The 116,119-nt window shown below is 33.5% G+C and overlaps 4 protein-coding genes and 1 long non-coding RNA gene across 11 annotated transcripts; 2 read left to right on the top strand and 3 right to left on the bottom strand.

The window, feature by feature from the left end:
• Window positions 1-12,358: 12,358 nt before the first annotated feature.
• LOC143085086 (fucose-1-phosphate guanylyltransferase-like) lies at window positions 12,359-30,443 on the bottom strand. Of its 3 annotated transcripts, none has more exons than XM_076261267.1 (3): window positions 30,397-30,443; window positions 15,276-15,449; window positions 12,359-14,042 (listed from the first exon to the last, which is right to left on the bottom strand). In XM_076261267.1, exons 1-3 carry the CDS (start codon window positions 30,410-30,412, stop codon window positions 12,469-12,471), a joined length of 1,764 nt encoding a protein of 587 aa, XP_076117382.1. In that variant the 5' UTR covers window positions 30,413-30,443; the 3' UTR covers window positions 12,359-12,468. The 3 variants fall into 3 exon arrangements, with proteins under 3 accessions (XP_076117382.1, XP_076117381.1, XP_076117383.1); XM_076261266.1 differs by lacking the exon at window positions 30,397-30,443 and adding an exon at window positions 17,393-17,556; XM_076261268.1 differs by lacking the exon at window positions 30,397-30,443 and adding an exon at window positions 17,515-17,536.
• A 922-nt stretch (window positions 30,444-31,365) lies between these two features.
• Window positions 31,366-70,321, top strand: LOC143085084 (delta-like protein 1). 3 transcript variants are annotated; one of them, XM_076261262.1, is made up of 10 exons: window positions 31,366-31,640; window positions 48,140-48,251; window positions 60,414-60,701; window positions 64,250-64,310; window positions 64,844-65,098; window positions 66,651-66,711; window positions 67,786-67,916; window positions 68,462-68,625; window positions 69,117-69,324; window positions 69,690-70,321. In XM_076261262.1, exons 2-10 carry the CDS (start codon window positions 48,201-48,203, stop codon window positions 70,286-70,288), a joined length of 1,818 nt encoding a protein of 605 aa, XP_076117377.1. In that variant the 5' UTR covers window positions 31,366-31,640; window positions 48,140-48,200; the 3' UTR covers window positions 70,289-70,321. The 3 variants fall into 3 exon arrangements, with proteins under 3 accessions (XP_076117377.1, XP_076117379.1, XP_076117380.1); XM_076261264.1 differs by lacking the exon at window positions 31,366-31,640 and adding an exon at window positions 32,027-32,228; XM_076261265.1 differs by lacking the exon at window positions 31,366-31,640 and adding an exon at window positions 39,801-39,822.
• A 610-nt stretch (window positions 70,322-70,931) lies between these two features.
• Window positions 70,932-87,758, bottom strand: LOC143085083 (uncharacterized). Of its 3 annotated transcripts, none has more exons than XM_076261259.1 (13): window positions 87,655-87,758; window positions 86,356-86,719; window positions 84,457-84,638; window positions 83,501-83,608; window positions 82,196-82,289; window positions 79,996-80,045; window positions 79,322-79,403; window positions 78,819-78,904; window positions 77,922-78,116; window positions 73,456-73,551; window positions 72,650-72,910; window positions 71,856-71,941; window positions 70,932-71,212 (listed from the first exon to the last, which is right to left on the bottom strand). In XM_076261259.1, the coding sequence occupies exons 2-13, from the start codon at window positions 86,711-86,713 to the stop codon at window positions 70,933-70,935; spliced, it is 1,878 nt and encodes a 625-aa protein (XP_076117374.1). In that variant the 5' UTR covers window positions 86,714-86,719; window positions 87,655-87,758; the 3' UTR covers window position 70,932. The 3 variants fall into 3 exon arrangements, with proteins under 3 accessions (XP_076117374.1, XP_076117375.1, XP_076117376.1); XM_076261260.1 differs by lacking the exon at window positions 87,655-87,758 and adding an exon at window positions 87,050-87,069; XM_076261261.1 differs by lacking the exons at window positions 86,356-86,719; window positions 87,655-87,758 and adding an exon at window positions 85,720-85,843.
• A 12,407-nt stretch (window positions 87,759-100,165) lies between these two features.
• On the top strand, window positions 100,166-101,981 carry LOC143085082 (uncharacterized). Its single transcript, XR_012981239.1, has 2 exons — window positions 100,166-100,352; window positions 100,973-101,981. It is a non-coding gene; the product is annotated as an uncharacterized LOC143085082 (long non-coding RNA).
• Window positions 101,982-102,126: 145 nt separating this feature from the next.
• LOC143085081 (collagen alpha-1(XII) chain-like) lies at window positions 102,127-107,119 on the bottom strand. The gene is made up of 4 exons (XM_076261258.1): window positions 107,043-107,119; window positions 106,251-106,802; window positions 103,943-104,158; window positions 102,127-103,311 (listed from the first exon to the last, which is right to left on the bottom strand). Exons 1-4 carry the CDS (start codon window positions 107,110-107,112, stop codon window positions 103,247-103,249), a joined length of 903 nt encoding a protein of 300 aa, XP_076117373.1. The 5' UTR covers window positions 107,113-107,119; the 3' UTR covers window positions 102,127-103,246.
• Window positions 107,120-116,119: the final 9,000 nt, after the last annotated feature.

Raw genomic sequence — 116,119 nt, 5'->3', positions numbered from 1 at the left:
CAAATATATACATTTACATTAAGAATTTGACACTGTCCCTTATATTAATTTGTATGCTTGTAGGTTTTTGTTTCGTTGTATTGCTCTCATTGACGTAATATATCCTGTAACAGTCATCATCTTCTACGTAAGACCAATTTATCAATATGCCTTTTTGCGAAAAATTGTCGCTCTTTATAGAAATATGAACGTTAAATTATGTTCCAACACTACTGTGCTTTTTAATCATCTGCTTTGAAACTAAAGCTGATATGAATATTTCATAAATCTGTTATAACGTTTGTTATGTGACCCTTTTACTGTAATATTTTAAGTTTTATTCAATCCAAAGAATTAGTCCGATTTGTTTTTCTTTTTCAGTAACACATTATTAACAAAAACATCTACCATGCAGAGAAATAAACTTAAATTCTAATAGATCACAATATTATATTGTGAGGGGATTTCAGTTCTTTGTGAATGTACATACATTTTACAAATATATTAATTTAACTCTTTATTGATTTAAAGAGGATTGCCAACAGCCAGAGTGTGGCTCTCCTCAACATAGATATATATATACAGATTCAGAATTAATAAAGTTTTTTTTTACAAATAAGCACTTATTCTGAGAAATGTTATAAACCTAAACAATGTAGAAAACCTTGAAATCGACCTACTGTAGCTTGACCTTATCCGGGGTTCATAACAAGTTATCCTTGTTGATAAATTATACAGAATGAACACACCTGCTCTAGAATAAAGTATTGCCATTTTTTTTTTACCGCTAAACATAAGTTCATAATCATTTCCCCCGTTGGACTATAGGAAATTATACAGAATATTGATGGTAAGAAATACAGTTTTCAATGTATCTACATTAATTTGCAACATTTGATTTGTCTCATACTTTGATATCAAAAAGAAACTATAGAAGACATGCAAGTACTTGGTCACGTCAACTCCGTGTAGTATTTCTATTTGTATCCATCTGACGAGTTTAGCATTTTTCAACTGAAATTTATAGTTCGTTCTTATGTTGTAGTGTTACACCCCTGTCCCATGTAATGGTGAGGCCAGTTGGGAGCTCGTTAACATGTTTACCCCCCACCCCAAACGAATGTCTAATGTTAAATGAAATAATAAGAGTGTATGAGTTCCATGTAAATATTTGGTATTTTGTATGCGTTTTATTTATATAAAGGATTAACTATTATTGGGTGTGGGTGGGGAGGAGGCATGGTAACCTTAAAGCTTGTGCGTGGGTCGAGGAACTATTAAATTTTAAATAAAATAATTCTGGTATTTTTATTTACGACGAAAATGAGTAAAAGCATGCACAAGTTTATTTCACCTTGAGATGTAAATATAACTTTACTTACCATACGGTATGGATTGTTGCTCATTGTTGAAGTATGTATTGTGACCTGTAATGTTTTACATTTAAGTCTTGTGTTTGTCTCATCAGCATTCAAACTCATTTTTACAATATAGGAATTCTCTTACCTCTCTCTGTTAACCCTGTCTTATTGCTTAGAGTTTCGGACTACGAACAACAAACGTGTGGTGTTGGGTGAAATATACTAGTAGATTAATATTCATCTAACACATATATTGGGTAATATTTTTTGACATTGAATTTTAGATTGACACTTTATATATCGGTTAGCTATTCGAAAATATCATAAAAAATCTAAAAATATAGCACAAACATAATAAAAACAGTCTTATGTCATGGAAATGTAGTGTCAACCGCAAATTCAAATGTCGTTCTTTTAAGAAGGTCAAGGCATCATCCGTATTGCCAAAGTACATTGATTTATTGCCTTTTGATACAGGTTTTTGTATCGAAAATTAATTCATGCAAGCAAGATAAACGGATGACAGAGCCCCGAAGAAGGTAACGAATTTTTATATATAATACATTTCAAAGACAGTTAGAAATAAACTGATAAACATAGCTTATGTAAGCTGAACAATACCTGCAGTGTACAAAAAAGGCTCTGAATTCACAGGATCAAATAGGATTGCAGATAATGAGTATAGTTGTATTACACTCACTATCACCCGTAACAGAAACTATGAAAGACAGCACTTATGTGTCCTTACATAAATTGTACTTAAAAAAAAGAGCATTATGCATGGTCTCTATATTTGTTTGCGTTCGATTTTGTTCAAAAAAGATCCTTTACTAAATTTGGTCCTGGTATCTATGATGAGATTATTTACTATTTCAGTTTATTTTCGTGTATCTAATGCCACCACATCCGTAATTTGTAATAGTTTACACAGGGTGGGGGCAAGGGGTACAAAGCTTTGCTTTTGTCCCGCATTTTTTTGATAATTTTATTATTTAACATACAATTAAGAAGTTGTGCTTTGCTTTTGTGCCAATTGTCATTTCATTTGCGCCAAAATAATCTTTCATTTGCGCCACAAACCATACTTCATTTGCGCCAAAATAAAACATTTTATTTGCGCCAATGATATAGGTAAGTATAGGTAAATAGTATAAACAATTGTTTTCTTCAAAAGAAACTTTTAATACAAATGAATAATAACTTTCACAGTTTTTGATTGTATTATAAAACATCAGCCATCGTAACCATAATGAAATTACTAAGCACTAATACATTGTTAATAAGAGACTTTTCTTAATAATGTTGAAACACAGTTCTGTAATAAATCAACGAGATCATAAAAACATAAAGAAAGGACACTGGAGTAAAACCAAAAGTTTGTTCTGACACAAGACTTGTAAGCAACGGCTCGGGTAACTCATTTACACTGGATAACCTATATGTGTAGTCATAAAAATACAGACGTATTTCCTCGATATAAAAATAAGTAGATGTGGTATGATCATTGCCTATGAAACGGACTATCCCTAAAATCAAATGAAATAGGAGGAAGCCACCACAAACAGCCGTATGGCCTTCCAAAACCCATTCCTTATAGTCGGCGTGTCCCCAACATGAAAAATATGAAACAATCCAATTCTGGGGAAATAACGAAAAATTACTCAGAATTTACACTGTCAATCTCAAACATGTGAACACTATATAAATTTAAACCTAAGCGACTCGGGGGGAACACTTAAAAAATCATCTTCTCACGATGAAGCAATGCATATTTTAATCTTTTCCGTTATATATGTTACCTGTAAAATGGCGCAAATGTACCTTTTATTTATTGGCGTAAATGAAATATAAGCATGTGGCGCAAATGAAAAATTAAATTTTGTCAAAATTGGCGCAAATGCAATGCGCCCATGTTTGCCTCAGTAACATAAGTGGCACCAATTGTATTACACCATGCAGCTGCGCATTACGACTAGTTTATTCTGTTCCAGTGGCGGATCCAGCCATTTTAAAAAGGGGGGTTCCCAACCCAGAGTAAAGGGAGGGGGGTTCCAACTATATGCTCCCATTCAAATGCATTGGTCGACCAAAAAAAAGGGGGGTTCCAACCCCCGGAACCCCCCCCCCCCTTGATCCGCCACTGTGTTCAGTGATTCTCTATCATAGTGTAACATCATAACATAGAAAAGACGCTATTTTTATCTTCATCAGAGACAAACTATCCATAAAGACCAAAGGAATTCGATTTCAACAATTAATAATTACTACATTTGTACTTGTAAGACTTAATTTCTTGTGTTTAACAGTTTCAAACGTGACAAGTTTTAAATTTTACTCAGAAGAAAGCACCAATCTAGAATAGTACTTTATATAACTCAAAGTTTGTATCACTTTATCAAAACGTGTTCGTGCATATACAAGATCATACAGCATACAAAAAACTTAAAATCACTATGAACTTATCAAATCGGAGAGCGTCATATACTTGAGGGATAATTTGTTAGTAATGCTTTTAAATATGTTGTAATGATGGTAAGAGTTTTTGAATCGGTTCAATGATAGAAAGATGGTGCTAGACAAGAATACAAAAATGGCAACTAGTTTTTTCACTTGACATATAGTTTAAAAGACCCTAGTTTACTTCTGCAGGCCATCTTTTGAGCTCTAAAGTTATGCTATTCTATATCGATTTGTTGTATACATATTTTTATAGTTCGTTCTTATGTTGTACTGTTATACCACTGTCCCAGGTTGAGAGAGGGTTGGGATCCCGCTAACATGTTTAACCCCGCCACATTATTTATGTATGTGCCTGTCCCAAGTCAGGAGTCTGTAATTCAGTGGTTGTCGTTTGTTTATGTTTTTCGTCCATTTTTTATTTTTTTTTTATATAAATAAGGCCGTTAGTTTTTTTCGTTTGAATTGTTTTACATTGTCATATCGGGGCCTTTTATAGCTGACTATGCGATATAGGCTTTGCTCATTGTTGAAGGCCGTACAGTGACCTATAGTTGTTAATGTCTGTGTCTTTTTGGTCTCTTTTGGACAGTTGTCTCATTGGCAATCATACCACATCTTCTTTTTTTTTTTTTAAATATATACGGTAGATTCCACATATCATTTTATTTATTGCTATTTCAATAGCAGACAATTTGACCGTGTTTACGTATATCATTATAAATTAATATATTCATTGAACAAGTTTCGTCAGAAGGAACATAAATTTTATTTTAGAGTCCTATATATAGCATACTGATTTAAAGAGTCAGTATGATTGATACAGTTCCTCACTAAGGGAAGAGTTGAGTTATAGAGGATTCTTAAGTATAATCTTACAATCTTTTATATACTAAGCACGTATCCTTTGAGACTAAATTACCTCATGCTATTGCAATGCTCCTATTAGATATTTTGTTTAATTTTATGTTTATAGGGTGACATTTTCCTCAGCTTTTTAATTCAGACATTTGTTCGCGTAAATGATGCTTGGAACTTAATGGCCCATATGCAGGCACATGTCTGTTTTTAAAGTTTGTATAGCAATACATGGTCTGGCATATTTTTTAAGTGTCCCTGTATTCTTTACATGTTTTCATAAAGTTTGCATACTGATATTTTGTATACTTTTTACAGCTGTCAACAGAGTTATGGTAAGTTCTATCATTATGTTGTTCAGATAAGCTTTAGTTCTTTTCATTTGTAATATTGATAATAAATACTTTATTTAAAGAGGGTAAAATCAGTTAGTACAATACTTATCTCCCCTGATGCCTTCTGAATAATTCAAAATATACAATAATATAATATATATATACATTTACATACATACTTTTTATGCAAAACAAAAGGCAAACAACATACAGAATATGTTCATGAACATATTTTGTTAATGTCAGATGTACAAGATAAAAATAACGACTTTTATATCTTATAATAGGTAAATTTAATCTGATAATAACATTTTTAGTTTAGAAACAAGAAATTATAAAAACTTTTACCATAATCAAAAAAGCAAAAAAAATAGTATGGTCTGTTTGTTAGTATAAAAAAGGGGGATGATATATGGTTAGCGTAATATCAACAAAACAACTACACTCAACAATATACAATACAACACAATACAATATACAATGCAATACAATACAATACAATACGATACAATACAATACATAATACAATACAATACAATACAATACAATACACTACAATACAATACATAATACAATACAATACAATACAATACATAATACAATACAATACAATACAATACAATACAATACAATACAATACAATACAATACAATACAATACAATACAATACAATACAATACAATTCAATTCAATGTGTTCTCTAAAACCAATACGATAGAAGGTACAGAGAATGACATGCAAAAATGACACAAAAATACTACATAGTAACGAAGATGAGAGTTTACATTGGTGTAGTATTAGATACAAAATAAAACAGAAAAAAAAACAATATGATAATGTGGTTTAGCCAGGAGGACAGATTTTCTCGTTTATTATTATAAGACAGAACAGTTTTTATTTTTGAAGCGTCTCCAAAATCTGCCTAGGTAGAAACTTCCAAGGTAGATTTGAACACTATACATCAACCTAGAAGATTGACTTTTTTATTTTTATCCATTCCTTTCTCGTACGACTTGCTTCCTTTGTCAAGCAATTTTTGTTGCAATTACGCCTTGCGTATCTCATTACACAAATATTGGACTACTGTATTTAATGTGTTTTCTAATAATAAAAAGCAGTGTTGATAAAATTAAAGATTTCTGTTTTAGCAAAAGTTCCTAGCAACAAACACGACATCATATTTCTTGTTCTCGAAATGGCAAACCGACGATCTGTTCAGTAAGTACCGTAGACTTATAGAGCCAATAGCTTAGCTTTCTGTCAATTATGAGGTTATCCTATACAATTACCTATCTTGCCTAGTATGCAACTAGTGTATATACTAATGATATATATCGATCGCAGCAACATTTTATAGAAAACAAATCTGGATATTAAGTGTATATAGGATATTGTATGGAAACTTTGGAATAATACTTTGATGAAAGATTAAAGATATACGGGATTGCTTTAACTTAAAAACAAAAGAAAAAGAAAAACAAGAATGTGTCCATATAGTACACGGATGACCCTTCCGCACTATCAGGTTCTATTTTCGTTGGACCGTGAAATTGGGGTAAAAAATCTAATTTGGCATTTATATCAGAAAGATCATACCATAGGAAACATGTGCACTAAGTTTTAAGTTGATTGGACTTCAACTTCATCAAAAACTACATCGACCAAAAACTTTAACCTGAAGCGGGACAGAAAAACGAACGAACGAACGGACGCACAGACCAGAAAACATAATGCCCATAAATTTGGAATTAAAAAAAAAGGGAACAGCATCATAATACGAATATTGTTTACAGATCAACACAGTAATATTGAAACCGTTGGCTTAAGAAAAATTTGCTTCTATAAAAAAATTACCCAACAAAGAAAAGTTAGATTGAGCATGTGGACTCCAACCAAAAAAAAAAAAAAAAAAAAAAAAAACCTGTGGGCGAATTAACATTGTTGCGGAATTGTCAGAAGTTCCTTGTTATCATAAATGTACTGAATAAATGATTAATTATGGAATTAATAGAGTGGAATTTCGTGCATTTTCATTGCATAAGAATAACTTCTTTTCAAAAATCAAAGTTGTAACAACACAATGTTTTACGTTTTACAATGTGCTGTATCTATACAAGCCAGATAATCTGTAACAGTATTTTTTTATTATTATTATTTTCAGGTTTAGTTTTAGAGATGATTGCAACTGTATTGTTGAGTGTTTTATTTGAAAGTATAAATGTAATTGAATTTAAATTGCCTTCAAATAGGTAGGTTTATACCTAAATCTTTCTCATATATAGAAATTTTCAAGAAGATGTGGTATCAGTGCAATGAGTCAACTCTCCATCCAAGACACAATCAGGAGTAAAAGTAAACCATTATAGGTCTTCAGCACGGAGCATTGGCTCACATCGAACAGCAAGCTAAAAAGGTCCTAAAATGACTATTGTAAAACCATTCAAACAAGAAAACCAAAATGACAAACAAATAGAAAACTAACCAGAACAATCCAATCGTTATATTCCGACTATTAATTAGGAACTGAATTATTCAGGCGGGTTACTGGAAATCTAAAGATTGCATTTAAAAAGGCTTCACATATGACACCGTTGTGATACTCTGTGAAAGCCTGCAATGAAAATTTACTACTTTTTTAAAGATAAATAATGAGAAAGGTCATTGTCAATATATAAAAAAAAAACATTGACATACACATCAAATCTTCTTAATTCAAACTCAAGAAGAAAACAGAATATCGCCCTAAAAGCGAAACAAAACTCAGAAAACTAGATAATATACACAATATAACACTTATAAGTGCTCCGGAATGGTAAGCATGTTCTGTTCCACTGACACTTAACTGTCAGGTCTTTGAAGATACTTTAATAATCCAGTGATCAGACGCAAGAATAATTGTTTGTGTTTTTTCTTTGTTTCTTTAAATTTATCGTTTCTCTAAATCAAGTGTGATAACATTGTTCAAAACATGTTGCATTAGAAAAAAGTCTGGTTTTGAATATATCAAAATAAGGATATCTGACATGATTGTGAATGGGACAGGCATCCACACGATAACAAATGACAATGACAAAAACAACTATAGGTCAGCATACAGCCTTAAATTATATATGAGAAAACCCCAGAACGAATAGACATGTATCTGTTGTTTTGTCACATTGTGTATAGATATAGGAGGATGTGGTGTGAGTGCCAATGAGACAACTCTCCATCCAAATAACTAGTTATAAAAATAAACCATTATAGGTCAATGGACAGCCTTCAACACGGAGCCTTGGCTCACACCGAACAAAAAGCTATAAAGGGCCCAAAAATTACTAGTTTAAAACCATTCAAACGTGAAAACCAACGGTTTAATCTATATGAAAAACGAGAAACACGTATAAATTACATAAACAAACGACCACTACTGTACATCAGAGTCCTTACTTAGGACAGGTGCAAACATTTGCAGCGGGATTAACGGTTTAATGGTACCAAACCCTCTCCCTTTTTCTGAAACAATAGCATAACATCACAACATAGAAAACCACACTGCCGATAAAATATCAATTGGAAGGCTTAACTTAATCAAAAAAGGTAGATTTACACACTATGAACGAATAAATTTGATCTGCGATACCTGAATGCAAATGCACAGTTAATAAAATATTAGGGACAAACATTCAAGGCCAAAAAGCAAACAAACAAGTCCAAACAAAGCCATGACAAGACACCACCGTGAAATATTTAACCCTTCGAAAATAATCACTTTTGAAAAAAAAAAAACGGTTTTAATAATATTTACAGGTATATGAAAAATAACTTTGTCGTTTAGGTAACGACAACCACTGAATAACGCGCTCTTGGCATAGAACAAGCACGTGAAGAGCCAATTTTAACAAGTAAATCTTAGTTTGTTTCTCTGTTTTCAAGATAAAAATGGATATTGCCATGGAACTACTCCTCCATAAACAGCTTAAGAAAAGCATGACCATGTGCAACTCTAATATATATGTATCGGAAGGATGTATGCCTATTAATTTTCAATATAATATAAAATTGAGAAAGGAAATGGAGAATGTGTCAAAGCGACAACAACCCGACCATAGAGCAGACCACCAATGGGTCTTCAGTGTAGCGAGAAACTCCTGTACCCGTAGGCGTCCTTCAGCTGACCCCTTAAAAATATTTCTCTAATTCTTCGTCAATTTATCCCTTTCTGCACCCATTGTATAAAAAAAATTTAATCAACGTGTGGTTCGTTTGATCTCAGTACTTCATTGGTTAAAATCCGATTATGACGTCGAATTTTCTTGTTTTCCTCTGAAATTCCTATTGTGACGGCATGAAAAAAGGCGACCCGCATGATGCCTGATGACGTCACATAGAAAGAACACATCTTTTTGCAGATCATTCGAAAAGAAGGAATAAGTTTGCCTGCATAATGTTAGAAAATCATTAGAGAAACGGATGCATCTCGTGTAATACGATATTTATCCACTTTCGACAGTTAAATTTTAAATATTTAAAACGCTCAGGCAAGCCTCGCGTTTTAAATTTTAAAATTTAACTGTCTCGAGTGAATATATATCGTATTACACTAGATGCAGTGGTAGAATCTATATGTAAACTAGTACAGTGATAATGGACGTCATACTAAACTCCGAATTATACACAAGAAACTAAAATTAAAAATCATACAAGACTAACAAAGGCCAGAGGCTCCTGACTTGGGACAGGCGCAAAATTGTGGCGGGGTAAACACGTTTATGATATCTCAACCCTTCCCTATACCTCTAACCAATGTAGAAAAGTAAACGCATAACAATATGCACATTACAATTCAGTTCAAGAGAAGTCCGAGTCCTTATAGCAAATACATATTTAATTTGTACTTTTTAGGTCGGATAACGAAGAAAGAGTAAAGAAAGTATCATATTCGCTTATTTGTAAGAGATCGACCATTCACGTGATTCGTGTTGCACTAGGATATACATTAATGCTATGTGTGATGACAATGAATTTCTGGATTATTATTTCTGTACTTGTTGGGTGTGCAATTGGATATTTTTTGTCCCGTCCTTGGGCGCACACTACAAAAACCAACATATCAACATCGAAGACGCAAAGTTTACTTGTATCAGACTTGTCTTATCCTCTTTTGGTATTAAAGACTGAGATTTAAATTATGCAAACGCAAAAGATAAACACACACATATATATATATAAAGAAGATATGGTATGATGCCAATGAGACAACTCTCCACAAGAGACCAAATGACACAGACATTAACAACCATAGGTCACCGTACAAATGCCTGTCCAAATAATAAATTAATAAGCATGTATAGCCAATCTGCCTATAAAACCTTTTGTATTTTAAATTTTTAATGCAACATCCTGTTTTTTCTTCATATAAATAGCATCATACGGTCATCACCAAAAGACAAGTACAAAGACCACAAAACAATCTCTAACTATACATCTTTTGTAAAAGTAACACTTGGGACAAATGTAATGAACTAATTCATCTTTTTTTTTAAAGTTCAAGTACTATTTTGGTAACTTCTGTGAACTATAAAAGATACTGCATAAGCAGCTCGTTTATAAATTTATATAACCCGATGATTTAAGTCTTATTAACTGTATAGAAAGATTTATACCTGATGATTTAAGAAAGAAATGCTTATTACAGTCATTTTAAAAATATTTTAAAGATATGTGACGGAAATGACGGCCAATACAAAGTTTGCTCAGATTCTTTTTCAGACTTTTTTTTATACAAGTCAAGGTCATATCCGTCTTTGGACTAGCATTTTACATCATGTTTATCTATAGGTATTAATCATGCAAAGTTATAGTCACAGAAGTTACAATATATATAACTTGCTACATCGGCCTGAACATACACGAACTATCTGTCACTGGACGTTAGCAACCAACAATCAATCAATATAACTAGCTACATCAATTTGTATTGATTTGGTTATAACATTTGCTTATAACGACATCCAAAACAATATTGCTTCATACTTGTTTTTATTAACTTAATTCATGCTCATCTGCATTAATAGTAAGTCGTTCAAATGCTGAGAAGAGCTGATGTTTATGACTACTTGTATTGTACACACTGAATAAAAATAAATCTTCCTAGAATACATTCTTTATCATTCTTAGGCCTACATTTGGAATGTGACAGAAAGTGATGGCAATACTGTTCAACTTACATATATTTTTATATTTGCAATAATATGCAAAAGCACTAAAAGTTCATACAAGTAGCGAATAATTAGTATAAACTAACTATTTAATACCTGTATGTTTGCATTACACACAGTCAGTTTTTCTTTGACTGTAAATGAGGTCTTTACACTAAATCCATTGGATGTTGGATGTGTACTGATTGATACTTCAAGTTTGAGACAGTGGTTGTCGTTTGTTGTTGTATATGCTATTTGTGTTTTGTTCATTGTTTTATAATACAATAAATCAGGCCGTTTGTTTTCTCATTTGATGAATCCCACAATTTGTCAATTCGGAGCCCGTTATGGCTGACTATGCTGTATGGGTTTCACTCATTGTTGGAGGCTGTATGGTGAACTTTGTCAGTTAATTTCTTGATTATTTGATCTCTGAGGGAAAGTTGTCTTAAAAAGCAGAAACTTAAAAACATTTAAAATTAATTTAGTCTTGTTACCATGGCCTAGGGGGTAGGGCTCAAGAATGATGTCAAACTGATATGTACTGATAGTAATGCATCTTCATACAAAATATCAATTACCTATCACAAACAGTTCCTATCACACAAACTTAAGCAGAAAACGCAACAATTGTTGAAACTATCACTGAAAAAGCAATCTCTATATCTTGAATTTCATGGAAGGTGATACGTTTTACCTACATGTATCAAGTTGAAGTTATAAGTGTTTGCACAATTAAATGGGCCAAAGAAGACCAGAAGGGCTACATACATGTCATGGTGACATACTATAAATTCAAAAACTTTTGTTATGTTTTTAGTATTACAAAAATTTTGACAGAATAGGTATTGCAAAAAAAATTGCTATTTATATCATTACTTTGGTTGCATTATTCGTTGAACTTGCAATGATAGACCTGGCATTATTTGTCCCTTCTCAAATAATTTCTGAATTAACAGTACTTTTTATGATTTCTTAAGCTTTCTATAACAAAATATGAAATACATGTAGATAAATTGTACTCTTTGGAACAACTAAAATGTTCAAAAATATTTATATCAGCAAAATTCCATTGGAACTTCATGACTACAATATGCATCCTAAAGCCTATTGGAAACTACACCAGTAGCAGAGAAATTGATTAAAACTGTTTCTTGTTAAAATGAGATTAAATAATAGACAACTCTAAGTAGCACCACATTTAATTAAAAAGTACCTCTGAATATATAATTATAAATAATTTAATAATACATGTAATAAATAGATGTTGCCACAGCAGTTCAATAATTAAAAACCCTATTGATTGTCACATATATTTCTATTCAATTTGCTTCTCAAACTTAACATAGTTTCGAAATCTTTGATTTTCAATATTTCAGCAATGGAAACTAAAGGATAATCATTGAGATTCAAGTCAGACTTATTCTCAGTTCTTATTTTCGTTATAGTTTTCAATGATAATAGAAAAGATTTGGACATTGTTTTCTCAAGAGGATATATTGGGGCTGTCCAAAGACTTAATTTTTGTGAATTATCTTCATCGCCCCTGCCTTTGTTTGCTAACTTTTGTATGTCCAGTTTACATATAGATGATACATCACCAAGTGTCCTCTGTAGAAAGATCAGATCCTTAGGAGGTGCTTGCTTTTTGAGATTATCATTGACATGGAAGAAGATTGTGACATACATTGTGGAACCATTGTGAAATACTGGTACAGTGTGTAAAAATATGTCATGTGGAACATCACACTGCTCCAAGCTCTCACTAACCTCAGAAGTCAATAAGGCACAGTTACTAATTATAGAATTTTGACCAATGTTAACAGGTATATCGGCATGGAAATATTCAACAACCGTACCAGGTGATACAGTTGAATCTGAGGTTAAACAAGAATGCATTACACAACCTTGGTTGACATCCGAAAATTTCATCTTCTTTGAGCAATCTTTACTCTCTCTATTTTCTACCCAATTATTGAAAACATCCATTTCTAAGCCTACTTCTTCTTGGAACTGTTTGTCGAAACAAAAATGTTGAGAAAATTCTTTAGTAGTTCCAATGTGTATAAACCTAGAGGAGTTCATCAATAGAAGTGAGATGTTAGTCCTTTTGAGTAAGTTGAAGATTTTTTCTCTGGTTGGTATCAGACTTGTTGTTGGATTGCTGACATTAGGGATATGGGACGTGTAATCAATGGTAGCATTTGGTCCAAGAGCCTGAAGGAAATCACCATAGGCATCAATTTCGCAAGTAATTGGAGAATTTTCTTTGTAAAAACCAATTAGTTTCTTAGTGACATCCATTCCAAAGAAAAATGAACTGTCTGTGTAAGCAACATGCCCTTTAACTTTTATGTCACCTGGGAATTTTAAGGTTTTATCTTTTATAACAGCATCTTTTTTGTACATAACAGTCTCAGATGGCTTCTGTAACACTTCTATGCATTTCTGGTTCAAGATATGTTTGGATGTGTCAATATTTTCAGGGTTCTCTAAAACATACACTCCATGCTGGGTACCAATCTGAATAGATGAGGGGTGAGCTAAAGCTGTAAAACCAGTTTCTTCAAACTTCCATGGCAATGTTTCATCACCAAGGTTATAAACCAAAAAATCATCTGCACATGACAGAAACACTCCAGCAGGCATCCTAGGTAGAAATGGCCAATACATAGCTAGTTTGAAGTCTAACATCTGGTATAAAGGGTTCCCAGTGGGTATTGCAGAAAATATTTTGCCAAGTATGCTAGCGCTAGGCATCCTTTTACTCTGTCCTCCAGCATGTAATAGTAACACCCTATAGTCATACAAACCATCACCATATTCCGTGTGTAGAAAGTCCAAAGCAGTCAAAGTAGAACCTCCATTTCCTAAAATTAAACAGGAAATTAAAAAATAACACAACAATTGTAGTAAGATTCCATTCACCATTACGGGATGGGTGCCATATCATTGCATATCTGGAGCAGGAACTGATTACATATCTTGAGCACTGAAGATCACCTTTGATTTTTGGTGCCAGGGGTTCCTGTTGCTTAGTCTTAAGTTTTCTATGTTTTTTTTAACTTACTGTTTTTTTGCTTGTCCAATGTCTTAATTTGTTTTTTGTCATGTCATTGTTTGTTTTTGACATATATGAGTTGAATATCCCATTGGTATATTTAGTCTCTCTTTTACAGAACTAACTGAGGGGTTTACAGTTATAAAATATATAACAAAAGCAATTCAATGTCACAGTAACAATTAATTAGAAGTCTGTGGTGGCATGTTATGCATGTAGTAAATGTTATAATGGTAGATATGTATTACATGAACATGATGAACATATAATAACCATGACAGTTTTATTGACTGTTACAAGTCAGGATTCTGATTCCTTATTCAATAAGGCTAAATATGTAAACAAAAACTTCTGCACAGTTTACTTTATATTTATATTCAAAAACAAAAGACAAATTTCCTCAAATAAAATTGAGAATGGAAATCGGTAATATATCGAATAGCAGACGACAGCCAAAGGCAGGTCACAAAGATATTTGTAGAAATTTTTTGTCAAGCTTTTCTTGTCATTGATGCATGAGATTGATTTAATATTTAATTTACAGTTTGATAATGTTGAGTTGTGGCATGTTAGCAATTTTAACATCTGCAAGCAAGTCATTATTGGTCACTATCTTTTAGTCGATATTTTGAAATTTACTATACTCGTACAAAGAAATTTCTTGAATTTAATGAAAGGGAATATTTAGAAGATCTTCCTCAATCAATTACCATGTAGTGACACAGGTCGGGACATGGTATTGACCTTGTTATAATGAATAATGATTTAATTGATTGTTGGTCGCTTAACATCTAGTGGCAAATACTTCATGCATGTTCAGGACGAGAAAAAGTCAACAATAAATACAACAGGTAGGTCTTGTAATAGAAGCCATCCGGAATGATGGTCAGAGAATTTGGACTGCCACTCAAAAATGAGGGTATATAGGATATGGACAGAAATTTTGCCTTGCAACAGGCCACCCACGGACCCCTCAAAGAGTTGTTGCAAAGGTTCTTGGCGTGCGAAGAGAGTGGCACTATTAATGATCTGAATTAATTACCAAGTTTAGTCCCTGGTGGATCTGATATGATATGAATAGGTAGATTTAATGGCACTTCCTTTCTGTCTAGTTTGTCTTTCAGCTGAGCATCAAATATTTCTTTCTGATCTTCATCTGCTGTTGTTATGACAACCACATCCCAAAATTTTGCATGGCCACTGTCTTTATCTTTTCCTGTCGAACATAATACTTGTAAATCTTTTCATATGTTTAATCATATCAAGCATTTTTGTCAAGGATTTGCATAATCATACACATATACTACATTTTGTACTACCATGACTACTGTTTTAAATTCAAAAGTTAATACATACCCTGCTTACCAAAAGACCAAAAGTTTTATCTAAAAAATTTATAACTTGATTTATGAGGACATGCATACGAGAAAGCAATGGCAAAAAATGTATTATATATTGTCAAGATTGTACATATATTAGACAAATTTTATAAAGTATACATAATAACCATTTGAGTTTTAATCTGATGTTAATATATGCCCTGCATGTGCAAGATATAATTTCTGTTTACAGTCAAATATATATGCATAAAAAATGTACACCTGTATACAAATGGAATTTCAAACTTCCTTTTTTCTTCTGTCATGTCTGTTTTTAAACTAAACATTTTGGTTTTACACTGTAAATATTTAGATTGGCTATTAAAGATTACCTTACAATAATGAATCAAACTGCTTGTAAGCACTGAAGAGTAAAAATTGCTTAAATTTATCAGTTGGAAGTATGATTAAATATTGCATAGTCTATAATACATAGTTTGTAGTTGATTCAGCTAAAATTCTGGACAAAGAGAGATAATTCTAATTTTTAAAGACTTGAACAATGGCATCATTCATATCTCTAGAACAGATATTAGATTCCTGCAATGCAAGGGCAGGTATGGAACTGATTATTTACAGATATAAAAAGAAAATGTATTTATGTGTAACAGTTACATTGCTGATTGCATTATTGTCACATGTACAAATTTATACAAATGTTCTGGATCCGCCACTGATATATATGAATCTTTCATGTTTAGGGGTCTATATTAGTCTATAAGAATGATTCTGTGAATGGTATCTTGTTTTGTGTCAGATTGGATATTCTATAAGCAAATTTGTTTACATATATACATGATATAGGTACAAGATCTATGTCCATGATTTTGAAAATTGGATTTTCTCAAGAGTTTAGTGTTTGCCACATTTCAGTGACTGCCAAAGCTGGCGTAATGTTGCAGGCATTTATGTTTTTGATTTTCCCTCTTCAATAGTAAATTAGCATAGCACATAAGTTCCCAGGAAGGTTTACACTCCCTAGCTTCAACAAGGCATTTCATTTTCTGAATTATACAAGGATAATCCAAATAATTGTGACGTCTTGAGAGGCTTTTTTTTTATTTTTTTGCCTTAATTACAGCAAAGACTTTAGTCAAGAACATTATGACATCTTGAAATGCTGGTTTATTTTTGGATTTGTTTGTAGTACAGAGATTTGATTTTATTCCAAATTCCAATATCATCAAGTAATTACCAGAAACCATCAGAGATAGAAACACTCCCCATTGTGGGGTTGTATACACCTTATCGCTATTTGTTCGCCATTACTGGATATCACACAGGTTCCCTTGAAATTTTGACATCATAAAACAAAATATCTGACGCCACAATATGCAAAAATGATTGTTGTATGACGTCAAAAGTTCAAGCAGTAGGGTCAGCCTGGAATAGCGATTAGGTGTATAAAATTCAAATATAATAAGGAAAGGGGAGAACTCCACATGCACAACGAATACAAAGGGACAATACTTTGGGATAGTGAACTTGAGAGCTCAAAACTTGTCCTACCTGATGCAGAAAAAAAAACAAACAAAGGACAAAAGTTTAGAGTTTAAGGTTCATCATAACGAAAGGATGCCAGGCAGTAAAACTTTTCCAACTGGACATGCAAGTCTTTACTCAACAGTAGTTTTTGTCATGTAAATACAGCCATATGTGTCCGTTTGTTATGATGAACCTGCCTTGAAGTTTATTGAGAGCAATTAACGCTCAAGTATCATAATTTTAATTTTCAACCTGTGCTTTCATTCATATAAACAGACAACATTATATAAGTTACCTCTAATGGACGAGTAGTTACTGAGAACATTTTTCATAAAAGTAGTGATACCAGGATCCCCCATTAAGATAATATCAGGATGCTCTTGTACATCAGTTTCAAATGGATAAATGATAACGTACAAATGAAAATTTGACAGGTGTTGCTGATTTCTAAATAGAGTTATCTCCCATGGATCCGGTCTGGATACGATTTATATCCGGGTTTTCTCCCTCGAATGTCACGATGATTCAAGTTCAACTACTTTTTAAAATATAATCCATTGTAACTCTTTAAGAAAGAAAAAAATCATTATAATATTTTAATAGGTTGTAAAAATTTTGAAAAGTTAAGCACAAGTGCCAAATTTAATTAGCTTTTTTAAAATTAAAAACCTAGACGCAGTGGCGGATCCAGAAAAAAAATTGGGGGTGGTCCCAAATAAATATTGAATGGTATGATTATTTTTGACATTATGGAAGATCATGAATTTGGACAACACCATGCAATGCACATATTCCTAGGTAAAGGAATTTAAAGACATGTAAAACTGATTTTTATTTAAGACGCTTATATATATAGACAATATATGGCAATCTAAAATAGCAAAACATACATGTACATGCAACTGTCATCTGAATGAGGCAAGCTGTAAAAAAAGTTTAGCTAAAATGTTCTGAATCGGTAAAAATAGTTCTACGTAAAATTGTTCAAAATTTACTAATTTAACAAAGAGTCGTTTATCAGGTCATTCAACATCATGCGTCGCGGGTGTTTCCTTGCAAAGTTATCTATAATTTGTTTTATGTTTAGTTCCAAACTGTAGTGCACATGCATCAACGCAAGTCCGTTTAAACGCGATTGTCCCATAATTGTTCTCATGTAGGTTTTTAAAAGTGATAACTCACTGTTGGATCGCTCACATTAGCAACTCGTCACCCCCATGGTAGCTATGATTTTTAAGATAACAGAAATATTTGGAAAGTCTGTTTTGTAACATACTTTCAGAGCACCGGCTACAGTTTCTGGTTTTGAAAGCATTGACTCGCAAGTCTTTTGCCACAAACGCAGTTCGGACGGCATTGCAGATGGACTCGGCAAATCAGTATGGTAAAAGTCTACAAAATGTTTAATTTCATCAAAAGTTGCGCTTTGTACAAATGCCGGTACCAACTTCAGTGCTTGAATTGCTGTTGATTTTGGGGGAAAGGGGTGGGGCTCACAGAGATAGATAAATAAATTTAATTCATTCATAATGGTTGTTTTTTTCAAAATGTACATAAATGAAATTTAAAACCGAGACTCCGTTAGTTGGACAATGCTATTATATATGGAAATTTCACTTAAAAATACAAAAATAATTTGTATTTACCTTTCAAAATAAGAAGTCAACTTCTTCATATTGACGAGCTGTTTTGACAATTTAATTAGATGTATACAGGTGAAACGCATTGATCCGTATATATTCTATCATTGTGACACCTCTAGGTATCCAGGTAATCCATAACCAATTAGTGCGATGAAAGGATTAATCTTAAGTATTAATTTGTTAATTAGCTAGTTATTGAAAAAATAGACACTTAAACAAATTTTGAGGTTCGTCATGGGGGTGGTCCGGTGCGCCGTGGGACCACCCCCTGGATCCGCCACTGTAGACGGTACTAACAAATATTGCTGTTTATATGATAAATGTTTGGAACTAAAAAAAGAAATTAAAAATATAGTATCGATAATGTTTTATTTAAAACGTTAACAATATTTGCCTTTTTATGTGTATGGCTCTGATCTGGCTGTGGATTTACATCTAAGAATTGAAATATTTAAATTAGTATTTATGATTTATGTCAACATTATTGTAACAATTATAAAAATCATTGTAATACATTACTTTGCTCTTCATGGGTCCTCTAATTGGAATAAAAATATCTTATCTTATCTTTTCTTATCTATAGGCTTAATAATAATAATAAATGTCATGAATGCCACAAGTCTAGTTTTAACTTTATACTGTGTCTCAGACTGTAGTGTGGACTACGGTAGAACACTGGCGATTCAATATGAAAAGAAGGAGATGAGATATAATATTGCCAATGAGACAACTATCAACAAAGGTCCAAATAAAGTAGACGTAAGAAATTATAGGCAATTGTGTGGCCTTCAACAAGGAGAAAATCCATATACTGCATAGTCAACACTAAAAGGCTTAGACACATAAAAATAAAATAATGAAACAATTAAAGTGAGAAAACCTACGGCATAAATTTCTAAGAAAACAGTTGAAACAATCATGCCTCAGAGCTTGGATTTAAATATCAATCAGTACACATTCAATATCTTATGGAAATAGTGTAAATACGTCAAAAAAGCATGACCTTGTGCAATTCCAAAATGAAGGACAATAGAGGTATCCACAGACTGCAGTACTGTTAAAGTGCATATGTGTATAACAAAAACATTTACATTATTTTTGTAGTATGATTTTATTTACTTTAAACAAAATCATTATTTCCATCAATGAAACAATATTCAAAGAACTTACTGCAGTGTTGAATTGGTAACCTTTTAGAATTTATCAATATATATGATAATTCTATTATGTAACGCCTAAGTCAGATTTAGGTTTTTTTTTATAGTTTGGAGTGGATGACCATTAGTTATGAAACCATTGTTGACTTGCTTCTTTTCTTGTGTGATTCTGGTGATGACAATCTGTCTGGAAACATTCCGGAATGGGATAAACCAGTCTTTTCATATTTGAAATTGAATTATAAGTCTTGGTATAATGGAGGACCCATAATTGTTTTTAATATTTCGAAAGACACCGCTGTCATTGACAGATATAGTTTTAGAGATCTTCAGAGTGATGAGCAAGCAAGATACTTTCAGTTTGGCCAAAGACAGTGCCTAGTTGCGCTCCCGGATGTTATCTCAATTTTCTTTGATGTTCTGCATGTAGCAAGATTGTCTGTGTATATAGTTTTCTAAAATATCAATCACCTACCGAATCCAAAGTATTATTGTTTATGTCATACTTGTTTTATTTATACACAGGAATTTTTTGTACTATAGAAAGTCCCTGCTATACAGTACTTTGTAAAGCTGGACCACATATTCACGATTTTTACAGCCGTCCTTGTTAGGAGCATTCCCGTTAAAAAATGTTAAAAGTCTGATCAAGATCTTGTAAATCGTGGCTGGAAATTCAAACTTTTATTAAAATTTGTAAAAACATTTATTTAATCACGACAATAACAATCAGATATTGTTCAGGAAGCGTCCAAATTCAGCCGTGTCAATCCGAACTTTCCCCGATTACCCCGCTCTCAATCCGATTCTAATCCGATTTGCATCTCTCCCTGGTTAAAAACGACCGAATGTATACCGACAGTGTCCCTATTCTGCCAAATACAACCGACAGGCATAAGACAGTGACCAGACAGTGAACCGACGCTGACCGAAGATATCCGTTAGAAAACTGTCGCCATATTTGAGATGATCAGGTACTGTCGGGATGTAGTCCTATAACATATGACTTCGCATTCTTATTCAATTTGTAACGTTTTTATACTGATATTTTCATTTTTTTTTTTGAGTCCTATAACATATGACTTCGCATTCTTATTCAATTTGTACCGTTTTTATACTGATATTTTCATATTTTTTTTTAATGCGAAGTCATATCGAGATACGTTAAATTCCTTTAGCACTTTCCGACATGATTTCAGGTCGGAACAAAATTGCTTCAATCTTCTTTCTAGGTCAAATATTTAACGGGCCAAATATCATTTTAAATAACTTGAGCACGAAAACTATTAAAAAAATTACTTACTTGTGCTAAAGAAATAGTTAATCCATCACTTTAAGAACATTTTATTCTCGAGTCGGAGCTCAATAACACCAGTTTAAATATGGCGCCCAGATTTGATTAATTTTCGAAATATAAAATCCAAATGAAAAAAAAAACGAACTTATGGCATCGTTTTACGACGATTGGTTTCAACGTTTTTTAAACGTAGTTTATAGCTTCAAAATCCAGAATTATATAGAATACAGTTTGTTTCAAAAAGACAAAAAGGAAATTCTTATTAGCGTTTTATGAAACGATAATCTATCCTTGAAAGAAGGGAGTTAATTTGTCACACCACATGATCAATCATGCATTGTGAAAAGTTTTTTTTTTTAAATTTCAATCGCAAAAACTCCCACATTTTCCCTAAGACAACCATTATGTTTTATTAAAATTAAAACCCCCTACCCCCCCCCCCCCCCTTTCCAGAATTTTGTTTCAGAACCTTGATAAAGGGAAACGTTGAGAAATAAAAATAAAAATGTGTTTCTTGCGTCTTTATAATTATTATGTATACCTTAGTAATTTCAACTAATATTTTGTCAGTCTCTTGAATAGTTCCCAAATATATGATATAAAATTTGTTATATGGGCATTTCTGAACGTTGTTTTTCATTTAGTAGATATAAAAAAGGGTGTGAATGCCAATGAGACAACTCTGTCTTGGCTGACACTGATCATCAAGATATAAATGGCGCAAACATTACTAGTGTAAAACCACTCAAACGGGAAAACCGACGCGATCTAATCTATATAAAAACGAGAAACACTTATGAACCACATCAACAAACTACAACTACTGAACATCAGATTCCTGACTTAGGACAGGTGCAAACAATTGCAACGAGTTAAAACATTTTAATTGTATCAAACATTCACCCTTATATACCCACCAGAACTAGAAATTAAAGAGACCACAGACACGGCTTCCTCTGCCTCATTTTTAGACTTATACCTCGAATTTGACATACACAGTCATCTCAGTACCAGAATCTATGACAAACGAGACGATTTTAATTTTGAAATTATCAATTTCCCCCACCTTAGTAGTAATATACCAACTTCACCTGCATATGGAATATACATTTCCCAACTTATTAGGTATTCAAGAGCTTGCAGCTCCTATTCAGACTTTGTAAAACGTCACCAGTGTCTGAGCAGAAAATTGATGAACCAGGGATATGTCAAAGAACGTCTCGTCCTTTTTCTAAAAAAGTTCATCGGAAGATACCCAGAACTTGTTGATAAATATTCCGTATCAACTTCACAAATAATACAAGATGGTCTTGAAGTATAGATTTTGCGTACTGACGTTTGTTATCATCTTAATTACGTATTATAGTATTCTTTTATATGTCTTTTTTAGATATTCATTTGAAGTGACTCTGTGGTTATGTAAAACCACATACTTTGAACGGCAAAATTATTTCATTTATTGATATTACTTTTACTTAAGGATCTTGACATACTATGAATGACAAAACTATTTTATTCAATAAGACTACTTTTTCTGTTTAGTCTGGTTTTTATGATATACATTTGACGTGAAACTGTACTTATGTATCCCGTCATACTTTGAACCACACCATTGTTTTATTTATTATTATTACTTTTACTGTTAAATCTGGTTTTTGTTATATCTACTTTACGTGAGTCTGCATTTATGTATGCCGTCATACGACAAAATTATTTTTATGTCTACCTGTACGAATTTCAAACGCGCAATTTTACACCAGTAATGAAAACCTTCTATCATTTATGGGTAGACTTTACATAGATAAATTCAGCCGTATTTGACGTGAAACTGTACTTATGTATCCCTTCATACTTTGAACCACACCATTATTTTATTTATTATTTTTACTGTAAGTCTGTTTTTTGTTATATCTACTTTACGTGAGTCTGCATTTATGTATGCCGTCATACGACAAAATTATTTTTATGTCTACCTGTGCGAATTTCAAACGCGCAATTTTACACCAGTAATGAAAACCTTCTTTCATTTATGGGTAGACTTTACATAGATAAATTCAGCCGTATAGGAAAAGCAAAATGAGAATGTTGAATTTGATGTATGCCTTTTTGTGCTACTTTGTTACATTTGTTGTTTATGTAGTGATATTAAGATGATAACACAATATTGACTGTTGTACCCCTATTTTTGACATTTTTACTCTTTGAGTATGTTTGTTTTGTTCATGCATCGTTGACAATGTAATGGAATTTGATGCGACTGTCATACAAGTGAGAGGTTTAGCTAGCTATAAAACCAGGTTCAATCCACCATTTTCTACATTAGAAAATGCCTGTACCAAGTCAGGAATATGACAGTTGTTATCCATTCGTTTGATGTGCTTGGACTTTTGATTTTGCCTTTTGATTTTTGATTTTCCTTTTTGAATTTTCCTCGGAGTTCAGTATTTTTGTGTTTTTACTTTTTATCTGAAACAATAGTGTAACATTGTATTTATAATACTCCGTTTTAGATAGTCAAACCTGACCCTTTCAAATACAAGGAGAAAAAAACATAACCCCATTTCAGACAAATGAGCTGAAAATGCAACCCTGTCTGTCGGAACATACCCGTCTCGGTCTCGGTATCATATATATATATATATATATATATATATATATATATATATATATATATATATATATATATATATATATATATATATATATATATATATATATATATATATATATATATATATATATACATGTATACATATATATATATATATACATGTATACTTGGACACCTTTTTTATACAATAAAAAGGTAAGTAAATCCATACATGAAATGGTTGTTTTGTGTGACACTTCCCCAATGGCCATTTTACTTGTACCTGGTGGATACTCACTATATATATATATATATATATATATATATATATATATATATATATATATATATATATATATATATATATATATATATATATATATATATATATATATATATATATATATATATATATATATATATATATATATATATATATATATATATATATATATATATACATGTATATATATATATATATATATATATATAAAGTGCCTAGAAAATCAACCTAACGATGTTAGAGTAGATTTGATTCGTAACTTCCTCCCCGGCGCCGGGGCTGGAACCTGTACTTTTTTTCTAACTTCTACGACAACACCGCCTAGCATTGCGCAGAGACCTTATCCCCTCCTCTAACTCTAGCTTAAAATAAGCTTTCGTTTCGGGAGGTGTTACCTGCTTGTAGGAATTAAACAAGGATCTCTGATACAATACACGAAGTATTTATTTTTAGTGTACAGAAATGATCATCTACTCATCTCTTCAGTATAATTGCAGGATGCTAATCTATTTTTAGAAGCATACAATCACTGTAAATAAATATATGTATATGTCTGCCTGTGTGTAGTGACAACTGCAAATTATACCTTGTCCATCGGATTTCTTATGATTAAGAAATACCAGGCCTTAGAATATGTATAAAGTGCCTAGAAAATCAACCTAACGATGTTAGAGTAGATTTGATTCGTAACTTCCTCCCCGGCGCCGGGGCTGGAACCTGTACTTTTTTTCTAACTTCTACGACAACACCGCCTAGCATTGCGCAGAGACCTTATCCCCTCCTCTAACTCTAGCTTAAAATAAGCTTTCGTTTCGGGAGGTGTTACCTGCTTGTAGGAATTAAACAAGGATCTCTGATACAATACACGAAGTATTTATTTTTAGTGTACAGAAATGATCATCTACTCATCTCTTCAGTATAATTGCAGGATGCTAATCTATTTTTAGAAGCATACAATCACTGTAAATAAATATATGTATATGTCTGCCTGTGTGTAGTGACAACTGCAAATTATACCTTGTCCATCGGATTTCTTATGATTAAGAAATACCAGGCCTTAGAATATGTATAAAGTGCCTAGAAAATCAACCTAACGATGTTAGAGTAGATTTGATTCGTAACTTCCTCCCCGGCGCCGGGGCTGGAACCTGTACTTTTTTTCTAACTTCTACGACAACACACACATGTATATATATATATATATATATATATATATATATATATATATATATATATATATATATATATATATATAGTGAGTATCCACCAGGTACAAGTAAAATGGCCATTGGGGAAGTGTCACACAAAACAACCATTTCATGTATGGATTTACTTACCTTTTTATTGTATAAAAAAGGTGTCCAAGTCCCCATCGGATAGGGAATTAGTATAAAAAGAAATCAGAGTATGTGTTTAATTATTAAATAAAGAAAATAACGATAGGGGTTGTTTTTGTGGAAAGGAGGGGGGGGGCGTACACCCATTACGCCCTTGCGTGGACCCGCCCCTGATAATTTCAATAACTTCCTGAAGCTAGATGTCCTCGTCTGCAAACGTTAATTGAATAGCATGTCCTTGGAATTCATTCCAGTGTCTGGTAGAAAAGATTGGACACAATAAAAAAAAATAACCTCTAATATTTTGGCCTTTTTAGATACTTTTAATTTACGCCATCTTTAGTTTCAGACTAATTGATCGAATAATATCGGTGAGCTCACCTTTTTAGTGAACTCGCAAGTTCCAAATTAAAAGAGTTGGTATTGCGTTGATTCATAAAAAAGAATGGCCAACGTAGATACAAGTATCTTGTCTTAGAGAGGGATAAATCCTACTTTGTAAAGGACCACTCCGATTCAAACAAAAAATTCTCTGATACTGACATTATCAAGATGCTTGATTTCTTGATTAATAACATATTTGTTACGTTCGGAGGACGTGTTTTTCAACAGATCGGTATTATAATGTGAACAAATTGTGCCCCTCTTCTTGCCGACTTGTTTCTTAACTATTATGAGGCTGACCTCATACAGGAACTTCTTAGAAAGAAAGATAAGAAGTTAGCAATATCCTTTAATATAAAAAAGAAGATGTGGTATGATTGCCAATGAGACAACTATCCACAAAAGACCAAAATGACACAAACATTGACAACTATAGGCCACCGTACGGCCTTCAACAATGAGCAAAGCCCATACCGCATAGTTTAACTCTACTTTCAGCTATATAAATGATGTTCTTTCACTAAATAGTTCAAAATTTGGTGAGTATGTTTAATGCATCTATTCCACCGAACTGGAGATAAAGGATACAACAGATACAGTTAAGTAGGCCTCATATCTTGATTTACATAGATCTAGAAATTGACAATGAGGGTCGGTTGAAAACAAAACTTTACGACAAAAGAGATTATTTCTGCGTTCCTGATTTCTAAGTAGCAACATTCCAGACTGTTACACAATTGTTATTGATATCGAACTACAATCTCATTCCCTTTAATGATGTGACCTACCGAATTTGACTATTTACAGGATTTATTATCACATAAGCAACACGACGTCGTCACGGATGCCTCATGTGGAACAGGATATGCTTACCCTTCCGAAGCACCTGAGATCACCACTAGGTTTTGGTGGGGTTTGTGTTGCTCATTCTTTAGTTTTTTATAATATGTCATGTGTACTATTGTTTGTGTGTTTGTGTTTTTCATTTTAGCCATGGCGTTGTCAGTTTATTTCCGATTTATGAGTTTGACTGTCCCTTTAGTATATTTCGTCCCTCCTTTCCAAGCCAAACCATTACCTCCGGCTTTTCCGACTCACAACTTGCAATATGACCTACAAGTTTGCACAATGTCATGTTTTTCTCTGGCTGTTTATGACGTCTTTACACTAAATCCATAGGATGTTGGATGTGTACGGATTGATTGTTTGTCTTAGATGCATGATTATTTTATTAGTTGTTAGTGGCTTTGAACTAGCTGTCAGATAACTGCGAGTACTCTCAGATCTGTTCATTGTGTCTTTTTGTGTCGGGATGTATAAGTACCCGGCCACGTCCACTTGTATTTTTTGTCTATCTGATGAGTTAAGCCTTTTTCAACTGATTTTTATAGTTCGTTCTTATGTTGTACTGTTATACCACTGTCCCAGGTTAGGGAGAGGGTTGGGATCCCGCTAACATGTTTAACCATGCCACATTATTTATGTATGTGCCTGTCCCAAGTCAGGAGCCTGTAATTCAGTGGTTGTCGTTTGTTTATGTGTTACATATTTGTATTTCTTTAATGTTTTTGTACATAAATGAGGCAGTTAGTTTTCTCGTCTGAATTGTTTTACAGTGTCTTATCGGGGCCTTTTATAGCTGACTATGCGGTATGAGCTTTGCTCATTGTTAAAGGCCGTACGGTTACCTATAATTTTTAATGTTTGTGTTATTTTGGTCTTTTGTGGATAGTTGTCTCATTGGCAATAATACCACATCTTCTTTTGTATATCTTCTACAAATTTGGTGCTCCTACTGATAGCCATCAAACCTGTCTAATTGCTTACGCACTGTGTGTTGAGGCATTTTGTGTAAAAAGAATGTCACATGTAATTTCCCGCGGATGACCATGTTGATGTCATAGACACGTTTTCTTGCGAATAGATTGATTTGCTAAATTAGTAAACATGGTAAAGTCTGAAATATTTCTTGCATATCATACACGAAGTAGCATGTATTTAATTACACATGTTTGATGTCTACAATTATTCAAATAAAGATAACAAAAAATAGATGTTTGTTAAAGTCTGGTTGCAAGTATTTCAGACAATTAAAACTAAAAGCCAAAAAAAAAAAAATTAAAATTAAATATAATTGTTTTGCTCTGTCTTGGAGTAAAGGCATAACCCATATAATACATTCATAGAAATGTTCCATAAAAGTACACATCAAAACTCAAAAGATAGAATTTTAAAAGAATTTCAAACTGAAAGAAAGAAGGACCCGATGTGTGATTGCTATAGTTATTTTTGGTATGGGTCTAAACATACGGGACGTAGACTTGTTAGTACATATTGGATGCCCTAAATTTGTACTCTTTTAGTGGAAAGAGGCAGTCCGTTGTGCGAGAGATGGCCGACAAGAGCTAAGTCTCATTCACTACATGTCTTTAAAAAATACCGCTAGAGATAATCGTACAGAACAAAGATAGCATGTGTGTCCGTACGCAAGTACTGTCACTTATTTCAGACAAGAAAACAGTTGCAAGTCTGTCGTAAAGTAATATACTGTAGTGGATGCGACTTGGAACATTGTGATTGTTCTTCCTGTATATCTTGTTCTGTGCGTATTGAAAAGTGTCCATGCCAAAAGAGATGTTTTTGCAATGTACATACTTTCCTTAACCAAGAACGTGTAGATGACTAAGTTAAAAGTTTCTTGTGGCATTTACAAATAGGTGAATGAAGATTTCTTTGCTCACCCATGAAGTTGTACATAGAGACTTAATTGTCTGGTTAAAACTGAATTGTATAAAAAATGTCAATACTGTCAATCCGACTAATGGGTGAATGAAGATTGCTTCGCTCGTCCAAGGAGTTGTTCGGTTCAAACTAGACTGTACATTAAATAATGATACTATCATCGGTGTTTCACTTCAATTTTTATTTAAAAACCAAGCATGAACCATAATTATAAAATTATTCAATTGTGCCCATGAAATGTTATCAAACTGTAAACTAAATATAAAATCATTCCTGACTTAGAAGAAAATGACTGAGATAGTTCAGCTGTACAGGAAGACCGTTAATTGAATATTAATCAAGTATACCAATCATTTACAGGTTATTTTTTATATTCTATCTAGTTTTTATTTTAGATACAAAGAAAATCTTCGTGTAAATTTATCATATAACAAAATAACTTCTGTTATGTCTATACGGTATCTTATAGTGAGGGTTTATCATCATGTGCTCCTGTTCAAAGGAGGTTTACACACAGAAGAATAAAATTTCGTTTCGTTTCACGAAGGAATCCGTTTTTGTATTAGCCGTTTTGAAAGTTTGAACCTGATGTTGATGAATGTTGAAAAATGTTGAATTGTTATATTAAGACACATTTTCGTTGGAATTAAAGCAATATTATATGATATTTCGCTTCTAAGTGTGATTGGACACACTTAAAAACAAGGTACACATGTTGATTTGAGAATTTTTTTTTGCTACGCGAATTTTGCCTATCGCGATATGACCTCGGGTGGCACATTGATAGTAAAAAAAAATATCAGAACAGTAAATACAAATAGTAAATAATGCCCCCGAGGTCATATGTTATAGGACTATGTCGGGATGGAATCCTATCATAGTCTGCTGTACCTCATTGCAAACGGTTTTGTCTGGACTCAGTCGCATCATGTTCTGTAATTGTCGGGACTCAGACGGGGGTATTATTGCCGAATTTCGTATTTATAACGGGACACTTGCGGAACGGTTTCGTCAAAGACGGGTTGCATTCGGGATACAATCTGGACTCAATCGGCAAAAAAACAGCAATGGCAAATCTCTTCAGATCTTACCCGTTCCACAGGACACCGTCCAAAAACACAGAATCTGTCACGATATAATCACGATTGTAATCAGACTAGACAAAATCGGATGAGTTTTGCCAATGAGACAACTCTCCATCCAAGTCATAATTTGTAAACATTAAAGGTTAAAAAACGGTCTTTGTCAAGGAGTCTTGGCTCACACCAAACAGCAAGCTATAAAGGGCCCCAAAATGACAACTGTAAATCCGTTCAAACGGGAAACCCAACGGTCTAATCTATATGAATACGAGAAACATTTATGAACCACATCAACAAACGACAACCACTGAACATTATGCAGGTAACTGTTCCTGACTAAGAACAGGTGCAAACAAATGCATATATCTCCTTTTGTGTACCTCGTTTTCAAATCTGTCTTGAAAGCTAGCGACTCGGTATTCACATTAATAAAACAAAGCGTGCATGTATAATTTTAACATGAATATGTGTACTAAGTTTCAGGTTCATGTGACCACAAACTCATTATAAACTGCCTTACACTGCAACTTTAACTGGACGGACTAACGGGCGAACGGACGCACATACCGGAAAACACAGCAGTGATCACCACCACCATAGGCGGAAAGGCCTTTGCAAAGTCTACGAACAATGGACACCAAGTGATAGCTCACCTTTGACTTTGGCCACATGACTAAATAATTGTTTTACCAACCACACGTGCATGCATAACACAAACGGCTTATTCATTTAAACCATGCAAATTAAAACAGATTATCAGGATAACAAGAATAATTTGACAAACCTTGAAATTTATTCATAAAACATCTGCATGTCTTTCCTTAATCTATGATCTTTTAAATTGTTAGGAGAGATACATGTAAATACCCAAAAAAACAGTTTAATATAAAGATAAAGATTTACTAAAACTTGTAAAAATCAGAAAGTGCACAACTAGTCATAATTATCAAAGACCTTTAGTTAAGGATGTGTGGCAATGCGAATTTGGAAAGAGCTCTGTCTCCGAATTGCTTTTTTAAAAGTTAAGATATTTATGCAAACAAAATTATTCCTAACAAATATGCTTTCAGTATACGATATTTAGTATACGGTGCGAAGTTGGTCTTGGTTTATCGAAAAGAGTGAAAAATGACTTAAATTATTTTGATATTAAAGAATACACAAGGAATAACAACGTTGGATCAAATGATATAGTATATTCAAAAATGATGAAAAATTATGTCAACGTATAAACAGTAGTCTCGTGATCTCGACCAGTAGAAAAATAATATGTACAGAGAACAACAAAATGTTGATATATGATGCAACCTTATATGTATTGTCAATATTTACGCATATTTAGTTTTAATTTCAGAACACGATTTAATTACTGAATTCATGCTTTAAACTATGGTTAGATTTTTTTGTCTCGTGTTATCATGGTTATAAACAATTTACACGTGTACATTGTAATAATTTGTTTTCTGACGACAATATAAAATGTCAGAATTATATACATGCACACTATTTCTAAACAGTAATCTTGAATCTTCAAATCTCTGTAATTAACTGATATCTCACCCATCTTCTATATCTTGGTTCATATTCTTTTAAATAAATAAAAACAAAGTATTTAAAAATATCAACTATCTTTGATTCATCTTTGTTTTTGGTCGTGTCATACTTTACAGAGAGATTTTCTCAGAGACAAGGGACAAAAAAGATAAAAGAGTAAATAAGCTTTAAATATCATTTTAAATTAAATGATGGTTGTTGATAAGCGTCCTCTAATTGTGTGGCATACAGCCGAACGGTTGTCCACCATTTACACGGATAGTAACATCAAGTCTTACTTCAAAAATCGTCTTTCCGTCGATTATGGAAATGAAAATGGGATTTTGATTATTGACATCATATACTGATCATGAAGTGGGTGCACGTGTGTTGACTTGAGAGGTTTATTCGGTTTGACAAATAAATCCAAATTTACATTGGTTTGAGTCTTGTGAAAGGGATCAATTAGCCAGGAATCGTTTATTATGTCATCGGGTAAGAATTTTCAAAAACTAGTGTAAAATAAGAAAAAATCAAGGGAAAACCAATTTCTTGACATTTCAAAAGTCTTAATAGTTTATATTTTTAGGCCTATATAAACAAGACATCACCTGATCAATTAAGACTGCATGTTCATATGTAAACAATGCATATTCTAATTAATTTCTAACTTTAGACTAAACCCAAAAAGAAAGACGTCTTTATAAACAATTTATACAAGTACATGTGTTCTTAATTAATCGTTCTGTTTGAATCATCGATTAGATTTGCGATTAAGACACATTTATCTAATTTGACACATTTCAAAATTTTTGCCAGTAGTTTGGTTTTACAATTTTATGTTTAAATGCTTCCTTTCAGAATATTAGTTAGAATTCTAATAATGGCATTTAATCATGATTTAATGTCATAGAGAATTTAAATTTTGACATTTTCGTGAGATATTTAGTTTTTGTGGTCGCGTGTACGTTGGCCATATAGATTACGCTTCATTCAGTGACCAGTATCGAACTCCGTTTTAAAAAATACATGGCGTTTCTACGATCCACTATAGGGAAACATATTAGAGTAATAAATAATTCGGTGAGTTTTTACTTTAAGAATTTTCAAATTTTCAAATTTTTTGAACTGCTCATTTTTCAGGTGTTATTTTTGCAATTGTAAAAGGTTTGCATAGACTCTTTTTTGAGAACACTAAAGATTGCAAAAAATGTATTCCTTTTTTATGCGTTATTTTACACATAATTTAGAAATTATTTTTGAGTGAATTAAGAGAATTGGAAGCCTTATTATTATGATAACCAAATGTACACAGATGTTTTCAAATGTCAAGAGTTTCAATACTCACATGCAGTCTTTGCCTTTCGTGACAAGAATAAATCACTTTGTGTTGACATTATAAACAAACTAATGGTTGCTGCGTTGCTTAACGTCCAGTGGGAAATATTTCATCAGTGTTCAGGACAATAAGAAATATAGAATAAATCCAATAGGATGGTTGGGCAAACTGAGTTGACCGTCTATAAAAAAGTAGTCACAAAGTTCTTTGATATTCGAAGAGCACGTCACGCTGCCCTCATCGGAATAAGCATATCATCCCCATTTCGACCGAATGAAGCTTCTGTATGAGAAAACTCAAACTAAAACTAAACGCAACCTAATATGAAATACTTTGTTTTTGTATGCTTAGTATGAGAGTGGCGTAGCTATGCTATTTTCAAGTGTACTCCAAAACCACGGCGAGGGTTTTAAGTACCCCAATCGGGTCCAGGTTAAAGCGTCCACTGGCGAAGCCCTTAGAAGCTAACGAGTTATAAAGAATGAGATACCATTTCTGTTATTAAAATCTCATCAATAGCAATATACTTTAGAGTCCAATTTGCTTATCTCTTATGTTTAATTTATTCAATGTGTTGAATTGGAAACATGGCCATTGGTTTAAGAGAAACTGATGTCGGCCAAACCAGTTACTTTAACTATGTATAATATGAGCCGCACTCGATCAAAACCCCTTGTTTGTGCAAATTTAATAGAGTTGCAGGTTTATTATGAAAATTCGTTAAGGGTTCAGTGGAACCCTGGTTTTCGCCTGGAATTGTTTCCCGCGAAAAGAGAATCAATTTTTCATTCCATCACTTTTTTTCAAAAATCCAACATGTTCTTAAGATATTGTTTCTTGATCTGGAATATTATTTCTTTTCAAATGTTATGACAATCTCTGAAGGTTTTCAAATATGTAAAATATAATAATCCCAGACCGTCTGTCAATTGCGAAAAGATAAGTCCGTCTGTCAACTGAGAAATGAATAAAAAATACTTTCAAAATTTTACTTCAGACATCATAGAAAAAGCTTCTGCCAAAGATTCATTAAATTGAAGGTTTGACAAAGTAATTGATGTGTAACAAACTTGAAATCCAGACTGAATCTACTTGTTAACTTCAAATAGAAATCCTTTTATGAGTAAAATACGGGAAAATTAAAAATATTATTTCATCATTATGCTCTGGATACTCTAAGTCTTATGATCACAAAAAGCTTCTGCCCAATCTTCGTAAAATTTCATGAAGGTTTGACAAAGTTAATGATATTTAAGAAAATCTTTAACCACATACTAAACCTTAAATGGTGACGATGCCAACGAAATCTATGATCGCTATGTCTCGCTTTTGCGACATGAATGTCGCAGGCTCGATAAAAATGCAAACTACTTATCGAATCTCAGCAAATAATGAAATGCTTCAAACAAAAGGAAAGTAATAAGTAGAATTCACAGTAGATTCAGACTTTGACAGAAAATGAACAAATATACAGCACGGTACCATCTGATTGAAAAGTAAATGTCGTCACTTTTATTCGCAATTAAATGGTGAAAGATTTACAAGGCTGGTGTTGATTAACCAGTTCTTTTCAATTTATATAGATTTAATTTTTTTTAACAAAATTCAAGTGTACGCCCGGGCGTTTTGACGTAAACATAGCTACGCGCCTGGAGTATCCTAAGCATCCAAAAAAAGAAGTATTTCATATTAGTAAGGTTGATATTGCGATGATTTTGAATGAACACTGATGATATGATCTTTCTAATTTTAATGCCAAATTAGAGTGTTGACTGGCCCTAATACCACGGTCTACTGAACATAGAAAATGAGAGTGTAGGGCATTCGTGTACTATGGACACATTCTTGTTTGTTTATTATTTTATTATCTGAAGTATTTTATTTAAGTTAGCACGATAGCACATGCATTTCCTGACCTTTAGGGATAATGAAAGCCGTTCTAGAATTTTCACCACTTTCTAACACTGCCCATAATTCTACCTGCACGATCGACAGTTATAGATGAAGTACTTTTATTACCATATTCAGAATTAAGAAACATGTTAAATTATGCATGGTACCTTTTTTGCTATCTTCATAAACCTAAGACTGCTAGTGCTTTAATGGCTTTTATCGTGCATTGAATACAAAATCTAAAAAAAAAAATCATTTCATATTTTTCTAGACTACACCTAATTCTTCCCTTGGAATGTATATTCAGTTGATCTATGCTGTATCTTATGTGCAAAAACACTGTTCAGATACATTGACTTAATATATATATAAACAACACAATTTTGGTATCGATGGATGTGTCTTCTTTGTACACAAATATTCCCAAAAATGAAGGAATAGTCGCTTGTGAACAGGTATGGAACAATCGTAAGGATAAACATCCCCCAACAGACTGTCTGGTTCAGTTGCTGAGACAAGTGCTTGAAAACAACAATTTTGTATTCAACGACCAGCACTACTTGCAGGTTGACGGTACCAGTATGGGAACCAAAATGGCACCTTCTTTTGCCAACATTTTCATGGGGAGTCTCGAAGAACGCATCCTTTCGAATGTACCATACAAACCCTTGTCTTGGCTCCGTTATATTGATGACATCGACATCAAATGGAACGAAACTGCAGAACGCCTGCAAAAATTTCTCGATTTCTGTAACAACTTTCATCAATCGATCAAGTTCACATCTGAAGTTTCAAATGAGAAAATTGCGTTTCTCGACACCACCATAACTTTAGAAAACGGAGTCATGACAACAGACCTTCACACCAAAAAAACTGATAAACACCAATTTCTCTCTCCGAAGAGTTGTCACCCGAAACACTGCTCCCGGAGCATTCCGTACAGCCAAGCCATCAGGTTAAAACGGATTTGTTCATCGGAATCAAAGTTAAACCATCGTTTAGGGCAACTCAGACAGCAACTCAAATCAAGAGGTTATAAGAACAAAAGTATTTCAGAAGCTTTCGGAAAAGCAAACGAAAAAGAACGAACAAACCTACTTGAATACAAAGAAAAGACGGCCCAGACAAATAAAATCCCGTTTGTTGTTAGCTTTCATCCTCATCTGACAAATATTTCATCAATTGTCCACAAACACTGGCGTCTTATTGAAAATGATCCTTCCTTAAGCGAGATTTTTCCATCACCTCCCGTTATGGCTTACCGCAGACCAAAAAACCTCAAAGATATTCTAGTATCATCCAAAGTATCTAAACGGGAGATATCAACAATCGGAGGTTATAAACAATGCGGAAGGGGCAATTGTAAGTGCTGCAAAGTCGCCAATATAGAAACCCAGTTCATCAGCACAGTCACAAAGAAAAATTACAACATATTTATAACATCAAATTGCAAAACGCAAAATTGCATTTATGTTTTAACGTGTGGAACTTGCAAATTACAATATGTTGGTGAAACAGAAACCCCATTTAACATCCGACTAAATAACCATCGGTCATTTTATACAAAAGAAAGGAACTGCCCAATTACAAGACACCTTTTAAGAGCAGGACATGATTTTGAAAACATCACATTTCAAATCATTGAGAAAAATCAAAATTGGGATACACAAGGAAGACAAAAAAGAGAGAGATTTTGGATGCACCAGTTACGAACTCTTGAACCTGATGGACTCAATGAGAGAGACGAAAAAAGATTTCAAAGCAAATCAAAACCATAGTTATCTTGAAATCATACAAATTAATTTATAAAAATTCATACAATTAATCGAACATCTATAAATGTGTTAAACTTTTATTCCAACTTCATGTAGTTGTAGCTACAAACATATTTTATGACCGAATTAATATGTTACACCCATCCCTCAAATCTTGTATAGATTAAGCTACAAAAATATTTTTCTGTCATGCATCCGATTTCACCTTGAGAGATGCACACGCCTGATGAAGCTAATTTGTTTAGCGAAATATTGCGTATTTCTATTTAACATCTAATAGAACTTTTTAATGTATCAATTAGTGTGTTTTAGTTATATTCTTAGACATTTATATAATTTTAATTCAGTAACTGTATCAGTTTATTTTCACAAACTGATCCACGCTCAATTAGATTGAATGTTGATTGTTGCTATTTTTATATATATATATATATATATATATATATATATATATATATATATATATATATATATATATATATATATATATATATATATATATATATATATATATAAGAAGATGTGATAGGAGTGCCAATGAGACAAATCTCCATCCAAGTCCCAATTTATAAAAGTAAACCATTAAAGGTCATAGTACCGCCTTCAACACAGAGCTTTGGCTCACACTGAACTGAAAGGGTTCCAAAAATGACAAGTGTTAAACCATTCAAACAAGTAAATACTACCGTGCCACCTTTAGGTTATCTCACTTGTCTCATTTCACATAACTTAATAAAAACATACCATATAATTCACATTAAATAATGTTCACAGTGTTATATTTATTTATCATCATCCACAATTGACCATAAACCACAGCTACACATCTCACGTTACAGTAGTTATATCTATATAAATTCTTAGGGACATGTAAATGAACGTCCAAGGAAGTACTTCGGAGAAATTAAAAAAAATTAAGAATTTAAAATTGATCTATTAGTCGGAAGAGCATTGGTTAAGGAACACATTAAGCTAGACAAAATTGATAGGTCATGGAGATCCTTTTCGTGTGATTTGATTTTTAAAATATGGCGGAAAAGGTTAACTCGGACTTTTATCTTATATTTGCAATGGTATTAATTGGGTCTCGACTCGAAAGAAAAGAAATCAAGAATCTGCTTAAATTTTGGTAAATAACCCTTTTTGAGCTTTTAAGTCTTAAATGAAAAGATAAATGGGTGTTATGGTGCAAAATATTTTACCTTGTTTCGTAGGGAAACAACCAAGGAGCTCAACATCTTACAAATCCCAAAACCTCACCAAAGTACATCCTTAAGTCGTTAGGTTCATTTTTTTCATTGTACTGGTACTATGGTTCATACTCTTTTAGATCTATGCCCTTTTTTTTTTTTACAATCGATATACATTTTTTGACGTGTCAAGAAAAACCATCCTTTAACATTGAATTTAGATGGCACTGGCCTTACGCGTACATTAAGTTAAAAGCATGTTGTTTATTTTCCCAAAACAACTTCATATTGTCTAAAATATTTATTACATACCCTGCCAACACTCAAATGTCAATTAACAGATGCAATCTTAAAACTTCAATATTTAAAACAATGTAATGCTAAAAAAAAAGAGAGAGAAAAAAAAAAAAAACCACTGGCGCCAGAAATAACAGCTTCTTAGTTAATGCAACAAATATAGAAGGAAAAAATAACGGGGAAATTTAAACGATTATGATAATTAACTATCCTTTGTATATTAATAACGCAAGTCATTCACCACTTTATATTTTTACACGGGTAAAGTTTCGTTGATGGGCTTTCAAAACGTAAATTTACATGTATGTTCTATGTAAAATAGACGAAATAGTAGTTTATCGAGGATCAAACCTCATAAACATGTCCAGAATTCAAAGCAAATTAAATACTATGTAAACTTCAATATATTTTTGTTATGCAAAGTCAATGGGATTGGAAAATGAGATAAACAAGTATTGAAGTAGTAATTAGAACATTTTTCAATTATGACTTGGAATGAGAGTTATTTCATTGGCACTCATACCACATCTCTTTATATCTATCAGATGTAAGTCTAATAACTTATAACATCTGATTTACATAGAAGTAATATTTTTTATATTTTTTCTAGTTATTAAATAACCGATTAGTTTTGATGAAACAGGAAAAAGTGTCATTGATCTCAAATTTTTAGACTTTTAGAAAATCTTTGGTAGTAAAATGATCTAGAATGAAATCTTAATTGCGTCTTTTCACTGCTTTTGTATGGCAATGTTGCAATATGAATATATCAATCGCTGTACTATCTTGTCTTGTTTTAATTAACTTTTTGATGAAAAATGATAATACTTCTAGGTAAAACAAAAGAAGCTTGACTGTAGATTACACCATTGCTCTGTTAGTTTTATAGGGTAAAACGAATATGTTATATTGTTTGTGTTTTGTCGTATAACAGATTAGGCCGTTATTAGTAGAACGTAGAGAAAAGACAAACAGGTGGTAAACTATGATATTCACCACTATCTCTGTAAATATTCAACTTGTACATATTATAATGTCACTGGCGGATCCAGAAATTTTCATAAGTGGGGTCCACTGACTGCCTAAGAGGGGGCCCGTTCCAGTCACGCTTCAGTGATTCCCTATATAAGCAATCAAATTTTTTCCCAAAAAAAGGGGCGGTGACTACACCTGTCCAGGTTGACCTACTTCTGACTTAATTATATACTATTGGACTTAAAAAGCCATTGCAATGACATAGTTCTCAGCCTTGCAGATACCGAGAGAAATATATTGGAAAACGTCAATGAGTCAAAAACAAAACGAAAAACGAAACTGATATCCGAAGTAACAAACGTGTTTTAATGATAGAAGTCAGCGTTGGTGGTTTGTTTAATGTTTTTTGAAGCCTACAATAAAACCAAACGAACTATTCATAGGAAGACAAAGCCGTTCATGGAAAAATTGCATTGTGTGACAGATAACTGATAATCATTCTGAATTCTTGAAGCCTAAAAACACTAAACGAATATTCTAAATCGAAACTCGTTGAATATAATTATGTCAATATCAAAGTCAAGTAAATGTTGTATTTCTCTTTAAGTCTTTCCAAAAACCCAACCACCTGAAGATGAAATATAGTTACTGTAGTGATACCTTAAATCCACTTAAAATTTGATTCTATCGTCGCTTACTCGTCGAAGGTATAAGCAAAAAGCGGATAAGAATTTAAAAGACAACGGTCTCTATGTGTTCAATTTTTTACTAATTATAATCTTTAAATTAGAGTTTTGAAATCCTAGAACCTTTTACCAATGTCTATAATGACTTGTATTTCACATGGAAAACAAACACACTGAGAGATAAGTATATCTGCGTTTGTTTATTCGATTTCATAATTCACCAAAGAAAACAAATTTTGATTGATTTATCATACATTTCTTAAGATATGATAGAAAATGACTTATCCAGTACTTTATGTTATTACTTCTGTTAAATTTGTCAGAATCCGTTGATGTTACATAAATCAATGTCAAATAGTTTATATAGACATGTCTTAACCAACTTTTAGAAACAGATTTACTCTCAAATGTTTTAGACACTTTTCAATCAACTTTATATACTATTGGACTTCTCATCCTTGCAGATACCGAGAGAAATATCTTGGAAAACGTTCCTGACTGGACTAATAATAAGGATATGTGGTATGATTGATACAACTATTCACCAAAGTTCAAATGTAGTGATTTTAAGCAGTTATGGGCAAATGTATTGTATGGCCTTCAACAATGAGAAAAATCCATACCGTATAGTCGGCTATAAAGAGCTCCGACATGGAAAATGTGAAACAATAAGTCCTCCTAAAACCAGTATGCAGTTCTCTAACTCTGACTCTCTAAACTATAGTACGACAAAAAATCAGATATTGTTCCAAGAAGCGTTCAAATTCAGCCGTCCCGATCATCCAGTTCTTAAACCTATTCTAATTCGATTTGTATCTTTCACATGGTAAAAAACGATCGAACATGTCCCGACAACATCCCGATTCTACCATATGCAATCCGACAGTGAACACACATCCTATCACAGTCTGCTGCACCGCATTGCAACGGCTTTGTCTGGACTCCGTTTTATCGTGTTTTGTAATGACGTGGGTATTAGTGCCGTATTTTGTAAAATAACGGAACTGTTCCGGAACAAAGACCGCATTCGGTAACAAGTGGATGCACTCTGGACCGGCAAAAATAATAATAAAAATAATGTTTAGAAATGCATAGGGTCAAGAAATATAAATGAAAAGCATGAAGATTTTTATCTGATGATGTCACAATTATGTCATAAATGTACTGTTTTCACAAAAACGATGAAAAATACAGAATTTATGCAGTTTTCTGTCTTTATTTCTGTTGTGGAAACATCCTGCGCAGCCGAGAAACAACAACATAATTTAACAGTAGATTTATAACAACTATTGGCATAATCTCATCAAATATAAAGTTGTTTCTTGGGTGCACACATACTTTTTCCATCTAAAATATTCCTAAAATTTGATGAAAAAAAGGAAAATTACGAAATTTAACAAAATATGCAAATTAGGTCATGATTTGTTGCCATGGTAACTTGTTCAATGTAAAATTTGTTTTGTTTTTCAAAGTACCTTATACATTAGTTAAGTTTTCAGTAATTTAAGAATATGTTTGATAACTTTTAAATTTGCAGTAATTTTTGGGTCAAATAAGGGCCTTATTGCCCCAACTCCTTTCTCCAGGTCCTGCCCGTTTCTCAGGACTTTGTTACAATTTTGATCCGATACAGCAAATAAGTCACAATTTTAATCCGACTAGACAAAAGAAGTTTTCCCGATTGTTACAGGACAAACCTAACTGTTGGGGCGATTCGTCGATCTCTCGGAATATGTCAAGAAAGTATACGAATGCGTTTAGACAATGAAAGGTCATTCCAGATCATTGAGGATAGTAATCCGACTTGTCGTGTCTGTCTAATCTCAAACGGGAACAATAATCGACACTGTGTGAACGACCCATTATCTCTGAAAAAAAAACCACCTAAACATATATACATCTAATGAAGAACCGTGCAGTATATATATATATATATATATATTTTTTTTTTTAAGAAAAAGCGCATAATATTATCCTCAACCTTTAGAATCGTCAACCTTTTGTCAGTCGTCAATTTTTTTTAACTACACGTATCATTAAAAATCCGGATAAAAATTAAACGTTTTCTGAATGCGTTAGATAGCTTTTTTGAATAAAACATTTATAGAAAGTGTAAGTTTTTTTCTGCTTTAAACATGTCATGACTAGCGACAGCAATCATGTTCTGCAATGTATACGTGCAAAATATTACAACCTCAGTATACAAGCGCATTTGTCTTATAAAACATGTAATATTCTATGATTTCCTTGGGCATTATATCTTACATCATTGACGAGTTTTGATTTGTGATTTTGTCAGCACCCTGGATCATCTAGATCTAGCTTAGTATATTCACACGTTTTTATGCTCGTTTTTATCATACAGAAAATGACGTTGACAGTTGACAGAATGGTGAATGCAACGATAAAGCTGTTTACATCATTGTATTATATTTTAGTTTTCATTTCAATTTACAAATTATAAATGATTTTTTGTTTTTTATGTTAATTTTCTTTTTATAAAAAGTGATGTATGTAATACAATAGAACATTTGAAGATCGGGCAGCAATAACACTTCCAAAATAGGAGCAGAAATATATAGCTCTGGAAGGGTTAATTAAGAAATACCTGACCTACTAGCAGAAGTAGACTTAGTTTTTTAAGTCGGCTAGTCCATTGTGGAATCCGTGTGATTTCCTGAGGACCCTTGCAGAAATATCCCGTAGAAATAACAATTCTAACAAAATAAGTTTATGAGGTGGAAAATGCAATAAAAGATTGAAAAAAATAAATATTTTCATTTAAGAGTCAGGATATACTTTAAACCATATAGTATAAACATATCTTACCATAATTATTTTGTATTATATAGACTCTGTAATGCAAGTCTTGCATGATGAAAGCAGAACTTTAATAATAGACTGTGACCTGTGACATCCGAGTAGACCCCACAATCTAGATCGTTACTCGTGACATCTGAGTAACCCTACCTATAGACTGTGACCTGTGACATCCGAGTAGACCCCACAATCTAGATCGTTACTCGTGACATCTGAGTAACCCTACCTATAGACTGTGACCTGTGACATCCGATTAGACCCAACAATCTAGATCGTTACTCGTGACATCTGAGTAACCCAATCTATAGACTGTGACCTGTGACACCCGAGTAGACCCCACAATCTAGATCGTTACTCGTGACATCTGAGTAACCCTACCTATAGACTGTGACCTGTGACATCCGATTAGACCCCACAATCTAGATCGTTACTCGTGACATCTGAGTAACCCTACCTATAGACTGTCGCCTGTGACATCCGAGTAGACCCCACAATCTAGATCGTTACTCGTAAAATCTGAGTAACCCTACCTATAGACTGTGACCTGTGACACCCGATTAGACCCCACAATCTAGATCGTTACTCGTGACATCTGAGTAACCCTTGCTATAGACTGTGACCTGTGACATCCGAGTAGACCCCACAGTCTAGATCGTTACTCATGACATCTGATTACCCCTTCCTATAGACTGTGACCTGTGACATCTGAGTAGACCCCACAATCTAGATCGTTATTCGTGACATCTGAGTAACCCTACCTATAGACTGTGACCTGTGACTTCCGATTAGACCCCACAATCTAGATCGTTACTCGTGACATCTGAGTAACCCTACCTATAGACTGTGACCTGTGACATCCGAGTAAATCCCACAATCTAGATCGTTACTCGTGACATCTGAGTAACCCTACCTATAGACTGTGACCTGTGACATCCGATTAGACCCCACAATCTAGATCGTTACTCGTGACATCTGAATAACCCTACCTATAGACTGTGATCTGTGACATCCGAGTAGACCCTACAATCTAGATCGTTACTCGTGACATCTGAGCAACCCTACCTATAGACTGTGACCTGTTACATCCGAGTAGACCCCACAATCTAGATCGTTATTCGTGACATCTGAGTAACTCTACCTATAGTCTGTGACCTGTGACATCCGAGTAGATCCCACAATCTAGATCGCTATTCGTGACATCTGAGTAACCCTACCTATAGACTGTCGCCTGTGACATCCGAGTAGACCCCACAATCTAGATCGTTACTCGTGAAATCTGAGTAACCCTACCTATAGACTGTGACCTGTGACATCCGAGTAGACCTCACAATCTAGATCGTTACTCGTGACATCTGAGTAACCCTACCTATAGACTGTGACCTGTGACATCCGAGTAGACCCTACAATCTAGATCGTTACTCTTGACATCTGAGTAACCCTACCTATAGACTGTGATCTGATACAGCTAAGTAGACACTTAATTCTAGACCTTGATATATAACATCTGAGTCGACCCTATGATATTTACTGTGACCTGGTATATCTGATTGCACCTTTAATTCTAGACAATTGTAACTTTTGACATCTGAAAAGACCCTTAATTCCAGACTTATCTGAAAAATCTGAGTAGACCTTTATAAAATTGTAGACCGTGATCTATAACATCTGATTGAGGAGGCTTTTATAATTAAAATACTGTGACCTGTATTATCTGAGTAGAATCTAAGTGATAACTATTTGCACCACTGGGTCGATGCCACTGCTGGTGGACGTTTCGTCCCCGAGGGTATCACCAGCCCAGTAGTCAACACTTCGGTGTTGACATGAATATCAATAATGTGGTCATTTTTATTAATTTCCTGTTTACTAAACTTTGAATTTTTCGAAAAAACTAAGGATTTTCTTATCCCAGGCATAGTTTACCTTAGCCGTATTTGGCATAACTTTTTGGAATTTTGGATCATCAATGCTCTTCAACTTTGTACTTGTTTGGCTTTATAAATACTTTGATATGAGCGTCACTGATGAGTCTTGTGTAGACGAAACGCGCGTCTGGCGTACTAAATTATAAGCCTGGTACCTTTGATAACTAATTCAGAGTAGACCCTTAACCTGTAATATCTGAGTAGACCCTACATGACTGTCACTTGTGACATATGAGTAGACCATAAAGACTAACTAGACTGTAACCATAACAATCTGCAAAGTGCAAACTGTTGTTTTATGACAGATAAAGTTATATACAAAATATAAAATACATGTACATAAAATGTCTAAGTATTATGTAAGAACTATTTATCATTTTCCAGACTAACATATTCAACCCCTACGGTTTTAGATTGTTTGTTAAGATTTAAAATTGAAATTAATAAGGTATATGCCAGTGGAAGCAAATATGAGTGTTAATAGTTATCAAAGGTACCAGGATTATAATTTAGTACGCCAGATGCGCGTTTCGTCTACATAAGACTTATCAGTGACGCTCAAATCAAAATATTTATAAAGCCAAACAAGTACAAAGTTGAAGAGCATAGAGGATCCAAAATTCCAAAAAGTTGTGCCAAATACGACTAAGGTAATCTATGCCCTGGATAAGAAAATCCTTAGTTTTTCGAAAATTCAAAGTTTTGTATACAGGAAATTTATAAAAATGACCAACTTATTGATATTCATGTCAACACAGAAGTGTTGACTACTGGGCTGGTGATACCCTCGGGGACGAAACGGCCACCAGCAGTGGCATCGATCCAGTGGTGTAAAATAGTTATCAAAGGTACCAGGATTATAATTTAGTACGCCAGACGCGCGTTTCGTCTACATAAGACTCATCATGCAGTGACGCTCAAATCAAAATATTTATAAAGCCAAACAAGTACAAAGTTGAAGAGCATTAAGGATCCAAAATTCCCCAAAGTTGTGCCAAATACGGCTAAGGTAATCTATGCCTGGGATAAAAAAATCCTTATTTTTCGAAAATTCAAAGTTTTGTATACAGGAAATTTATAAAAAAGAGAAGAAAAAAAAACCCAAATAAACAAAGAGAAACTTATTCTTTAAGAAATGAATATTTGACATAGAAAAGAAATTACAATAGATCTGGACTGTCTCATCATATGATATCATATGACACAAACATAGACCTTTTTTTCAAAAATTATTATTTTACAGTTTATAAGAAGAATGTCAAACGTAGAACATATACATTTCTTTGGTCATTATTTCAATCGTCGATTACATTCAGAGTTTTACAAACCTTTTTAATGCACTTATAAATTAACTTTAACATTTTTTACCTGTTTTTATTTTATTGCCCTCCCGACTGTTATTGTACCACGTTTCACTTTATACGAAAGAATAACCACTCAGTAAATCATGTCTTTATTATAGTTTAATCGTCAAAACCTGCATATTGTATCACGCTTGTCTCTGTGGAAGTGTTTATTATAATTTAAACGACAAAAACACAACTTCTGCTGATTATGTAATGATAAAATAAAATGTATGTAAAACTTCAATGAGACAGCAACCGGAAAAACAAAAACAAAAAACAAAAAACAAAAAAGATTGTAGACAAAAAGTAAAGACATTGTAATGTCTTCAACATCAGCGAGTATCTAAAACAAATCTCGCAATCGTTCTGCTTAACTAAATCTGATGTGACTTATAATGCATGATAAACAGGAACTGTCTTCACAGAATAGAAACCAAGTGATTGCATATTGTTCAGTTTCAACAAAATTACAAGTGTTAAACCTACCATAGAATGCTAGCGGTTAAACTTTTAGAATTGAGAAAAGACAAACGAATCAAACACAAGTTTAGCAACGAAGTAATGTCTTCTGCAAGATAACTACATAATGTGTCTAATACCGATGGTCGAATATATATATATATATATATATATATATATATATATATAGGACACTGAGCAGAGGTCGTTACGCCGAAATGCGATAAATGACGATGAAGTTGATGAACCAGGGGTATGTCAAAGAACGTATCGCCCTTTTTCTAAAACAGTTCATTGGAAGGTACCAAGACCTTGTTGATAAATATTCCGTATCAACTTCACAAATAATACATGATGGTCTTGATGCATAGAATCTGCATACTGACTTTATTTATAATAAACTCCGTGTTATATTGTTCTTTTATTTGTCTTTGTTCAATTATTAATATTACTTTTACTGTTTGGTCTGTTTTATGTGATATCCAATTGATAAACTTCGTTACTTATACATCCCAGCAATATGTTTGTATTATCTTTCATTTTGTTGGTGTGTTTTGTATATGCAACTTTTTGTGTTTCCTTGTCACTTATAACGTGACTCTGTACTTTTAAAGATTCCGTCATTATATTATTGTTCTATTATAAATTTGATAATACTTTGAACGACAAACGACAAAATTATTTCATTCGCGTAGTAGTATTAACCATATATGGATTCTTAAAAATTCGAAAGAACTGCTGGATAGTTTTTAATTTCGGTCTGTTTCTGTAATTGATTCTAACATAGCTTTTGATTTTATAACCCTGCATACCACCATTCTCCATGTGAAATTATAATTGTTTTAAATAGACATTGAACGACAAAATTTCTTTTTTGTGACGTTTGCATTTTCAGATGCCCAACACGCGAAACAAGGAATTTGTTTTTTTTTTTTAATTTGATAGATACTTTTTGTGTTTTTTTTGTATATGTTTGTTTGTCTTGAGATTGTAACACAGTGATGACTGCTGTAACCATATTTTGAATATTTTACCGATTATGTCTGTTTTGTTCACACATCGTTGTAAACTGAATAACGGAATTTGATTCGACTGACATAAAAGTAAGAGGTTTAGCGCTGTAAAACCAAGTTCAATCCACCATTTTCTACATTTTAAAATGCCTGTACCAAATCAGGAATATGACAGTTGTTGTCCATTCATTTGATGTGTTTTATCCTTTGATTTTGCCATGTGATGAGGGACTTTTCATTTTTAGATTTGAGTTAAGTATTTTTGTGATTCTACCTTTTACTGTATATATTTTACAAATGCCCTTTAATAATTGTTTTGTATTTCATTATAGTGTATGCAGAAATTTCTGATTTATAACCTGCAAAAATTGTTGAAAATGCTTTATTGATATTAAGCGAATGTCATTGGAGCGAATACTCAGATATCAGAATAATGATTCCTTTTTATTTGTAATAGCTCATCAACAATTATTATATCAAATAAAATCTGTAAAACAAATTGTAATATTCATTTGCAAATTTTCTAGATAACATAAACATTATTTTGTATGATTTTCATATTATTGCCAATTATTGAAATTTGTTAAGTAATCTGTTATATATAATTTAAAACACTGTGCAACATTTTAGAAAATGTGAAATAACCAATTGTTTTTTTACTGAAAATAAAAATCTGTAGCAACAAATAAAGCAATTATGATCAATTATGTTTTATCTGCTATGAAAAACAGGAAATCGCTGATTTAAGCAATCGGATTATATATGATATCGACATTAATGATTCTGTAAACGAATTCGAAAACTTTTTTGTTACGATTTCATACTTGAAAAATATCTTAACCCGTAACAATACATTTCAAAATTCGAAATAATGAAATGGAATACCACGTTTTGTTGTGTTATGTCCGAAATTGACTAACGATGTAGGAAGCGGTGGAGTCATATTTATTAATAAACTAAAAGTATGATTTCCAAACAGTAATGGATTACAGATTAAACATGTGCCGTACCCTAAACAAACCAGTGCAAAGAAGTCAAATACATGAGAAACAAATTCAAACGTAGGAGAAACATATTGAAACTAATGGTAAACTATAGTTTGCTTCATTTTTAAGAGAATATGAGTTAAAAGACAATGCTGACATTTAGCAGTAGTTGATTAAACGTTCCCCAAGATGATTATATCAGAGAATTAAGCGATAATTAGTAGTTAGTATCCGTAGATAAGAGATGAGTGTTGACTTGTATTTACATCAGTTTGATCTTATCATTTCAGATCCTCACGATTTATTAATTTGAAAATAATATATCAATTATGACTATAGAGTGAACAGATTATGGATGGCGTGATAACTAGAGGACTTATATATATTTCATTAATTATACAGGTAAGCAAAGTTTTTGCTATAATGCTTTCTTGCAGTGTAATTATAACGGCTGCAGTTAGTCGCCGTCACAGTAATATTAAAATTATTAATAAATATACAGGTCATCGATATCGCTGACGTGGGTGACCCGTTTGTTTGTGATTGTAATGCAATTTCAGATATAAGAAATGAAACTTTTTGTTGTTGAAATTGGAATTATATCTTTAATTCTAGAACAACGCCAATGAAACAAATAAAAAAACGTCACAGTAAAATTATACAATTATATATTATTATATATACAGAATATTAATCCTGTATGTGATTTTATTACAATTTTAAACATAAGAAATCATGTAAATTAGTAATCCTGAAACGACGCAATAAAAATCAACATAAAAAACCCCCCAAACCGACTTGGTTCTGAGTCCTCGTTCGTGAAGTAAAATATTTGAATTAAATCCAAAATATTGTTAGTCAAATTCCAACCACTTGTACGTAGAACGCTAATATATATAAGGATTTCCTAAACATGGAGCGTTTCTTAACTTGTCATCGTTCTCAATTCTATGTTTTTTTTAATCTTGATATATAAAGCGTCAAAGTTATAAACTACTATATATACCAAAATGACAAATAAAATAAATAAATCTACACCTTCAAATGCAAATAAACGGTCTCAAGTGTGGAATGCTATGCTAATTATGGGTTAAATGATGCAAGATAGTTCTGATTGAAATGCCTTAGCATGTTTTTTCTTGTGGTATTAGGATAGTTTTTTCTTGTGGTAAGATAGTTTTCTTTCGCGCTCATTCATTGTATTGCATTCGATCCTCCTTAGTTAGTCACGGGCGGTAATTTCGAAACACAAATGATTGGTACACATTTTTACTCAAACGTCCAAATCTAAATATTTACATTTCATTTAGCTGCATGATATGCTTAAAAGAAAACATGTATATTGTATTGTCTTATGAAAGAAATTTTATTAACAAATATTAAAAGAATAAATGAAAAGGATTTTTAAGGGAGGTAATGGGTGATTCTTTAAATTTACAAGACATTGTACTGTGAATTTACAACGTAAGAAAATTGTCGATTTAACCTGGTTAAAGCTATCTAAACCTCTCATTTTTGTATGGCAGTCGCATCAAATTCTGTTATATTGACAACGATGTGTGAACAACATACATACATGATAGGTAAATATGTCAAAAACAGGGGTACAGCAGTCAGCTTTGTGCTATAATCTAAACCACTACAAAAACAAACAAATATGTAACAAAGAAGCACAAAATGACATATAGACGAAGCATATAAGGAAAAATTAAAGACTAGAATACACAAATTTATCATAGTACAATAACACAATAACGGGATGTATAAGTTCAAAACAACGTCATTTATGTTTCAAAGAAACAATTGGGCATATAGATAAAGCACAGCTTATTATAAGCTTTTATAGATCTCGTGAAAATCATGATCTTTAAAGAAAACTTGGCGATCCAAAGGGGTAGGCGTATGCCCTCTTCGCCCCCTGGATATCCGCCACTGATCTCGGCGACAAGGAGCTTTTATTGTACTTTTTAAATAGTGTGATATAGACTAGCTGTTAAGTATTTCTTTGTATGAAGTCTTATTTTAACTATCTTCAACACTACACTTCTGCCAGATTTTTCGATATAACATGTATCTGTCAAAGTTAGTTAACCGTCAACCTTTTAAATTGATTCATCACTACCAGTGTATTTAACATGTCTAAATACCAATCTTCAGGCATATTGTACAATTTCGATACTACGAAGATCTTTTTTTGAATTCACGTTTCAAAAAATGTTTTTTGTGTTTAGTACGGAACAACGGAATTTTGCACGTTTATTCGACGTAAATAAGCACCACGGTGGCCCAGGAAAATGAATTGCTTTTGTTTAGATCGATATTAAGGTTTTTATTCGATTCCATACAATTCTTAGACGAAGTTATAAGAACACAAATTGAGGCACTTGCTATTAAGATATTTGATTGATTACTGTTCCTTAACGTCAAGTAACAAACACCTCATACATGTTTGTGACATTAAGAAAGAATACAATAGAAAATATCGGCAAGATCCCTAGGGATCTACTATTTCAAAGGATTGGCAATTTGGGCTGTCACTAGAAAATGAGAGGAACTGCAAATTTTGCTTTGCAACATATAATATACGGATCCGTCAGAGAATTTTTTACAATGGTTCTTTAACTTGCACAGAGCGTGGCACGCTGTTTACGCGAAAGTAAAATCACAAAAATACTGAACTTAGAGGAAAATCTAATCGGAAAGTCCATACTCACATGGCAAAATCAAATAACAAAACACATAAAAAACGAATGGCCAAGAACTGTCACATTCCTGAAATGGAACAGGCATTTTCAAATGTGGAAAATGGGGCGAGGCGTTCGAATTTTGTGTTTCTATTTCGACCGGGCGTGACTGCGTATTTGTATGCCTCACACATTCAAACAAATGCCTCACTTCAGCAAAGGTTTTACTTCCAGAACGTTAGCAGAATATCACACTTAAATATATGACCTGCAAGGAATATTTTAAATTATGAAAACGTTTTAGAAGGCTTTGCATGCAAGCGTAAAATCCATAATTCCCAGATCGCACTTGTTTTTCGATGATATGAGGAAGAAACACACGTTTTAAAGTCGTTAACACAAATTTTATGACTGATACAATTCGCAAGTGTCCGAACTTACGAAAGACATGGTATTGCTATTTTAAATCTGAAGACACCTGTTTAGTCGTCTGATCGTAAAAGTTAGCTCTAAATCTTTAATTTCAAATCGTAAAAGTTAGCTCTAAATCTTTAATTTCAAATCGTAAAAGTAAGCTCTATTTCTATCAGCTATCGTGACTTTTAAAACTACACTCCCATTCCCTTTTCACGAATGTGACATACCGAATAAGAACGACGACGCGTGCCACATATGGAGCAGGACCTGCTTAACCTTCCAGTAAAACTGAAATCCACCACTAGTTTTTAGTGGGGTTCGTGTTGTTGTTACCCTAATTTGTGACATTATGTTCACGCATCTTTGTCAATATAATGGAATTTAATGTAGACTGTCGAGGTTGAGCGCTATAGACCAGGTTCAATTTACCATTTTTCTACATTTGAAAACGCCTGTACCAAGTGAGGAATATGACAGTTGTTGTCTATTCGTTTGATGTGTTTTCTCATTTGATTTTGCCATTTGATAAGGGACATTCCGTTTTGAATTTTCCTCAGAGTTCAGTATTTTTGTGATCTAAATGTTTGATTAGTTTAATTGCTATTTTAAGCAGGAGATGTGTAACCTCTTAACACATCCGATTAACCTTCTTTTATAATTCCTTTGCGTTCCTTTAAGTTTTATACCTTATGTTAGAATAGTCCAGACGGATTTTCAAGTTTTGAACATGGTTAAACCACTATTGCCTTTTATCTTTTATTCACATTACCAGATATCTAGCTTGTAAGTATTCATTAAAAATATGTCATTCGAAAAAGAAAACGAAAAATTGAAACTTTATGAAGACAATTGACTCTTGTATTAAAACATAATATTACCAATGGGCGAAGTAAGTAGCTAACTCTTACGATACATAACAACATGTGTCTATGATGGCGGAACCACTTTTGATTTAATAGTCTAAGCTGATTTATAACAATGGATTTAATGTTAAAACTGATATATAACAACATTGTGTCTATAACTATAACGAACAAAACTGATCCATACCCTTTTGCTACATGAACGGCTATCTATTTTGTTAAAGTGTATAACCACTTTCCCCTGTAATATTTCAATCACGTTGTCAATATTAGAAGTGTTGATGAAACCCAATGAAACTTAAATATTATGGAATATGAAAACTCATCTAAGATACTATGCTTATGATTATTAACATAGACTCATCAGTGGCGCTCAAATTAAAACATTTCATGAGTCAAATCAAATACGAATTGGGAGAGATATTAAATATCGAAAATTCATCGACGTTGTGCCAAATACGATGAAACAATTTTCTCTTATTCTCAGTTGTATATAAAAATTCCAAGAGAAGTTCGGTTTCCGTCTCCCTTTTTAAGTTATTTTGGAAACTTAATCTAATTTTCCCACAATCCATAAAAGCGAAATAAGATTGATGAATTTTGTACCATCGATTTGCTTTTCAAGCTGGATTTACCTTCACAAAGCACACTTTATAAGCCGGGAATGTATAAATACTTGAACAATTTACGACCAAACGGGACCAAATAGAATTGTCAAATCCCGAGAGAATTCAAACTTTATTTTCTAAATATTTTTACAATTGATCAACGGATAATCTGAATCAGATTTCTTATAAATCTTGTCAGTATCGACGCACTTCCTGGCCTTTATCACCTTCGGAATGACAATCCAACGGGAGCGGTATCGTCAGAGCCGATGTTACCCTCGGGGACTGACAGTCCAACAGGATCGATATCGACAGAGCCGATGTTATCCTCGGGAACTGACAGTCCAACAGCAGCGGTATCGACAGAGCCGATGTTATCCTCGGGAACTGACAGTCCAACAGGAGCGGTATCGACAGAGCCAATGTTATCCTCGGGAACTGACAATCCAATAGGAGGTGTATCGACAAATTTATGTTACCCTCGGGAACTGACAGTCAGACAGAAGCGGTATCGACAAAACCAATGTTGCCCTTGGGGACGGACAGTCCAATAGCAATAGGAGCGGTATCGAAAGAGCCGATGTTATCTTCGAGGACTGACAGTCCAACATAAGCGGTATCGACAATGCCGATGTTACCCTCGAGGACTGACAGTCCAACAGGAACGGTATCGAAAGAGCCGATGTTACCCTCGAGGACTGACAGTCCAACATAAGCGGTATCGACAATGCCGATGTTACCCTCGAGGACTAACAGTCCAACAGGAACGGTATCGACAATGCCGATGTTACCCTCGAGGACTGACAGTCCAACAGGAACGGTATCAAAAGAGCCGATGTTACCCTCGAGGACTAACAGTCCAACAGGAACGGTATCGACAATGCCGATGTTACCCTCGAGGACTAACAGTCCAACATAAACGGTATCGACAATGCCGATGTTACCCTCGAGGACTGACAGTCCAACAGGAACGGTATCGAAAGAGCCGATGTTACCCTCGAGGACTAACAGTCCAACAGGAACGGTATCGACAATGCCGATGTTACCCTCGAGGACTGACAGTCTAACAGGAACGGTATCGACAATGCCGATGTTACCCTCGAGGACTAACAGTCCAACAGGAACGGTATCGAAAGAGCCGATGTTACCCTCGAGGACTAACAGTCCAACATAAGCGGTATCGACTATGCCGATGTTACACTCGGGAACTGAGAGTCCAACAGGAGCGGTATCGACAGAGATGACGTTACCCTCGTGGATTGACAGGAACTGTATCGACAGAGTTCTAGAAAATGTTATTAGTGCAAACGCATTTTCTGATTTATCTTAGACAGAAACCCTCAAACCAAAATGCTAATACCGAAGGATATTTGGATCCCTGAAGACTTGAGGATATACTAGTACATAACCAATGGGACATTAAGAATAAGCAAACTTTTTTTTTTATAATTTTGAATATACCAATGTAGAATATAAAAAAACCCATGTTAAATCATGTCAGTACTGAAAACACTGGTTACGGAATTGATGATTAGGGAATTAACACTGGTAATAACAGTACATGGAAAGTCCATAAATGAAGTTTTGATATGTTCATATGTATGTTTAATTCAAACAATAATCGGAAATATGACTTGTGGATATATAATACTGTTACTTGTTAAAGAAAGCAATGTGATAAACAAAAAATACAGGGAATCTGCCCTTCCTCTAATTCTAGGTAATCATGACATATAATTTCATGAATTCAAGGAATCTTTTAATGCTTTTACGCCTGAAACAGGATTGATGGAATGGCTTTAGTAATTTCTTCCTCTTCATATATAACATAAACCATGATATAACACAGTTTTACAACAGCACAATCATTATACCATTATATAAACTGTCATTTCTATTACTGCAATGATACATAAAAACACCAGTGTAATACTTCAGTTTAATTATATCACAATTATATCGCTTACTTTTTACAGTCATAAAAATATATATTTCGACAAAACAATTAAATGTTGTGAGATCACTCCTTTAAATTTATCAATAAGAATAACTTAGTCAGTAATCCTATCATACAGTATGAATATTCAGAAGAGAGTAACATTTAATCGAGGCGAATCTCGTCATTGGAAATTACCCCATATTGTTATAATAGAATATATGGACCATGTTATAGAAAATTCTAAAAGCTGTTATCCATTTTTTTGATGTGTTTGAGCTTTTGATTTTTTGACATTTGATTAAGGACTCTCCGTTTTGCATTTTCCTCGGAGTTCGGTATTTTTGTTATTCAACATTTTTCTACAAGGAAGACCTCCCACAAATGCAACTGAAGCCCACCTAGCATATTATAAAATAAGTCATATACACGACACCTACTAACTATGTAATATCGTGGTTAATCATCACCTACCTCAGTCACCTACTTGGCTTCGAGCATCAGTGAAGAGATGTTAATTGCGCTAATAGTACAATGAACGTTATACTTTTGTTATGTTATATAAACTAACACAACAGTTAAGAAGTTTAAAATTCCATCATTAGACCATAGTTTAAAGTGTCATTCTTAGAAAAATTATCTTTATATTCACTAATGAGATATCTATATATAGAAAGAAAAGAAAGATCGAAAGTTAATCGATGTATATCTCTTATCATACTGTCGACCGACGACTGTATTCCAAAAGTATTCATTTGCATCTGCAAAATAAAAACATTATATTATAGGAAGAATCGAATACAACCCGTTCATAAGCGCTTAACTTTTAATGCTGTAAAAATTTAAGAAGTATTGTAGTTCAAAACTTTACGCAAAAGACACTACAATATACATGCAGATATACTTATACATTTTTTCTAAGTAATGCTTTATTTATCATCTCTACACATACCAGTGCATAGAGTAACACTAAAGAAAAACCATTACATAAAAACCAAGGAGGAAGTATATGATGAAAATAGACATAAAACGTACTATGTATTTGCGAAATCGAACATGGTTCATATCATTAACAAGCATGTCCTTAACAGCAGGTTTCTGTGAAACTTAGCATTGTTCGATAAAATCAACACTAGTATAAAACTAATGTATAATCGCGCCAGCACATAATGATGATTAACAAACAGTTATTGTCTCAAATATCTATTTATAGGAGTTATATTATTAGATTTGATTGAACAAAATGGAAATCTTATTTTTCAAGATACTGATAAACCTTGCCATCTACCAAGTGTTTCATTTGCATTTGGATTTTGCTGCTGTTATTTATCAACAAACTAACAGTCAGTTAAGGTTATACAATTATCAATTACGTTGACGGTATGGTTGAATAGAGGTTTAGGTAAACTTAAGGTGATATTAGCACAATAGAGCAAGTCCAAGATACCGCCTTCAATCTGTATCGTAATCTATTTCAATGATTTAAAAATAATCGATATTAGAACATAAATTTGTTAACTTCAACATGGTCTGCTTAAAATTTTGAATGCCATGGCAAATATTGGAATACTTTTTTACATTTTTGAAATTTAAAGTACAAATTTTTGTCATCCTTTTCCGCAAAATAAATATGACACCTGTGTTCAATAACTCAGTATTTCCAACTTTCAAATTTGGTCAGATTTTTTTAATCATATGCATTTGATTTGTAGATGAATGATTTTCATTGGATAATTTAACAGATTTTCATATTTATTATATCTTATGATAAATTGGAGTTCAAGTACGATATCGTTTTTGGTGACTAGTATATAGAGTGGACCATTCTCTCTAATAATCGTTGACCAAATTGATTTTTTAATAACAAAATGTACTAAACATTTTTGTGATTTTACTTTTTACGATAGGTGTCTTTGAAATTGTTAAGACAGTTTGCAGTATGTCATATTGATTTTTAAACGTTTTTTCTTGTATATAAATGTATGTTTTCCATCTTGTATGAATTTTACCCAAAGAGTGAAAAAATTGCAATGCAATTTGGTTTTACCATTTTCACAATTACAACTTTCAACGTGTAATGTTTAGGATTATACGCCTAGTTTGAGTTATGCTTCTGTTTTTTTAAAATTTATTGTGAAGATGGTTTTGTATTCCAGTATTTTAATTGCGCGTACATGGGATCTGTTTTTATTTTTAAGGCGATGAAATTAATCAAGACTCTCTCGGTATGTTAACTGGTCAAATAAACTCACAGATAAATTAAAGTTCGAAGAATCCCTGGACAACGTGTTCATTTCTTTTTATTCATTATTTTTTATCTTTTCAACCATCAATTGAAAGCCTGTCTGTTTTGTTCACACATTGTTGTCACAATGATGGAATCTTAAGAGACAGTCATGTAAGTGAGAGGTTAAAATAGCTATAAAACCAGAAAATTCCTGTACGATTTCAGGAATATGAAAGCTGTTAGCCATTCGTTTGATGCGTCTAATATTTTGATATTGCAATTTGTTTAGGGACTTTCCGTTTAAAAGTTTCCTCTGAGTTCGGTATTTTTGTTATTTTACTTTTTAGGAACTATGTTTACATACACGATGTCCAATAATGGAAATAAATATATAAAGTTTGTATTGAAAAGAAACAAACTTTGATTATTTTGATATGATATATTTACAATTTTAGATTTAAAAACTTCTCAGAATATCAAAATTGTAACAGTAACACATTTAAAAAGTCCTTGGTGGTCCATAATGAGTTGATATTATAAAAATACGTGTCACTCAAAATAAGTTAAAAACATTATGATTATTTGGATAACATATAACCGAGATAAAAAAAAAACATTCACACAGTTTGCGTAAGATTACACTTCAATCCCAGTTGAAAACGTCACTTAAGCAGAATTTTATTGAAGATGTATCAATATTTTTATTTGATGGGTATAAGGCAACGAAGATTTCAACAATTACGGAAAAAAGTGGCGGGGAGGAATGTAGAAGTTTTGTGGAGTTCAACCGTTTTTGAACAGTAAAATGAAAGACACATGCTTAATCATCATAAGATTATAAGGGGACGGAACTTCACCAATGATATTTACAACCACCTAGATCGATGCCACTCTTTATTAGGGTTTCTTCTTAAATTGCTTACCAGCCTAAAAGTCAACACTGAAATATTGACATGAATTGTGAATATGATCATTATTATGAATTCACTGTTTACAAAACTTTGAAGCATAATACTAATGTTTTTCCACACCAGGAATATATTACCTTAGCTGTTTAAACATTTCGGCATTTGGGTTCTCAATGCTCTTCAACTTTACTGAATTTGACCTTTTTACTTTTTTTGATTCGACCTTTACTCAGTCTTTTGTAGACTAAATCCGCGTTCTGTGTACATACGTTTAACTCTGGTTCGTTTGATTGGTTTATCTAGAAGGAACTGAGTATAAATATTTTTCATACCTTTGGAATATTCTTCAAGAATTACTGACCTCTAGAAAAACCCATACTGTTAAATTCCTGAAAAAAAAAGAAATAGATGTTTGTAACATTTATTCGTCTATAGTTTTCATATTTGTGTGTTTTATCATTTACTAGATATCAAGAGATTGATTGTCTATTTTTTTATTTTACGGTCTTTGTTCCCACTGAAAATGCCTTGTCAATACATGAACTATGATAATTTTCATATCATTTAAATGCTACCTAAGCATTCTGTTTCCTTAACTTTTTATTTTGAAGGTACCCGGTAAAGTTATTCAAGAAACAAGTCGTGCACACTGCATTTATGTCAAACTGGTTAAAGACTAAATGACTTTAAATCAGTTATGTAAAACGAGGAAGTGCGAACCAACAATATTATCATACTATTGTTGCATGCATGTCATTCATGTTACTTTTTCATGTTACATGTATTCTTGGGGAAACATTATAAGAACTTGTCAGGAATGTGCAAAAATGATGAGTACAATTGGAAAAGACATAGTATCATCATTATTAAGTCACACCAGTCCTAATTGTTAATGATGGTAGTTTGTATATATTCCTACATGATGCTATACTGTAAACCAATTAATTTTCGCGATTTTCGTCGAGGTTTGATCTTCCCTTGTCTAACTACATAAGGTACATGTAAAATCGCGAAATTAAGTCGATCATATTGAGCTAGAAAGGGGTAAACCCGAAATAAAGTATCCGCGAAAATAAGTTGGCCAAGGATTCGTAAATTGGAAGAAAGAGAACACCACGCACTCACAAGTTAGTTCTCAGTTATTTTAAAAGTAAACACTGAAGTCAAGAATTCATAAAAAAATGTTGGACCACTTTATCTATATATATCGGCTGTTTTGCATAGACTTATCAACGTGTACGCCATCATTTTGCCATGAATTATACCTCGAATTATATTAAGTTTGACATAAACGTATTATTTGTTTACTTTATTTAGTCAGTTGTGTTGTATGACTGTTTTACTACAGTCGAAAATGCCAAGTCAGGAATATGACAGTTGTTGTCCATTTGATGTGCTTTATCATTTGATTTTGCCATTTGATTAGGGACTTTCTGTTTTGAATTTTCCTCGGAGTTCAGTATTTATGTGATTTTACTTTTATTTATACTTACACAGTTTTAGCTGCTTGATTTCTCTTATTGTCACGTTACCATAATATGTCTGTTGGGAATGCTGACCCAATTTGGTCAATACATCGAAACTATAAACGACTGGTATAAAAGTGGGCTATAAAAACAGGGTTAATCCAACATTTCCTTGTATGTTTGTACCAAGTAGGAATTAGACAATTGACTTGCTCCGTTGGTTGATAGTCGTTGATTTTTTAGTTTATGTGTACCTCCCCTATTTAATTTGTCTTGTATTCGGTATTTTTTTTAGTGTTTGTTCACCCTAATTTATATGGATTTTGCTGTTGTCTTATTTCGTTTTTGTTCATGTATCTTTTCAATTGTGTCGGTTCTGATACATCTTTAATTTCAATAATTCTGCTTTGAGCATTCCAGACGAAGAAGATTAATCTAGAAAAGCGCCTTTGACGCATGAAATTCATCCTTTTTTTTTAATTATTATTTTCTAAGAAGGACACGCCAAAGTCAAGACGAAAAAGCAACCAGATGAAAACCAGGAATGATCAAATATTGCCCTATATAATTTTGAGGACAATGGAGTAATTAAGAAAACGCATCTGAATTTATATATGTATATATATATCTATAAGAAATGCAAATTAAAAAAGTACTGTAACATTATCATACCAATGCGTGTGTAAATTTCTGGTATCAGATCTGTCTTGAAATAAATATTTATGTTTTCCAGATTTGTATCTTCTGAATAGATTTATGAGATATGAACATTAGTAAACTTCTGTTGTTTCTAATTCATATATGAAAGTTCATTCATAAATCTTATCATTTTTACTTTGCTTTCATTCAGTAAAACATTATAGCAAGCAAAGAAGGCATACTTATACAGTTCCACGTATTTAAAAGAAAATGTAGAAATTTATTGACATAGTTGATTTGGCGTTGACATGTTGAATTTCACACCACTGTGACAACATACACATGTTACAATTTATGTTGAATATCATTTAATTCATCTAACTGAACGTTTTTTTTTATCTAGGTTATTGTAAGATTTAAGATCAGCAGAACTTATGTCATCTCTTGTTATATCGTTTTTTATGGTTAACCTTGATGCTTATACATGTATCATAACATGGCAAAAACGTTCTGGAATTCCGACCCCCCCCCCGAATTTTGTTAAATGCAAAGCCCAAGGCAAAACATCAATTTAAACTCAAAATATAAAAAAGTACAGAGTAGTGTCGTAAAAAATTTAACGGGTGCAATTCCTGAGAATACCTTATAATACTTTTCTTAATTTTCAATGGTCCGCATGAATGTCAATTTATAATCTCTTCTGTTTTGTTTAGTAAATTCAACGTAATAAATGTTCTGTCATCTTTTTGATGGATCATCAGTATCTTTACAAAAAAACACGACACATTTTAGTGTAATTACTTTGTTTACTTTCAGGTCTTTTCATCGGGTACATTTGAAATGGCGATTTTATCAATATACAACGGAAATGGACGGCGTTCTGATGGTCATTGTTGTGTCGGTACTAAGGAATCTTGTAGTGATCAGTGTCGAACATTTGTAAGCGCCTGCCTCCTGCAACACACGACAAATGTGCCTGAATTACCCGAGTGCATCTTTGGAAATTCCAGTACTGCTGTCTTAGGTGGCAATGTTATACTGTCACAAACACTAAACGATTTTGAAATGTCAACTTTACTGATCAGATTCCAGTTTTCGTGGCCTGTAAGTATATATTTAATTTACTAAAATTATGGTGTTTTTTTATTTGATATAAAATCCTTCCCATAAGCATTTTTTCAGGTTAAATTTGGAATTTGACAACATTTCATAAGGTTTATATATGTGTAGCGGAAGTTTTTGTTGATATTATTTCTAATAGGCTATAAATATTGGAAGTTCTTGTAAGCATTTACAGAAACAAAGATTTTCTTTTCATGTTCATGTTATTAACCAGCCTATTTTAAAGCACCTGCTTTGTATGATGTTTCCTTTACATTGTACAGCTATTTGAGTTATCGACGACACAAAATATATACATTATTGTATCAGCATACAGTTGCTTTTTACAAATAAACCTCTTGAGTTGCTGTTGAATTGACAGAATTTAGTTTATCGAACTTCATGAACTTTTAACCATTAAGTAATAGTTAATTGCTAAATTTTACCCTCCCCACTTGAAGATGACTTTCGTGAATGTCATGTTAGATATAAATATATTGTAAGATAAAGTATCTATCGTATATAGATTCATCAGGAGGGCATCATGTGTATCTCTATTTAAAAATGCTTCAAGATGAAGGTTGTTTAGTTCAGTGAATATCGTACGTGCCTGTAGTCAAATATAATGATATATTGAATATTTTATTTTATTTACACGGAAGTAAATTATGTAATTATTGCTTTATAATCGACTGATGAAAAGAGCAGACGAGACATTGCGTTGATATTAATCAAAGGGAGATTAGATGATCTAATAATTATTCATATCAAATTTTCAATGTACACTTTTTCTTGATTAAATCCGATTAAAATATTTGCGTAACCTATTAAGTCCGCTCTTAAATTAAAAAACACTTGGACAGCGACTGCGAAAGTGGAGCACATAATAAATTTATAGTCATATCATGTCAAATATACGTCTTTTAAGATTTAAAAAAATTAGTGCATATTATATCAAATTATGCTGAAAAATATTGAAATACAAATCTGTTTTCCTATTAAAATAAAGTAGAGTAAATCTATAGTCATATCATGTCAAATATACGTCAGTTTAGATTTAAAAAATAGGTGCATATTATATTATGTTATGCTGAAAAATACTAAAATGCAAATTCATGTTTTCTAATTAAAATAAAGTAGAGTAAATTTATACTCATATCATGTCAAATATACGTCATTTTAGATTATAAATATTAGCGCATATTATATTAAGTTATGCTGAAAAATATTTAAAATACAAATCCATGTTTTTCATTAAAATAAAGTAGAGTAACGGCTTGTTAATGCCAATAAAATTTTCACATATATACGATACTTGTGACAATTTCTTTATTTACCGGATTTTAAAAGATAAGTTCTAACGTTAGCAACAATTTAAGAGTATAAAACATGTCTATCGGCTGTGGTGAGAGTCGTCTGAGACTTCTTATCAGGATAAAGAACAGTAACTTCAAATTCACAAAACAATTGAGTATGCGGTGCTGAGTGATACTATAAAACACTTGTACATAGATACATTTAACAAATAAAGGCAACAGTAGTATACCATCGTTTGATAATCATAAACCGATTTAGAGAAAAAAAATCGGGTTACAAACTCAAGTATTCAGAATATACTGTTATTTAATTATTGTATTTCCCTACTCGTATTTGCCGACAGCTCGAAAAAGATAAAAGAAGAGGTAACCAACACTCATGTAATCGATCTTCAATTCATCAAATCACAGAGTAACTGTAATAAAATCTTTGAATATTGTCTTAATCGGTACTAATATTGATTTTGTTTTCAATAATTCAAAACCGAAATAGATATGTATTGTTTGACCTTTTTGAATACTCCTGGTACTGTCGATAATGTTATTTTTGCTTCAGTTCGTACTTTTGCGGATTGTATTTAATGGGTTTTGCACAAATATGTTGGATTAAAACTTATTGATATTTATGTCTGGGAAACCTGGTTTATTTATTGGTGAATTATTTTTCACTGTCTACGAAAACTCTGGAAAACCGATTTTTACATTTTGTTCTTGCCATTTCATCAGAGTGCTTACAAACATGTTTAATTTTACAATCATTGTATATAGATGTATATGCCTGTCCAAAGTAAGTAGACGGAAATGTAGTATTGATTGTCGTTGCTTGATGCTTGCCGTAATTTGTTTATATCGCTATTAGCATACATAAGACGTTGGTGTTATCGTTTGAATTGTTTCCCATGTTTTTTGTCGGATTCTGTTAAAGCTTACTTTACGGTATGGGTTTTGCTCTTTATTGAAGACCATACATTGACCTGTATATCTACGTCGTATGGGATATGATGCATATTTGTCTCATTGGCAACCTTACCACTAGCTATCCTCTCCTTATAATATTTTAATGCCCACCTACGATAGTAGAGGAGCATTATGTTTTCTGGTCTTTGGGTCCGTTCGTTCGTTCGTCCGTCTGTTTGTTCGTCTGTTCGTCCGTCCGTTCGTCCCGCTTCAGGTTAAAGTTTTTGGTCAAGATAGTTTTTGATGAAGTTGAAGTCCAATCAACTTGAAACGTAGTACACATGTTTCCTATGATATGATCTTTCTAATCTTAATGCCAAATTAGAGTTTTAACCCCAATTTCACGGTTCACCGAACATAGAAAATGATAGTGCAAGTGGGGCATCCGTGGACACATTCTTGTATATATAAATTTTACCTCATGAGATACAACTGTTATCCATGTTCTCGCTATCTAGCTTTGTTGCTTATGTTTTAACATAAAAAAATAAGGAGAATCCCAAACATAAGCTTTGCTCTTAATGTATCAACTGCAATGAATAAGGGGAATCCGCAACATAGGTTTGGCTCACAGTGTATCAACTGCAATGAATAAGGGGAATCCGCAACATAGGCTTTGCTCACCATGTATCAACTGCAATGAATAAGGGGAATACCCCAACGTAGGTTTTGCTCACAATGTATCAACTGCAATGAATAAGGGGAATCCGCAACATAGGCTTTGCTCACCATGTATCAACTGCAATGAATAAGGGGAATACCCCAACGTAGGTATAGCTCACAATGTATCAACTGCATTGAATAAAGGGAATTCCCAACATAGGCTTTGCGCACAATGTATCAACTGCAATGAATTACGGGGAATCCCCATCATAGGTTTGGCTCATAATGTATCATTTGCAATGAATAAGGGGAAACTCCAACACAGGCTTGGCTCTTAATGTATCAACTGAAATGAAGAAGGATATTACCGAACAGAGGTTTGGTTGTTAATGTATCAACAAAGAATAGTAAGCTTCTTGTTGTAATCTTGTTTTCCAATTATAAAGCAATCAACGCATACTTGACTTATTTATTATAATTATAAACTTACATACAAATTCTTGTACCTTACATCAATAGCTTGTATTGAAGATATAAACAAGGTTACGTAGGATCATATTAAACAATTATCTATAAAAGATTTACTCAAAGTCTGACTATCTGGTTATGTAGTTCTACAAGGGTCTGTGAAATGACTTATAAATTTTTTTTATAATCAGTTGTGTTGTTTTTCAGGCCGTGTTTACATTGGTAGTAGATGTCAGACATGATAATGATAATTACCTATCACAAAATGGTAAGGGGAATTCATTTGTATCACTACTTTATTAACATTATGACTATCCTTGCATAATCGATTAAAGTTATCGTGACATCTTTTATACATTTGAACGATTTACAATTTCATAAATTATAAAAAAAACACTATTGTTTATTTCTTTCGTATTATCGTCTACTTGTGAGACGGTACTTCCTGGAACAGGTTACGACAGTGCAACGAATTAATCTAATTCATTTCTTCTCAAACATATCCGGTGATTCACTAAACAAAATAATAAATTGTCATTTCTTCAGCAGATACCTGTATCAAATCAGGAATATGACAGTTGTTTTATATTCTTTTCATTAGTTGATATAGCCTTAACTTTTATTATGTCAGTTTTTAGGGAAATTTCCCTTTTTTGATTGACCATAGATTTTGGCATTTTTATCAATTTTTTCCAGACAATCTTTTTCCATTCAGTTCTCAATTTGTCGTTTGTCATTAAGTCCCACCAAGAAGATATCTATTTTTAAACATTTATTCTATCTGTTTCATCCACATTTTAGATTCATCTGAACTTATCATACGTAGTATTGTGAGTGAGACTATATATCCGCCATCGTATTGGTACACCCAGACAACATTAGGAGAAAACAAATCAATACAATACACTTACAGAGTAATATGTGATGACAATTACTACGGAGCAGGATGTGAAGTGTTCTGTAGACCAAGAAATGATAGCTTTGGACATTATGTATGTGACCAAGATGGTACGAAACTGTGTCTTCCGGGATGGAATGGCGAATTCTGTCAAACAGGTACATAATTTGAAATCGACATGTTGTGAAACCTATATTTATGCTTTTATACACATCATAAAAGTAAAAATTGCAGATATATTCACGCAGTACCTGCAAATGGAGTTTACTTTTCAGTTGGTACGGTATTTCAAGGCTTGTGAACAAAATTTCAAAAGACATTGAATAGTATAGGTTGCTGCTTCAATTGTTTTGTTGAAATCATTTCTTCTCAAATTTAACGGACGTTATTATGATTCATGTCACAGATAGCAAGTGATCTGTTCAAGTTGTTGAGACCACATTTCTTCTGTCCTCTTTTCCTCACATATGACTGTCAACGAATGCTACTTATCAACGGATGATAACCATGATATGAAGATAACGACAATTGTCGTTGTTGGAGCAGGAACCGCTAACCCTAAAAGAGTATTTTCACATTGATTCGCGTTGATTATGCTTTAATGGTTGTATTGTGTGATATTCTATTTTTTATTGCACGAATCTATACTATATATTTAATGACCTTGTCTAATTTTTGTCATGAAAAACTGTCTTCATTTCAAACCTTAACATTCGGTCATGAATAATAGTTGATTACTAGTTATAAAGATATATCGATTATTTATAAATGTGTTATTGTCTTTGGGCACTGTTTACTCCCAAGTTATTGATTATGAATCCTCGTGTACGCTGAAAGGTGTAATCTGACTGAAAATAGCTTTAAAGGAAGGCTTTAAAATTCACAAATTCATTATGGCGATGCCTACAAAGGCAGATGAAGAACTCTTATGCAAAATAGGTACGAAAGATACCAGAGGGACAGTCAAACTTACAAATCGAAAACAAACCGACAACGCCATGGCTATCGTTATGTAACCTGTTTTATCATTTGCTACGTTTGTTATCAAATATAGAAAACTAATAATCTTTTTTTCTTGAGTTATGTACTTCATGTGAAATAACTTAAAAAGAGTCTTAAAAAGTCAAATTTTTTTGACGAACATACATACGAACTAGTATTTCATTCCAATTTTATATTCGATATTGTTCGTATAATGTTAGCCATGATATCCTAAAACAAGAACAATTTCCATAGATATTGCCAGTGCATAGAAACTTGGGAGGTCTTCCTCGATTCTTTCTGAAATGATGTGTGCTTTACCACAGCCTGCTTTTACAATATTGCAGAACAATGTTTATCATAACTACATGTATGTATGATGACTATTTCCTTGCACACGATAGAATTGCCTCGACTATGCATATCCATATATATTTTCCATTGATATATTGTGCTTCTACTCTACCAGGTCACTCGATGATAAAAGTTTGGATAGATAAATGTATGAAATGTATAAAAGCATAAATATCAATTAGGCATAAACAGAGCAACTAAAAATCATCTTATGTCAACTTAATCTGAGGAAGTTTTTCGTCTTGGTATTGAAAGTCAACATTTTGAATGGTGTTCGTTTTATATACATTTGTGTTAGAATTAACACTCTTCAATTTCATTCAAGCCAAGAAAGATGAAAGACAAACGTTGTAAATGTGTTTATTATTTTTACAGCAATGTGTTGGGATAGATGTAATATGTCACACGGATTCTGTTATGAACCATTTCAATGCAGGTTTGTTGATATCTTACAGATAATACATGATTGCATAAAACATTGAATCTTTCAACAATAAAAAGAGCATTTATCAAAATTACACATATAGTTGTACTTGTTATTTTAATTTTAAAATGAAAACGAATTCATTCTTTCTGAAATGTAGTAACAAATTATATATAACATCTACAAATGTAGAAAAAACAAGAAATCAGCTAATAAATAGGCTACTTAAAGCAGACGTTTTATCTTGTAATCATAGTTTAAGAGACCTTTTTGAAGTGTTGTAGTATGAAAAAAGACGAGGTGGTATGATTGCCTATGAGTCAACCATCCACATAATATAGTTGATTTTTATTCATTCATACTGTACTTCAAAGATGTCATCTGAAAAGATGATAATGAAATATGTTTCCTAAAATTCTTCAAAAAAACTACTTTGAATCGGGATAAGTGCTAAAAGTTGAAAGCATCCTGGAAGTGTAATTACTTTACTTTATACATATTCGCATATAACAGTTATTGTATGTTTGGTAGGGGTTGCAAAAGAGGCACGATAAATACCAGAGGGACATGCAAACTCATAAATAAAAAATAAACTGACAAAGCCGTGGCTGAAAAAGAAAAAGAAAAATACAAAAAGACAAACAATAGTACTCAAAACACAACATAGAAAACTTAAGACTAAGCAACAAACCCACCAAAACCTAGGGGTCATCTCAGGTACCCAATATGCATCCAAATAAGAATTGCTATGGTAGCAGCTTGGGTCCTATTTTCCGGTTTTTGTAGGGTTCGTGTTGCTCAATGTTGATACTCAATTAGTTTTTTGTGGACCTGTTCGTTCTTTAAGACGTATGTTCGTTATTTGCCATTGCAGTTTTTCGTCGACATATCAATGACTGTATCGTTAGCATTTCTCCTCTTTCTCAAATTCGCAACATCACATTTCCAGTCATTATTATTATATTAGGTAATTACGTACACTTCTTTTCTATTAGGATAACATACATCATGCTAGTATTACTAAGTTGTTGATACTATTTTGAAATTGTCACCATGTTTCTTTTTTTCTTTTAATAATTTGTTTAGTTGTTTCATTGGTTGGGAAGGTGAATCATGTGATCAGTGTATCAGAAATCCTGGTTGTATAAACGGTTATTGTCATGAACCATGGCAGTGCATTTGTAATGGTGATTGGACAGGCAAAGACTGCAATATTGGTAAGTAGAACGGATTAAAAAAGGCGAATCAATAACAGTATATCATTTAAATAAAGGCGACAGTTCCGCGACAGTACCGCTGTTCAAAAGTCATTAATTGATTGAGAGAACACACATCCGTATTAAAAACTAAAACCGATGGTAACACATCGACTAAAGAGGAAAAAACGGAACAGAAACACATAATGCATAAAAAAAAACGTTAACATACATAGAAACCGACTTTATGATAACAACTGAAATATACCTGAATTGGTACAGGACATTTTAAGACAAAATTGTAGGTTTAACCTGGTTTTATGGCTAGTCAAACCTTAAATCATGCCAAATATTCGAAGACTGACAACCGGCGAAATATACCCTCAAACACGGGTGTACAACAAACAGTCTTACAGGCGTATAGTGGTAAGAATATTAACGTATAATACAAATTTCAGTCCTATTTCGTATACATTGTATATTAAAAGTAATCGGTAAAACATTCTTTGAATGTACTACGTATATCAAAAACATTTAATACACTGTGTCTGACTTCTATGTTGTAGATATAAACTATTGCCATAAGTATGATCCCTGTGAGCATTCGGGTACTTGCTTACCAGACAATCAAAAGAATTTTACGTGTGAATGTGTCACTGGCTATACTGGTACGTCGTGTGAGTCTGTGATATGTGAAGACAGGCATTGCCAAAATGGTGGAAATTGTTCTGTAAGTTATTTGTTCCCAAACGGTGGTTTATTTCGCTTTTGAATTTGTGTTAACGTAGATGATGCATTTATATAATGTTTGCCAAAATTTATTAGATGCACATATTCTGACTATGATGAAAAAGAAGAAAAACAAAAATACCGAACTCCAAGTAAAATTCAAAACGGAAAGTCCCATGTCAAATGTCAAATGCAATAGATCAAACGAATGGAAACAACTGTTATATTTCCTGACTTTCTACAGGCATTTCCTGTTATTATTATAAAAAATGATAATGTTTACACATGACGTACAAATGCAGTTTAAAATATATGCAAAATGTTAAATATAATATATTAAACATCTCATTTTTAACTTAAATCTCCGTTTTAAATCAAATAGTGCATTTTTACAAATACATAATGCTGTCTGATCTCTAGTGAAATTTAACGTTATACAAAATATAATTAAAAATCATGAATATTATGTAGAAAATTGCGTTTTTAAATCAGGTATCTTCAATTGGTTGTAAATGTTCTGAGAAATATTATGGACCTCATTGTGAGTTTCGGAAGTTGACGTGTGATGAAACAGATTGTATGAATGGTGGTACTTGTATGCCTACTCTAACAGGAACTATGTGTAATTGTACAAAAGGTTTTACCGGAGAGAACTGCAAATCAGAAATAGATGAATGCAATTCCAGTCCTTGTAAATATGGTAATTATTGTAAATATAGTTGTTACTATACACAATGCATGTCTTATCAGTTCGGCAATAAAAACACCACACTGGATAATATCCGAATTACGAATATGACACAAAACAGTCGTTCATCTACTACCATGATTTTGAATCATTGTTTATACTATAAAAATACAAGCAAATTTCATATTTTAACCATATTATGGCTTATGCATCTAATAAATGTAAGACCTTTTACTGCTACTCCAATTATATTCAAAGTTCCGAGTAAACCATTGCTATTCCAGAAAGAATCACACGTGCATAAAGACCGATTAAATATCGGACCTCCAGCACGAGAATTAAAAATTTATTTAAGGGTTTCACACTATTTATTTTAGGTGGAATCTGTAAAGATGGTGTGGATGGTTACATTTGCGATTGCAGAGACGGATATACCGGGAATAACTGTGACATTATCATGGATCCTTGTATGGGTACCACGTGTTTTCATAATGGCACATGCGTTGCGTCAAGTAGTGGTTTTTCCGGAAGTTGCCTTTGTAGTCAGGGTTACACAGGACATAGATGTGAAATTGTGATAAATCCGTGTACCGATGTTGAATGTCAAAATGGCGCTCAATGTAGCAGCGTTAGTTCTGGATTTGGCTTTCAATGTATTTGTCCAGTTGGGTACAATGGCGCCTTTTGTGAAAATCGTTTAGATCCATGTCAGTATATAATATGTGACAATGGAGGAACGTGTAAGAGCTACATAACTCATTATATTTGTATATGTAACCCACATTATGGCGGGAAACATTGCACGTCGTTATTGATGCCTGCTGATGAGACAATATCAGAAAGACCGGGTAGTGATATTATACCGATAGTTAAAAATGGAGCATGTTCAAATTTTAGAATTTCATATATTACACTCTTTTTGGTCTTTTTATGTTCTTATGTAAATCTTTTTCCAGTATTTTCACGACGAATTTGAAGATCTAATTTAATAAAATTATTATTTGTATAATGCTTTATATCATATAAAGGAGTCATTTATCAAGCAGATAATATACGTGGCACATTTCTCCTTTTGGCTAATTGCCTCTAGCTTGAATCTCATCTTAAAATATTGAATAGAATAATAAAGATTTCCCTTTAATTCATTCACGAGGTAGATTTTGTATAAGTGCCAATGAGGCAACTCATCATCAGAGTCAAAATTTGTAAAAGTAAATCTTCATAAGCAAAAGTACGGCCTTCAACACGGAGCCTTTGTTCACACCGAACAGAACACTGTAAAGGGCCCCAAAATGACTGACGTAAAACTATTCTAACATGAAAACCAATGGTCTAAATTATATGATTATAAAAAACAGTAAACGAGAAACATCCTTGTGATAAATACATACAAAAGTAGGCAAAAATATCTACATTTATACATCAAAACACTAGTTGATCGATCAATTTCTCACCTGACTTTGAATTTCATCATCAAACAGTTACATGTAAAGCAATTGAACAATGTTGGCAGTGGCTATATTTGTATTTTGTAGGTATGCACTTACTGGTCAACGTTAAGTTAAAATTTAGACAACCTATTTTTCGAAAAATAGAAAAAAAGAAAAAACGCATTACAATTTAAGATTCTATATTTATTGGTGCAATAGATTCTAATGTTTTTCTTCCTTCGTCTGTTATTTCAAACGACAAAGAAGCCGCGCTTTCACGACGATACATAGGTTTTTTCTTCGTCTCTTGTTTAGTTTCTATATTTTGAATCAATGCGTCATATTTTTGTTTCCTTGATTTTTCTACCAATGTCTGTAAATGTTTCATAGATTCTGATAATCGTCCGACCGTATCTTTACTTGCAAGATGTCTGACATGGGCTGCTTGTCGTCTGCCGTATACCATTTCACTGTAAAAGAAAGAAATTAAGATATATATTGTCTACAAAAGAATAATAGTAGTCTTAAAATTCTTTACAGTATATTTTACTTTTTTTTTTGAATACAACTTTCATTGAAATTTGATATATATCAAAATCTATCAAACATAAAAATTTAAAAAAAATCATTTCAGTATATTGTTTTGGTTATACCCCCTGAAAACAAATGTGTTAAGGAGAATATTGTTTATCCACACACTCTTCCCGTATCCATTTATATTCAAGTTCCCGAGTCCATTTACTGAAGCAAAGGGAAGCGGATAGGGGAATCACACCGCTTAAACTCTATACATTATAATCAGTCTTTGCGATCATCAACCGATGTGCACCATTACAGTACTTAAAACATCAAAATAATGTAGCCCTTTTCACCAAAAAATCTTAAGCGTGAAATTAATCTTAAGGTTAAAAAAATTTAGTTGAACAGCTAAGGAATATTCTACACTTAAGATAAATTTTACTCTAAAGATTTTTTTGTGAAAAGGTGCTACTGGATTGGATATTTTGAGCACAAATTGTGTTCTTCGAGTATTGAGCATAGTTTTAGGACAATAAGGACTGTCCAGTCGTTCAAGAAAGTGAGAGAAAGGAATAAAATTTATAGAATACTCACTGAAGATCAATACTGTGATTTTCGTCCAGATCCAATTTGTTCATCAGGGATTCGAGCTTTTCTTCCGATAGCTCCAACGAAAATTTCTGTCAAGTAATGTGAGTGTCAATTAATGTGAATGCTCATTCATTAGATTGAGGCACATTTGTAAATAATATCATAATGTAAGGTGCTTGTAATAAGTCTTTAGTAGGTAAAAAATAATGCAATTTTTAAATTTGCACTGTTTTTGTTTGTTCAAAGCCTTTTATATTTTAGACCGTTCTCTGAATTTATATATATTTGCTACAGAGAAATTAATTCTAAAATTGAATTTACATCGTTTAAAAATATTCAATGATTTGTTTCACATGTGAAATTGTCAGTTTTATTCTGAATGAAAAAATACCGTGTTTGATAGCAACCAATATATTATCAAGTAGTATCTTGATTCAAAAGTAAAATATTGTAGTTATATATTCTCGTATAGACGTGAAATATGTGCTTTATTTCATCCCCCCCCCCCCCCGATTATACACACATTTAGTCATGTGCTTGTCTTAGTGAAGATTGAAAAACAAATAAATGTTCTGTTGTGACGCTACGCAATATCAAAGTAAATTCCAATGAGAAAACAATCCAAAAAACTTCAAAATGAAGTGGATTTAAGCAATTATAAGCAACCTTACGGCTTTCAACAAATCTGTTTTATAATGAACTTTCTGATCTCATCGATTAGACTCCGAACTTTACAGTTAAAACCACAAACGACAAATAAATAAATTATGAGAACAGAAATTTCAGCTTGTACATACCAAAAATCCATCTTTAAGTTCTTGTTTTGTTATATTGTTATCTGCGTCTTTATCAAATTGACGGAACAAATCAATTAATCGCATATTCTCCTGTCTCATAAGTTCAAACAACAACAACATCGGGTCATAGTTCTCTAGTTTCTTTTCTCTCAGTATTGATGTGATTTTCTTTTTATTCGGTTCTTTATGGTATACATGTATATCTCGAATGCTTTGAAGTTCTTCGTATGCGTCTAAAAATTCGTCGTCGACAGGAGTATCCTGTAAACAAAACAAATGTAGCATGTAAAATTACAAATTTATAATAAATATTTTATATTCAAACATGAAGTTTTCTATGATAAGGCCAAATAGGCCCGCCCTTAAATTTGAGAAAAAATAGCATGGCAGATCTGCCAAATTACCACCTCCCAAGATACAAGGTATTTGGCTTTCTGATATTTATTTTGGTTTATGGATTACTACATTTATGGTTGGTCATTGCTGAAACCTTCAAGCAACAGTCAAGATTGGGAGTAGCAATAAAAGCACTTCAGTGGGTTCATATTAATTAATGTGAATATTTGTCATGTAGATATAAAGCCTTAGATAACATTCACAGACTGGTAAAGGTTGTTTTGTTTATGTCGTGAAATATATGCTTATACTTAATAACTTATTATAAATTAAAAAGTTTTACAAAATTGAACATAAAATGTGTCCCATTTTTCAATTTAAATTTGATTAAAACACCAGATCTACAAACATTTACATTCATAAACAGACACACATGACGATTCTATTAATAATTTCTTCATTATATTTACCTCTAAGTGTAAATTCTTTAATACAGATGTCGACGAAAGTTCAAGACATTTAAGTATAGCAATGGCACCATCCGTTGTAAAAGGGTTACTGGTCAGCTGCAATTAATAGTAGATAAACATCAGTTCACTCAGTTGTAAAAGAACTCAAAGTAATCTGTGCAGTTACTGATTTGTTATAATAAATAAATACTGAAACAGTGAATTGCATTAAGAGTTCTATGTGGTGACGCTGAAATCACCAAGTAGTAAACTTGGCAGCCATCAGCAATGGATTGACCGTTAAGGAATATCTGTTTCGCATATAAAAACGGATCTGCTCCCATTGGCGTACCTAAAATTCCGTTCTTTTTTAACCGACTATAACCTATCGAGTATACACGAACAACACAATTGGTGCAACATTCGGAGCAGGGCCAACCCTGGTTTTGGTGGGGTTTCTGTGGCTCAAGATTTACCTTTCTATGATGACCCTAGTTTTGGTGGGGTTTCTGTGGCTCAAGATTTACCTTTCTATGATGACCCTTGTTTTGGTGGGGTTTCTGTGGCTCAAGATTTACCTTTCTATGAGGTCCCTGGTTTTGGTGGGGTTTCTGTGGCTCAAGATTTACCTATCTATGAGGTCCCTGGTTTTGGTGGGGTTTCTATGGCTCAAGATTTACCTTTCTATGTTAATATGTTTTGGTGGGGTTTCTGTGGCTCAAGATTTACCTTTCTATGAGGTCCCTGGTTGTGGTGGGGTTTCTATGGCTCAAGATTTACCTTTCTATGAGGTCTCTGGTTTTGGTGGGGTTTCTGTGGCTCAAGATTTACCTATCTATGAGGTCCCTGGTTTTAGTGGGGTTTCTATGGCTCAAGATCAACTTTTCTATGAGGTCCCTGGTTTAAGCCGGGTTTCTGTGGCTCAAGTTTTACCTTTCTATGAGGTCCCTGGTTTTGGTTTGGTTTCTGTGGCTCAAGATTTACCTTTCTATGAGGACCCTGGTTTTGGTGGGGTTTCTGTGGGTCAAGATTTACCTTTCTATGAGGTCCCTGGTTTTGGCGGGGTTTCTGTGGCTCAAGATTTACCTTTCTATGAGGACCCGGGTTTTGGTGGGGTTTCTGTGGCTCAAGATTTACCTTTCTATGAGGTCCCTGGTTTTGGTGGGGTTTCTATGGCTCAAGATTTACCTTTCTATGAGGTCCCTGGTTTTGGCGGGGTTTCTGTGGCTCAAGATTTACCTTTCTATGAGGACCTTGGTTTTGGTGGGGTTTCTATGGCTCAAGATTTACCTTTCTATGATGACCCTAGTTTTGGTGGGGTTTCTGTGGCTCAAGATTTACCTTTCTATGATGACCCTTGTTTTGGTGGGGTTTCTGTGGCTCAAGATTTACCTTTCTATGAGGTCCCTGGTTTTGGTGGGGTTTCTGTGGCTCAAGATTTACCTTTCTATGAGGTCCCTGGTTTTGGTGGGGTTTCTATGGCTCAAAATTTACCTTTCTATGAGGTCCCTGGTTTTGGCGGGGTTTCTGTGGCTCAAGATTTACCTTTCTATGAGGACCTTGGTTTTGGTGGGGTTTCTATGGCTCAAGATTTACCTTTCTATGAGGTCCCTGGTTGTGGTGGGGTTTCTGTGGCTCAAGATTTACCTTTCTATGATGACCCTGGTTTTTGTGGGGTTTCTGTGGCTCAAGATTTACCTTTCTATGATGACCCTGGTTTTGGTGGGGTTTCTGTGGCTCAAGATTTACCTTTCTATGAGGTCCCTGGTTTTGGTGGGGTTTCTGTGGTTCAAGATATACCTTTCTATGATGACCCTGGTTTTGGTGGGGTTTCTGTGGCTAAAGATTTACCTTTCTATGATGACCCTGGTTTTGGTGGGGTTTCTGTGGCTCAAGATTTACCTTTCTATTAGGTCCCTGGTTTTGGTGGGATTTCTGTGGCTCAAGATTTAGCTTTCTATGTTAATATGTTTTGGTGGGGTTTCTATGGCTCAAGATTTACCTTTCTATGAGGTCCCTGGTTGTAGTGGGGTTTCTATGGCTCAAGATTTACCTTTCTATGAGGTCCCTGGTTGTGGTGGGGTTTCTATGACTCAAGATTAACCTTTCTATGAGGTCCCTGGTTTTGGTGGGATTTCTGTGGCTCAAGATTTAGCTTTCTATGAGGTCCCTGGTTTCGGTGGGGTTTCTGTGGCTCAAGATTTACCTTTCTATGAGGTCCCTGGTTTTGGTGGGGTTTCTGTGGCTCAAGATTTACCTTTCTATGAGGTCCCTGGTTGTGGTTGGGTTTCTATGGCTCAAGATTTACCTTTCTATGTTAATATGTTTTGGTGGGGTTTCTGTGGCTCAAGATTTACCTTTCTATGAGGTCCTTGGTTGTGATGGGGTTTCTATGGCTCAAGATTTACCTTTCTATGAGGTCCCTGGTTTTGGTGGGGTTTCTATGGCTCAAGATTTACCTATCTATGAGGTCCCTGGTTTTAGTGGGGTTTCTATGGCTCAAGATCTACTTTTCTATAAGGTCCCTGGTTTTGGCCGGGTTTCTGTGGCTCAAGATTTACCTTTCTATGAGGTCCCTGGTTTTGGTTTGGTTTCTGTGGCTCAAGATTTACCTTTCTATGAGGACCCTGGTTTTGGTGGGGTTTCTGTGGCTCAAAATTTACCTTTCTATGAGGACCCTGGTTTTGGTGGGGTTTCTGCGGCTCAACATTTACCTTTCTATGAGGTCCCTGGTTGTGGTGGGGTTTCTATGGCTCAAGATTTACCTTTCTGTGAGGTCCCTGGTTTTGTTGGGGTTTCTGTGGCTCAAGATTTACCTTTCTATGAGGTCCCTGGTTTTGGTGGGGTTTCTGTGGCTCAAGATTTACCTTTCTATGTGGTCCCTGGTTTGGTGGGGTTTCTGTGGCTCACGATTTACCTTTCTATGAGGTCCCTGGTTTTGGTGGGGTTTCTGTGGCTCAAGATTTACCTTTCTATGAGGTCCCTGGTTGTGGTGGGGTTTTTTATGGCTCAAGATTTACCTTTCTATGAGGTCCCTGGTTTTGGTGGGGTTTCTGTGGCTCAAGATTGACCTTTCTATGAAGTCCCTAGTTGTGGTGGGGTTTCTGTGGGTGAAGATTTACCTTTCTATGAGGTCCCTGGTTCTGGTGGGGTTTCTATGGCTCAAGATTTACCTTTCTATGTTAATATGTTTTGGTTGGGTTTCTGTGGCTCAAGATTTACCTTTCTATGATGACCCTGGTTTTGGTGGGGTTTCTGTGGCTCAAGATTTACCTTTCTATGAGGTCCCTGGTTTTGGTGGGGTTTCTGTGGCTCAAGATTTACCTTTCTATGAGGTCCCTGGTTTTGGTGGGGTTTCTGTGGCTCAAGATTTACCTTTCTATGAGGTCCCTGGTTTTGGTGGGGTTTCTATGGCTCAAGATTTACCTTTCTATGAGGTCCCTGGTTGTGGTGGGGTTTCTATGGCTCAAGATTTACCTTTCTATGAGGTCCCTGGTTTTGGTGGGGTTTCTGTGGCTCAAGATTTACCTTTCTATGAGCTCCCTGGTTTTGGTGGGGTTTCTGTGGCTCAAGATATACCTTTCTATGAGGTCCCTGGTTTTGGTGGGGTTTCTGTGGCTCAAGATTTACCTTTCTATGAGGACCCTGGTTTTGTCAAGGTTTCTGTGGCTCAAGATTTACCTTTCTATGAGGACCCTGGTTTTGGTGGGGTTTCTGTGGCTCAAGATATACCTTTCTAAGAGGTACCTGGTTTTGGTGGGGTTTCTGTGGCTCAAGATTTACCTTTCTATGAGGACCCTGGTTTTGGTGGGGTTTCTGTGGCTCAAGATTTACCTTTCTATGAGGTCCCTGGTTGTGGTGGGGTTTCTGTGGCTCAAGATTTACCTTTCTATGAGGTCCCTGGTTTTGGTGGGGTTTCTGTGGCTCAAGATTTACCTTTCTATGAGGACCCTGGTTTTGGTGGGGTTTCTGTGGGTCAAGATTTACCTTTCTATGAGGTCCCTGGTTTTGGCGGGGTTTCTGTGGCTCAAGATTTACCTTTCTATGAGGACCCTGGTTTTGGTGGGGTTTCTGTGGCTCAAGATTTACCTTTCTATGAGGTCCCTGGTTTTGGCGGGGTTTCTATGGCTCAAGATTTACCTTTCTATGAGGTCCCTGGTTTTGGCGGGGTTTCTGTGGCTCAAGATTTACCTTTCTATGAGGTCCCTGGTTTTGGTGGGGTTTCTGTGGCTCAAGATTTACCTTTCTATGTTAATATGTTTTGTGTACTGTTTTGAGTCTTTTCTTTTTTTGTTGTCTTTTTCTGTTTGAATGTTATCAGTTTATTGTCAACTTACGAGTTGGTATCGTTCGCGTGTTTTCTATGACCGTTTAAAAATGAAGAAAACAACGAAGGGTTACTGCAGCATATGGACGACGATTAACAAAGCTTCTGAAATCTAAATGACACTAAATGTTTCTATTATATAATCATTGTAATGTATTACCTTAACAGTTTCCAGTGTATCATTCAGTTTTAACGCCTTTAGAATGTGACCAAGGTGTGTGAAATTGATCCTAGTGTTTGTTAAATCTAGTTTGCGTAGAGTGTGATTCTTCATGAAATATTTCCCGAAGGCGATGGAACCTTCTTCACCAAGTCCATTCCATGATAAATTGGCGTCTACTAATTCTACGTTCTCCTAAAACAAAAACAAACCCCAAAAATATTATGAAATATACAAAATTTTTAAACATTATTTGTTTAATATTGTAATTTTTTTGATTTTTCAAAAAAGTAAGATTGTATTTCACTGTATGTACATAAAAATGGGAATATCAATAATTATTGGTTGCGCCATGACTCAAGGCATTGCACATAACACATTTTGCTCTGAACATTCGGACTATCTCGTTGAAAGTAACGCGCAGTTAATGTAAGTACACAACGATTGAAAGTATTCAAATAGCGAAAAATTATTTCAGGCGTAAAAGCAAAATAGAAAAAAAGTGATTGGATACAAAATTATCTTTTGATAGGAAATCTTTATTTTGTGTTTAGTTATAAAAAGCAACTGATACGTAATTGCTTTTGCAAGTTGGTTAATACTTTTGTGTACCAAAAGTGGATTAAAACATGTTTCCTTAAGTTTGCTTATGGATGTAGGAAAATTGATTCAACATGATAAGTGTAGCATATTTCCGTCGTGCGATGACCTCAGGATATATAGTTATTACACTGAATGAATCTTCATACTTTACTTACCCAATGAAAATAAATGAATTTCCCTAAATAACAAAACAAAAAAATCGAATTTTATCGATATCAAGGACTTTTTGTTCTTACAATGTTATACCGAACAAGAAGTGCTTTTGACAATGAATGCATAGTGTCAAATACTCACACAAATAGCTTTTACAACTTCAGATGCACCACGTCCTCTAATATGATTCCAACTTAAATCTAAACGCCTAAGTGTTAGGTTAGAGGCTGAAAAAAGAATGATTAAAAATTAGTAGATAGATGTAGGAAGATGTGGTATGAGTGCCAATGAGACAACTCTCCATCCAAGTCTCAATAAATAAAAGTAGACTTGTTAATGATGTTAAGTGCACTTTGTCAATTTTAATTGTTCTTCCGTCTAAATTCATGCACTTGTAATATTTTTAGTTTTCTGTGTAGTGTTGTAAGATTTCTTTTTTGCAAGAATATGACTCTGTCTGATTGTGATCTTTTTTACTTTTAATATTGCCACTTTAAAAACGTCTGCCACTTTTTATACAACAAACTTTGTTATTATATAAACCACGTCTCCATCAAGTAACTTGGAGATAGTTGTGTATTTCATCTTTTTTAAAGTGTACCTTCTAATATAAATATCACATTTAGATGAATACATAAACTTACATATAGATTTTGCCATTTTACATCCTGCTTCATCATCCAGATCGTTCTCTCGGAGGACTAACTCTACGATGAAATCGTTCTCCTGGTGAAAATCAAACACAATAAGTCAATAAGAAAATAACAACTGAATGCCAAACAAAAAAGCACATGTTAAAAGCCATAACCCTTCCTTAAGTAAATTGTTTTACTGAACCATTTCTAAAATCCTTTTCAGAGTACAACAATTATATAATATTTTCAAATTAAACAAACGTCAGATATGAGAACAATGTTGGTTCATTTTTTGTTTACTTGTTTTTGTTATTAAAATTTCTTATTGCTAGAGTAAAGCCATTTCATTTGATATTTTATAGTATATATTTTCATGTAGTAATTTTACACGACTTTCTGAGGTTAGGGTGAAGATTGGCGCCTACTAAAACCCGCTGCGTGTTTATGTATCCATCATTAGCCAGAGCTCGAGGCTAGTGGTTCAGTTGTTGTCGTTCATTTTGGGACCCTTTATAGCTTGCCGCTCGAAGTGAGACAAGGCTCCGTGTTGAAGGCAATACTTTGACCTATAATGGTTCACATTTATAAATTGTGACTTGGAAGGGGAGTTGTCTCATTGGCACATTACCACATCTGTTTATTTACTAGTATAATGTTTGCGAAATAAAAATCAAATGTCTCACCTGAATCAATTTGGCAATATATACGGCTGACTTTGCGTTCAGATGATTGGCTGAAAGAAGAAGTACAGTGATGATGTATTTGAAGAGTATACTAACATCACATTCAAACTTATTTCCCTTCGTCTGTGACGTTATAATGACACCCTGATCGAGTGATCTTCACTAAAATCTTATTTCTTACTTTGACGTTATATTGATACACTGATAGACTGATAGAGTGATCTTCATTAAAATCTTATTTCTTACTTCGACTTTATATTGACACACTGATCGAGTGATTTTCATTAAAATCTTATTTCTTACCTTGATATTATATTGACACATAGATTCAGTAATTTAAAGAAATTTTTATTTCTTACTTTGATATTATATTGACACACTGATTCAGTAGTTTACAGAAAATCTTATTTCTTACTTATTTTTGGATATTATATTGACACACTGATTCAGTAGTTTACAGTAAAAGCTTTATTCTTACTTTGATATTGTATTGACACACTGATCAGAAGTTTACTGTAAAATCTTATTTTTTACTTTGATATTATATTGGCACACTGATTCAGTAGTTTAAAGTAACACCTTATTTCTTACTTTGATATTATATTGACACACTGATTCAGTAGTTTACAGTAAAATCTTATTTGTAACTTTGATATTATATTGACACACTGATTCAGTAGTTTACAGAAACACCTTATTTCTTACTTTGATATTATATTGACACACTGATTTTCTTATTTTGATATAATATTGACACACTGAAAATCTTTATTTCTAACTTTGAAAGTATAGTGACACACTGATTCAGTAGTTTACAGTAACACGTTATTTCTTACTTTGATATTATATTGACACACTGATTTTCTTACTTTGATATAATATTGACACACTGATTCAGTAGTTTACAGTAACACTTTATTTCTTACTTTGATATTATATTGACACACTGATTCAGTAGTTTACAGTAACACGTTATTTCTTACTTTGATATTATATTGACACACTGATTTTCTTACTTTGATATAATATTGACACACTGATTCAGTAGTTTACAGTAACACTTTATTTCTTACTTTGATATTATATTGACACACTGATTCAGTAGTTTACAGTACAGTTACACCTTATTTCTTACTTTGATATAATATTGACACACTGATTTTCTTACTTTGATATAATATTGACACACTAAAAATCTTATTTCTAACTTTGATATTATATTGACACACTGATTCAGTAGTTTACAGTAACACCTTATTTCTTACTTTGATATTATATTGACACACTGATTTTCTTACTTTGCTATAATATTGACACACTGAGTCAGTAGTTTACAGTACAGTAACACCTTATTTCTTACTTTGATATAATATTGACACACCGATTTTCTTACTTTGATATAATATTGACACACTAAAAATCTTATTTCTAACTTTGATATTATATTGACACGCTGATTCAGTAGTTTACAGTAACACCTTATTTCTTACTTTGATATTATATTGACACACTGATTTTCTTACTTTGATATAATATTGACACACTGATTCAGTAGTTTACAGTAACACCTTATTTCTTACTTTGATATTATATTGACACACTAATTCAGTAGTTTACAGTTCAGTAACACCTTATTTCTTACTTTGATATTATATTGACACACTGATTTTCTTACTTTGATATAATATTGACACACTGATTCAGTAGTTGCAGTAACACCTTATTTCTTACTTTGATATTATATTGACACACTGATTCAGTATTTTACAGTAAAATCTTATTTCTTACTTTGATATTATATTGACACACTGATTTAGAAGTTTACAGTAACACCTTATTTCTTACTTTGATATAATATTGACACACTGACTCAGTAGTTTACAGTAAAATCTTATTTCTTTCTTTGATATTATACTGACACACTGATTCAGTAGTTTACAGTAAAATCGTATTTCTTAAAATCAATCTGTTATAAGATATGTATACAAGATGCAGGAATATTTTCCAGAGACAGCAACCCATGATGGCATAAAATATTATATGTTTTGCGTACGTGATAATCTATACTTCGTCTCCCTTATTTATTCATTTGAAATGGATTATTCTTTATTATAAAACTAATGAGAAGTAGCTAAAACATTAAGTACAAGCACAATAATAAGTATATTTTTCATGTTAAAAAGGTACATTGTTAACTTACTTGATAAGTCAAGGTGTGTTAATGTTTTGTTACATTTTAGGCATTCCTGTAAGTACCTCACTCCGGTAGGGTCCATTCCAACACGGGATAATTTCTGAAATACAAGATGTAAAGAATTTAGGATTCTATTGTACTGAAATTTAATTTGTGGTCCGCAATTTCTGTCATTAATTATGGGTAGCACGTCCGTCCAATAAGCGGACGGGTTTTCTGTAGTTTGGCAGTTTTTTTTTTGTTTTAAATGAATTGATAAAAGATGTAATTGTGATAATTACAAATTTTCGATTATTTTAAAATCCAGACGCTTTATTTTCAAATATATGTATATATATAAAACAGTTGTTGGCATGACACGGGTTATGTTCTTCTCATATATGTTATGATGGTATGATACTAAATCCCTAACGGGAAGGATTGTGCCTGATGTTCATATGATGAAATCATAATCTTTCAGTCAGTTTAGTTGAAGTCTGGAGCTGGCATGTCAGTTAACTGCTAGTAGTCTGTTGTTATTTATGTATTATTGTCATTTTGTTTATTTTCTTTGGTTACATCTTCTGACATCAGACTCGGATTTCTCTTGAACTGAATTTTAATGTGCGTATTGTTATGCGTTTACTTTACTACATTGGTTAGAGGTATAGGGGGAGGGTTGAGATCTCACAAACATGTTTAACCCCGCCGCATTTTTGCGCCTGTCCCAAGTCAGGAGCCTCTGGCCTTTGTTAGTCTTGTATTATTTTAATTTTAGTTTCTTGTGTACAATTTGGAAATTAGTATGGCGTTCATTATCACTGGACTAGTATATATTTGTTTAGGGGCCAGCTGAAGGACGCCTCCGGGTGCGGGAATTTCTCGCTACATTGAAGACCTGTTGGTGACCCTCTGCTGTTGTTTTTTATTTGGGCGGGTTGTTGTCTCTTTGACACATTCCCCATTTCCATTCTCAATTTTATTGATTTATAAAGTCCAATTTCAACCATTTAATTGTTTTGCAGTTGATCGTTGTATCAAACAGAGACAACATTGAAATAAATTGTACATGTTACGTATTTCTTTTTTTTGGGTTAAATTCGTAACATGGAATTTATTGTATAGTATGACGTCGCTGAGAGGAATCTGGTGTACAGGCTCCCTAACTACGTGTATCTGTACGATGTTTAGTCCATAGATTTTCACATGAAACCAGGACAGTTTTCTTGCTGTAAAATATCGATTACAGTTAAAAAAAAAAAGCAAAACGCAATGTTCAAGAAATCATAAATAAGCCACTGTACATTTATGTATATACTGAAGAAAACTTACTACGTGTGTTATAAATACATTTTCTCTCAGCGCCTCTGCTATATGATGCATCCCCTTACTGCCAAGGTCATTCTCTGACAAGTCCAACTCTGTTATTTTGGAATTGTTCTGAAAAAGCGAAAAACAAATAATTATGTTTTATTAAATCGTATACATCGAACCAAAAACTTACTCTTGTTCAATCTGATTCAAACATGATAAGAAACATTTGATTGTGTTTCCATTGCTGTTTGTACTAGAGACGTGCCCATGTCTCGATAATAATGGAGTGATACGGGTCGTTATTTCATTATTGGTTGTCTCAGATATTATTGGATACAGAGAAATGTGTAGGGCCCGATATAATTATAGTCTATAATATCTCTGTTTTGGGAATAATCAGCCATAGCTTTGTTTTTCAAAAAAAAAATTCTAAAGTTTCATCTGTATTTTTTAATCATATCAGTGATATATCTAAGAAGTATAAAAACGCTGAAACTGATATTATACCTAGTATTTCTTTCATTTTATAATACTTGTTCATATGAACTGAGTTATGCTTATGTATTATCAGAGGCATACATCGGTTGGGGCTGCTGTTTGACTTTTCATGTTGAGGCATTTAAATTCAAACTACTTTATTGGCGCTTGTGGATCATAACACAAGATAGTCTCTAAAATAGTATAAAAACACTGATATTATACTTATTTGTGTGGTGTCTCTATAAGACACGATCTATACTTACAAATTATGTTTTATCTATTGCTGTGGCGTCCTTTTCAACTACTGTTTTAGCTATATTGTTGCAGTGCCCATCACCGAGGAGTTTTTTACTTATAAGAGGATATATACTTACGTCTAATGTTGTAGCTATTGGTGTGGTGTCCCTAACAGAAGATAAAGTTACGACTTCTGCTGTAGCTATTGGTGCTGCGCCCCTAACAGAGGATATTTTACTTAGAGGATATATACTTACGACTAGTGTTGTAGCTATTGGTCTGACGTCCATTTCGTTCATCAATAGACAAGACAGATTACATGTAGGTTTTTCGATCTGACGTAGGAACGTTGTAGATGGTAAAAGGTCGTCCTTTTCGCACATTGAGGCATAATATTTTTTCACATCGAACTTTGAAAAGTTTGGCTCTGCTTCGGGTTCTAGAAAAAGGAAAATAATGTAAAATGTTTTTAAAAAACATATTCGTATACTTTACAAGTAAATGACAAGACGAGGGTCAATTAGAGAATCATATTATTACTTGAGTAACGTAACAAAAATAAAACCCTAAGATCGTGTATATTCTGATTTTAATGTAATTTAAGTGGCACCATTACCAACTTTTTTAAAACTGATATGACAATATAACAGACAACTAAACAGGCAGATATACTAGCAGTAAATATGACGATGGTATTGACAGCTTAATAGGACGATATTATCGACAGCTTAATAGGACGATATTATCGATAGCTCAATTAGACGATGCTATCGTCTGCTAAATAGAACTATATCATCGACAGCTGAATAGGACGATATTATCGACGTCTAAAAAGGACGAAAAACTGTACCGAAAGTTAAACATGTTGACATTGCCAACAGATAAACCCCTTCGTTCCGTTGATTACAGGCTAAATTTTGTTTTTGTCATGCTTTGGAGATTTTCCCCGTTTGATTTTACTCCTTCTTTTTTCAAAGAGAAGTCGACAATAGCAACAGTAAAGCATGGCGATATTAAACATTTATGTCCATTACCGTACAAAAATATGAAGATTTTTTTAATTACAAAAATTCCTATTTGCTGAAATTAATTTTCGATGGTGAACTTAGCAACGCATATTCTGTGGTCTTAAAATGCATATCATTTAAAAAACGTAAGAGACTCACTTAAAATGAAATATAATGAGTTCAATGGTACGTTTTGTCAATTTGAAATCCGGCTGTCTACACACTTAAAATACAAAATTATGACCGAAAGTATTATTATAAAATATCGCATACGCGAGACAATTATTTTCACTGCAAATTGAATAATGGTTCGAATTCACGTTATGATGAAAACTATACTAAGATGTGGTAAGCAATAATTCTGGTGGTCCAACTCCTTTACAAATTATTAACCTACAAAAATTTATATAAAGAGTTAATACTTTTTTGCAAAAATACTATTTTGATGAAAAAAAATGTAAATACGATAAACAGAAACATGTTTATACTACAGTGTGGATGTTCAACAAATACCTGGTACTGGAAAATACATTTTTATGCATGGTAATCCGTAATATATGTTTTCAGACATCATCTATATTGTGACATTTTCGGCAGAATGTTTATATTACCGTATACCTCAGTTCAGGGAATACAAACCATAAGCCAGTCTGAGACCCGAATAACATATATGTTGTTCAATATTACATATTGTGTAACATGGTTAATATTACGATCAAGTGACGCAATATGTATTTAAATATATTGACTCTATTTTTCTATTAGTATAATATATATATTGACGGTCAACATTAAAAATCTTTAAAAAACGAAGTATTAGGGTTTTTTTTCAAGATAGAAATAATGCTAAACCTTTGTTCATACATCTGGAACACATGACGTGCACTTATACTAAATGCAAATTATATATTATCAACTATATATACTAATTTTACCCTGTGAAAAAGGAACACACATATGCAAAGTGTTGAGGAGGGTGACGTGTCAACCCGAATTTCCCCAAAAAATAAAAGATAATTCCAACATCCAGAAAAAAGGCCATTCTAACCCTTATTATTCTTTAATAAAGCTGGTCTTCATAAGTGTGAAAATTTATCAGAAAGTCCAAGATAAAGCAATGATAATAACTCAAAATTAAAATATACAAACCATCAAAGTAATATGCATCTAGTTCTTCTTCCGTCAGGTCCTCCACCTCAATGGGTGTACAGGCACGGTTTACTTTTGGTGTAGATATCCGTCGTGCAGCAGTTAGGAACATTGTCGTTTCTCTCATCTTTTTCTCGGGTTCCACATTTTCATCGTTCCTTCTCGTAATAACAGCAATATCTGGGGATTCTGTGTAATTGTCGTCACCATCCTGTATATTGTATTTTGAATTAGGCTCTACAGATTTGGCCCGTTCTATGCGTAATTGTTTACTTTCTGCAAAAGTTCTAGATCCCTGGGCACTATGTCGTAACTTCTTTACAGGATCCGTGGTCAAAGTCATTACTGATGTCATCATTCAAATCTGTCATATAAAAAATTCACAACATTAAAAATTATTAAACTCCAAAGTACATGTGGTAGCAATTCAAAGATATGTCATTTATCAGGATATCTAATCATAAAGCATAAATAATAGTACATAATCTAATTAGGAGTAGACTGTTATGTTAGGGTTCTTAGGGGAAATGAATTAACTGGCCGTTACAATATTATAAATATAATAACGTAAACAAACATTTATCCATGAACAAATGGAATTAAAGAATACTATCCAAAACAGACAGCAACCCACACATTCATTAAAACCGTTTTATTAAGTTTGATTATATAAGGCAAGATAAAATGAACAAACCAGAAAGATATAATTCTATAAGCACATTTACTATTAAGTTCTTCCTTTTTAGCCTCTCATTCAAAATATCCATTTCAAACATGAATGGGTTTTAAAAGTTTTATTTACTTTTAATCTTCTTTATTGGCTTATACAGTTTATAAACAACGCATTTTGGTTTAAACGACACTTAAAATATTTCGAACGATTTTAAAATTTCCCCCTTAACATTTCTAAAATGCCATATAAACAAAATGATTTCAAAGTCATTCATTATTTTAACATCATTTCAGCAGCATCTGTATAGGAAACATGGGAAATGTATATCAATTTTGATTTTTTTGTTGCAGGATCGTAAGTTTTGAATAAAATAATGGAGTTATCTCTCCTTCATCACAGAACTGATATCTTCATTAATAAAATGTGTTGAATGTAGCAATGTAAGCATAAAACAGCAGCAAAAACGTATATGTTATCTTATCTTCTAAATGTTCATTTAATTTCAAATTGATAGAGGAAGGTTATGAAAAACAAATAGATTCATATTATTTCTAATCAATCATGCTGTGGATCTTTTGCCTGATCGTTTTAGAGATTGAAAATAATTAAAATAATTATCGCCCTACCTTTTCATAGAAATGTCCATACATCCAAACAAAAAGTTAAAAAAATATATATTAAAATGAATCTAAAGAATTTAAATATTGTAACCGTTACTGTTTAAACATGTTTTCAATTAGCGAATGTTATGGAATACAATTTATTGATAATTATGTAATTTAGTTCTAATTGCGTTTGTTTTTAATCGGCTTACATAGATCTTTTGTAAATGTCAAATTTAAAACATAATCAATGTGAAGTGTTTTATTTTATTCAAAGAGAGCAACTATTTTGATTTTATATTTCGGACACGATATTGGTTATATTTCTTCCAAATTTAAAAATAAAAACTAGGACTATTTTTTTCACTCTAGATGACGTTTGGTATCTCATTTTCCTAAAAAAAAAAAAAAAAATTTTTATCGTAAGTTGTGGTCCAGTGCAAAAATAAAGTTATAAATCTTTAACTATAGGAATACTCAGGATAAGACATAAACAGTATGTCAAGAGATATTGATAATAAGTAAGAAATGAACATATGAAATAAGATGTGATAAGACTAGTAATGAGTAACTCTCCACATGCACGAGGCCAAATTGACATAAAAGTTTACAACTTAAGGTAGTCGTCACCGTACAACCTTCAACAATGAGCAAAACCTGTACGGTATAGTCATCTATACAAGAATTCGAAATGACAAGCGCAAGACAAATCATACGATAAAATTAACGGCCTGATTTATATACAAAACAATGAACTAAAAACGATTATGACAACTCCACTTGACTCCGAGGATATCAAAATATTATACGAAGAAAAGTCGGTCGGCCACACACTGTACACATTTTTGAATGGTCTATCCATTCATTCAATATTTATACCTTCCTTAGTAAAGAATGCGAAACAGCTATTTAGTAAAGAAGACAAATGGCCATTTTTTAAGAACAATAAAAAAAAAAATTGCGAAAAATGAGATTTTCGTTACACAGTTTGTCAATATGAGATAAGAAGACGGACCTCATACAGATCTAATAACGCAAAGCTGCTGCAGGTATTGTCATTTTCTTGGTTGAATATTTCAGTTTTACACTTTAATTCTATACAGATATTTACGACAAACATGATTTTGTTTTCTATTGTAAAATTTCCTATTTTTGATGGTGATGGTCCTTCGTCCATTTCTGACGAAGTGTATAATTCCTAACTCGTTCGCCAAGTCCGTGCGTTTAATGAGATATTCATATTCCAATAGCGTCCGTAATGTGCACGTATAAGTGGTTTATTCTACTATCAAGGATTAATTTCCTAAAAGTACTTAAAGCCTTTATTTTATTCATTGGTAAATAAGAAGATTTGGTTTGAAAATATTGCTGTATCTGCATACATACATTTATTCTTATTTCTATATTTATTTATATTCAAACCGAATATCGCATCATAATTTCTAAGCTGATGTAGGTGTGGTATTTTTATCACTTTCACTTTCTGACTAAAATATAAAAAGAATTGTATGCAATTTGTACTTTCATATCAAAACATAATTGTCTATAGGTTGCACTTTGGAAATACAGCTGATTTTCAAACCACGCCTCTGCTGGGGATATACATAGACAATAACTGTATTTGTACGAGGCTAGGAAAGAAGGTGTATGCGAGCTTTTAGCGAGCTACTACACCTGTTTCGAGTCGAGTACAAACACAGCTGATATTTAAAGACACTAAACAGTTATTGTCTTTATCCTGCAATTAATTTTGTATATTGTCTGTGTTTTGAAAAACACAAAAACTAACATATTTAGTATTTATTTTCGATTTGTAATCCCTTGAGGCGTAGTAATATCAAAATCACACATTACGCTGTAGACGGGTTCGCAAAAAAAGAATCTCGAATGGTCAACAATAATACATCGCTCAAGGTGAATAATTATTTATTTTAACATAACAACTAATTTCAACAGTAAAAACAAATAACAAAACATTGTCAAATTTGAAACAGAAGTGTACGAGTTGTGCTACGCTTCAGACTTGAAATTCACTAAACATGCTGAAATTGACATGGTTGATTTTGTAACACAATCATACACATTCAAGTTTTGAAATCGACAATTGTCATTATCTGTAGGGCTGTATCTGTATATAGACAATAACTGTTTAGTGTCTTTAAATATCAGCTGTATTTGTACGAGGCTAGGAAACAAGGTGTATGCGAGCTTTTAGCGAGCTACTACACCTGTTTCGAGCCGAGTACAAATACAGCTGATATTTAAAGACACTAAACAGTTATTGTCTTTATCCTGCAATTAATTCTGTATATTGTTTGTGTTTTGAAAGACACAAAAACTAACTTATTTAGCATTTATTTCGATTTGTAATCCCTTGAGGCCCGCGTAGTAATATCAAAATCACACATTACGCTGAATTTAAGACGGGTTCGCAAAAAAAGAATCTCGAATTGTCAACAATAATACATCGCTCAAGGTGAATAATTATTTATTTTAACATAACAACTAATTTCAACAGTAAAAACAAATAGCAAAACATTGTCAAATTTGAAACAGAAGTGTACGAGTTGTCCTACGCTTCAGACTTAACATTCACTATAAACATGCATGCTGAAATTGACATGGTTGATTTTGTAACACAATCATACACATTCAAGTTTTGAAATTGACAATTGTCATCGTCATTGGAATGCAACTGGAATACACATTCTGAGGTCACACAGGTTCAAACAATACTCAGTCCGGCAGTGGGCGGAGCTTTTAAGCGATATCTGTATAGTATACAGATACAGCATAGCGATATCTGTAGGGCTGTATCTGTATAGTAGGACACCCAATTGCAGGATAAAATAAGATATCCAATTGCAGAATAAATACTATTCATAGTTATTAACGTACTGGTTCCCAGATTTGATTTCTGTGTTTCATCTCACAGAGACATAACTTGCAAATGTTACAAGTATAGAAAAACAGGGTAGCGTCTAGAATATAATTCTTAGGTAGTATAGAATTTTAGTATACGTTTAGAAGTTCCGGACAGATACACGATGAAAATATGCCGCACAGCCCTATATTTTGACCTTTGAATAACATAGTAGTACATATTAATTTGGCAGTGGCTATTCGTCCGGTTAGCCGGCTAGCCGGACAAATAGTAAAAAATGTTTGTTAGTCCGGAAAGCTGGACAAATAGCATTTGTACGGTATTTTGCTTGCTGTTTGTCCGGCCAAAAATATAATGATGAAGATATAACACCGTGTTTTAAGGAGATACTTACAGGCTGAATAGTTGAGAAACATTGTCTAACATCGTTTTATGAAAAATGAACTCATTGAAATAATAAAAAAAAACTAAAAAAAATTAGTGATTTGGTCACCGATCGGACTTTTATATTATTATTTATCTCGAAGGTTTAGTTCGTGTTCATATATATAATTAGAGCTGGCTATGCTCTTTGTTGAAGGTCGAACGGTGACCTATAGTAGTTAATTTCTATGTCTTTTGGTCTCTTGTGGAGATTTTTCTCATTGGCAATCATACCACATCTTCTTTTTTTAAAGTATAATTTAACTCCAAAATTTTTGGGGTGTGTGTGTGTATGATTAGTTCTACCTATGAATTTTCTGCAAGAAAAAGAGAGTCAGGCCATTTATTATTTGTTTCAATAGACATCTATGATTCTAAAAGAAGATCATGAATTTATTGTTATCCTGAAGTTTCGTTCAAACTTTGTTTAGTAAACAAATCCTGGGTTCAAATCAGGTTGTCAAATTATTTTGCACGACTTTTTATCTAAACAGTGCGGTGATTTTTACTTCATAGGATACAAGAGAAAAATGGAGGCACGTGTAACCTGAACCCAAAGTAAGATTGTGTTTACGATTAAAGAAATAGAAAAAAAATGTTTATTAGATAAAATAGAATAATTTAATTTTGGGTGTAACGCGTCTTATGATTGGCTGACGTTATTTTGTTATCAGCCCATAGACATAATTTAGTCATGTGACCGTGACGTCATCAACGTTTTTACATAGTTTTCTACAGTTTAAAATGGGAATTTAGAATTAAATTATAAGAAATAACTTTAATATGTTTTCTGTCTATTCGAAATAACATAAAAAAAAATGTGGTGCACACTGTTAAATAACTCGCTACGCGCGTTATTCAGTGTGCACCACATTTTTTATGTTATTTATTCATAGACAGAAAAAATATTACAGTCATTCCTTAAATAAAAAAGGGGGGTTTCTCCAACCCTGGTATCCTATTCCAAGTCAAGGCATAACAGTTTATGTTCATATATCTCCGTTGTAGTAGAACTTAGAAATAATTCATCCAAGCATATTTGAATTAGTCATTTTCCCGAATGCGTTTTGCCTCCATGGCTTAATAAGGAAAATCAGCAATTTCAGTTTGATTTCAGGCTTATTCCTCTCAGTTAAAATGTATACGCTATTGTTCTGGAGACACTTCTATAGAAATTCGTTTTTATGCAAGCACATTCTCTTTAGTTTTCTTAATTCATGATCTACAATTCTCAAAAAGTCCATTACACACGCGCGTTTGTTATCCGACACCTCATCCGGGATACTTTCCGCGCCACATGACACTTTTATTGATATTAAAGATTTGCGCAACCGCAAACGAATGGCCGGACAAATAGAGAACTCCGTATTAATTTCCCGCTCTTGAACATAATTTCTCACGGAACTTCATATTACACCAATTGGAACAGTTTTAGCCGCAAAGGGAGGTCCTATGGGAAATTGCATTGTCTATATTTACAGAATTCCAACCTATAGTTGTCCAATCTACGTCATTTGGTCTCGGGGGATAGTCACACTTACTCACGATCTTCTCATTGATAATCATACCACATCGTTTTGTATTAGAATACTGCTTAAGTTTTGTAAATTTGTTTATATAATCTAATTTAGTCTTAACAAGAAGTTTATAGAATTACAGGTGACTTAATCTGCCTTGTTCTTGCACAGGTGTCAGAGTATTACGTTTAAGACACAAAAGATAAATACCTTCGACTACCATAAAAAGCTCCTTATAGAAAATTGAACTATAAAATTCAAAGGTTTTTATAGCCATGGACCGTGTCAACGAAACTGTCCTAGGACTAGGACATGTCTTATATAGCCTGGTATATATCCCGGCCCGATATCTAGCTGCGCGTCGTATGGGCCAGGTGGGGAACAAATACCACGTGATCGATTCAGTGCCAGTTGACTCTGAATCTAAAGTGAGGCTGAATAAATATTTGCATAAATTTTGATGTTTGATGTAAACCAGCGATTTCAACCAATGATTAAGAAACATTGCTTTTGGTTCAATTAATTTTTCTCTCAGATTAACCAGTCCCCATTGTCAGTAATATAATAAAATAACTATATATTAAACAGTTTAACTAAGTACTAGTACATGTATGTGTAATCAACTTGTTGTACATTTAATCCTTGATTTAATATATATTTTATCAGGAAGGATTATATGGGGTAAGAGTCAACGAAACACCTCTTTATAATAAAAAAAATCAAACTTAATAAATATTGTAATTGTGTAATGTAATTATAATTTAAAATAGATGTACGATGGTGTATCTTCGCACATGTACACATCATTTGAAATGTAGACCCCCCCCCCCAAAAAAAAAAATGCAATTTTTGTTGGCCTTTACTTTTTATGGTTTTCCTATGTGTTACCATATTTTGCCCCTTGAGATACTTGTGTACATGTAAATTAAGTCGTTAAATTGAAATCCAATTCACACCTTGGTTATGTGAAATCTTAAACTTTTAACTTTCTCACCAGGCGATTGCTGATGAGAATTAACCCTTTTCTGCTTACTAATTATCATCATACTAATAATTAGATATGATAACACTGTACATCAATTCATAAAGAAAAATAAATACAGTCTAATTTTTACTAATTGATGTTAAACAAAAAGTAATTGGATACAGATGTAAAACAAACATTGAGGGACAAAATTAGTATTAACCAATCATTGACGGGCAGTACATTGATACACGCCTGGCTTTACTGACAAGATTAGCCAGGACCCCAGGCTATGTCTTATAATGGTCTTGGGTCAGGTTAATGAAAGTCTCCTAAAATAAGATATGTCATAAATTTATATGTGTTTTAGAATAATCCTAAAACTTACGATGTCCTAAAACGAAATAAAAGCAACAGATATGACACAAACTCACTAATAAAAATACTATTACACAATTTTAAACTATTATACTGTTAAAAGAATTAAATTAATTAAATCTTTTATGTTAGAAAATATTTTTCAATATTTGTTAAAGATTCAATTGTGTGACATTATTTTCTACTATAGACAAATTTGATCTTTAAAACACTTCCAGATTTCAACAAAAAGCGTTCAGTATTCAGTTTGAGTTTTTTGGAATAATTAGCATATTCACAAATTTAACAAGAACTTTGTATGTGTGTGCAAGAACTTACTTGATTCACATATCTAAATAAATTGAGGTATTGCGGAGTCATTTGGTGAAGCGCTTTTCTATATAACAATATATGGCCTGTGTTTGTCTTGTATGATTTTTAATTTTAGTTCATATATAAATTTCGAAGTTAAGTATGACGTCTATTATCACTGAACTAATACACAGATTTGTTAAAGTCACAGCTGAACCACGCCTCCAGGTGCTGGATTTTCTCGCTGTATTGAAGACCCTTCGTGACCGTCGACTGTTTTCTGCTCTGTGGTCGTGTTGTTGTCTGTTTGACAGATTCCCCATTTCCATTCTCAATTTTATCATCATGAGAAACAGTTGAACGAAACGGTGCAATCTTAATTTGTATGTGAAAAATGAGTTTTTTTTTAATTAACCCTTTTGTTAATTAATCGAGTGGACCCAAAGACAAAACTACATTAAATTGCAGAGTGTGTTGGTGGTTTTGCCACAGGAGTTGTGCATGCGTCAAGATCCGTGGGGGAAGTTAATATTATATCACTGCCGCTGGCTAACTCTCTTGTGGGTGAAAAGAAAGTCGAGTGTGTAAATCTTTTCTGCCAGTTAAAAGACTCTGCACTTTCCTAGACTTCTACAGTGCCTCCTCGCAACAACACACGGTTAACTAGGTTATATTATCTGAGGTGTCATCTGTAGAGGATCTCGGAGAAGCAGTATGTAGGCCAATCGGCGTGTGGACATGCCCCAGCACTCATCACTGAATTGTGATTGGATTTTTGAATCAAAGGCTATGGAAGTTGCCAGAAAATCCGAATAGATGGAACTCAATAGCAACAACAATCGTCTAAGGGATGGAAACCCCTACAGTAAAGCTGCCGGTTCTCCGGGCCCAGATGATTAAGCGTAGGGTTAATCACCCTGTCTTGGATAAAAATATTAATTACAGAAATGGCTACAATAGCCACTACTCTCTCTCGTCACAGACTGAAGGAAGACCATGTTATTAACAGAAAACAGCAGATGAAGCGAAGACCGATGGAGCTGTGTTCAAACAAACTAACAACCAAAATAGGCACATGGAACGTGAGAACACTATACCGAAGTGGTAAATGTGCACATGGAACGTGAGAACACTATACCGAAGTGGTAAATGTGCACAAGTAGCAAACGAGATGTATAGATACAAGATTAGAATTCTAGGACTAAGCGAAGTTAGATGGAACACATCATCAGGCATGACAAATGTGAATACATTTATATATTCCGGAAACACCAAACAAAATGGCCTACATGAAAAGGGAGTTGGATTTCTAATACCAAAAAGATCTAAAACAGCTCTGCTGGCATGGAATCCCATCTCACCAAGAATTATCACAGCACGCTGTAACTGACGCTTCCAAACGACCACTCTGATACAAGTATACGCCCCAACCAATGATACAGAAGACTGTGAAAAGGAAGACCATAGATAAAGTGCCAAAAAGAGACCTATTGGTACTCATGGGTGACCTAAATGCCAAGGTTGCTTCAGAATATCTGGGAGAGTGAAATCGGTCTTCATGCGATAGAAGGTTTTCACTGCAAGATGTAATGGCAAAAAGAGAAGCAGATGCAGCATCAAACTATCATCTAGTTATAGGCTCAATAAAGATGAAACTTTTGGCCTAAAAAAAACAGTTGTCAAAAGAAGAAAGTTTAACGTTGGGAAGCTGAAAATATCAAACATAAGAGAAGAATTTCAAATAGCTCTTCAAAACAGATTTTCCGCTATAAGTTTTTTGAGCTGTACATGTACTTGTTCACAACCTGTATACATGCAAGACCATATTGTTAAGCAATCTCCTGTTCTATATGACATTGTCAGGAATCAATAATCGAAAGATTGTGTCATTCCTTGTACTGTTTAAAGGTTAATCGCTTCTTTTTGAGGTACAAAATGTATATATAATTGAAATTGAAATTGGAATAACGTGGAATGATTCAAAGAGAAAACAACCTGACCAAAGACCAGAAGACAGCCACCGGACACCAATGCGTCTTCTACGTGTGAGAAAATCCACTCGGAGGCAGGCTTAGACAGCCACCGGACACCAATGAGTCTTCTACGCAGTGAGAAAAATCCACTCGAAGGCAGGCTTAGGCAGCCACCGGACACCAATGAGTCTTCTACGCAGTGAGAAAAATCCACTCGGAGGCAGGCTTCATAATTTTTCAAACTGTCTAGACTTTTGATGACGGAATAACTATATAACACGTCTACTGACTAACATATGTATTGGTGATCTTAGAGGAATTAATTTTGCTTGATATAAAAATAAGATGATGTGGTATGATTGAGAAAGAGACAACTATCCCCTCCCCCACAGACCAAATGATAAAGAAGTACACACATTATCTTTCTTAAGTAGAAATTGGTTTGCATAACTAAAAAAGATAATGGCATAATGCAGAAACTGGTTCCTTGCAGAATAAGGATAGTTCTGTAGGCACAATAAGACGTAAATGTCAACAACACGTTGCTCCATTCTGAGCCTGATTATCCGATATAAAACATTGATTAGAATTGTTTGAAAAGACGGACAAAAATCAATCGTTAATTTGGACTTCTCTGTCAGATTTCTTTTACTTTGTTGATGAATTCATTTATCACCAATGTGAAATTAATGCAGGATTTTGTCGTCCAAATTACCTTAGGGCCATAACAAGTTCCATGAAACAACAAATTACTGTCAGTATTAAGACGAATTACAGTCGCTAATGTCTCAAGATTATTTCAAATCTAACTTCAAAGTGAGGCGGAGTGATTTGATGGGGAATCAAGATAAAGTTAATTGATTCAATTATCCTCTAACGAGATTCTGGATTGTATGTTTTTTGGAAAGGTCTTGGAGCTTAAAAGTAAGCGAAGGACGGTATGTTCTACAAATTATAAGCAACATCTAGCAATGTATGATAACTTTTATAAAGCTGTGGTAAGCTTTTAAAAAGAAAAATTATAATAATTACAGTTTTTTAAAGCTATTCATGTCAACTTAAAATCAACTTATTCAAAGATTGTTTCAATGAATAGAAAATGATAACTTTAAAAAACGACAACAGCGCACACAAAGGATAGCTTAAACAGACAACAATGATGAATTCAGTCATCCTAAAATAAATGGAGAATTTATAGTAACCGATAATGAGTCAAAACAATTGAACCCAAAAGCACGAACTACTTCACATCACGACTAAACGTGCTTACATCTTTCATTTCAACACTGAAAATCAAGTACTAGTAGAATCGGTTTTGATTTATGTGAAAGCGGTCCAGATTCAAAGGTACATAACTTGCACAATTCCCAGTTTTTCCAGCTAGTGCCTCCCTTTTGTAGACTAACTTTAGGTAAAGTTTTAAGGTATTTCTCAATGAGGAGATGTCAGAGATAGTTAAGTCTTGGTTATGAAGCTCGTTTCTCAAATTCAATGGAATGAACTGAACAAACACTTGTTCTGGGTAATATGAATGTTCTTCCCATAGATCTTGCTATAGAAGCTTACTTCAAACGCCTCTCTCAAGTAAATTGCCATTCTCTATTTTATCTTATTTCATGATGGGAAACGCAAGTTCTGGAATATTGTTTCAAATGGGGAATATAACACAACAAGTGCAAGTGCTGCTGAAATGTTCACAATGGAGACTTTGTATTAATCCGTTTTTCAGTAAAGTTTATTTCTCAACTTACAACCGACCCTCATTGTCAATTTTACGATGTTATTCACGATATCAAACAAATATATTTTGTGTACAAAACGAGTTCTCATCCTTCCGCCACACCATATATATCCGGATAACATCATGTTGTTGAATTAGCTAAATAAGTAAGTATAGATTAAGTTGTTTTACTTAATTTACAGACTTATGCATGTTCCACACAAGTTTATGCTACAGACTTAATTAAGAATGGTTCTTTTAAAATTGTAACACGATGATGACTGCTGTACCCATATTTTGACTATTTTATTTATAATGTCTGTGTAGTCACGCACCATTGTAAATATAACGGAATTTGATGAGACTGTCATACAATGTGAGAGGTTTCGCGCTATAAAACCAGGTTTAATCCACCATTTTCTACATTTGAAAATGCCTCTACCAAGTCAGGAATATGACAGTTGTTGTCCATTCGTTTTTGATGTGTTTTGTTATTTGATTTTTCCATGTGATTAGGTACTTTCCAATTAGATTTTCCTATTGGTTCAGTATTTTTGTGATTTTAATTTTTTTTCACACAAAGCTTAAAATAAAACGCTCTAACCACATGTACTTTTTCACTTTGTGTGGTTCTAAAGATGTTCAACCTTTGTTTCTAAACGGCAGTTAGTTTGTTGACAGATATATCAGAATGCCCAAACCGAAACCGCAGTATACTTTTACACTTTTAGGTCTTGCAAGTCTTGTACAATTGACCAAATAAGCTCAAAATATTGCATATGATTAGAAACAAACAAGGGTATACGTCCATAATAGCAACCAGACGACAGAAAAAAAAGAAGACGTATTTGAGGTTTTATTTTATGCAGCATCTAAAAAATTTAACTTTTAATTTATCTTAACGTGGTAGAGTTAGAAACAATCATACATTATCAATTTACCGAATGGCCTTACTTTCAGGATTAAGTCATGGAAAACTCACTAGCTTCTGACGTTTGTTCTAAAGATAAAGATCCAAATACTGGTGTGTTGGAGTCAAACGAAGATAACGACCGTAACGACGATGTAAGGATCCATTTTGACTCGACGACGACATTTACACTATACAAAACAGACATCAATGACATCAAAGTTATGAAAGATGGCCTTATTGTAATCGCTGATTATCATTGGCAGCATGCTGCGGTTGTCACGTGTGACATGGAAGGAAAGAATGTGAGGCGAATAGAAGAACCGAGCGGTGGTAGGCCGTTCCAACTAGATGTGATGGAGGATGATAATGTCGTCGTTTCCCTCCCAGATAAGGGGGATATTATGTTTGTTGATGTGAAGCGTGGGGTGATAACAGGATATATGGGTTGTTCGGGTACCAATATAGTCTACCGATATGGCGATATTTATACTCAAAGTGGTGATATTATTTATAAAACACGGAAAGGTGGCCAGGCGCTAGGAACAATAACTCCATTTGATTTTCGACCACTTTACTTAAGTGCTACAGCCAATGGAGCATTACTTTACTGCACTGTGAGAGACAGAAATGAATTGATTTGCATGGATAATATGGGAGTGACACAATACGGAATAACGGCACCATTGATGATGTCACCACACGGCATTACATTCGACGATCAAGGATTTATATACGTTGTCAGCGCAAAATCTAAAAATGTGCATTTATTTCACAATAGAGGCATACCCTTTCAGAGAATTATATGTCTGCCGTCAAAACTAAAATCACCTACAATATGTTTTCACTCTGATTCCAAGTCAATAATAATTGGAGATAAAGACAGAGTTTTTGTTTACAAGAAAGAACTAGATTTTTACTAAGATTTCAACTCGCTTTGTGGGTTACCTGCGTATATGGAATGCTTTACTTTGCAATATTTCAACTCGCTTTGTTTTTTACGAACATGTATATGGAATGCTTTACTTTGCAAGATAAGGTCTAATTACGTGGTTGGCACTTATCGATTGTATTTTATATATTTCTGTGTTTTTATTTTATAACTTTGTCAAAATGTGTAAATATTTAACTGATTGCTGTTAACCAATTAACTATCATCATAATAATACATTTAGAAAAAAATTAATAAATGCTTTTGAGTGGTTACTGATATATGATATTTCTTAAACTATAGCGGACATACATAAACATGCCCACAATGCATATTTAATTTAAATTTCTTTTTTTTTTTATATTAGAACTTAAAATTAATGCACAACTCCCGAAGTCGTATTAACATTTTAACGCTATTGGCTGTTCTGTTTTTTTTTAATAGTTTTCCATCGGACACGTCATGATTTTTGCTATCCATTTTGAACAGGAGCATTCGTGTTGAAGTTAGTACAAAAACATGTGATCATATCATATGCATTTACAATTTTTCAACACCAACAAAAATAGAAAACGACAAACTATGTATTATACTTAAATGGTTTTTGACAAAAAAATGTAAATGCGCAAGACATTCTCTCTTCCGCTTGACATCCGTTTAATGTTTGAAAGTAACAAATTAACGACACTTCGACAAAAAAAACTTTGAAAGTATATATCATATCCAAAACAGTAAGTTAACTTTCATACATTGATTTAATATGAATAGAAACTGAAAGCCCAACACTCGGGCTAATCAAAGAATAATATATTGCATAGGTTCCTGTCTATTTGTACCGAAGGGACTTATATACAACATTCCTTTTTTTTTTTTTTTTTTTTTTTTTTACAGAAAACGCACTTTTTTAATTCATTATCAATAGCTATTGGTATCTTTTATACGTTTTACATATCTCAAAGAACAAAAATCCCGTATGCCATCTCGTGCATGTGGAACACACTTCCAGAATAAAATATATAACATATAGGTAGTTGACGTCCCAGCAAGGACCGAAGCACGATCACTAACTCGGCAATCAAAACGCAGGACTTCGGGAAAGTTCGAAGAGCCGACAACCTTGCTTCCGAAGTTGGTCAGCTAGGTCAGAATATAATGCAGTGATAGGCGGAGTACACGGAGAAGAATCACAGAACTTTACAGAAATCCTTAGTCCTGAGAAAAAATACCAAAAGATATAAACCTTTATCCCCTGCAGTTTTTATGGCTAAAAAAACAAATGAAAAACCTTCATAATGCATTCACTTAGAACGTATTTTTTACGAGTACATAATCTTAAAGTAATTATTTTCAGCCTAACAACATGACTGAGCCCTACAAGTATGGCCTAAACACTGATGTGTTTGATATTCGGAAGGATGATTTACCAAGAAATACTCCGGAATCATCCGAACTCACCACCTACGATGACACTGACGAGCGTTTAGATAAAGTTTATAAACTGGAGACAACATTCATTTTACCCAGCACGGACATAAGCGACATCAAAGTAATGGAAGATGGTACGATTGTAATAGCTGATTTTCAACGTTCTTCTCTAGTTGTGTGTGACAAAAAAGGGGAACAACTCCGTAGAATCAGAGAAACCAATGGAGGGAGACCTTTCCGATTGGATGTAGTAGACTACAGTGATGTCGTTGTTTCTCTGCCGGAGCGAAATGAAGTCATGCAGGTTGATATAAGGCGTAATGCTATCAAGAAATATATTGTTACAGGTTGTCACAATGTTTCCTACCATGACGGTGAAATGTTTGTTCAAAGTAATGAAAAGATTAATGTCATGGCTATGAATGGTGTTTTGAAAGACACAATTACGCCTCCTAATTTTTACCCTATCTATTACCACGTGTCAGAGACGGGGGTTGTTTTATGCACTGCGCGAGGTAAAAATGACCTTATATGTATAAACAGACATGGAGTTGTACAATATACAGCACATGCACCACGAATACTGTTTCCATACGGAATCACAACCGACAGCAAAGGAAACACATTAGTTGTTAGTGCAGGTTCCAGCAATGTCCATGCATTTAGTCCCGATGGAAGGCATTCCTGGTTGATAGCTAAACTGCCTGTCAATTTGGAATTTCCGACGATTTGTTTTTATACAAATGCTCAATCTATTATAATCGGTGATAAAGACCAGGTTTTCATTTACAAATGACAGCGTATATTTGTATGACTGCATATACATGTTTTTGTAGGTGCACATATCCCAAGGTTTTAATGGACAGTATATCAATGTATAATACATTAGCCGTTTAAAATGTAGATGTATATAAAGATATCCGCCGTTCAGGAAATGCTAGTCGTTATATTTTCCTTTTTTATTTGGCTAAACAATCCTACACACACACTTAATATTTTCAAAACGGTCAACGTTTTAAAACAAATAGAGGATTTGCAATATGTTGGTTAGTACATACATGCATATGATTTTGAAAGTAAGTTTAAACATTTTACTGATCAAATATTGAAATTCTAGACCTTTACACACATATGTCATCCTTTATATAAGAAATGATAAATGTCTTACATTGCCTTTTTTCAATACAAATATGACAGATTTTAAATACTAGAACTACAAGTATATCAAAAAATCGAAATAACAAATTTTCATCACCAGATGGGTGGTCGTTTGTCTGTTCGTCTCTTTCTTTTATACATGGGGTTGTCTGTATTTCTATCACTTCAAAGTGTTTTGAATTTTGAATTACCCCCATGTTATCGTTTCTTAGTTTTTCATAATCCTATCAAACCGCTGTATCAGCTTTCTACATGCCAATTTTCACCATATCTTTAAAGCCTTCTAACAAAATAACTGACCTTCAAACAGAGGTACTCCAAAAATAACGCCTGGTTTTCTGGAAATCTTAAATTAGTAAACTATGGAGCGCTTTAATCCTTAATTTTTAATGCAAACTCATATACAAGTGAATTTTGGCTCAAAATGATCTAGATATATTTCTCTTTCTCCAAAAGTTTCATTTCTGCAAATTTGTTGGTTAGTTTAAGTAAACAAGGACATCAAAAGCACTATTTTGTGTCAGAGTAGGGCTACTTTTACATACGTTCTAAATTGGAGGGAGTAATTGGTGGTCTGACACCTAAAAGAGTAAATTTTTTAAAACCGATACATCAGAATTTGACAATGTGTAAGGAGAACAAAAGAGACATATTGCTACGGTATCGAGCCTAATCATACACGGTGGGTTATAACATGAGCACCACGCGTAAGCCACGTATCACTAGTGAAGCAAAATTTACTGACTTCACTGCACTGAGTTCACCTACGGGTTTTAGTTCGTGTCGTTCAATCTACCGAATGTTTTGTTTTATTGTTTGTTCGTTTTTAAACGTCATAGGTATGTATGTCTTTCTAGGACTTATGGTTGTCACTGCCTTTTAGATATTTTCTTTTATGTATGATGAAATTGATGTTTACAATATCTATGTTTGACAGGAAAATACATACAAAATGATAATTAAGGATAAAACATTTGACGAAAAAACAAAATTATGCAAAAAAAAAAGGTATAAAAGAACTTTTAGATTTCTGCACACTGTTCTAATTAAGTATATTCTTCAGAAAAAGAAGAGCTGTTGTTGTTATGAAGGCGGCGATACTTTGATCTGAAAAAGAGATAATTAAAATCTTTTATAAAATCATTGCAGCACGCATCTTGAGTTTATGTTATGTTATTTGTTTTATCCAGACATTCATGTTTTTGTTATCATATAAATAAGGAGGTATATAGTATCATTGACAATGAGAAAAATTTCAACCAGAAACCAAATGACGTGAAACCTGACAATAAACGGTAACATTCTTTAAAAACATGCATATATACGTAGTAAAATGTAAAGATAATAGTTACAGTAATTGAGAGAAGCTTGTGTTATACCGTCATTATTATTCATAATTTGAAGTTTATCCACTTCGTTTTTCTACTAGTCTTTTAGCCTTGGTGGTGTCAGTCCTTTGATTTATGACTTAAAGTTGGAATGAAAAATAATTCATTAAATCATATTTCGTGAAATATCAAAGAGACATTGGAATTTGTTTTGGTAAGGTATTTTGGTCTTCCGATAAATCCCTATCAGATATCACGAATTTACTGAAAAATTTAAATTTGAGAGTCCATCACCCTGTTATCATAGACTTTAAGGTTAAACCCACAACAGAATATTCTTGAATTTTTTAGAGTTATACATTTAATACCAAGCAAAATGTATTTAATACAACAAATTTCCATAAATTTACCCCAAATAACAGCAGAAGAACCAAAGTTGGGATCCACTGGAGCTAACACAAGACTTGTGTTTTGGACCATTTCAGTTACTGCGTCTGTTGTTTGTTGCTCTGGATGCCTTGTTGCTTCTGCTGTAGACAACTCTTGATGTGTCGAGGTGTAGTCCATCTCAGCAACTACAGGATCTTCCGGGCAGTCGGAAAGTAAGGTGGCAGCAATATTGCTTTCTAAAAAATAAACAGTTTTTAATCGTATAATGTATTTATACCATACACAAGATAAACAACAGAACGTGTGTCGACATTTGTGATAACACGTATGTGGACACGTATATTTCTTAAAGAGCAACCATTTTAATTCAAAAGGGGTATTTTGTTTTCTTAGAACTATTTTTATTTAGTTTTTAAACGCGGTCATTCAGATTTTTTTCTTCAAAATTTAACAATATAAGTAACAGGCCATTCTTCATGTGTAAAGGTGGCAATTCATGGACAGAATAGAATGAATCGAATTAAGAATAAAACATCTTTTGCATATAGAGCAGACCTAATTGATCTTTTAATATTGTTTCTCAAAATAAGTTTCAACGAAATTTATATCTAACTAGAAGACACCCGCGAAATCGCGGGCATTCAGAGCGTAGTTTAAAGTATGTAAAGTGTTGTTGGAAGAATTTTGTAAAATACAGAATGACTGGAGAATTTCAGCAAAAGTATCATAAGCCATAGGCTATTGGGGACCACCCGTGTTGGGGACAGGAAAATGTTGTTTTGTTTTTTTACCCTCCACCTTTATTTCCAAAGTTCTATCAATTTCAATATGAACATACATGTAGTATTTTATGAACATTTAAGTAAGGAGCCTGTAATTCAGTGGTTGTCGTTTGTTTAATTTATGTGTTACATTTTTGTATTTCGTTCATTTTTTGTACATAAATAAGGCCGCTAGTTTTCTCGTTCGAATTGTATTACATTGTCATTTCGGGGCCTTTTGACGCTGAGTATGCGGTTTGGGCTTTGCTCTTTGTTGAAGGCCGTACGGTGACCTATAGTTGTTAATTACTGTGTCATTTTGGTCTCTTGTGGAGAGTTGTCTCATCATGGCAATCATACCACATCTTCTTTTTTTTGAAAATGAATTTTGTAAAAGATTTAATGACTGGAGAATTTCAGAAAAGGTATCAAAAGTATCCCATGAATAATTTTAGCTCTTATCTGTACATCATGAACATTCATTATTATATAAATAAAGCGTATTTACTTTCAATCCTAAGTTTACTAATCGATCCATGGTGATCATTGATATAGTATATAGACCATCTCTATTTAATAGACTCTGTGACCGCCGTGGATAGTAAACTTGCTTGAAAATGATGGCAGATAAAATTCTGAAAATACACTTTATTCGTAGTATATGTATGTTCAAAGTATACAGAAAAAACGCAAACCGGAAGTATAATCTGATTTAAAATTTCGTCCAATGACGGGACAATATCCGGATGCCTTTTTTCTCGTTTTTCTCCTAAAATAACTCAATCTGAATAATCATATGAATGGATGACAAATGCGACTATGCACTGTACCTATAGGACACAGAGGCGTGTTGATTAATTTATTGTGGAAAGAAGAGAAGCGACACACAAAATGAGGTCTTCTCGTTTAATAGTATAGATTCTCGTTTAATAGTATAGATGACATTAACTTCATTCGAAAACATTGAATACAATGTAGGGTACATTGAAAAAGCAAGGATATGTTGTCTGGTTTTCAATGAATCATCTATCTAACAAAGGTCAAAATGACATGAATACGAAAAATGTCAACACACGGCTGAGTAGACTAAACGTTAACTATAGAATAAGTTATAAAAGACCCAGGATGACAACATAAAAAAAGTAACCAACGTTCTGATTTATGTCAAAAACCATAAACAACAAGGATTTGATTAAAAATAAACCCAAAACCATGCGATTACAGGCCCTAGCTTGGAAAAAGGAACATATAGGATGTTACAAGGTTTATATAAAGCTCTCATCTCTTTCATGGAGAGGGATGTATAAGCACACCATGAGAACAAACTGCTAAAATTAGACTGAAATTTTATTTTCGCCAAAACAAAATTAGCGCAATGACTGCAAAAATCAAAAGGAATATCAAGGTCAACATACATTTCTGATAATTGACTATACTATATGTGATAAAAGAGACAAAAAAATAACGTATTTATAATCCAATTCACATTATAGCATTCATCAACATAGTAATTCTAACCTCTAGATATCTTTTGGTTATATGTCTCCTTGACAAAACACAAACTTACCTAACTTTGGTACTAGGTCAGGAACTAGATTGCACAGATATACAAAGCTTGAAACGTACAACAGATAGTACGAATCAGGATCACTTGCTATCCCCTTCAGTTCAGCATTACTTGCAGAGAGAGCAGAACCTATTCCCAAGGAAAACACATCAGCGCCATCTGCTCGTAGATTATCAGCTTCGGTTTCAGGTTTAGGATATCCGGAAGACTGTCCGTCAGTCATGACGATAACTGCAACTTCAGCTCCGGACCGAGCACCCTTGCCTGTTGTTAGAATTGTGGATTGGGTATAATTGATAGCCATTCCTGTCTGTGTATTCCCATTTGTTATAGTTCCTTTCAAGTTGTTGATTTTTTGTAGAAGTTCGGTTTTATTTGTGTATGAGTCGAAAGCAATGTCAAGTCTGTTATCAGAGGAGAACGTCATTACAGATACTTTAAGATTTTGCTCATCAATGGTTAGGAACTCTGTGACGTTGTATATGAATTCTACTGCTTCGTCAAAGTGCCGTTCTTGTATACTTCCTGATCTGTCAACAATGTAAACAACATCTGAAAGTGTAAAACATTATGAAATGTCGATATGCAATGATAATCAATAACAGGATTTCCTGTTAAAGAAAGAAAATTGGGTTTATAATATTAACAGAAACACTATAAAACTCATCAATGCCTCCCCCCAAAAAATATAATAAAATTAAATAATTAGAAATAAAAGTTAAAATAAAACAAAACAAAAACGACCCACACCACACCACCCCACCCCCAAAAAAGCACCCCTTAACGATATACCTTTTATGACACAAAGTGCTAGTGGCAGAATAGAAACCAAAGCATACACATGTATCATATGCATGGTCATGATCTTGCGTCTTTGAATATCTTATGAATTGATGATGAATTTATATGAACACTGGATATCGTGACAGTATAGTCTTGACACTGGTGACACTAATGACATGTCTATACAAATACTGGACCAAAACTTACGGTCATCAATAGATAATAAGTAATAGGTAAATTAAGGAAGTAATATTTGCATGTTGGATTGCTTTTTTCTATTTTTTAATATAAAAACTAAGTTCAATTACTATCAGATAATGCAAAGTGTGGTTTTAGCGCTTTGGTTTCATGAACACTTTGTTTGTATTATGAACTATTATTATAGCAATTTTGTATACGTGTACCAATGCACGCAAGAATTCGGTAACAACATTCTTAAGTTCTTAATTCGCATGATATATTTGTCAGAGACCGAACGTTTAATTTAAAGAATATACGTTTTCTTCTGTGTTGCCTCGTTCTGATATTGATGCCAAAATGATGCGTCTCTCCCTTCTGAGTTAATCTTCAAAATTTGGAATCATATGACGAATGATACAAGCATAGTAGGGGACGCTTAGTCTGTGGACCTGTCAAATTGAAAGAAACCTTATATTATAGCTATTCTAACTTGACCTTTGTAAAGAGTAATTTTGCTTTATAGTATACAGATAAGTTTTCCTCATTATTTAGAACCGTTCGACCGCTGGCCATTTGTTGTTCACACCCTTATCCTTTATTGTTGGTGGTTCTCTTCTCACAAATTAGTCATACCATGTTTTCCTCAATTTGTTTATGGCAAGCTTTTGTAAATATTAGCTTATGTCATCGAAATATTTGGGTAGAAAGACAGAATAAAAAAAATGCATGTGCAAGACATGTGCCTGTCCCAGGTCAGAAGCTTGTAATTCAGTGGTAGTCGTTTGTTTATGTGTAACTTATTTGTTTTTCGTTCATTTTTTGTACATACAATAGGCCGTTAGTTTCCTCGTTTGAATTGTTTTACATTGTTATTTCGGGGCCTTTTATAGCTAACTATGCTGTATGGGCCTTGTTCATTGTTGAAGGCCTTACGGTGACCTATCGTTATTAGTTTTTTTTCATGTGGAGAGTTGTCTCATTGGCAAACTTTTTTTTTATACATACAGACTCCGTTTAAACCTAATCCCGAACACTACTGTATTTTCATGAAAACTCTAGGGTATTTTATAGCTATGTTGCTTGCGTTTAAGCTCCAGTCCCACTACACCACGATCGAACCACGCTCACCGCGATCTAAAATAAATTCAGATCGTGGTAAGGTCGCGGTATGAGCGACATGAAAATGTAAATTTTCGTTGCTTTCACGATGCTACTACGTCCTCATTACGCTTCTACAACGATCCCGCTACGATTATACCACGTTCTCACCGCGCTTATTCTGAGACCCCACTACGTTTATCAAGATCTTTCTACGCTCATCACGTTCTCACTACGACCATACCACGAGTTATTCGATTGATACACGATCTTACCACGCTTCTTCTGCGATTATAGCACGTCCTTACCACGATTATACTACGTCCATACCGCGATCTTACTACGTTCTCAGCAATAACTTGAACATCGTGTTCAATATCAATATAGTTCCATTCCTTTTATTTCTGATTTATACGTAGATTTCTCGGAAACAATACAGTCATGCCACCAAAATCTACTAGAACACGTGCGCGTGGTGGTAGGGGTAGATGAAGAGGCAGAGGGAGCTCTGATAGAAACGAATCCTGATCAAGCAGAGATGTCGAACCGACCAATTCAACCTAAATTACAACCTATTGCTGGTACATAAAGCGCAAATGACGATATTTTATAGAACGGTAGGAGAGATGACACAGATGTGTCAATAGATATAGGAAGTTGTGGTATGAATACCAATGAGACAGCTCTCCATCCAAGTAACAATTTATAAAAGTAAACCATTATAGGCCAAGGTACGGCCTTCAATACGGAGCCTTGGCTCACACCGAACATCAAGCTAATAAGGGCCCACAAAATTACTAGTGTAAAACGATCCAAACGGGAAAACCAATGGTTTAATCTATATAAAAACGAGAAGCATGGTTAAGCCGTTAGAGAAAATGGACAAAGACAAACAAAAACTAGAGAGATTTAATATATTTTATATGAAAATGACAATTAGAATCAAGGTCGTAGTATGAACATAGTCAGGTCGTAAAAAGAGCGGGATGAGGACTGCAAGAGCGTGCTAGAATCGTACTATGGTCGTGAACAGCGTGGTATAGTCGTAGTGAAAGCGTAGTTTGCTCGCGGTGAGAACGTGATGGTCGTACACAGCCAATTTCGCATAGGTACTATTTTTGTACTTAAAATCTGTAGTACTGAAAATTTACTTTTGATATTTAGTACTATTTCTTTACTATAAAATTATTGTACTATTTATGTACCTGTATTTTACAGTACTTGATTTGTACTTAAAATTTTGGTACAGAAATTATTCCAAAAGCGATCACAATATTCCATGTTTTAAAATCATAATATTAAGACATACTATCAAAATGCTTAAAATGTAACGTTGTAATACCCTAGTCCCACTAGGCCACGATCGCACTACGATCTGTGAAAAAAAAGCAAATTTTGATGATCGTAGTGCGATCGTGTAGATCGCAGTAAGGTCGTATCACGGTCGTGGTGAGGTCTTCAAGATCGCGAAGAGCGTGGCCAACTTTGAACATGTTCAAAACAATCGTGGTGCGGTCGTGGCGAAATCAGGTCGTAGTAGAAGCGTAGTGAGAGCGCACTAAGATCGTAGTAAGATCGCAAAGGTCGCTGTACAATCGCAGCGAGAGCGTAGCGAAAGCGTGATTCTATTCGGAGAGACTGCGCTACGATCGCACATCGACGTTATCACGACCTCACTACGACCATCACGTTCTCACTGCGACCCAACTACGCTTCCACTACGACTATACCACGCTGTTCACGACCATGGTACGATTCTAGCACGCCCTTGCCGTCCTCATCACGCTCTTCTTACGACCTGACTACGTTCACACACGACCATCATTCTCATTGTCGTTTTCACATAAAATATATAAAAAAAGCTCCCTAGATTTTGTTTGTTTGAATGTAATTATCCATTTGCTCTAACGGCTCAACCTTGTTTCTCGTTTTTATATAGATTAGACCGTTGGTTTTCCCGTTTAAATGGTTTAACACTAGTAATATTTTGGGTCCTTTATAACGTGCTGATTGATGTGAGCCAAGGCTCCGTGTTGAAGGCCGTACCTTGGCCTATAATGGTTTACTTTTATAAATTGTTACTTGGATGGAGAGTTGTCTCATTGGCACTCATACCACATCTTCCTATATATATTGATACATCTATGTCATCTCTGCTATCGTTCACTAAAATATCGTCATTGAGCTTCATGGACCAGCAATAGGTTGTAATTTAGGTTGGATTGGTCGGTCCGACATCTCTGCTTGATCAGGATTCGTTACTTTGCTCCCTCTGCCTCTACATCAACTCCTACCACCATGCCCACGTGTTCTGGTAGATTTTGGTGACATGACTGTATTGTTTCCGAGAAATCTACGATTTAATCAGAAATAGAGAGGAATTGAACTGTATTGATATGGAATACGATGTTGACGTTATTGCTGAGAACGTAGTAAGATCGCGCTATGAACGTAGTATAATCGTAATAAGAACGTGCAATAATCGCAGTAAGATCGTGTTGCAATCGGATAACTCGTGGTATGGTCGTAGTTTGAACATGAAGAGCGTAGAAAGATCTTGATAAGCGTAGTGAGGTCGCAGAATAAGCGCGGTGAGAACGTGGTATAATCGTAGTGGGATCTTTGTAGAAGCGTAGAGAGGACGTAGAAGCATCGTGAAAGCAACGAAAATTTACATTTTCATGCCGCTCATACCGTGACCTCACCACGATCTAAATTTATTTTAGATCGCGTTGAGCGTGGTGCGATCGTGGTCTAGTGGGACTGGGGCTTAACCAAAAATATGTAGTACTTAAATTTTCAAGTACAAATTAAGTACTGTAAAATACAGGTACCTAAATATTACAATACTTTTAGAGTAACAAAATAGTACTGAATATGAAAACTAGATTTAGCAAAGACCCATCAAAACAACATTTGATACAAAAATTTAACAATACTTTTAGATATTTGGATGATATATTGGCTCTAAATAATGACGACTTCAGTATGTATACTAAAGAAATTTTTCCTGTAGAACTTACTTTAAATAAAGCTAATGATAACAATGACCACTGCCCTTTCCTCGATCTTGATATCTATATCATAAACGGGAAGCTTAATACAAAACTTTATGATAAAAGAGATGATTTTTCATTTCCTATTGTTAATTATCCATTTTTAGATGGTGACGTTCCCTTGTCACCATCTTATGGTGTTTATATATCTCAACTTGTACGATTCGCTCGTGTATGTAACAATGTATTAGATTTTAGCGAGAGAAATTTATGTATTACTGAAAAATTATTACACCAGGGTTTTCGATATCACAAACTGGTCAAAACATTTACTAAATTTTATCACCGGTATAAGGAAATAATTCGTAAATATAACTCAACATGCAGACATCTTATACGTTCAGGTATTTCACATCCAAAATTTTATGGAAATATTCTTTATAAAGCACAAAAATGTCAGTATTCTCCTCAGAAACTAACAAAACCTTTAAATAGACTTATTAAAAGGGGATATAGTTACGATACTGTTGTCAGGTCATTAAAGATTGCATATTTTGGCTTTAACATTGATTCACTGATAGGGTCTTTGCATCGGAACTAAACACATTTATTTCTAAAAAAACAGTTGTTGGCATGACACGGGTTATGTTCTTCTCATATATTTTATGATAGTATGATACTAAACCCCTAACGGGAGGGATTGTACCTGATATTCATATGATGAAGACATAATCTTTCAATCAGTTTAATTGAGGTCTGGAACTGGCATGTCAGTTAACTGCTAGTAGTCTGTTGTTATTTATGTATTATTGTCATTTTATTTATTTTCTTTTGTTACATCTTTTGACATCAGACTCGGACTTCTCTTGAACTGAATTTTAATGTGCGTATTGTTATTCTTTTACTTTTCTACATTGGCTAGAGGTATAGGGGGAGGGTTGAGATCTCATAAACATGTTTAACCCCGCCGCAATTTTGCGCCTGTCCCAAGTCAGGAGCCTCTGGCCTTTGTTAGTCTTGTATGATTTTAAATTTTAGTTTCTTGTGTATAATTCGGAGTTTAGTATGACGTCCATTATCACTGTACTATTATACATATTTTAGGGGCCAGCTGAAGGACACCTACGGGTTCGGGAATTCTCGCTACATTGAAGACCCATTGGTTGCCTTCGGCTGTTGTTTGCTCTATGGTCGGGTGGTTGTCGCTTTGACATATTCACCATTTCCTTTCTCAATTTTATTACAGTACTACAGATTTTTGGTACAGACATAGTACCTATGCAAAATTGGCTGTGTAGTGAGGTTGTAATAACGTCGCAGTGAGATGGTAGCGTAGTCTCTCCGAATAGAATCACGCTTTCGATACGCTCTCGCTACGATCGTACAGCGACCTTTGAAATCTTACTACGATCTTAGTGCGCTCTCACTACGCTTCTACCACGACCTGATTTCGCCACGACCGCACCACGATTGTTTTGAACATGTTCAAAGTTGGCCATGCTTATCACGATCTTGAAGACCTCACCACGACCGTGATACGACCTTATTGCGATCTACACGATCGTACCACGGTCTTCAAAATTTGCATTTTTTTTTCACAGATCGTAGTGCGATCGTGGCCTAGTGGGACTGCGGTATTACTGTCGCAACTTAAAGGTGTTATTATAATAGTTTTATTTAAGAATTGAATGCTTCTTTTTGTAAATTTATTAGGGTGTAAAAGCGTTGACCGAAGTACATTTTGTATGAAGCGCGGAAGCGCTTCATTCTAAAAATGTACGCACGGTCAACGCTTTTACAACCCTATAAAGTTACAAAAAGAAGCATTCAATACTTATAATTACATTTTTTAGCTATGATCATGAAAACACAAATTTTATATATTTTATTATTTAATTCACCTGTGCACTTTATTGTTGGAGCACGTGTTATCATGAATGAAAAGTTGTATTGAGCAATGAAACTGCTTACGGAATAACACGTGATGTGTAGTTAGCCAATCAGAATAAAATATTATAATGAAACATACATCTAATGTAATTATATTGTGCTATATTAAAGGATATATTGCATGGATTACGTTTAAAAACTGCAACAGTTAACAAGTTTGAAATCTTTTTGATATATATCTTCTTTTAAAATGAAAACAGATATAACAAAATTTTATATAAAAAAAAAAAAACCATTATCAAGTCTACTTTAAAATTTTTAGACAGATAAAACACCAAATAAACGAATCAAATACAAAAACACGAAAAACATAAAAAAAATTAATAGAAATGCCATTTTGTTGTATACTTTATGTAATCCCAAGCTATTTAACTCGTTCAAGGACATTATTCGTATTTCGATCTTACAACAAAAGTTAAAGAATAAACAAGTTTTTAATTTGATTCTTAAATGTGATAAAATTTAAAGTCTGTCAATGAATTCTGCTGACACTTCCGTGATAAAGTAATGTATTTAGGATTCATTAAGACAAATACTTAAATAACTGTAGACAGTTAACACCAGATGAGAATCATAATAGGGCTCGCTGTTGTTAATTATATCATGACAAAGAAGATTAAACTTACAAGGATTTAAAATTATCAAGACAACTAAGTAAAACTATAAAAAAAATGTTCTCCCTTTTTTGATGAACAACAATTAAGTACTATGATCATTAGTTGTACTGATTATTCTTCAAGAATACCAGATATTTGGCTAGACAAAGTCATGCTTTCTTCTCTATCTTGTAATGAGTATTTTTTTAGTTTTCGCATACCCTTCATCCTGATCTACTTACGCATTGCATTGATTGTTGTTTTGTGTTCGTTTTGAATATGCATGGTAAATTTTCCAATAGATGTCTTCCTAGTAAGTATGTCTCTCTGTTTCAGAGAAGTCAGATGTTGTTTGTGTGGTTAACTTTTGTTTTACCGTCTGGCATTTTGGTGGCACCCTTTCTTCTTTTTCCAGATTTGTGTATGTTTGCAGTATTAAAGAGACGAAACTTGCGTACATGTTCATATTCACATATATCGTACAATTGTGCAGCATATAAAATGGAAATATATACGTGTAAATTGATGTAGACCACATTTTAAACACATTTCAAAACTATCCACGGCGTCTATAAAATTATTTTCTAATAAATACTAAGAAAGAGAAACGGAAGGCACATGTTAAGTCAAATTAAGTTTCAGATTGGGGAATAACTAATGTCTTTCAATAATATTTTTATACATCGAAGGTACCATGCTAACGATGCTTGACGATCATAACTGTATACCAGTCGTGCCGAGTGGACTAGCACAATTTCATAGAAGAAAATGCACCGTTTCGAGTTGTGTTTCCTTTAGCTTTTCAAACACTTCCCGCTATCATGGGTTGCAAATCTGATAAAAAAAAAACACAATATAGATTGCTTTATTTGTCTATTTCACAGTAGTCATCAACAGGCCATTTTTTAAACCCTTGATGTCAATGTTATAACTGATAACTTTTACAATGAATTACAAGCAATTGCTTTGAATGCATATACAAATCTACACTAATAACAAAAATTGGTACAAATTATCACGCCCGATCTCTTTTTTGTAAATATAAGCAGTACGAAAACCCATAAGTATAAAACACCAATAAAAAGAACGTTGGGCAATCATTATCTTTAAATATAACATAGTTCTTAACTGTATCTTACATCAGTAGAGCAATTAGCCAAAGAGAGATTCAAACTAGAGAGACTCATTACTTGACGCAGTCATCTGTTTTTCTAAACCACTCTTGTTAATAATTCATCCGGTATCTATTCTAGAAGACTTGGCAACGTTAAATAATTATTTTTCCAAATATATAATCAAATTTTCGATCCCACGACAAGAATAAAAAAACATGACCATTTCTTTAAATACATATATAATCTGATCATGGAACCTACGTTAGATAATATTTTATCGACATGAAGTGGGAGTAAAGAAGTTTGATCTATATGTACTTTACACTTGATAAAATATTTGTGGTGAGTAAAATAAGAATACATATCCAACGAGCAAATTAGTTATAATTATTAATGATATAACATTTACAGTGAATACAACCAGCTAAAGCACAGACCAGGTGAATATTGTTAAAAAAACACCAAAAACAAAATATTTGTTCTGTAGACTGGAACAGTTTTTACCTTTATAATTAAACACTAAAAAGTAGACAAACTAACGTAGAAGATAACAACCATATTCCACCGTACGACCTTTAACAATGTGCTAAACCCATACAGCATAGTAAGCTTTATTTACTTATTTAATTGACTTTTTAAACATTATTAATTCGAACGTCTTTGATGACGCTTTAGCAGACGAAAGGCGTGCCTTGCGTACAACATCTGAATTAGGAGATAACTGTATTGCATTTTAAGCTCCGACGGCATCAATTGGGGATTTGATAGTCGCAAATTAAGTTTACTGGCGACGCGTTAGCGGAGACAGTAAACGGGTATTTGCGACCATCAAATCCCAAATTGATGCCGTCGGAGCTTAAAATACAATATTTTTATCTCCATTCTAATGAAACTGACAGAAAACAACGTTAAAACTTGTATTTAAAATCTGTCATATGCCGTCTGCGCTTGCGCGTACGTCCCATAGCATCAATTGTCAATTGATGCCATGTAAGAAAGTGACGTTATCCAATCAAAATGAACGTTACAAACGTTGTTGCATTAGAATCCTGATATCTTTGCTGAGTTTAATTCAAGCGTCAATGCCAAACGCCAAACCAAATTAAGTATTCAAGTAAACACAACCATAAGCGGGATTTCAACTTTTTCTC

Source organism: Mytilus galloprovincialis, chromosome 8 (assembly GCF_965363235.1).
Source record: "Mytilus galloprovincialis chromosome 8, xbMytGall1.hap1.1, whole genome shotgun sequence".
In the NCBI taxonomy this organism is placed as follows: domain Eukaryota; kingdom Metazoa; phylum Mollusca; class Bivalvia; order Mytilida; family Mytilidae; genus Mytilus; species Mytilus galloprovincialis.
This window is presented reverse-complemented; position numbering and strand designations above follow the sequence as displayed.

Coding starts and splice junctions, on each gene's coding strand:
- LOC143085084 (XM_076261262.1), top strand. CDS start 48,201: ATGGATGGCGTGATAACTAGAGGACTTATATATATTTCATTAATTATA. Junction 64,311..64,843: donor TAATTACCTATCACAAAATG/GTAAGGGGAATT, acceptor TCCACATTTTAG/ATTCATCTGAACTTATCATA. Junction 68,626..69,116: donor AAAATGGTGGAAATTGTTCT/GTAAGTTATTTG, acceptor TTTTTAAATCAG/GTATCTTCAATTGGTTGTAA.
- LOC143085086 (XM_076261266.1), bottom strand. CDS start 17,456: ATGGGGGATCCTGGTATCACTACTTTTATGAAAAATGTTCTCAGTAAC. Junction 15,450..17,392: donor TAACTACTCGTCCATTAGAG/GTAACTTATATA, acceptor TATGTTCGACAG/GAAAAGATAAAGACAGTGGC. Junction 14,043..15,275: donor TCCACCAGGGACTAAACTTG/GTAATTAATTCA, acceptor GTTTAATTTTAG/GAAATGGAGGTTCTACTTTG.
- LOC143085081 (XM_076261258.1), bottom strand. CDS start 107,112: ATGACCATGCATATGATACATGTGTATGCTTTGGTTTCTATTCTGCCA. Junction 106,803..107,042: donor AGCACTTTGTGTCATAAAAG/GTATATCGTTAA, acceptor TTACACTTTCAG/ATGTTGTTTACATTGTTGAC. Junction 104,159..106,250: donor TGACCTAGTACCAAAGTTAG/GTAAGTTTGTGT, acceptor TTTATTTTTTAG/AAAGCAATATTGCTGCCACC.
- LOC143085083 (XM_076261259.1), bottom strand. CDS start 86,713: ATGATGACATCAGTAATGACTTTGACCACGGATCCTGTAAAGAAGTTA. Junction 83,609..84,456: donor CAATAGCTACAACACTAGTC/GTAAGTATATAT, acceptor TCGCTTTTTCAG/AACAATTCCAAAATAACAGA. Junction 78,117..78,818: donor AAGTTGTAAAAGCTATTTGT/GTGAGTATTTGA, acceptor TTTTTGTTTTAG/GAGAACGTAGAATTAGTAGA.